Source organism: Pelodiscus sinensis, chromosome 28 (genome assembly GCF_052426305.1).
Source record: "Pelodiscus sinensis isolate ZL-2025 chromosome 28, ASM5242630v1, whole genome shotgun sequence".
Taxonomy (NCBI): domain Eukaryota; kingdom Metazoa; phylum Chordata; order Testudines; family Trionychidae; genus Pelodiscus; species Pelodiscus sinensis.
In genome coordinates, this window is record NC_143079.1 from 4,559,537 (window position 1) to 4,678,660 (window position 119,124).

Here is a 119,124-nt window from a genome sequence, read left to right on the forward strand (position 1 = left end):
ATGAAAGCACCAGCTGAATAGTCTCTCAGGGTATGTCTACACTACCCCGCTAGTTCGAACTAGCGGGGTAATGTATGCATACCGCACTTGCTAATGAAGCCCGGGATTTGAATTTCCCGGGCTTCATTAGCATAAGCGGGGAGCCGCCATTTTTAAATCCCCGCTGCTTCGAACCCCGTGTAGCGCGGCTACACGGGGCTCGAACTAGGTAGTTCGGACTAGGGTCCTATTCCGAACTACCGTTACTCCTCGTGAAACGAGGTGTACCGGTAGTTCGGAATAGGCACCCTAGTCCGAACTACCTAGTTCGAGCCCCGTGTAGCCGCGCTACACGGGGTTCGAAGCAGCGGGGATTTAAAAATGGCGGCTCCCCGCTTATGCTAATGAAGCCCGGGAAATTCAAATCCCGGGCTTCATTAGCAAGTGCGGTATGCATACATTACCCCGCTAGTTCGAACTAGCGGGGTAGTGTAGACATACCCTCAGAGAGACCAGGCTCTGTCCAGGACCTTTGGAATCCTAATACAGTAGACTTCCGATAATCCGGCACCTTTGGAACGTAGGTGGTGCAGGATTATCGGATATACCGGAGTATCAGGAGGTACTGCATACTCCCAACCCAAAACCCTTGTTGGGTTTTTTTTCCAACAAATGGCCCCGTCTATACAGGGCTTTTTATCGCAAAAACCTCTTCCGCAAAAAGCATCGGAAGAAGATATGCAAATGAAAGTGTGAGATATGCAAATGAGCATTTCCATTTGCATTTCCTCTTCCGCAAAACCCCCGCAGTGTAGACATAGCCCAAGTGTGGTTCACTATCCCTTGTAGTGGCATTTAGATCACTTACAGCAAGAGATAAGAACAAGAGAGCTCTACAGCCCAAGATGGGAGCCAGCTGGCTTTATAGTTCAAGCTGTAGTGGCTGCTACACTAAGCTCCAGTGGTCCCAGGTTCAAATCCGGCCTGGTGACAGTTACACATGGGCCTCGTTCTGCGTCTCTGTCCCAAGGCAAATTTCACTAAGCCTTCATTCCACTCCCTAATCCGACTGACACATTTCCACCAGTGGTCGCATGTGATTGGCTACATGCGTCCCTTGCTTGTTGCTGAAGTAACCCAGTGATGACCCCCCGAGAGAGCGCCCCAGCCCAAATGAAATAAAAAGACTCTGTAGGTAGCAGGTGTTCAGTCGCCAATGAATGTTAACTGAGCTGAAGACAGAAGCCATGCACAGTTTTTTAGTACCGGGCTGATCGCCAGAACCTACTTGTCATTGTGACAAAGCAGGTCAAATCCTTAAACAAGAGGTTCCCCCTGTAACGTTCGAAGAGGAGGTGAAGGCAGGAAGTGTCCAAATGGAAGAAGATTGGACCTAGAAAGTGCCTGTGTGGGGGCCAAGAAGGGACGCTGCATTTAGTAAGTCTGATGAGACAACAGTTGGCTTTGGTTGTAAAGCTGCCATGGATACTCATGGCCATCAGGAAGGCGCCGCCGTGGTTTGCTGGACTGAGCCGGTGGGTGGAACAGTCATCAATTTACGGGATGTTCTTTGAATCATAGAATCACAGGATGGGAAGAAAGCTCAGGAGTCATCTAGTCCAACCCCTGCTGAAAGCTGGACCAATCCCAACTCAATCATCCCAGCCAGGGCTTTGTCGAGCTGGGACTTAAAAACTATAGGGATGGAGATTCCACCCCCTCCCTAGGGAACCCATCCCAGTGCTTCCCCACCCTCCTAGGGAAATGGTTTTTCCTAATATCCAACCTAGACCTCCCCCACTGCAGCTTGAGACCATTGCTCCTCCATCTGTCCTCTGTCGCCACTGAGACCAGCCTCTCTCCAGCCCCTCTGAAAGCCCCAAAGAGGATGCAAATCTTGGGGCACATTAGCAATAATAACTGAATCCAGCCAAAAATGTAAATATTTGCCGTGGGGGAAAAATCTGGCATAAAAACAATTGTTCACATCTTTCCATGGAAATGTTTGGGGATTTTGAATTGGAAGAAACAACTGATTTTGTTTTTCAGTGTCTTGTTTTCCTCCATTCTTTGTTTTAAAAAGGAAAAAAGGCAAGTGGGAAAACAGCAAGAGAAGAGGGAAAAGAAATAATGAAGGGAACTAAAAAAAGTTTTTAGTTTTTGTTGTGGCGGCTCTTAGATTTATTATTTTAAAACAATATCTTTCACTGTTTCCACTGAAAATCAAAGCAATGTAATGTAACCAAATGAAAATGAAAATTCTCTCACAACAATTTTGCATTTGGCAAAAAAAAGCAACATTTCTGTCAATGTTTCAAAGAACCATTTTCTATTAGCTCTGTGAACAGTCTTTTTAAGCATGCTGAGATTTTGTGCCTAGATGGCAATTTCATCCAAAATATTTTACATAGGAATTACCGTCCTGGAACAGACCAATGAGCCATCTAACCTGGTACATTATCTCCAACCGTAGCTAATAGTGGATGCTTTAGAGGAAGATGAAACAACATTACTCTGAAACTTGGCCACTCCAGTTTCCATCTGAAAACAAAGAAGAGAATCCAGAAGTCCTCAGGAAGAATACAAGTGAATGCTCTTTGTTGAATGAATTTGTGGCATTTCAGGATGGGTTTTTTTGATTTCCACATGGATTTCCAGGAAGGTGAAGAATCCAACTGCAGCTTTTCAAGAGTTTAGACCCAGTCAATTTGAGAGCTGTATATGGTTCTCTGTCTAAACTATGGTAAGGCCTTTGAAACTGAACTTAATTGCCCAGAGTTTTACCCTGCAAATCAATAAAACCTTAGGTTTTGCTCGCAGACTTTGTTAAAAAATAGGTTTCCTAACTTAGCACTTACTAATCCTTTGGGTTTTGTAGACACAGCCACTGTGAGGGTAACTGGGCACAGTTCTGGGATTTCAGTGGCGTTCCACTTACTTCAGCTACCGATGAGTTTGGCCAGCGTGTGAACGGAAGGATGGTCTTGACAGATCGTGAGTGAGGCACTCTGAGATACGGTCAGATTTATTAAGGTCGACTTTTTAGCACCCGAATTTGCAACGTTGAAGGTGCAGGTCCCCATTGTGCGCAAGAATTTGACGTTGTTCAAAGTAGCATATCCCCAATAGGCGGCTACCATCAACTTTGAAAGTGATGCATTGTGGGTAGTTATCTCCTACTGCCTGTGCCCCTTTGCATTCTGGGTTGTAAGTGCCACCCACATTGGCTCCTCTGGAAACAGCGGAGTGCCAGTTTTGGTGCCATGAGACAAGCAAACTCCAGGGCAGCATGTGGCTGTGTCTCTGGTGCCAGCATTGGAAACGTCCTTTGCAAATTAATTTTTGCTATATTCATGGATGTGAAATGCAATTGGCAACAATTAATTCCCAGTAATTATAGCCAGCCATAGCAAGTGGTCGCTTTCCCTAGGACAGGACAGCCAGGAGCCTGGAAATGTTTGAGCAGGAATACACAGACAAGCTTTCTTGTGCTAAGAGAGACACTGAAAAAAATCCTATAATTATGATTATTATTAGTCCTCGGCTATGTCTACACTACGAGGTTTTTGCGCAAAAACCGGCAGAGTGTTCACACCTCGAGCACGTTTTTGTGCAAGAAAATTGACAGAACAAAGGGCTTTTGCAGGTAGAGTTATTCCTCTCCCCACGAGGAATAACTCCTTTTTGCACTATAGCTCTTGCGCAAAAAGGCAGGTATGGACGCTTCGGAGGGGATTTTGCACAAGAAACCCCTATCAGCAAAAGCACAGGTGCTCTGGTGGCCATTCTGTGAATGGCAATCAGAACTTTCTTGTGCAAGAGCGTCCATGCAGTGTGGACGCTCTCTTGCACAAAAGCGCATCACTTTTGCAATCTGCTTTAAGGTCTGGATGCGCTTTTGCACAAGAACTCTTCCACAAACGGCTTCTTGTGCAAAAACCCTGCAGCGCAGACTAAGCCCTAGAGACCCTGATCAAGGACAGGATCCCCTTGTGCTAGGCGCTGTACACGCATGTATAATGAAAAGATGGTCCCTGCTCCAAAGGGCGTACACGATGAGAAACCTCAGGGGGATACAACAGACAGACATGAGATGACATGACATGAGACATGAGACAGACATGACATGAGATGAGATACCACAGACAGACATGTGAGAGGCAGCAACCACAAAAGACCAGCTGCCTAACTGATGTCAAATATTTTGCATTATGGCTCAGGTTCTACAGTTTCTGCACCCACAGACGCCCCTCTGTGTTAGATCCTAGACCTGCCTTCCCTCGGCAGCACAATCCCTGCCTGGCTGCAGCTCACCCTAAAACCACGACCTTGCAGCCTCTGTTGCCCCAGGATTTGGCAAGGCGTTTATTCGTCCAACCTCCCTATGGGGTAGAGCAGGGCCACTGTCCTTTACAGGTGGGCCACTGAGGCACAGAAAGATTCTGAAACAAAAGACAGGACTATGTAGCACTTTAAAGACTAACAAGATGGTTTATTAGATGATGAGCTTTCGTGGGCCAGACCCACTTCCTCAGATCAAATAGTGGAAGAAAATTGTCACAACCATATATACCAAAGGATACAATTAAAAAAATGAACACATATGAAAAGGACAAATCAATTTTCAGAACAGAAGGGGAATGCGGGGGGGGGGGGGAAGGTAAATGTCTGTGAGCTAACGGTATTAGAGGTGATAATTGGGGAACCTATCTTTGTAATGGGTAAGATAGCTAGGGTCTTTGTTGAGACCCATGCGTAGAGTGTCGAATTTTAGCATGAATGACAGTTCAGAGGATTCCCTTCAAGTGCAGATTTAAAAGGCTTCTGAAGCAGGATGCAGGTAATTAAGTCGTTGAGACAGTGTCCTTTCTGGTTGAAATGGCAAGAAACTGTTTTTTCTTTGTGATCCTGTCTAATGTCTGTTTTGTGGGCATTGATCCTTTGGTGAAGTGTCTGAGACGTTTGTCCAAGATTATGTGACTTTTCTGCTGTCACATGGGAAGTCAGTGGAGGGGCAAGGAATTTAACGCTTGTCATCAGCTAGTGCTCCATCTGCTGCCCCAACCTTCCAGTGCTTGTGCATTGAGCAGGGACTACAGGGGAAAACGAACAGTCTTGAACTTTATTAGGAGTTTCTGAGTAAGGCTTGTCGGAGGTTAACTGAGGGAAAATAGGTCTGTCAGGTTCCCAGACCACCCATCTTTAACCCCCTGGATATATCAAGCAGTGGATAATGCCATGCAAGCAGGAGCAAATGACCATTTTGCGGGGCCAAGGGCAGCCCAATTTCGTGGGGCCCCCCTTTGCCATGGCGCATGCGTGGGGCTTCTTGAAGCGCGGGGCCTGGGACGGCCGCCCCACTCGCTCTGCCCTATATCCGCCCCTGCATGCAAGGGAGGGAGACAGGCATTTGTGGCACGATGCACGCACAGATCTCGTGAAAATGAAATGGGGAAAAAGCAATGAGGAATTCTGTGGCACCGTAAAGACAAACCGATTTATTTGGGTTTGATGCACTGGAGTGGACGTTACAGAGGCAGGGATAAATATACTAGCACAGGAAGAAGGGAGTTACTTTGTCCAGGGGAGGAGCTGGGCTAACGAGGCCAATTCCATCAGGATAGATGTGGCCCACTTCCACCAGTGGATGAAGCGGTGTGCATCCCAAGAGACGGAAAATTGCTTTTGTAGTGAGCCGGCCATTCCTGGTCCCTGTTCGAACCCAGGTGAAGAGTGTCAAGTTTGCAAATGAGTTGCAGGGCTGCAGTTTCGCTTTGAAGTCTGGTTTTGACATTCTTGGTTGTGGAAAGATGGCCGCTTTTCAATGTCTTAGTGAGCGTCCAGGGAGACTGAAGTGTTCTCCTCCTGCTGGGCCCTAATGGCACGTATTCCATTAGCAGAGTGGTCACCAACCAGTCGATCGGGATCTACCGGTCGATCTTGGGGCCTCTGACAGGGGATCCTGACTGGTTTGGCCAAGAGGCCGTCAAGTGCCGGCACTTCAGCTGCCCCTCCCCCTGCTGCTGCTCATCTCCTGCCCTTTGCCTTGGAGCTGCCCCTCCTCCTGGGGAGCCTCCTGCTTTCTGTGCAGGGAGGGGAGGGAGAGGAGGGTGCTGATATCAGGGTGCCCCCCACTCTGTATCCTATCTCCACAGAGAAGAGAGGGGGCACAACAGGACTTGGGATGGCGTTTGTTCGCTGCTTTAGGGAGTGATCCAGGGCCAGGACAGGGGTGAGCCACCTGAGGTAAGCTCACATCCCGAACTCCTGCCCCAGTCATGAACCCCTCCTGCACCCCAAGCCCCTGCCCTAGCCCCGAGCACCCCTGCATCCAAATGCCCTGCGTCCAGACTCAAGCCGTGGCTTTTCTTTCGATGGCGGTAAACCTCATTTCACGAGGAAGAACGCCTTCTTTCGAAAGTTCCTCTTTCGAAAGAAGGCGTTCTTCAATGTAAATAGGGCTTCTTCAAAAGAGAGCATCCAGACTCACTGGACGCTTTCTTTCGAAAAAGCAAGCCGCTTTTTCGAAAGTTCAACGTGCAGTCTAGACGCTCTCTTTCGAAAGAGGCTCTTTCGAAAGTATCTTTCGAAAGAGCCTCTTTCGAAAGAGGATTGCAGTCTAGACATAGCCATAGAGGTTAGGTCCATCTACACTTATTAGCGAGGCTGGGTAGGAATGGTGTCCCTAGGCTCTGTTTGTCATAGGCTAGAAATGGATGATAGAGGAGGGATCCTTGTTCTGTTCCCTCCCTCTGGGGCATCTGGCATTGGCCACTGTGGTCAGACAGGACACTGGGCTGGATGGACCTTTGGTCTGACCCAGTCTGGCTGCTTTTATGTTCTTCTTATGTTCTAGGATTGTATTCACGTTGTTGAAGCCCATGTTGGTCTGTCTCCAAGGCTATTTTTAACCACACAAGGGCAGCAATCTCTGCCCAAGCTGCAGATGAGACATACCGAGAGAACACTGTGGAGCCCTGTGGCACCTAAGTGTATGTCTAGACTACATGGCTCTGTTGCCAGAGCCATGCAGATTAGTTTACTCGACATACCCAAATGAAGCAGCGATTTAAATAATTGCTGCTTCATTTAAATTTAAATTGCTGCCGCTTTGCCGATCAGCTGTTTGGCAGCACTGCGCTGTAGTCTGGACGCTCCGCGGTCGACATCAAAGGCATTTGTTGACCTCCCCGGTAAACCTCATCCCACAAGGTTGACAGAGCCATGGAGTCTAGACATACCCTAAAAGACGAACACAAATAGAGAGAGTATCGTGACTTTTTGTAGGTAAAACCTATTTCATCAGATGATGAGCACTGATAGAAATGCAAGGTGGGAGGCTGCTCGCAGACCAATTTGAGAGCCCTTGCTTTTAACACCGGCCTCTCCGCATGCTTAATAAAGAGCATTTTCTGACAGCTCCACTTGCCTCCTGCATCAGTTATCGCTAATGTAACAGTGTTTGCCGCTGCTTCGCCTTTTTCACCAAGGACTCTGCCTACCTGCCATTTGGGGCGTGCTTTTGTTCAGTGGCAGAAAGTTACAGAGGGTGCAAAAATCCATCTTTGTTTGCAGTTCCCCTTCGTCGGAAGGATGCGCCAGCTGCACCGTAACCGACACGTGACGTTCCTTGCAGGCGGGACGACAAAACTGGAGGAAAATGCCAACCTGGCTGAAGCCGCTGCAGGCATCTTCGACTAAATTGTCAGCCAAAGAGTTAGGATGTGGCCATGACCATTATCTGGATAATTAATGCTCACTGTGAACAGCTTCAAAGAAAGCTCGTTTGTATATATATTAGTTAAGAGTTGAGAAGATGAACGGGATGATGCAAACGCCCATGGGGAAGGGAGCTTGGAGCCGAATCACTTCCTGTTGTATTGACATAAGGCAGGGGCGGGCACGGCCCGCGAGCCGAATCCGGCCCATCAAGACGTTTAATCTGGGCCGCTTGCCCCTGCAGCACGGAGCAGCACTCCTCAAAGCAGCTGGCTGCTCCCTGTGGCTCTCTGCACTGTGGGTAGGAGGAGGCGTCATGCTGGGCAGGCCTCCTGCAAAATCTCTCAGCCTCTATTGGCTGGAAACAGGCCAATGAGATCTGAGACGTTTTGTTGGAGGTAGGGGCAGTGCAGCACAATTTTTCGACTCCTATTGGCCAGTTTCCAGACAATAGGAGCTGAGAGATTTTGCTGGGCGCAGGGACAGTGCACACTTCCCCTACCACTCCCCGCAGGGCAGAGAGAGACAGGGACGAGCCAGCTGGGGGCTGCTGGCAGGCAGGGAGCCTTCTGGAGAGTGCTGCTGGCAGGGAGTAGCTTAGGTAAGCACCTGCCAGCCAGAGCCTGCATCTGACACTCACACCCTCCCACACCCTACTCCCTCCCAGACCTTGCACCCCCTCTAATGCCCCTCCCCCAGGCCAGAATCCTCTCTTGCGCCCGTACTCCCTCCCGAACCCTGCACCCTAATCCGCTCCCCCGGGTCACCACCCAAGCCCTCTGCACCCTCCTGTTTCCCCCACTCCAGGTCACAACTCCCTCCCAGATCTTGCACCCACTCCTACATCCCTCCCCCAGGCCAGAATCCTCTCCTGCCCCCCTCCCAGACTCTGCACACCAATCCCCGGCGTCAGGTCACAATTCCCTCCTTCACCCATACTCCCTCTCACAGCCCACACCCTCTCCAGCATCCCAGTCCCCTACCCCGAGCTCCCTTCTGCACCCAACTTCCATCCCAGACCCCGCACCCTCTCCATAGAAAAGTGCAGTCCTTGACCACTTACCAAAATCTTGGAGTGCCCCTCCCCCCCAAAAAAAATTATTGCTCACCCCTGGCATAAGGTTTCTCTTTCTTACTTAGGTAAAAACTGTGAGTCAGCTCCTCTCTATGCAAAGTGATTTATTTCTAACAGTTTGCTGATGGCAGCATTCGTCCGTCTGTCTTCAAACACTATTATGGCCAAAAGCCGGACATGCCAGGAAGTCTGCTCTCCTAAGATTCCCAGACCCTTCGCCTAGCCCTGAGAGGTTTGATGAAACAGCTGAGCTGCTGGGCATTTCTGCAGTCAAATCCAAACCGCAAGTTGTTTGAGGTTTGCCGGCCTCCCTCCTCCATCACAACATGGGGTCATCTGGTTTGAATTTTGAGCAAAGATTCGGGGTCATTTTTTTCTCTTAAGAACTGCTAGGGGGCCTGATGTTCGCAGCTGATGATGAGAACAAACAGCTTCCTTGCACAGCTCTAGAGACACTTTTTAAATGACGGTCAGTACCATTAGCCCCATTTTACAGATGTGCAAACTGAGGGGATGATCTGCCTTTGGTCATAGAGCAAGTGAGCCAAGAATAGAACCAATGTCTATTGGTTTAGCCACTAGATTATGCTGCCATTCATCTATACAAGCTTCCATTGAATGTTCACTCACTGAGCTTTTCCAAATAAAATGTCACCTAAGGATCTGCATTCCCTGTAAGCTGAACACTTGGGTGGCCACCCAGGAGATTCAAATGCTGCCCAGCTGATTAGCAGAGTGCCCACAGGACTTGTTTCTACTGGTGGTCCAAATCCATGCATGCCTCGGTGCATATAACAAAATGGATTCCTTACGTGGGTGGAAAAAATGAGAGGGAACATTTATCTACACGGGGGATAAAACCATGGTAGTGCAACTCTGTTTTTAGCATGGTTTCAATGTGATTTAGACTCACAGGGTGCATCTATACAACCGGGCTAAAGTCAAATGAAGCTACGAAACTTGAGTTACGTCAGTTGCGTATCTTAAGCCGAAATAGCTTCATTTGGCTTTTGGCACTGTCTACACGGCAGGAAGTTGAAGGAAAGACACTCTTCCTTCAACATCCCTTACTGCTCGTGAAATCAGGGTTACTAGGAGTCAGAGTAAGAAGTCCTCCTGCTCAACATTATTTCGAAATAAAGTCTTGTAGTACAGCCGCTCCCCGAGTTACAAACAAGTTACAGACCAACACTTGGTCCGTAACTCAAAGTGTTCGTAACTTGGATCCGATAGAGTTATATGGCGACCGTGCTGTTCGTAAGCACAGATCACCATTTGTAACTCGGATCTGCATTTACGACCGCTTTGGTCGTAAGTGCGGATGGTCATAAGTGGAGGTGGTTGTAACTCGGGGAACGACTGTATAGACATGGGCTATGTTATTTCGGAATAACATCAATTATTCTGAAATAATGCTGCCGTGTAGACGTACCCACACTGTTTAGATGGGGGTGAGCATTTAAAATCCACTGGCAAAATTCTCTGTTAATGTAACTCCATTGAAGTCATTGCATTAAAGCCAATGGATGTATAACAGCACAGAATTGTTCCCAGTATTTCAAAAATCACAAACAAGTGTTTGGAAACCCTTGTTAAAATGGATTATCCCATCCACTTTGGTCAGGCAAGCTGCGTGAACTTGAACCTGAGGCTGCTTCTACACTACAAAGAAAAGTCTGAAAAAGATACACAAAGTGCAAACTGCAATTTGCTTATTTTTTTTCATTCTTCTTTTGAAAGAGGCTTTTCCAAAATGTGGTGCATCTACACAGCACCAAATTCTGGAAAAACCTGCTCTTTCAAGCCGTCCCTTCTTCCTCATACAATGAGGTTTACCGGGATGGCAAAAGAATGCTTCTGCTTTTCTGAAAAATGTTTGGAAACGCGGACGCGTTCTTTGGGCGCGATGTTGCTCTCTGGTATCCCAGAAAGAGCTGCAATCTAGACGTAGCCTGAGTTTCAAATGAGTTGTTAACAGAGTTTTATCCCCAGCAAAAATAGAACCTTAGAAATCAATATTCAACAACATAACATCAATTGGAAGAAATGATTATGAAGTTTGCATGGCTGCTAACTGCTGCCTTTACTCCTCTGTGTTCCTTGCGACAAGCTTTCCTGGCTAGTAAGTGTCTGACATAAGGACCAGAGTCCTTTTCATGAGCTCAGCATAATGGGCTGCTATTAGCCTAGCTCGTCCCTCAAAGAACTGCCTTGCCAATTTGCACAAGCGGTGGTGGAATAAAAATCACTTAGAACTCACTGACCCCAGCCTAGTGAGCCACTGTGTGGAAATGGCCCAGCGATATCAGAGTTCAGTTTGAAAACAAAGCAGAGAGTTCTGTGACCAAAAGTATGAAGTCATTTCCTGGGGTCTATGAGGGGAAGCTCCATCAGTAGAGAGATTCGCTTACTGCCTCGGTAAAAACAAACAAACAAACAAAGAAAAAACATCCCACAGAACTATTTATTGTGGTCTCAATGGTTTGCTAGCTCCAGAACGCCACAGCTCCCCCCTTCTGGACACTGCAGCAGGAAACAAACCCACAAATAAGCCATGCAGTGCTGTGATAGGGTGGTCTGGCCACACCCTGCCCCAGAGAAACCATGGAGAGGTCCTCCAAGCAGGCAAGAGTGGCAGCGGTGGAACTTGCCAATCAGGGGCCATGAAAGTCTACAAAGGGAGCTGCAAAGCAGAGCCGCGGTGCAGGGCAGAGCTAAAGGGGTGCGTCTACACGGCACCCTTAGCTCCAAATAAGCGACGCAATTTGAGCTATGAAAATTGGGTAGCTTATTTCGAGTTCATTTCGAAATAGCTTATTTTGAAATTTGGTGCTGTCTACGCAGAGCCAAATTTTGAAATAGAGCACTATTCCGAAACGTCCCTTAATCCTCAAGGAACGGGGTTCACAGGGACATCGGAATAGCGCGCCCGTTATTTCCAAAGCCATTTCAAAATAACGGGAGCACTGTCAAGACGTGGAAAATGCTATTTTGGGATACCGGAAGTATCCCGAAACAGCGCTGCTGTCTAGACGCCCCCAAGGAGAGCAGACTGTGAGGCTGGCTGAGGAAGTTGTCTCCAGGAGGGGAAATCCGGGAAGCACCCCTCTCTCCTGAGTGGGGAAGCAAATAGAGACAGACCCGTTCGAGGTGAACACAGGAGAATGATGTGGCTGGAGGGGGAGAATGTTGAACCCAAGGGTATCTGCACATGTCAAAAGCTGCTGGATGGGCAACCAGTCAATACCATGTAATTCATACTGATGAGCTCGGCGCTCGTTTCTACTCCGTGCTCTGGGAGTCCTGCTGGAGGAATGACAGAGCATGGGCGCTGAAGGGCGATCGATAATGCCATGATCCCCTGGTCACCTTTGCTTCTAGCAAGTAGGAAACAAATCAATAAAGCAGATGGGGCTTTCAGTCAACATGGATGCTCAAGGGGTCTCAGGGCGAGGGCTGAGTTTCCTTATTAGAGCTGGGTGGAAGTTTTTTCCCCCCAAAGAAAAAAAAAGTGTTGAAAATGAAACCATTTTTGTTGTATGTAATTCTGTCTTCAAAATGTGTTTGAAGGAAATATTTCTAATTGTCAACCAAAAAAAGTAAGTTAATGAAAAACGAAAAGTGTGACACAAAAATCTCTATGTTGTCATTTTTGTAAGAAAATCTCCATTCCTCCCTTCGGCTCCTGGGAGGTGTGAAACACAGTGACGGATCCTTTGCCCACACGTTTCCATGTAACTTCCTAATTCCTAGTTCGTGTGTGGCGTTGCCAGGTTTGAATCTGTAGTACAGGATGTTTAGAGAAGCTGGCAGATGTGTTCCTTCTCCTTTCCGGGTTCTGTCTTGCTCGCACCGTGCGCTCTCTTTGACACCTCTGCAAAGTGAGTCCAACGAGAGTGTAAAACCGTCACTGTCCTGCTCTGGTTGCATGTTATACACATTGTGCACTTGGTTTGCAGTGGTATAAAGGGCTACACAAATGCTGAGGCCATGGTGAATCAGACTTCAAGTCTTTTTTTTTTCTTTTGCAGCTCAGTCAGGAGTTTTACCGACACCCCTCAAACTATTTCAGAGATCTTAGCAGGGTTCAGTGCAGGGGAGCGGAACCGTTTTTGGGTTAGGAGCCTCTGACCAGAAGAAAAATCAGAAGGGGGCTGCACACAAGTGAGAAACAAAAAAAAAAAACCAACGCTCACGGACGTGGCCCCCCAACTAAGAAGGAGAAAAACCCTCCTCACATTCCCCTGTAATGTCTTCTGTTGACCAACTTCTGTTGGTGAGAGAGGCACGTTTTCCAGCTCACACGGAGCTCCTGCTCAGCTCTGCAAAGATAGTTTCATTATCTCCATTTTGCAGATAGATCACTGAGGCACAGCGTACAGCACAGGCACTGAGGTTAAGTGACTTACCCAAGGTCATGCAGAGACTCTGTGGCAAAGTTGGAAATCGCACCCAGACCTCTTCTACCTATGTCCAGAGTGTTTAGCCCAAGACAAGACCATACTTTCCTTGGCTGCCCCTGTTTTTTAGTAAGAGGAAATCAGTTATCCCTCACTTCCTCTTCCTCAAATCACCACCTACAACTGCCTTCCCTCAGGGCATGTCCATGCTAGGAAATTATTTCGAAATAACAACATTTGAAAGAATAACTCCCAAAATAACAAAATCAAAGTAGCGTGTCCCCGGTGTGGGGGAACCTCAAAATTTGTCTGAGGCAGGCTCCGTTATTATGGACGCTCTACTGCGACTTAGTTCCCCAGGAAGCACTGGGGAGTCGTTACTTCGAATGACTCTGGGGAGTCGTTATTTCGAGCCGCAATGCTACCATGCTACCAGTATTTTGAAATAAAATAAGTGGGATTCCCCGAGGAAAGTAGGAGTACAGAGTTCGAAATAACCAGCCCATTATTCTGAAATAACGGGTTTGGTAGTGTGGACGCTCCACGTATTATTGCAAAATAAGAGGGGTTATTTCAAAATAACTTCGTAGCGTGGACCAGGGCTCACCTTAGCTCTGACTGAGCTAGTTAGCTAGCACTTATACTTGCTCAAATGCAGAAAAATCTTCATCTTAGATGCAAATGTCAGGGCAGGATTCACATTTCTGCCCAGCTGGAGCACGGCTAGTGTATCAGGGAAACATCTGGGTGGAACAAAAGATACTTAAGGTTACTAGAAGCAAGAGGTCTCCTGGGTTTCCCATCCATTTAGCCACCTGGACAAGAAAGGGAGATTTGATCCTCGTTCAATTATTTATTCTTCAGAAACAAACGGGGTTGGCAGCCAAGGAGGAGTGTTTGTCTTCAATCTCTGTCTCTTCGTGCGCGCTCCTGCAGGAATGTTTTGCTGCTTCCGTGGCTTCTGCAGTGCCAAAAGATAAACAGCCCATCAGCGCCAGGCTGAAAAGGAGCGGAGAAAAGGGGTCGGGAGTAGTTTAATTACTGGGAATGCTTGCTTTGTGTGCAGGGTGATTGCTTCCCGTTCCTTTTGCCTCCTGCAAGCTCAGTGTTTCGATTTATCAGGATGAGAGCGAAGCTGCAAATTGCATCCAGAGAGAAAGCGAGCACGCGGGTTGCTCCATTCGCCAGCAAGGACTCTGACAGAGCTTGCAAGGGGCACGAGCCTTTTCTGATGGACCCGGTGGTCTTTCTCCCGAAAGCAAGGGTGTTAACCTTGGTGTCCATGCCCAATTCCAGCGGGCTTAGCACTTCCCGACACTTTCCCCTCTCAATTAACTTGAAAATACTGACAGTTCTCAACACATACCTGTGAAGTAGACCTCATTAGCCTCATTTCACACAGGGGAAGGAGACAAAGGCACAGAGAAAGCCACAGGACTTGACCACGGTCACGGAAAAGGGTCAGCTTTGAGGCGGATAAGAATTCAGGAGTCCTTGAGCTGGAATCTTGGCTTCAGACATAGAGACGACACTGCCCAGTCTGGAAACGTAGTTAGATAGATATGTTCCCACTCGCTCACGCTCCTGGCTCTGGCCCTCTGCCAATGGCAGGACTTTCCCACTGAGACAGATCCATCACAGGTCTGAACTGAGTCTGTGTCAGGGGACTGGTAGCCCCTTACTAAAACTCCGTGGGAGTTTTTGGTTCACCAGCTCCCAGGATCAAAAGGGGAAGGGTCCAGGAGAAATCAGGGCCCTGAGACTGACAGACCCCAGAGACAATGGAAAGCAGCCAACACTCCAGCTCGGCCTGATTGACAGTTGGACAGGCCAGTGAGGAAAGTATGAGGCCAGGCCCCATCCTCTGTGTGAGCTGAGATTTTCTGGGTCTCTCTGAGCAAGGAGAGAGTGCTAAGAGAGAGCTAAGAGGAGCAAGCTGTGTGGAGAGGCAGTCCTGCAGCAACAGAGCCAGGCACACGCAGCCCCAGGAGTGCAAGCTGTGCTGAGGGGCAGTCCTGCAGCGACAGAGCCAGGCACACGCAGCCCAAGGAGTGCAAGCTGTGCTGAGGGGCAGTCCTGCAGCGACAGAGCCAGGCACACGCAGCCCAAGGAGTGCAAGCTGTGCTGAGGGGCAGTCCTGCAGCGACAGAGCCAGGCACACACAGCCCAAGGAGTGCAAGCTGTGCTGAGGGGCAGTCCTGCAGCGACAGAGCCAGGCACACGCAGCCCAAGGAGTGCAAGCTGTGCTGAGGGGCAGTCCTGCAGTGACAGAGCCAGGCACACACAGCCCAAGGAGTGCAAGCTGTGCCGAGGGGCAGTCCTGCAGCGACAGAGCCAGGCACACGCAGCCCAAGGAGTGCAAGCTGTGCTGAGGGGCAGTCCTGTAGCGACAGAGCCAGGCACATGCAGCCCAAGGAGTGCAAGCTGTGCTGAGAGGTGGTCCTGCAGCGACAGAGCCAGGCACACACATCCCAAGGAGTGCAAGCTGTGCTGAGGGGCAGTCCTGCAGCGACAGAGCCAGGCACATGCAGCCCAAGGAGCGCAAGCTGTGCTGAGGGGCAGTCCTGCAGCGACAGAGCCAGGCACACGCAGCCCAAGGAGTGCAAGCTGTGCTGAGGGGCAGTCCTGCAGCGACAGAGCCAGGCACACGCAGTCCAAGGAGCGCAGACCCTGTGTTGAGCAGCAGACTGGCAGTGCTCAGAGAGCCAAAGGGGACAGAGAAGCAACACAAGGAGCTGGAGACTGGCAAAACAGCACAGCCTGCAGCTGGGTGTGGTGAGCAGCTGGGACCAGCAAAGTGCGGGGAGAGGCTCTGGGTAGGGAGACACCACCAGCCAAGAGGCCCTGGCAGGCCAGACTGGGAGAGGCGTCCTGCCACCTAGAGCTTGTGGCCATGTGGTCACTGCCAGAGCAAGCGTGTCCAGCCTGCAGCCCCCCTGCAGCACAGCCAGGGCCTATACGGGACCTATAAGGAACAGACTGTGAATTGTCCTTACACTCTGCAGATGGTTGTTTGTGATGTCCCCGTGCTACAGAGCAGGGCTGTGTGTTCTCATTTAACTTTTCTCATTTTTTCATATTCTTTTCTCTTTAATCAGTTGATGTTTAATAAATTGTATTTGCTTTGAACTGTATGGAGTTATCACTGGGCCAAGAAAGCATGCAGTGTGCAGCGAGCATCCCGGAGTGGGGACACCCTAGCCCCTGCCCCACGTGACTACAAGGTCGGGGATTAAGCCCCAGGAAACCTGGGCCCAGCCTTGTTGGGGTTTCGAGGACTGTACTACTCAGGAGAGTGGAAGGGGAGCCCTCAGGGTGAGGGAGACTGTGGGGTAAAGGAAGTGGGAGCGGGGACTTAGATCCTTTCATTGGTCCATTTCACTGGGGTGGTATAGAACCCAGGAAAGTTCCCCACAATAGCAGGACCATTCCCGCGCTTACATCTGGTATCTTCCACTAACACTGAAATCACAAAGGGGTGGGGAGGGGAGGAAGAACTGGAAAACTGGGGAGCATTGGGCCGCAAAATTGACTTTGCTTGAACATACGAGCATAAAAATGGTCATACTGGGCCAGACCAATGGTCCATCCAGCCCAGTATCCTGTCTGCCGACAGTGACCAATACCAGATGCCCCAGAGGGAAGGAACACAACAAGTAATCCTCATGTGATCTCTCTCCTGTCACCCATTTAAAAAAAAAGAGGCTAGGGACACCATTCTTACCCAACCTGGCTAATAGCCATTGATGGACCTAACCTCCTTGAATCTATCTAGCTCTTCTTTGAACCCTGTTAAAGTCCTGGCCTTCACAGCATCCTCTGGCAAGGAGTTCCACAGGTTAACTGTGTCCTGAGTGAAGAAAATCTTCCTTTAGTTTGTTTTAAACCTGCTGCCTATTAATTTCATTTTCTGACCCCTAGTTCTTATATTGTGGGAATAAATAAATCACTTTTCCTTCTTCACTTTTTCCACACCAGTCATGATTTTACAGACCTCTATCACATCCCCCCTTTGTCAGAGCTTGGACCACTAGTAGCTCAGCTATGCAGCACATGTTGAAAGCTTAGCTCCAGAAGCAACTTCTCAAGATTCAACCCTCCAAAGGGAACCACGCCTACAGCTCGGCTTCCCTACTGCTCAGACCCATGAGGAGAGGTTCAAGGATCTACCAAAGGATCCGACGGCAGAATCAGGACCTGTGATAGCTGGGAGCTGACAGTTGGTAACGCTTCGAATTATCACCTTTTCCATTTCAGTCTCCGTATTGTGTGTTGCCTGGTAAGGATCATTAAGCAATAGTCTAGTTATCACCGCATATCACTCCGTGTGCTTTGCTCTAATAAGCTTTTGTAAATAAAACCCAAAGAGATGAAAAGGCCAGTGCCTGATTACAAGCTACCAATTTTGTCTCATTAAGTTCTTATAAGAGGAAAAAAACAGCAAATAGAATCTGTATCAATCTCATACACTTACAATAGAGAGGAAGGGGGGAGAGAGAGAAAAAAACATCCCAAATTCATTAAGGAGAAGCCTAAGAATAGAAAACTGTTTCCAGATGCTTCTGAAGGCTTATGAAGCTATTAAGGGATGTTTTACTGATGATCAGCTTTTACCTCCATCAAAGGATGCAATGGCAAAAAGGTGAGTCATAAAATATTGATGTGTAATAAGTAATAAACACAGAAATAAATAGCACAGGGGCATAAATAGCCAGATTCCTCTTCCCCGTCTTTTCTTTTCCTACTTCCTTACTACCGACTTCTACAATTAAAAACAAACTAATGAGATGATGGAGGTGACACACAAAGCAGTCCCACCTCACCATCCACGTTTCTTCCACGTTTTTCAAGACACGTTGCTTTGAATGAATGAAGAGACTCTCACAGTCCAGACAGGACAAGAAGCAACGGGCTGAAATTTGCAGCAAGGGAGGTTGAGGTTGGACGTTTGGAAAAACTTCTTAACTTCAGGGTGGTTAAACACTGGAATAAATTGCCCGGGAAGGCTGTGGAATCTCCATCAGCGGAGATATTGAAGAGCAGGTTAGGCAGACGTCTATCAGGGATGATCTAGATGGTGCTTGGTCCTGCCGTGAGGGCAGGGGATTGGATCTGATGACCTTTCAAGGTCCCTTCCAGTTCTAGCATTCTGTGATCTTGTCTGACCACTTGCATAACACTGGCCAGAAAAATTCACCCTCTGAAATGTATCCCCATGCCTTATTCTTCATCTGTTTGCATATTTCGACTGTAAACACCGTAGAACAGGGATGGGCAATAATTTTTTACCAGGAGCCACTTCAGAAACTTTTGAAGTGGCCCCAGGCGGCACTGGAAGGGGCGGGGCCTCAGGCAGAAGGGGAGGGGCCAGGATGCTTCTCTAGACACAGACCATGATTGGTCTGGCGGCAGAGGAGTGGAAACATGTAAAGTCTTTGCCCCCCTCCTCCACATAGGTTCCCTGTAGGCACTCTTGCCCCTGGCAGTGGGAGGAGACTTTGCGTGCTCTCCCTTCTGCCCCCAGGCCAATCAGGGCTTGGGGGTGGGGGAGCAGCAGGGCACTTGGCAGGCTGGATCCAGCCCCCCGAGTCTCTTTTGCCCACCCCTGCCCTAGAACATGGGTTCTCTTTTATGATTGTCTAAAGTTTGGGTCAAAAATTCAAAATGTGGAAAATTTTGAGCCACTGTAAAAAAAAAACCCCAACCTTAAAATTGTAACTGAAAACTTGAGAGTCAGAAGATATCAACTGATTTTAATCAGGCCCGAAGCCGTCAGGGTGACTGCTGAGATCGGCCTCATTCGTTGCTTTTTTTGTAGTTGAGGTTCATTTTTCTAGTCTTTACTGTGAACTCCCTAAATTCCCTTGCCCCATCCACCTCCCACCATTCAAGCCTTTTCGATTTGCCTCATTCCAGCTCCCAGCACGAGGGCCAGTGTCCTGGTGGGTCTCTCCCTCCTTGAAAACAAGTTCATTCACTCCTGAAGAGAAATCAGTGAAATCGATGAGTGCAGATGGCTGAGTCGGCTAGAGTCTTGCGGGCGTTACAGAAGAAGTGGGCGATTTTTAAAAAACGGAAGCATTTAGCGGGGAGGGAAGGATTCTAGGAACGTTTTCTCTTCTCTCCTCTTACTCTTAGGTGCTGTGAAACTTTTAAAAAGGGGGTGGACATTCCTTCCCGGGCCTGCTGATCCACCCCACCATCAGCCTCGAAGGGTATGAATGAATGGAGATGCATTAGGCTTGTGATTGTTCCGCTCATGCACCAAGAAAGGCACCACATTTGGGGACAGGAAAGAGATTTCGCAACGGCGTTCTGCCAAGGGCGTTGGCGTTACTGCACTTTCTTTTACAGCACTGGACAGAGCTCCGAGCTCCTCCACTAGGATCAGGTGAAGGAAGCACAGGATCAGTTTCCAGAACTGGCACGGCACAGCTGTGCCCGGGGGCACTGTCTGGCATCTCTGGCCTGGGTGAGGTTCTAAAATAGACACCCCATTGGCCCCTCCTTTAGAATCGTGGTGTTGGATCGTTCCATAGCACCGGATAGGTAAGCACCACAACCCCACTCGCACCCCTGTCGGGAGGAGAGAAAAGGGAGCGGCCGGAGGTCCAGCCTCCTCACCGTCACCCAACTGCAGTGGCTCCTGTCCAACAGGGCTGGGTCCGGGTCCCTGCTCTTGGGATTGCAACCCGCTGCATGGGATTGGCATGCCACTTGGGAGCCAACCAGCTGCCTGGTCTGAGAGTCACCGGAATCCTGCTGGAAAGCCACCCGCTCCGGCTTGCAACCTGGTGGGCCTAGTCGCAAAGCCAAGAGCAAGGACTTGGATCTGGTCCCACGCAGCCTCGCAGGATAGGAGCTGTCCCTGCAAGATTGCAGTGGGAGAGGTACAAGTGGCCGTGGCAGAGGTCTAGGTGGGATATTAGGAAAAACGATTTCCCTAGGAGGGTGGGGAGAGGGTGGAATCTCCATCCCTAGAGGTTTTTAAGTCCTGGCTTGACACAGCCCTGGCTGGGTTGATTGACGTGGGATCGGTTCTGCTTCGAGCAGGGGGCTGGACTCGATGACTCCTGAGGTCTCTTCCACCCCTCGGATTCTATGAGCTGACTTCTCGGGTGCTAGTAAACCCATGGGCAGGTGTTAAAGCCATCTCTGGCCCAGGTTTTCAGAAGAGCTCAGCGTACAGGCAATCAGCCCTTGAAAACCTGGCCTCCGCGGAGGTGCCTAAATAGGAATGGAGCCCTTCTGAAAATCTGGATCTTAGTTTTCTGGGCTGTCCATCCCTGGGAGGCAGAGAGCGCAGATTTCCTCTCTCATCTGCAGGGATTTTAATTCTAACGGTCAGCCTTGCTGGAAGGCAGGAGTAGGAAGAGAAAACAGGAGATGCAGCTGCAGCTGTCGGTCTGGCCCTCTCTCCCATTCCAACCCTTCTTCAGCAGAGGCCTGGAAGGTGATTTCATTCCTGAATTGAACAGTGCCCAGCACCTAGGGACGGGGCTGGTGTCTGAGGGAAGAGCCGGGAACCTCTCTCTTTCTCCAATGAAATTTCTGTTGAAACATCCCCAGATGCACCAAGAAAGAGGAGCGGCTTAGCCCTACACTCGACACGTCTGTCAAAAATCTCCTCCACCATAGGAAGCCGCATGTGCTGGACACGTTAACGGGACAAGGCGGGCGTGCAGGTGCCAGCTTGCGTCTGGCCTGTGAGGTTAAACAATGCACGATTTTAATCGACAGGCAACTTGATGTACATACCCCCCCCTAATTATAATGTGCACATGTGTCAAAATAGCAGCCCGATCTTTCCCACGGTCAATGCAACAGCGCCACCTATAGGCCCTGGGAGAAAACGTGCCTTCAGTTGAAGCTGATTTTTCCATGCTACTATGTACCTGCCCCCGCCCCCCCCCCACGCATACACGCACGCACACACACACACACACTGCACTGAGGAAGATCCCACGTGAATAAGGAGGCCTCCAAGGCACCGGCAGTGCAGAAGTAGCCCCCTTGCTCACATCAATGCCCAGAGCAGCCCGGCGGTTTCATTGTCACCGAACAACATAATGGTAGCAGGAGCTCATAGACCAAGGGCACAGACAAATTCAGGTTTGGGCTTGACAAGCTGTTGTGGGTTTGCCCTCCCTAATCTGCCTCTTTGCATTTGGAGCTAATTCATGCTAATATTATGCGTTGTGCCTGGAGGCATTCTAGTCTGAGAGATTAGCTCTGCAAGGAGTAAGCCAGATACACTTTCGGAAAGAAGTCTCGCTCCTGCGTACAGCGTGTGTGAGCGTGCGGGTGTGCACAGATGTGCGTACTTTGATGTGCCTGCAAGTGCACAAGAGACCAGGCGGGTGAGGTCATATCTTTGGTTGGACCAGCTGCTGTTGGGAAGAAAGATGAGCTTTCACGCTGACCCAGAGCTCTTCTGGGGCCTCTGGCTGTGTGCACGCGTTGGTACACGGCGGCACGCTGGCCTCTGGGTTCATGCTACTTGAGTACCTGGGTGCATGGTGCTTGTGGCTGCTGCTTGCATGGGTGTGCTTCCCCTGCCTGCTTTTGTGTATGGAAGTTCATCTGGGTGGGAACGGATTTGTGCCCATGGATGTTGTCTGTGTGGCATGATGTAGGAGTAAGCTGTCATGATAATGGATCCCTTAACATGATGTGTGTGCGTGTACATGTCTCCCACTGATGTTGAAACCCCTCCTTTCCCTCCCCCCGAATTTGCACAGGAAAGTGAAAGGGTTGTTATTATAGACACACGCAGGACGCACATGAAATAAAACCCTGGTCCCTTTCCCATGTGGAGGATGCAGCGTGAACCTTGGTAGAGCTCCTGCCTCCAGAAGATGGAAGATTCACTAACCGGACAAGAGATGCCAGAGGTGTGTTGCTACCAAGCCTTTGCAGTAACAGCAAGCATCGCAGGATTCTGGTGTTGAAGGCCTTTTAAACTTCAGGGGTTATTCTCCTCAGACCACAGGCCTCAGATCTCATTAGACTGCGAAGGAGCATCTGACCCGACTCAGAGGACCGGTATGAGGCGGTTCTTAGCTGCCTTCCCTAGGTGTAGCTGGGGATTCAGAGAGCACCCTGGGCCCGATCCAAAGCCCAAAAGTCAACCAACAGGCTTCAGACCTGGGAGGCGCGGACGTATCTTCCATATGTCCAGCCGTTGCTTTGGGAGCAGAGATGCTTATGAGGAATCAACACCTCGGGTTACATTTTACTTTCCAGCCAGTTTCTTCTCACGCTTGGGAATCTCTTCCTGCTCTCCCCTGGATAGGCCTGTGACCCCAGAGATGTCCCTACCTCATCTGCCTTCATCAGCTCCATTCATTTCCTCCTTTGGCGGTCCTCCATTCTGTTATTCTGCCTTCCTGCACCAGCTTGGATGCCACTGAGGTTTCTTCAATCCCCTTTGGATTCGTCTCAGATCCTGTGGGACTAACTGCACCCCGGCTCCTCTTAGCAATTTCCAGCCAGGCTCTCATTACTGCCTTTAATTAGAGAAGCTCCCAAGCTGTAGCGCTCATCAATTCTGAAGTACCTCTTTCCTAATCGTTTTCGTGCAGCGACTGTGCAGTGGGATGAAATAGAGGAACTGGGACTTAGAACGTGGCCCTTTCGGACATGCTCACACACCCCCTCTTTCCAAAGCATACAGCCGTGGATGTCGTATGGATCCCTTACAAAATGGGGTAAAACCCCGATTTGCACTGGGCAGCTTGCTCCTGTGTTAAATCGGAGTTCGCACGCCCGGACTGGAAACAGCCGTTTTGCCTGTGGTCATAATGGTGCATTTACACGGGAGTGCAAATAAGCAGTGTAAACAAATCCACCTTCCTTTGAATTTTAGTTTGACTTTGCCTAGCTTAAGGCCTTATCCTGCTAGGTGCTGCCAATCACGGGCAACTCTAGCAGGACCGGCAAATGCCCGGCATCTCTTGCTATTACGGGGTGCTGAAGGTACCCTTGCAGGGAGGCAAGATCGAAAGTGCAGCACGCCACGCCTTGCTCCAGGAGTGCAAAGCACCGTGCAAATGCTTGGCATCGTATGAATCCTAGAACACTAGAATGGGAAGGGACCTCAAGAGGCCATCGAGTCCAGCCCCCGGCAGGACCAAACTGCTGTGAGCCAGGACTCCCGCTCAGTGTGAAGTGCCATCAGCTCTCATCAGCTTTCATGGCACTGTAGGGCACCCCCCCTCCAGGAGGCACTCAGTACACTTTGATGGACCAAGCCCTTTGTTCAAGTTATACCAGGAACATCCCCATTAGAACTAGCGATGGGCTGAATTTCTGAACAGCTGCAACTCAATAACAGCAACCGGTAAGCACAAGGACTAAAACATAACTACAGCTTGATCCATGCCAGAGAGGGAAGAGGAACGAAGAACAGGCCAGCTGCTAGTGCTATCACCTCTATTTCTAAGGTGGGCACAAGAAAACAAAGCCAAATAAAAACTACAAATCTATAAAACTATCAAAATCTTAACCGGTGTGGAGAGAGTGAATAAGGAACAGTTATTTTCTTGTTTCCATAACACAAGACCCGGGGATCACCAAATGGAATGAATAGGTAGCAGGTTTAAAACAAACCAAGGGAAGTTTTTCTTCATGCAACCCACAGTCAACCTGCGGAACTCCTTGCCAGAGGATGTTGTGAAGTCCAAGACTTTCATAGGGTTCAAAAAAGAGCTAGATAAATTCATTGTTAGGTCCACCAATACTTATTAGCCAGAATGGGTAGGAATGGTGTCCGTAGTCTCTGTTTGTCAGAAGCTGGGAATGGATGACAGGGGAAGGAACACTTGATGATTCCCTGTTCTGTTCATTCCCTCTGGGGCACCTGGCATTGGGCACTACTGGAAGATAGGACACTGGGCTAGACAGTCCTTTGGTCTGACCCAGTCTGGCCGTTCTTATATGCAAAATGAAACCACTCCTTGATTTTTGTGTGCATCGTATTTCTTCATTTAATATGGAGAGGAAGCACACTGAGCCACCCAAGAGCGGAAGTGTCATTCTGGACGGATTTCAAACAGAAATGAAGAATTTGTGTGATTAGCAGGAATTACACAAAAATTCATAAACAACCCTGGCAAACCTGGCATGGAGCAAAAAATAATTCCAGTGCTTCAGTGTCTGATGCTATTTTGTCTTCTGATGTTTGTATTCTGCACTGTGCCAGCAATTTCTGTCATCTCTGGTGCATTTTGCCAAGTCTATTATTCGGGATGATTCCTGCTTTAAATATTTTTAGCTACAGCGGATCTTTAATCATGGGGAGATTGTTTTCAGGAGCGATCATTTTATGTGCCTCCAAAGGCAAAGCTGAAGCTCTGAGCCGAAAGCATTTGCCGTCAGTCTCTAGCCGAGAAACAAGGCAGGGGGATGGGGAACCCTCCAGGGCCATGGCAGAGAAGGAGGTCTCATTTTGATTATGGTGGGGAGTTGACACTTTTGGGGAGGAAGAACAGGGGCAGCCCCCCTGCACATGTGGTTGGGGTAGATGCTGCAGTTACCCTTCCACATACACACACAGCCCAAAGCCCCTTTAATTCCAAGCTCGAGGGAGGAGCAGGGCTGGGGGTGCCCCGGAGGGGGTCTCCTGATCTGCCCCGGGGTGCACTTCCTTGTCCTGGCTGGGCTGCGGAGGAACAAAATTTCCAGTTCCCCTGCACGGGACGTTCCCGCAGGTCCGACTCAACTCCAGGAGCAGTGCAGAGGGAAGGATGGAAATCCTGAAACCTTCCTCCAATAGCCTTGTGTCCCCTCCCCACAACCCCTCTTTGGGTTGGGGCCCCACACTTACATCCCCGTGAAATTTCAGATTTTAAAACTTCAATGACTATGAAATTTACTAAAATGGACTGAAGTTGCCCTAGTCCTAGAGGAACAGCAGCAGAAGAGAGAACTCAACCCCTATTGCCTAAGTTTTAGGCCAACAAAGTCCAGACTAGCTCTCCCCACAGAGGTCTTTGTGGTGCTGTTCCCTAAGCCATCCAGCTACTGGGTCTTCACTCCTTGAAATCTCCAGCACCACTGAGCTGCTTCTAGTCTGGCAGCTCTTTTTATAGGCCTTCCTTGATTGGCTGCTCCTTCTGCTGCTACTCTTGCCAGCTTGGAGGACCTCTCTATGGTTTCTCTGGGACGAGGTGTGGCAGGACCTCAGGGCTTCCAGCATGGGGGCACAGGGCCTGATCCACTCCATCACAATCATAGAATCACAGAACTACAGAACAATAGAACTGGAAGGGACCTTCAGAGTTCATTGAGTCCAGTCCCCTGCCCTCACAACAGGACTAAGCACTATCTAGATCATCCGTGATAGATGCCTATCTAACCTGCTCATAAATATCTCCAGTGGTGGAGATTCCACAACCTCCCTAGACAATTTATTCCAGTGTTTCACCACCCTGACAGTTACAACTTTTTTCTTAATATCCAACCTGAACCTCCCTTGCTGCAATTTAAGCCCGTTGCTTCTTGTACTATCATCAGAGGCCAAGGAGAACAATGTTTCTCCTGTGACACCCATTTAGCTACTAGAAAACCACTATCATGTCCTCTCTCAGTCTTCTCTTTTCTAAACTAAACAAGCCCAATTCTTTCAGTCTTCCCTCGTAGCTCATGTTTTCTAGACCTTGAATCATTCTTGTTGCTCTTCTCTGGACCTTCTTCAATTCCTCCACACCTTTCTTGAAATGTGGTGCCCTGAACTGGACACAATACTCCAGTTGAGGCCTAATCAGCGCAGAGTAGAGTGGAAGAATGAATTCTCGTGTCTTGCTCACAACACACCTGTTAATGCAGCCCAGAATCATGTTTGCTTTTTTTTTTTGCAACAATGTCACACTGTCAGAGGGGTAGTCGTGTTAGTCTGGATCTGCAAAAGCGACAAGGAGTCTTATAGCACCTTATAGACTAACAGATGTATTGGAGCATAAGCTTCCAGGGGCAAAGACCCACCTCGTTATGACATGCAACTGACGCAGTGGTTCTTTGCCCACGAAAGCTTATGCTCCACTACATCCGTTAGTCTATAAGGTGCTACAGGACTCAATGTCACACTGTGGACTCATATTTAGCTTGTGGTCCCCTAAGACCCCTAGATTTCTTTCTGCAAGACTCCTTCCTAGACAGTCGCTTGTTCCTTCCGATGGAGATGTCTTCCAGCATGTTGCCATCGGTCCCATCAGGTGATGCTCTTGGGAATCCCTCCCTATGGTGGGCAGCAGAAGCAACAAACTTGTGATTCCACAATTGTGCCAGGGGCTGATCAGGCAGAGCAGTATTTCCATGTCCGCCCATCTCTCAATAGAGTCTAAGCCTTTAAAGCTAAAAATAAGCCACTGTGTTTTTCGTGCAGTAGACAATCCCAGTGACTGACAAGGCAATATTAGCTACAGTAAATTAGCTTTGGTAACAGAGGGAAGCAAACACACGAGCAGCCTCTGAAGGCTCCGCTGCAGCTCGCTGATGACATGAAATCAAGTTGGAACTTAGTTTCCTTCTGCCCCGTATTCTTGCAGAAGCTTTGGGTCGGCTCAGGCAGCTGCAGGCACCTGTGGTGTTCAAACGGCTCCAATCCAAGGCATTGTTCAGTGTGGAAATGTATACTACAATCAATTTAGTAACGTCCGAAGAAAAGGAAATAAGCGCTGGAAGAGCAATTCAGTGTCTCTTTTCCCAACAATAGGTGGGTGTTGGTTCATTCTAAGCCATTACAATGCATGCCAATCAAAGGAAAGACCCGCAAAAGGCTATAATGAGGCATATTAACTTTAGTTCAGTCTAGTCTTCATTAACCAGCTCGTTGACAGCTCAGAAGTGTACCTGCCATAGGGGCTTAGGGAGATTAAGTGCCGATCTGTTAGAAGGCATCCGTTCCAATCAACGTGAAGCTGCAATGCAAGGAGATGTGGTGGTCTTTTACTGCAACTGGCTATACGGGGCTCAGGAGGAGGATCATAAAGGAAATGGTGCAGCAGAGGATCTTGGTACATTGGCCCAGACATGAGGGATGCAGAACTGGGTTATCAGGGATTACTCTAAGTCAGCTTTAAGGTGCAACAGCAGAGCTCGAGAACCAGAACATTGCATAATGGGTTGGCTAAGTGGGGGCATTGGTAGCCATGCAGCTCTGTTTGAAACAGCTTACGAACCCCGGAGCCAAGACTCATCTATTTCATACTGAATGGTAAGTGCCAAACATAAGCTAAGGGGGCTGTGTACATGTGTCAAAACGTTTGACTGCAATGAAAGCAGTGTCAAGAACATAAGTCAGCATTCATTAACCTTCTCACCTCCACAATTCAGCTAAAGCACGGACGGATTCATCAGACTGAGGTAATCCTCAAGAAATGGCAAGAGGCCTGTCTTACCCCTTTAAAAAAGACACTACTTTATAGTCTGGGGCACAAAATATAAACTTAGCATTAAAAAAAAACCCACAAATTAAAAACTAACCAAACCTAAACAGATCAAAGAGTTTTGTATTCAATTGAAATAGAATGAGGGTTTTTTTTTCCTGCTTAATTTCTGTTTTAATTTAAAGATTTCTCTGTGATGTGGGAAATGCAAACAAATCCCAATCAAGGACTGCACGGTATGACTATGTCTACACAGCAACATTATTTTGAAATAACACGACTACACAGCCGGCAGTTATTTCGACATAATGTCAAAATACTGTCAAGCTGAAGGACTTCTTACTCAGACTCCTGTGATACTCATTGTATGAAGAGTAAGGGGAGTCAGAGGAAAAGTCCTCAATTTCAAAATAAGTGGTAAGTAGACAGCACCAAAAGTGGAAATAAGCTATTTCAAAATTTGCTACGTAATTGACGTAGCTTAATTTGCGTAACCTAATTTGAGTTAAACCCTGCTGTGTAGACACACCCTATATGTGCAGCGCCTACTGCATGAGGTCCTGAATTTGGTTGGTCTTTAAGGCGTATAGTAATATACATAAACATAATAAATACAATAATCCAGCCAAATTGAGAGATATAGCTGTGGTCTCCCTAGTCATGGATGAGAACAAAGCATAATCCGTGCCCCAAAGATCTCACAATCTGCTCTTATCTGGAGGGCTGTGCTATTTGTAAATATCAGGGCAATCACCAGATATTTGTGAAAATGTTTATAAATCACAACAGTTTCAGAATTCAGGAAGAATTCTTTGTCTGGACATTCATAGTAAATATAGGATGGGGCACAGGGCCGTGTTTTGGAAATTGTTGGTATCTAATAGGAAATAAGCTAGACAAAGACTTGACAACAGAGAGGTTTTAGGAGTTCTACCAGCCAGCCAGAGGGTATGTCTAGACTGCAAGGCTATTTTGGGATACCAGAGGTATCCCAAAATAGCTACCCCGTATCCAAGGAACTTGTCCACTATTTCGAAATAAAATCGAAATAACATACGCAATTAGCGCAAATTGCGTATCTTATTTCGATTTTATAGTGCAGCTTAGATGTACCCTTAGAATCCAGTTTAATTTCTCATGTACAACTGGGGTAAACAAAAGCCTTTCATAGAAACCTGAAACTCCTTGCTTCCTTGAGAATGCTACCCACTTTGTTATTCATTCTTCATTTGTCCTTCCATTTTAAAACATTCAGTCAGGAAACAGAAACAATTCTATGTGACTCAAAGTGACAAATCACACCCCACAAAGAGCAAACATCGAAAAGCTGCTGTAAAATTTGCTCGAAGAAAGAATGTTGTGATTGAAAGTGCAAGCACATACGGAAAAGCACCAGTGTTCCTACTCTTGCAATTGCATCATGCATCTTCCAATAATTGCTGGTTTTTTCTTAAATCCACAATTGCTGGAGAGACGTAATTGTGATTGTGTAAGAATCTCAGCTATTTTGTTTGTTGTTTGTTTGCTTTAAAGTAAGTTCTTATTTCTTCTAGCCCTCCTTGTTGGGGAGAAAAGAGACCTGAGTCTACCCAAAAGGCTCAGGAACCAAAAATCAAATAAAAAAGAACCTATAGTTAAAAAAAATCAATTTTAATCACTTATGAATTTTAAGCTAATGTCATGATTTTGGGGGATCTGACTCATTAATTGAGTATGCATGAGGTTGATAATCTGGATCTAAAAGCAGAGGTCCCATTAAAAGTCAATAGCATTTATGTTCCTAAATCCCTGAGGTACATCTGAACGGCTTTGTGACAGCTGATATTGTAGTTAACCCTAGAGAATGTACCTGGGGATCTCGAAAGCTGAAAGCATAACCTTGAGCTAAATAGACAGGCTACCTCACTAGGCTGAAACACACCCTCGCTTCTAGAATTCAGATACGGAATGAGCGGAGTAAGGTCTCCTAACCAGTAAGCCACATCTTCACGTGGGTTTGTATCGCCCCACCACATGGCCCTGTTTAGGGGCTCTGAATTTTACTGAGCTACAAATGCTGACTAGTAATGATTATCAGTAATGAATGTACAGTATGACTCCAATGACTCCAGAATGATTACTGTAATGAATGTACAGTAAAACTCCAATAGTCCAGCATCCAATTGTACGGCACTTCCGATAGTCCAGCATCAAAATGGCAAGAGCCTAGTGAATGAGCTTCAGCAAAAAATGAGTCACAAGGCAGCAGCAGCAGCAGCTGAACCAAGCGAAAAGGGTAAAATGGGTTAAAAAACCAAAAACATTACAGTATCCTGTATATAGTATGTACAATAAAAAGGGCTGAAAACACCGGATATACAATATATACTGTATACAGTGTATGTGTATATAACCAGTTTATAGTACCTCCTGATAGTCCGGCATATCCGATAATCCGGCACCACCTAGATCCCAAAGATTCCGGATTATCGGAAGTCTACTGTATTGGCAAAAATCCGGATTGGTTTGTGGACAAACAGCAGAAAAAATCCAAAAGGGACGAAATGAGCAACAAATATTATTCTCTGTTCTTCCTGGGGCACAGCACAACTACGACATCGGCTTGCTCAAAGCGTAGTGTGGCCAATTATGTTTTTGGGAAGGAGCCCAGGGTGAAGGAACCCGCTGATGAGGGGGCCTGCCTGTACCACATAGCATATCCGCGTATCTTTGCACAAGCCAAAACCTGTGATGATTTACGGAAGGAGCAACAAGAGACGCCGCAAACCTTACGGCAAAGGCAGGTAACAGGCAATCATAAAAGCTGAGTGCCCTTGAAAACCTTGAAGGGATGTATCTGTGGTAAGATGGGATATTCTTTAGTGGAAGACTTAGTATAGCTTCTTTCATTCATCACCCACGCACTGTACCAGCTCGTACACCAGACAGAGCTCTGTGCTCCAGGGGGAATTTCAATATTTTATTTTTCCCATGCTCATATTAGCTTGATTCTGCTTACAAGATGAGCCAAAGGCACTCCATCAGCAGCAAGGGATGGAATGCACACAATATCGGATAGGCTCGGGATTCTATATTCCCATCGCTCATGTTACCAGCTAGAGCCTGCAGGAATTCTAGTTACTAAGCTAGACCCTGACGGGGTGTAAACTGGAGAAGCCCCCTTGAATTCAACACACCGATGCCAATGTACACCTGCCGCGTAGCTGGCTCAGTGTCTGCACTTTGTGGCATCTGAAGGAAGAATGAAAGATTCCAATCTACTTGTTGGAGTTTGTGCTACCGGCATCATACAATAACAAGAACATAAGAACGGCCAGATTGGGTCAGACCAAAGGTCCATCTAGTCCAGTGTCCTGTCTGCCAATGCCAGGTGCCCCAGAGGGAGGGAACAGAACAGGGAATCCTCAAGTGATCCCTCTCCTGTCACCCATTTCCAGCCTCTGACAAACAGTGGCTAGGGACACCATTCCTACCTATCCTTGCTAATAAGTATTGATGGACCTAACCTCCATGAATGTATCTAATTCTTTTTTGAACCCTGTTAAAGTCCTGGTTTTCACAACATCCTCTGGCAAGGAGTTCCACTGGTTGTTGGTGCATTGTGCAAAGAAATACTTCCTTTTGTTTGGAAGCCCAGTTCACTTCCGAGTGTAGATACGGGCAGTTACTTCATGCTAGTCAATGTCTAAAATGGCGACCGGCTGGTAACATGCAAATCAAGCGCGGGATATTTAAATTCCGGGCTTGATTTGCAATTCCAGTTGCCCTCATTAGCCTCCTTAGATTTAGCTAGGGGGCTAGTGTATACGTACCCTCTGTCTCTAAGGGTATGTCTACACTAGCTCCTTAGTTCGAGCTACGTAGGGTAATTAGGGCAAGCGGAGCTGCAAATGAAGCCTGGGATTTAAATATCCCAGGCTTCATTTGCATGTTCCTGGGTGCCGCCATTTTTAAATCCCCCTTAGTCTGAACTCTGTGCCCGCGGCTACACGCAGCATGGAATAGGTAGTTCAAATTAGAGATCCTAATTCAAACTGCCGTTACTCCTCGTGGAATGCCTGGAAGGCACACAAAGAGATTTTTCAAGGTATTTAGGTGCTGTCGTGAGCTGTGTGCTCCTCACAGCCATTGGGTACACTGGTAACCAGTTCCTGCCTCAGTTCCCCCCTTCAATGGGCTTCTTCAATACCTCACAAAGCCTTTTTGTCTATTCACACCCCCTCTCAAACTGTCCAGCCTGCAAACTAAAGATTTCAAAACCCCCTTCGCATTCCTAATGATTGGTCACTCCCAAGTTCCTGCTCTTACCACTGCAGCCCAATCATTCCCAGCAAATCTCATCCCCCCCCCCCCCCCCACACACACACATACACACACTTACATTTCCTGGGGGAGGAGAGCTGTTCTGCTTTCCTTTATAGTGGAATCAGCTGATCCGTGCTCAGGTGTGCCCCCTTTGCAATGGGGGGTGGTTGGTCCCAGGCCTCGAGCTCTTAGGCTATGTCTACACTGGCACGATCTTGCGCCAGGGCTGTGCAAATGAGGCTAAGCATGGAATATCGCCAAGCCTCATTTGCATATCTAATGAGACGCCATTTTGCGGGAGAGGCTCTTGTGCCAGAAGGAGCTATCTACACTGCCCCTTCTTGCGCAAGAAAAACCCTCTTGAGCAATGCCGTTACGCTGATTATTTTCAGGCATAACGGCATTGCACAAGAGGGTTTTTCTTGCGCAAGAAGGGGCGGTGTAGACAGCTCCTTCTTGCACAAGAATCTCTTCCGCAAAAATGGTGGCTCGTTAGATATGCAAATGAGGCTCGGCGATATTCCATGCTTAGCCTCATTTGCATAGTTCTGGTGCAAGATCGCGCTGGTATAGACATAGCTTTACAGTGGCAAACCATTCCCCTTGGTTCCAATAAGAGCTGAGAGCCAAAATTCCAAAAAAGCCGGCCCAAGGTGCCTAAACCACAATTCCTCTTCTGCTTCTACTTTCCTTCCCTTAGGATAACAACTGATTTTTGGCCTGAACCAGCGACAAATTACTACCCCTTCCTAGCACAGGCTCCGGGTTGCAGGATTGGTAGCACCAAGTTCTCTACACCTCACTACCCTGCCCTGCACCCAGAAGACAAAAACGTCTCTTACTTCTACATGTCTGGGAATCTAAGGGAGGAGGGACATTGGAAAAAACTTCCTACCTGTCAGGGTGGTTACACACTGGAATAAATTGCCCAGGGAGATTGTGGAATCTCCATCACTGGAGATATTTAAGAGCACTCTGGATAGACCTCTCTCAGGGATGGTCTAGATGGTGCTTGGTCCTGCTGTGAAGGCAAGGGACTGGATTCAATGACCTCTTGTGGGCCCTTCCAGTTCTAGCGCTCTATGATTCTATGTCCAGAGAGGTTCTTACTTCCTTCAGCAAATGGGTTGTTCTACAGCACTAGCCCTAGAGCGCGAGAGCAGATGAAAAGGTGCTTTGCGCTCAAGTGAGAACGTTCTCCTGAGAATCTGACCCTTCTGGCTCTGGCAGTGTCAGATCCCCAGCCTGGAGGCAGCCTCCGCACCCACAGGCTCATACCAGACACATGGTTGAAAATAAAAAGTCACAAAAGGGGCTGCGGTGGGAGAGAGATTCCCTGAGAATCATACAAACAAGTCAGAGCCGCGCACATTTATCTAACCTGCTCTTCAATATCTCCACAGATGGAGATTCCACAACCTCCCTGGGCAATTTATTCCAGTGTTTCACCACCCTGACAGGCAGGAAGTTTTTCCTAATGTCCAACTTAAACCTCCCTTGCTGCAGTTTAAGCCCCTTGCTTCTTGTTCTATCCTCAGAGGCCAAGATGAACAAGTTTTCTCCCTCCTCCTCATGACACCCTTTTAGATACCTGAAAATTGCTATCATGTCCCCCCTCAGTCTTCTCTTTTCTAAACTAAACAAACCCAGTTCTTTCAGCCTTCCCTCATAGCTCATGTTCTCTAGACCTTTCATCATTCTTGTTGCTCTTCTCTGGACCCTCTCCAATTTCTCCACATCTTTCTTGCAGTGCAGTGCCCAGAACTGGACCCAAGACTCCAACTGAGGCCTAACCAGCACAGAGTAGAGCGGAAGAACGACTCCTCGTGTCTTGCTCACAACACACCTGTGAATGCATGGTGTGTCCCTGCCGCATTACAGACCAGCAAAACGGGGTGCAATTGGGATTTATCACACTCGCCACACAAGCTTGATGCCAGTTCTCCTGATGTCCAGCCCAGCGCTCTGCCCCCAACTCATCCTTTTTAATCACTAGGTGAATGGCCACTTTTCCTTCTTATTCAACCACAGACTTACTGGGTTTAATTAGCACCAGGGGCTAATTGCCCCAGTACCATTGGTATTTACCTGTCCGGTGCAATGACATCTGGTGAGTACCTTGTCTGGTACAGTGATAGGTACACAATGGGGCCAACAGCCACCGCAGGCTTAGGAGTAAGGAGTGGGGGCCCAACTCTGTACCTCTGGAAGGGGCGGAGCCTTGGGCGGAAGGGGCGGGGCTGAGGGCAGTCAGCTGTTAGCGCCATGTGGAGCATGACACTGGGCACAGCTCTCAGAGCAAAAGAGTGGCCGGGCCCTTGTACAATTGCCCCCTTGCTCCTTCCCCACCAGTCGACGACCCTGTAGTACTTGGAGGTTTCTCTAGATGCCCATGAACACTTTGTTGCACTCGATGAGAGTAAAGTTTTAAGGTGTGTTGGGTGAAGGGGCTAGCACTAGGGGGCCGGGGCCTTTCCCAGTTCGGATTCCCTGTCCTTGGGATAAAGGCTGCTCCTGCCTGATGGCGACGTGGCAGCTTATCTGAAATCCGTGTTGTTAGAAAAGAACAGGTGCCCTAGAGACAGATGGAGTCAACCGGCTTCTATCTTGCAGACACTCGTTCCGCCTTGGTCTCAGTGAGCAACAGATTAGCCACAGATACACCTTCTTATCTTAGCATGTAAATACACTTCCCTATTGCGTCAGCCTTTCAGCCCTAATTTAGTCAGGAGAATGCCCCTAGAATGCATCATCAGAACCATATGGTGAATCGAATTAGCCCCGCCCCTGTGTACAGCTGTTTAGCTGAAGCAAGCAGTTTTGCATTACACACGTCTTGAATCAGCAACTTACAAGGGGGCGAAGGAGGACCCATGCCCTGTCTGTGTTTCAGAGCAGGCGGGAAGGAGGGAAGGGAGGAAGAGAACATACAGGGACAGACAAAGAGTCTTCATGAGATGTTCCACCCTTGGTGCAGCTACGCACTTATCTACCCCGAGCAAGCAGGGAAGGAGGAAAACATCTATAAAGCTATCGGGGAGGGTGGCCTTCGCTTTTTTTTTTTCAAAAAAAATGGCAGTCTAGACACGGATCTGTCGAAAATAAACCCTTTTTCGACAGATCCTATATTCCTCAAAAAATGAGGTTTACAGGATATGTCGAAAAAAGGTTTATTTTCGACAGAGTCGCATCTAGACTGCCGGGTGGGTTTTTTTTCGAAAAAGCTCTGTTTTGAAAAAAGTGGCATCCATGTTTATGCTAATGAAGCGTGGGATATTAAAATCCCTGCTTCGTTAGCAATTTTGACGTGACTAATCTACATCTCTCTGTCGACAGAGAAGTATAGTCTAGACGTAGCCAGAGTGTTTGTACAATGCACAAAACAACAGGGTTCCTCTCTCAGTTGAGGTCTCTGGGTATTAATATAACACAAATAAGGCCCAATGGATAATTGTGGCTCGCTCTGGCTTGAGTCACATTAGGGAGAGTAGCTTAAATGATGTCTGTGGCCAAGCAAAGGCTTCTAGTCTCCAGGGCTTTTCAAAAGGGGCTCCTTTCAGGCATACGCCACTCACTTAGAGGGAAGGGAAAGAAGCAGAAAGCCGAGCCATTTCCCAGAGCCTGTGGACAAGCTGCTGAGGCTGGCCAGCTTGCTCATGCCAAACAAACCTTTCTTTGTGTGCCTTGAAAGCATTAGCCAGACTGTGCGGCTAAGGGGGCCAGAAATAGCACTCGCTTTCCCAATGTAATTGCCTGTATTCCATCGGGGGTGGGGAGGTGGAGTGTGAGTTTTCTCATTTGCAGAAGTCACAATCTGAAGAGCTTTAAAAGGTACTTTTCTTTTTTTTTCTTCTTTTTTTTTTTTCTGAAGTTGCAAGAAGTGCTGAGAGCGCTTTTCTTTCCCCTCCGCCAGTAAACCCGACTTTTTTTATTGTTATCTTAGGTGCATGGTCACGGTGTTAAAGAAGAGAAGGTAACAAAAGCTCAGCAGAGTAAACCCCCTGCACGTATGAGAATAAGAAAAATAGAAAGGTGTTAGCATTGGATAAAGCCCTCGATCGCACCGGAAAAGTGGGGGAAGCGGCAGAAACAGAGACAGATTTTCAAACAGCGCAGAGTGAGAAGAAAATAAAATTGCAGGCGCTTTCCTTGGTACCGGTGCTAATTGCTGCTCCAGTTATTCCACCTGGCCTCAGAGTATTTGCATCATGGAAGGCTTGTGGATAAGACCCTAGAATAACTGCAGGAAGAGCTAGGGTCAGTTTTACCACACACTCCCTGCCTGATCTTAGGGAAGTCACGGAATGTCTCTGGGCCTCAGTTCTCCATAGAACATCTGGCAATATCGATTTTGTCTCTTGAAGCTGCATTGTACAGACGGGGATACCGATTCTGTCTCTTGAAGCTGCAAGACTTGGAGACAAAGGCTATTTCTTACTCTGCATATGTACAGCTCCTACACAATGGATTCCTGATCTTCATCGGGGCTAGCAGCTGCTACAGCAGTAAAAATAATAATCACTCATTACATTCTTTATATGTTTAAAAGCTTCAGAGGGGAAGCCGAATTAGCCTGTAACCGGAAAAACTTAAAAAACAACCAATAGTCCAGCAGCCCCTTAAAGACGAACAAAACATGGAGATGGTATCATGAGCTTTCGTGGGTACAACCCACTTCAGATGACAGGAGTATTAAAAGCCCAGTTCCTAAATAAATAGGGGATGAGGGAAAGAAGGGGGAGGATAGTGAATTAGAGTGTCCATGGATCTAGACTTTTAATGTTCCAGTCATCTGAAGAAGGGGGTTGTACCCACGAAAGCTCATGATCTCATAGAATCACAGAATACTAGGACTGGAAGGGACCTCGAGAGGTCATCGAGTCCAGCCCCTGCTCTCATGGCAGGACCAAATACTGTCTAGACCATCCCTGGTAGACATTTATCTAACCTGCTCTTAAATATCTCCAGAGATGGAGATTCCACAACCTCCCTGGGCAATTTATTCCAGTGTTTCACCACCCTGACAGTTAGGAACTTTTTCCTAATGTCCAACCTAAACCTCCCTTGCTGTGATTGAAGCCCATTGCTTCTTGTCCTGTCACCAGAGGCCAAGGAGAACAATTTGTCTCTCTCCTCCTTGTGACACCCTTTTAGATACCTGAAAACCGCTATCATGTCCCCTCTCCGTTTTCCCTTTTCTAAACTAAACAAACCCAGTTCTTTCAGCCTTCCTTCATAGGTCATGTTCTCCAGAAGTTTAATCATTCTTGTTGCTCTTCTCTGGACCCTCTCCAATTTCTCCACATCTTTCTTCACATCATCTACATGTTTGGTTCGTCTTTAAGAGGCTGCTGGACTATTCGTTGTTTTTTAAGTTTATTCTTTACATGGTTCCCCTCGGCAGGGGGCTTCCGGTCCCTGGACAGCAAAACCGCACGGTGGCGTAGCCAGGGTGAGCAGGGCAGCTGTCTACACAACTAAGCAATAAATAAGCCAGGATTTCCAGCCCGCCCTGACGTTTGGAGGGACCCAAGACTGAGCTTGGCTCCAGTTCTCCAGCTCTTACTTGCACCAGCTGGCAAAGTGTCCTAAAGGAAGTTAAACCAGCAGTTCTCAATGTGCGCCGCCTGCAGCCCAATTAGCACCCGGCCGTGACCCCGCTCAGCTGTGTGCGAAAGTCCAGCCAGCACACCAGGGTCCCAGCTGCCTGCCACAGGGGGGTTCAGGCTGCCCTGCTGCCCAGAGCGGTGGGGTCAGAGGTCTGGAGCTTTCTGGACGGGGATGCAGGATCTGAGACAGCCACCTGGTCTCACGAGCTCTGGGATGCTGGGGTAGCCATGCAGCAGAGGACCAGGGCGGGCGTGGCAGGGGGCTGGGTCAGGACAGACGGTCAGCCCCACGGTCTCCAGAGGCTGGAGCAGCCACATGGTGGGGGTCCCAGGCCAGCAGCTGGTTGTCTTCTGTGGGAGGGGTCCAAAGTTGGGTCTGGGTTGCTACTGCTCTGACCCCTGTGACCCAGTTGACACGTGGTGACTGCATAAGCGACTCAGCATGTGTGACACATTGACAACCTGTGTGTTACACACTCAGGCTGTGTCTACACTGGCACCTTTTTCCGGAAATGCTTAAAACGGAACAGTTTTCCGTTATAAGTGTTTCCGAAAAAAGAGCGTCTACATTGGCAGGATGCTTTTCCGGAAAAGCCCTTTTTCCGGAAAAGCGTCCATGGCCAATGTAGACGCACTTTTCCGGAAAAAAGCCCCGATCGTCATTTTCGCGATCGGGGCTTTTTTGCGGAAAAGACTACTGTGCTGTCTACACTGGCCCTTTTCCAGAACAGTTTTCCGGAAAAAGGACTTTTGCCAGAGCGGGAGCAGCATAGTTTTTCCAGAAAAGCAGCTGATTTCTTACAGTAAATTGTCAGTGCTTTTCCGGAAATTCAAGGGGCCAGTGTAGACAGCTCGCAGCTTATTCCGGAAAAGCGGCTGCTTTTCCGGAATAAGTGGCCCAGTGTAGACCCAGCCCCATACTTGGGAGGGTCGACTAGCATTAAGTTTAAGGCTTTGTCTACACTGGCAATTAACTGATAAAGCTTTTATCATTCACTATTGCTTAACACACACACACACACACACACACACACACACACGTGTGAATGCCAAAAGCTGTGCACTTGTGTAAACAGTGCTTTGTCAGCAGGAGGGGGTGGAAGATTTTGGTTGACAAAAGTGTCAACACGCCCATGGCGCTAGAAGCCGTGTCGTGTAGACAGACCCCACGTCAGATTTCATGCCCCTCTGAGACAGGCCCTGCCAGGAGTTGCCGAAAAGGCTTTGTTGGACTCGGCCCTTGGATGAGTCAAGAGCTCCCTGGTACCATCCATCTTGCTGTGGGGTGTGAGTCGAGGATGACTGGACCCTATCCTAGTAAATCCACCCCCCATTCATCTCCTGGTGTCCCTTCAATGGAGAAACACAGACAGACAAGAGGGCTAGAAAGACAAATGGACTGACAGACAAGACGGACAGCTGAGTCCTGCAGGCTCCCCGTGTCGTACCTAAAGCACTCAGAACCTAACTGGATTAATTTCTCTCTTTCTGCGGCTGTGGCACATTATGTTCTCTTTTTGTATTTATGTGAGTCTCTCTGGGGTCCGTCTGCCACTTCAGATAACGTGGTAACCGGCAGATAACAAAAGCAGCACCTGTACAGACAGACACGGAGTTGAGGGGGATCTCTACACAGTACGGACCAGAAATCAAAGATCCAAAAGAGAGCGAGAGATTGAGAGATTTAACCGGTTCAGTTTAGTGAACAGAGGATAAAATGGTGAAAAGTCGTGACACAGGATGGTGAAAGGAAACTGGACAGATAAGAACACTTGGCAGCGTTAGAACATTAGCAGATTTACCCTGCATTGCTCAGGTTCTTAGAGAAGGACTCAGAGCAGGGGGTGGGGATGGGGGGTTCAGGAGTCAGGATGGGGGGGAGGAGGGGCTCTGAGCAGGGGGCTGGGTGTACGTGTGAGTGTGTGCAGAGGGCCGGGTGGGGAGGGTGGCCAAGATTCGGTTGCTTTCTCTTCTCCTTCCTTTCCCTGTCAGGGAGCGAGAGCAAAGTGCACAGCTATCTGCCCCCTGGGCTTCCCAGTGAAACGCAGCAAATTGGGCACTTTCCCCTCACTCCCTGATGAAGAAGAATAGCCGGCAACATCCCCATATGAATCAGGGGGAGGTTAAATTTCAGCCCCCCCAGTCTTCCCTAAAGAGTGCCCGGGGACAGGAGGCTTAGGGATGGGGCAGTCCTGGACGGATGGCAGGGCGCCCCCTCTGGTCCCTTTCACCTGCCTGCTGATTCTGTCTCTTTTCTGTCTGGTTTTATGAGAAGCATCCCATTCCAGGCACATCCCCTTGTCCTGGCACAACCCAACCCTGGGCTTGTTTTACTTTGTGATAAGAGGACGCTGTATGCCAGATGTGGTGGTCCTAGCTCTTGCCATTTAGGAGGAGCACTGGAACAGACAGACAGACAGACAGACAAACTCTCTCAGATATCAAGTTGACTATTAACACATGTGCTCCTAAGGGATCCGACCACTGAAATCCATAGAAAAATTATAGCGGGCGGTGGTTCACACCCACAGCCTTCGATAACGATACTAACACTCGGCACTTTTATAACACTGCTCATCTAGAGATCTCAAAGCACATTACAAAGGCAGATTCGTCTTCGATCTGATTGGGGAAAAACACCAGAAGGAGATTCCCACTAAAAATGTTGACTTTTTTTAAATTAAAAAAAAGAAAAGTTTTGGAGGTTTTTTTGCCACAGAATGCTGAAAATTTGTGGCTGAAAAATGCTAACACCTGCCATTTTTCCAGCTGTATGCTAAAACGTGGGTTTTGGTTTTCTGGTGACAAATAGAAAATGTAGAGGAAAGCTGGTATTCCCCACAAACATCTGCATTTAGTGGGAAACCCAGTTTTCCAAGGGGTGGGGGAAAAAAGTTGGAAATGAAATTTTCAACCAGCTCCAGTACTCATTATTAGCCCCATTTTGCAGACAGGGAAACAGAGGCACAGTCACTTGAATGCCCACCCTTTCAAAGGGCATGGAGGAAGATCCTTGCCATTTCCCCAACAGCTGGGCTCTGGAAATAAGCCTAATTAGCATCTGAAATTAGGCTTCCTCCACTCCAAAGCTCCCTGTCCTGCTTGGAACAGCCCTGGAGGAAGACTTCTGGAAACTCTGACAGTGATTTATGGGTGTCACTCTGCCAACAATAGAGCAACAACATTCCAGTTGGCGTGTCATTACTGGCACGTCATTGGGAATTCAAGGTGCAGGGAGCGGTGATTATGCCATTAGCATGAAAACCCTGCAGCCAAATGAACGCGGAAGGTGCTCATTTATTATTGACTTATTTCAGCTGAGACCTACCAAATGCTCCAGAGACCGCTACGCATTTCAAATGTACAATATACAAATAAAAGGCAATGAACGACCTACCATAAGGAGCTCCCTATATAACGAGATATCTGATTAGCTATCCCTCTTCCGGTGGCGTTTGGTCACCTTATTGTCTGTCTTTAAAGAACAAATCACAATACTTCACATACCACCACCCACCGGCTGGCCCCACCTGCCCAGAAAAGCAAATGTGGGAGATTCTTAAATCTGTGCTCTGGCAGGCTAAGGAGAGGAGGCAAGTTCCAGAGTGAAAGACCCTTTAAATATATTAGTAGTCGTATGTACTCTAGGCATGGACCAGAGCCCAGTGGTGCTAGGCGCTGTACAAACTCACCAAAGAGATGGACTCCAAGGGGCTTAAAATGCTCTGACTTTAGCAACCTGCCATTTGAATCAGCAGCGTCTCTGCTGATCGCAAGGCACTGATATCACACAGAGAGAGAGGTGCCCGAGACAGAAACCACTCAGGGCTGTATAGACATTACACCTCGGTCCCTGCGGAGGAGGCTTTGGGATCACAGAAAGAGCAGATCTGGAGAGGCAGGAGACCTCTGTCCCTGGCAGGTTAGCTTTCAGTCGGAGGAGAAATCAGGGCCTTAAGTCTGAGTATATTCTTAACACAGCGTGTGGTTATTTTTACGCTGTCTGCACCAGCCTCATTTACACAAATATCCACTTTCTTTTGTTGTCCTTATCTATATACACCCCTGCCTCTGTCAAGTCCATTCCACTCATCTGAGAGTATGTCTAGACTACACGTCCCTGCGGACAGAGGCATGTAAAATAGGCTACCCGACATAGTCAATGAAGCAGGGATTTAAATATCCCTCCCTTCATTAAAATAAAAATGGCCACTGCATTTCACGAGGCGTGAGGGATCGTTCGACAACGGCTTTCCCTGTCGGCCGATCTGCGTCTTGACTGCTGTGTTTACAAGTCACCCAATGACGTCATTAACTGGGAGGTAGGAAGAAACCGTCACTAGAGCTTATTCCGTAATTGCGCCCGAGGGATTTCTGAGCTGCATCTTCTGAAACAGCTCTGCACTGCCCACAGCTGGAGAGGCAATACAGGATTATATGGACCCCTGGTTCAATCCTGCCGCTTCCTCAGGTCTGACAAGTTAAGCACAGTTGGTTGGGTCAATATTTGGACGAGCGATCGCACTGTAGGAAGTTTTGCCGATGAATGAAATCCTGTTCCAGAAGACCATACAGCGCTTGATGCCCGGGGAATACAAGAGTGCGCGTTGAGGGTCCCATCTGAAGATCACCACGAGCCAGAAGAGGTGGACGTCTTCCTTCTGCCTGGGAAGCAATCAGGAAGGGCTGTGAGTCAGCATGTATTTACTCAGTCTAGGGTGAATATATTTCCCCTTCACTATTCTTCTGTGCCCCTCTGGCTTGGTCCTGTCCCACGACGTGACCCCGACTACGACCACAATGCGTGTCTGCACTGCAGCTGGAGGCATGCCTCCTGGCACGGGTAGGGAAACTCGTGCTAGCTATGCCCTAAAAAGACCAGTCAGGGCATTGTGGCATGGACAGCAGCCTAGGTCAGCTGCCTGAGTCTAAACCCCTCTGAGCTCAGGTGCATTTCCAGAGCTGCGGATGAGGAGCCCAGGACTGGACCAGCAGAGAGGAGTGAAAGTCAGGACCGCGGTGGGTGTGAAGGGTCTCAGTGCTGACACAGCGGGGGACCTGTGGATGAAATGCACGTGTAACAGCAAGCAGCTTTCAAGCTGTGAACTGCAGGCCCCCAGAGCTCCATCGATTAGGTCTGAGGAGTTTGCAAAAGGTCTAAGGAGTTTGCGGTTACCAGAGCACAATGGTTTCAACCTTGGATCCGCACACCATGGCAGAGATTTCCAAAGGGAGCTGCACCTTCAGACAACAGAGTGTGGCAGACCTACACCAGCAGCCTCACACACGCAGGTGGAAGGCAGGGATAGGGCACTGGATACGTGGTTTTCTCTTTCCGGAATAAAATTACTAGAGCCTGCCGCAATAGAAGGAAGGCTGAAAAACACCTGGAGCTAATGAACTAGATTGCTCCCTCAAGCAGGTCACTCAACCCCTGCAGCCAATGACAGCCGGTGGAGTTGCTTTAAAAGGCCTTCCCTAGGTAAGGAGAGGGGGAAGACAAAGAGTGATGGACCAGAAGGAGAAAGGGAGGTGAGAGCTGGTTAGCAGGTACCAGAGGGAGACATTTTGGAGGGGTTGTTTGAGGAAGTGACCCAGGGAAAAAGCTGCCAAAAGTCGGAAGGAAAAACAACCTTGACTACTACTGCTACTTTAGGGTCCCTGGGCCAGAACTTGGACTAGTGGGCGGGCCTGGGTCTCCCTCGACCCTTCCCCCCGCCAACACAGAGCCTGTCCCACGAAAGGAGACCAAGACAATCAAGGGGTTTTCACCCCACAACCATGGACTAGCTGTGCTGAGTCTGGCTCTCTAAGCTGTGGCCCCTGCCTCCTGTAAAGAGAAAAGGATTGTGTATAGGACCACAGCGAGTCTCTGAGGCTAATATTATCCACCAGCACTTTGCCACGATAGGTGAGGAGTCTGCAAGCGAAGAACGGTTGAAACTCGCTGGGTTAGCGCTATCCAGCGGGGAGGGATACGGCGTGCGATGAAGAGACCCATTGTGCCCATAGATGATGGATTTAAAGACAGCCTACGGGATCACATTGGCTCCTCCCGAATCACTACCCCGTGGGATATTTCCAACATTCAATGAGCAGACTCCCAGGTATCGTCTCCTAGATGGTACACGGAGCAGCCACAGGGGGACGGAAGGAAGGAAGGAATCTTTCTGCCCCCACCCCCGCACTGTACTATTGAAAGGAGACCAGGAGCTCATTCAGAAGAGCTGGGACAGAGTGAAATTAATGATGGGGAAGGCTGCAGTGATCCTCACCCCACATGATGGGCTGTAAATGAGAGAGGTGTCCCTGCCTCAGTTGAGTGAGGTTAGCAGCTCTCCTCCCCCCCCCTTCCTTGAATGAACCCATCTGCAACACTTCCAACGTGAATCCAAATAACAGCCGAGGTGGGGGAATCCATGGCAAACGAGTTCTGAGTCGCTAATCCCACCACCTGATGTCGGGGGGAGCTGGGATTTGGAGCTAATTAATTCAGCCACCTGCAATTCTCACGCCGATGTGCTGCCGGGTTCTTTCTTCCTGACGCACAGAAGATTGTTGTCTGCAGCCTGTGAAACAATGTGGACTCTGCTCTGCCTCCCCCGGCACAACTTCTCAATCGCCTCCCCCTCCTCCGTTGCTCTCGCTTCGCTTCCCCGGCGCACCCTCCCTCCTTTGCCGCCATCTCCATTTCCTCGAGGCCAATCCCAAAATGCATCTGGCGCCTGGGCGTCTGTTTGGCTTCACGGAAAGGGAGCCACCACATTCCCTTGGACGCCTTCTGCCTCGCGACTTCTCCGCGCCTGTTCCAGTTTCTTTGGCAGGTGCCCTCTGAGCAGGAGAGGTTTGGCACCGGCTGTACCTCCTGGGCCAAGGCACTGAGTGATTGACTATTGCAAGTTCTAGGAGACTCAGGAGCTGCGTCCTGATTTCTTTCCCCTGGTGAGACAGCGGCAGGGGTGAGAGAACCAAACAGATCGTTCACTTGGAGCATGTGGAGATGACCTGGAAAAACTTAGTTCAGGGCAGAATGAAAGCTTGGGTTGGAACTTTGTCGGCGGCAAGCTTTTGAGGGCAGGGACCTTGTGGTCGGACTTGTCTGTAAAGCACCCGGCTCTCTTTTGCTCCTCTCTAAACAATAAATCATAGTAACTGTAGCTGGATTTGCCTCCTCCACTCACTATGGCTACGTCTAGACTGGCATGATTTTCCGCAAATGCTTTTAACGGAAAAGTTTTCTGTTAAAAGTATTTGTGGAAAAGAGCGTCTAGATTGGCACGGACGCTTTTCCGCAAAAGCACTTTTTGCAGAAAAGCGTCTGTGGCCAATCTAGATGCATTTTTCCGCAAAAAAGCCCCTATTGCCATTTTCACGATCGGGGCTTTTTTGCGCAAAACAAATCTGAACTGTCTACACTGGCCCTTTTGCGCAAAAGCTTTGTACAAAAGGACTTTTGCCCGAACGGGAGCAGCATAGTATTTCCACAAGAAGCACTGATTTCTTACAGTAGGATGTCAGTGTTCTTGCGGAAATTCAAGCAGCCAGTGTAGACAGCTGGCAAGTTTTTCCCCAAAAGAAGCTGCTTTTGCGGAAAGACTTGCCAGTCTAGACACAGCCTATGGGGCTGAGTATTGTTACTGCTGGGGGGTGTCAAAGGTCTGGGACATCACTACCATGGTGATGTGTGTACAGCATGAGCAGGCACCGTCCTGATGGCTTTAAACGTGTTTTCTTCCTTTCCTGCTTGCTAGGTCTAGATAAATGTGTAGCTGCACCAAGGGTGTAAGTTCTAATGAAGACTCTTTGGGTGTGTCTAGTCTACAGGGTTTTTTCAAAAAAAAAAATCCCCTGCATCGAGACTGCAGCCACATTCTTTCGAAAGTAAATCGAAAGAACGCGACAGTTTCTTCAATCACGGGAAACCTCATTTTACGAGGAATAACACCTTTTTTCGAAAGTACTCTTTCTTTGCTATTGAATGCAAACTATGCTTTTTTGAAAGAGGGCGTCTAGACTCTCTTGAAAAAGCGGCTTGCTATTTCGAAAAATCTGCTTGTAGTCTAGATGCTCTTTTTTGAAAGAGGCTTTTTCGAAAGTATCTTTCGAAAAAGCATCTTTTGAAAGAGGCTTGTACTGTAGACGTACCCTTTGTCTATACTTGTATGTTCTCTTCCTCTCCTCCCTCCTTCCTGTCTGCCCTGAAACACAGCTAGGGACATAGGACTCCCGGCCCCCTTTGTAAGTTGCTGATTCAAGATGTTTGTAACGCAAAACTGCTTGCTTCAGTAAACAGCTGTACACAGGGGCGGGGCTAATTCTATGCTCCACATGGTTATGATGATGCATCACAGGGGTGCTCACACTACTAAATTAGGCCTGAAGGGGTGATAAACAAGTGTATTTACATGCTAATCTAAAAGGGGTACCTGTGGTTAATTTGAGGGTGTACCTATGGGGTTGGGGGGGTCCAAGGTGGAATAAATATCTGCCATAAAGAACCCTTCTACCCCATCCGCCTCTGGGGCATCTGTTCTTTTCTAACAGTTATTTTGGCAGTGCCAACTAAATTTGGGGGCCCTTTGCACTGTGCACAATAGTAAGAGAAAGCCCTGGCCCACACGAGTTCACAATTGGAACCCTAGCTCTACCATGAGCTTCACAGAGCCTGCTGCAGAAACCTAATGACTCCCTAGGGCTGGCGATGCAGGGATTGGCCCAGGCAGAGTTCAACATGGGAGGAAGACTCCTTTGGGATCAGATGTGAGGAGCAGATAACGGAAGGAGCAGCTGCGATAAAGGACTGCCTGCCTGCATGCAGAGGTGTGAGAAGCAGACGGGTAGCAGTATTCACAGCCCATCACCTAACGAGCTGGTTCTTGGGTTTCTGTCTCTGCTGCTCTCTTTGAATTTCAGAAGGACCCCAGCATCTCCACTGCGTTTCCCCTGGTTTGAGGATGGAAGCAAAACACGACTCTGTGCAAAACGATACATTGACTCCGGGTTTTCTTGAAAACGGGCCAAGGTACGACGGAAAGTTTTGGGGCTGTTCATACAGCTCTTGATAACCCCAGGCGGAAATCCAGCAGCATCCCCCCGTTAATGATGCGTGATTCTCTGACAGCCTCTGACTGGACCACACAGAGGTTGGTGAGTCTGCTTCAGCTCTGGCTAATAAAAAGGAATCAACTCAGGTTTGGGATCTAGCTCCTGCTCACGGCTAGTCTACAGTATGCTGCCCCCCTTCCCTTGGCCATCTAAGATACTCAACTTCAACTACACACATAGCAATGTACTTAGGCCTATTTATCACAGTGCCTTGCATGCAGTAATGTCGGCAGCAGATGCTCTTCCATCGACTCCGGCTACTCTTCTCATCCTGGTGCAGCACTGGAGTCAATGGGAGAGCACTCGGAGGTTGATTTATCACATCTAAGCAGACATGATGTACCAACCACCGGTGGATGGGTCACTGCAGAAACAGTGAGGTGGAAACGAGCCCTCCTGCATGTCCCATTACAAAAGCAATTAAATTGAGAGACCACACTCCACAAAACCCGTAAACCCAAGCACATTTTGTTCAGTTTAGGACACTCTTGCAAATATTTCACTGTTTCTGTCAACACTAGACTTTTAGGTCGTTTTGACTCTAGGAAATGCTTCTTTTTTCCTTACTCAGTCAAGGAGTGAGATGTTACATTTGCCTGCCTCACAAAGGGTATGTCTACACTTGCACCCTCTTTGGAGAGAGGGATGCAAATGAAGACATTTGAAATTGAAAATGAAGCTGGGATTTAAATATCCTGTGCTTCATTTGCATAATCGCATTATGGTGCTATTTCGAAATAAAAACGCTGTGTAGATGTGCGTTATTTCGAAAGAAAACCCTTCTTCCGAAATGACCCTTATTCCTTATAAAATGAGGTTTAACAGTTATTTTGGAAGAAGGGTTTTCTTTTGAAATAACTGTATCTACACAGCGTTTTTATTTTGAAATAGCGCCATAATGCGATTATGCAAATGAAGCACGGGATATTTAAATCCCAGCTTCATTTACAATTTCGAATGTCTGCATTTGCATCCCTCTATCAAAAGAGGGTGCCAGTGTAGACATACCCAAAGTGATGTAACCAGAAATAGTGTACCTGACAGAGGCGACTGCTAGTCATTTTTCCAATAGGTAAAGATGGGAATTTTGCCAAAGTATTTTACCCGTGGTCTTGCTGGAACAGTAAGGATCTTGTGTTACTGCCGGTTTCCTGACAGAATTCCTTCTGTAGAAACTATTGTAAGGTCAACAGTTTTTTGGCTGGAGGTCAAGAGACACCAGTAACAAGGGCTACACACAGTCTAGAAGACTCCAATGGCTCAAGGACTGTTGCTGTTTGAAAGCGATAAAGTTATAACTATTTAGCGTGCCTGGAAATTAAATGAGAATGATCACATAATCTCATTAGCCTCTGACTACCCGTCCAGCATGGGAATACGACTCTTAATTGGTATTTTCTTATCAATGCACCCAAGCCAGCAGGGTTAGGGATAAGGCTCTTAATACCACCTGGATTTTTGGAAGATGCTTCTGATTTTATTGTGATCGGGAAATCCTGCCAGTGCAGAGATAAAGGGCACAGGGAGGGGGTTAATTATGAGAGGGACAAGAACTTGAGTTTGCAAAGTATTGGTGTGTATAAACAGTCACATCTGCACAGCTCTCTAGCTCACCCACAATAAATATACTATCTAGGCAAAGAAAGCCAAAAAATCAACAGCAAATGTATATAGGAAATTAAAATGCATCATTGTTTCTTGCTTGGGTAGGTTCCTGGGATGGGGGTGGGGGGTGAATTATACCACATTGCTTGAAATAATACCCCAGAAAACATGCCACAATATGGAATATCACATCCCACCCCCCTGCCACAAATTGCAGGAATGGCAGTAACTATACTATTTTTACTGGTTGCTTAAAGTTTAGTGAATGTTGGAGCAATTTGCTGAACGGGGATGTTTGACTGAATTGGGACTTGAATACACATGTGAGTGCCCACCCCGATTATCACCCGTCTCCCCGGCTTCTAAGGAAAGACACGTGAATTCTTACACTAATTTGCATCTCCTGTCACCAGTGAAGAGCGGCAGATAGAATACCCCATCAACCCAATCCCCAAACACCAGCTGCTCGCTTTCTCAGGGTGACCCGAGGCAAACAACAGCGTGTAGGCTGATGCGGTTTTCCACTGATGAAGCATAAACTCAGGACTTCTCGGAGGGCCTTCGCCGGCTGGCACGTTCTACTGCCTATGACTGACTCACGGCAGCTTTCTCCTGTCCTTCTTTGGTAGAGATTTGCCCCTTCCAGGGGAGGAAATGAGCAAAAAACATCTGTAACGATCGAATCGGCGATTCCAGCCGCCTGTGGAAGTGTTTCCTCTTCATTCCCTCCCTCTCAGTGCCAAGCTGCTGTCTTTGCTCTGTTCTAGAAGGACAGAACTCACCTGCCCTCTGAGCCTTCCTTGGGCAGGATTCCTTTCCCTTCCTGTTTTACTTCACTCATCCCCCCTCGCTGAACTTATCCCTTGGGAACTGGCTGGACAGGAGAGTGGCCCCAAGGACATGCCCCGGGCACAGGTTTCAACCAGTGAGTTGGGAGCAGCTTCACTTGTTTTGAGACCTCACGTCTTGCATGTCCACACTGGATTGGAAGGGGGTGTAAAGTAGTCCCCCCTACAACACAAGCACAGGATAGACCTCCCTGGTCTGGCACCCTCGGGACTGGACTGGTTCCAGAGGAGAGATTTTGCCGGAGCTGGGGAGGTCATTTCCGGTCCCCCCCCCCCCCCCCCGCCATCAGCTCCCCCAGCGCTGGCCCACCTGCTGCCGGCCCCACTAACTCCACTAGGCAGCTGCACACTGGGGCTCCTGACGCCATGGGGCAACCACCGCTCCTGGGCCACTGAGCAGTTGCGCGCCGGGTCTCCCAGCCCCACGGCTGTGCCCTGGGAGGCCCCACCAGCAGCTTGCTGCAGGAAGCCCATTGCCCTGCCCTCCAGCAGGACTCTCTGGTCCCGCAACATCTGTGCGGTACGAAGGATATTGCCAGACCCAAGAATCTCGATGTCGAGAATTTCAACCTGTAATAACACAAGAGAGGAAGCGGCTTCTGGAGGAAGGCAAGTCCCTCTCCCGGGTGAGAGGAAGGACCGAGAGTGGGCCAAGATGGCCGCCGTATCCCGACTGCACCAAACAGCATGCTGGGGGCATGCTATGCACCTCGCCCAGGGCTGGAAGGAAACTGGAAAGCACCTTGTGACTCTCTGGGTCACAGTTGGCTTCTGGGATTGATCCTAGGGAAGTGGGGGGCAAACTGGGGTTCCACGAGACAGGTTGTTTGCCGTCGCCCATGCACCGAGGCGCCGCATTCTGCTGGTGTCTGTCCACGTCGGGTTTTTTCCTACCGATATTACTAACGTGACACAAGGGCGCATGAACGGAGTTGAGGGCTAATTGCACACGACATTATAAGAGCCCTGAGCTCCCTCGGCAGCCAATCCCAGCGCTGCTGCAGTTCCATCGGCACCTCCGGCGAATTCCAGGTACGCCAGCGCCGGGAGCAAAACGTGAGGAAACCGTCTTGGTCACGACAATCTTGCAGCCCGCTGAGATGAAGGAAGGCCACTTATGCAGCCCACTCACTAGCCCAATTGTCCCTCACTGTCCTAGAGCAAAGTCAACTAGGTATTGGCACGTATACAAGGCTCATGACAAAAATCACAGGTTAGCCTTTTATGGTTGTGTGGAAGATTAGTCCCAAAATGTGGCAGAGGCAACTTCTGAAATGGTTTTCTCTTCTAACATGTTGTCTCAGTATGGCAAAGCATGTGAAGCTTGACACTAGAATGACCAGGGCCAAGCAGCCCTCCTTGGCATTTGTAAAACATGTGGAAAAAGGTGTCTAACATGCAAAGCAATTGTATGCAAGACATACTACCTATTGAAGCCACAGTAGAATCCCCTTCTCTTGAGTCACTTAACATTAGAGGTAGAGTTTAGTGAATGACAAGTTCTTTTCAAGAATGACCTAGGCTTTTAGGAATTTACGGCCTGGATTTTTGAAAGTATCAAACCATTGCAAGGACTAAATGATTCACGAGTCTGCCTCCTTTAAAGTTTGTTTTGAAAATGGGGCTTGGCAGGCTGCATCAGAGGCTTTGCGACACGGAAAAACAACACAACTATCTTTTAAAAATTTGGGCCTAAGTCTCTTTGACTTTAATTAGACTTAGGCTGCTAAGTTCCTGATCTCGTTTGAAAATGGAACTTAGGTTAGGCATGTCACTTAGATGCTTTTAAAAATTTTACCTGGATAAAAAGTATGAAAGTATTTAAAAAAAATTTTTTTCCATTTTTGAAAATGGTAACTGTACAAAATGGAAGGTTTCCACATTGATTTTAGAAAAAAAAAAAACACAAAAAAAAGAGACATCCCTCCATGAGCAATCAAGAGGAGCACTCAAAATTAGCAATGAAGCAAACAAAACTCAACTAAAACAGCCAAATAGATAATCTTGCACAAACAAAAAACATGCGACAATGACAAAAAGAGGAAAACAACAACAAAAATGTTTTGAGCCAGAAGCTTTCTAGAGGGGTGTTTTTGTGAATGCCTGATTCTGTAAAACAGCCAAATATAAATGAAAAAAAATGTTTTCAAATGAAGATTTTTCACCATCTGTCTTTAGAACTGGGTTGGGAAAAAAACACCGGAGAACAAGCTGAAGTTTTTAGTCCTGTCCTGGGAATGGACTAGAACTCTGAGACCCAGAAATAAAAGACGCAAAGACCCGTTTGGTCATCTATTGTATGCAGGCCCACCAATGGGGGAGGGGCAGAAAGGCGGTCTCCCTGAAGCCTGGGCAATTTAAAGTGGACCAATGCCCCAGCCCTTTAAATCTCCACCAGAGGGTCACTCCACATGCTCCGCCTGGCTCTGAGGGCTGGCATTGCAGATCTTGATTCGAACTTCCCCTTGAGTGTAGGCCTGGCCTTAGGCACGTTTAAACCCCCTGGCCCTGATCTAATGTGTTCTGTCCTGCTACAGCCCATGACGATGGCCTATTGCTATTGGCACCCTGCTCAGCGCATGAAAGGGGAACACACACAAATAGGAAACTGCTCTAGGAACCAAAAGTTCAGCAGAGAGGAGCCACAGCTCTTGCTGATCAATATCAGCATTTGGGACCAGCGTTTTGCAGATATTTAGGTGCCTAAAGATTCAGGTAGGACTTTGCAAAAGCTCACACACAAGGCCAGTGGCGTGCTGGGAAAAGAGACCAGCTCTTCCCTATGCCTTAGCTCCTGGACCATGCTGGGTGGGAATAAATTCCAGACCCTTTCCTTTTAAGGCTGATTCCGAGAACAGAGGCATGAATGTGGAAGCAGGAGAAGGGACAGTGGCTGGATCTATTTGTTTGTTCTGACAGGGATGGTGACAGGTTTTTGGCCAAGACTGGCAACCATTTCTTTATGCTCATTGCAGAGTCTTGAAGGGTTGATATGCTGAACTCTGCTCCGAGCTTTTTCAGAAACTGTGACTTGAGCCCTAAAAGCGAAGGCTTGTCAAGACTTGACCAATTCTTTTTGCTGGATTCACCCTCAGTGCCTCAGGAAGAAGTTAAAACCACAGATAACTATAAATGCTTCCTGTTCAGGAAGGCTGGAGCTAGAATCTGATCTAATCCTTGTCTATACTAAAAGGAAGAGCAGCGCTGCTGTGATCAATCTTCTGGAGTTTGATTTAGCGAGTCTTACCTAGACTCGCTAAATTGAGCTCAGAAGGTGTCCCCATAGACATCCAGTACTGCTGCTCTTGTGAGGAGTAAGAGAAACTGATGGGAGCATTTGCTCTCATCGGCCTTCTGTTGTGGGCATGCCACCAAGCTCAGCTCACGGGTAGCCGACTTCAGCTATGTATTCCACATAAGTGGAGTTGCATACCTTCAGCTGAGCTGTCGGGTCTTACATAGACAAGGCCTCAGGAACTTATACCGTCTCCTACCCCCTAGTATCTGGGCTCATGAACTTGTCGCTGCCACTTATTTCTTTGTGCTTGGCACATCCTGCGCTCTAATTAAATGTATCGTTTTCTCTTCCAAGTAACATTTCAGTGATAAATGAAATTCTTGGCCTTACTGAACAGGCTATTTTATGTGCCGTTATTGGAGTCAGTTTGCAAAATGAGCTTGCTGTGCTGCTGAGATATTTTCATGGTTATTACCAGGGCTCGCCGAACCGCGGCAAGCCCCGCTCGCCAGCCGTGCTGTCCGACGATCTGAGCATATGCAGATCGCCCGAACCCGGCTCTTCCGGGTTGCAATCTACTCGCCATGGGTGAGTAGATTGCATTATTTGTCGAGCCCTGGTTATTACTGTACAGCTGTCGAACAAGAAAAAGAGTCGTCCCGTCACACAGGGCCAAAACCAGGGCTGTCTAGATTGCAGACACCATGAGAGACTACAGGTCCCATAATGCAATGCACCACTTTCATGACAGCAGCGGACAGTGCGGTTGTGATGCAGCACTGCCTTCTGGGACTTGCCACATTAAACAGAGCAGACATAAGCCACACCACAGAACTGGATACTCTGCACAAGGCCCATAAGACGCAGCATGGCCAAACTTCCCAATAAACTAGCTTTTCTTCTATGGGCTGCAGCCACTCCTGGGGGAATTCTGCTGTTTTACTCTAGCTCCAAATGAAACCATTTTCTGCAGCCTTGCCATCCATGAGAGCTGGAACTGGGCCCCCTGCTTGGTAGCATGCCAAGAGACTGCAAGGTCTGAGACCAGAGCCCAAACCCTATGTTGTTAATGGAAAGCAGAATAAAAACATCCCAGGCAAATTAAGTTCCACAAAAGAAAAATTAAATGATTCTATTGTTATCTAAGTGGCTTCAAATGGACCCATCAAAACAGAATTTTGAGAATTGCCTTAATTGATAGCTGTAGATTGACAGTAAGATAAATAGAGAGATTAGAAAACACCCGTCATGCTCAACTGAGGCTGGAAGAAATTTTCAGCTTCAGCTAATTGTTCCATTTTGCGATTTTAATTAAGTGCAGCCTCCTGAACTAAACCGCTCCAGATAGCTTCAGCGTCTTTGCAGAGTAGACGCACCCAACTTTTCCTGGATACGTTTTTAACTCCTTAGAACCAGAATGGAAAGGCTGTGGGGCTACTGAATGTGAAATTCAACCTTACTCAGCAACTTACTGTAAGGGCTGTGGGTGTAAGTGGGACTTTTAAGTAGTTCATAGACCTTGATCTGGCTTGCTACACAGGATTAAATTTTGCCGGCTGGACACTTAGATTTTTCCATAGTGAAGTCTCAAAGTATCCTGGTTTACAAGCTGGAGCTGCCTTTGGCTTTTATTATTTGATTCCAGTTTGGACCATGTAATATACACCCAGATACAACAACGATGGTCTCAAACTACAAATGGCCTCTTTATATTTAGGTTGTAAGTTCTTTGGAGCCAAGGACTTTCATACCTACCACCGTGGGGTCCTAGCACTGCATGTTCTCCCCACTGCGAGTCCCCGCTTTGTCCTTTTTTTTTAAACCAGAAACTACATCCCGTCTGGAATTTTATATACTACATAGACAACTAGAAGCTGCTAGTTCCCCATGTAATGAATTTCTCACTCAGACACTTGCTTAAACTTCTAAGCTACATTTCGTCCCTGTCCGTGATACTACAAATAGACATTCTCTTCTCCTGCAATACCTGGAGCATGACCCGTGATCTTAAGCATTACTGCAATCTAAATAATAAACGAATAAGTAAAAACAAAAGCGCTTTACAAACAGTGACAGATAAAGCCTTCCAATATGGAAGCACACCAAGGAAACACAGAGATACCTCTTTTACAGCTATGGAAATGGAAGCACAGAAAAGCAAAATGATTTACGTGAGGGCCCATTGCAAATCAGTGGTGAAGGTGTGTAATAATACACGGAACCTCAAAGCTTCTGAGACAGAAGACGTTTATTAAGGGTGGTTTGAAATAAGGATAGTCAGAGGTTGTTTTTTTTTAATTTTGGAAACTATGATGCAACCTCGGGTTTTAAAACTTCTAAATTAAGGAGGGATATTGTTAATTTTTCCTAAACGGTCTCATTTTTGCCCATCTACATTATTACTCAAAATGTATCAAATGATAATAGTCTGTTGAAGTTTGAGATTTCAAAATAAACTAAAGGAAAATCACAAATCCCACCCCCCTGTTTTTAAACACGTCGTCTCTATGAACCACAATCTACATGTTCTCCCCCCCTCGAGTCCCCACTTTGTCTGTCTGGTTTTTTTAAACCAGAGACTACATCTAGTCGGGAATGCCGTACAATACAGCTGGGTCAGGAGAAAAAAAAAAGTTTGAAGACCACTGTCCTAGCCCATTGCATTCATGCCCCTGCATAGAGGGCTTTGCTCCTGCTGGCTGCAGACATATTCAAAGGAGCATCTCAGAGATTTCGGGTTCCTCATCCCACCCACGGTTGCCTGAGGTCTGTGTCTAAACTTGCCAGCTGTCTACACTGGCCGCTTGAATTTCCGGAAAAGCGCTGACGATCTCATGTAAAATCATCAGTGCTTTTCCGGAAATACTATGCTGCTCCCATTCAGGCAAAAGACTTTTGCACAAAAGAGCCAGTGTAGACAGCATAGTACTGTTTTCCGCAAAAAAGCCCCGACGGCGAAAATGGCAATTGGGGCTTTTTTACGGAAAACCGCGTCTAGATTGGCAACGGACGCTTTTCCGCAAAAAGTGTTTTTGCGGAAAAGCATCCTGCCAATCTAGACGTGCTTTTCCGAAAATGCTTTTAACGAAAAACTTTTCCATTAAAAGCATTTTCGGAAAATCATGCCAGTGTAGACGTAGCCGAGGTGTCCAGACATCCTTACCCTAGGGTTTACTGATGGTAAAAAACAGCAGTAATAGCTAACCTCAGCAATGACCCTCCTCTATGCTCCAGGCAGTATTCCAGCAGCGCACGGCATTTATTTGTTAGCATGAGCTTGAAACCTCAGTGTAAATCAGGCCCCTCCTTTCCCGCCCTCGTCAGTGCAGACAACGACGATGATTCCTTCCCGGTTGATTGTGAAAGCAGCAGGAATCTCAGGGTTGGGAATTTACCCTCTTATTTCCCCACCTGAATCTTTGGGAATAGGTTTCCTGCCGCGGCTGGTATTCCTGGCATGCGCCAGCTAGATGGGGGAGCTCTCCGCATCGTGCACAAAACTAGAGCCGGGTTGCCCCCTTTTCGTGCAAAGAAGGTGGGTCACGCGGACGGTTTGCTACCAGGGTCGTGCCTGCTCTGACCCTCGGTATCCTCAGCTCATCGAAAGGGGGTGGGTTTTTCTTCACGCTCCTGCTTAGCCCCTGGCCATGTTCCGATCTGTACCGACAGTCACTGTGATGCAAGGGGCAAAGATGGTCGCCCTGCTGCACTTTAATATGGGGGGCGTGGCCAGTGCACAGTCAGGCCTCTGCTGAGATCGGGGGGGCGCACTGGAGAAGGTACGCAGGTGCCTGGGACCGGGCGCTTGCCCTGCCCTGCAAAACCCCAGCACTGAGGAAGGGCTGAGAGAGAAGCCCCAGCGGAGGCAGTTCTGGGTAATGAGGGCCCAGCTGGGGGCTATATAAAGAAGGGCTCCGTGGAGGCGGGGAAGGAAGCTCACTCTGGCTCTGGTTGGAGAGCCGGAGGGACTTGGCTGCCTGGGAAGCAGGAGGCTTCCTGGAGGTAGAGCAGAGCTGGGGAGGGAGGGAAGGCAGGGCTGGGGAAGCTCCGGCCAAGCAAGCCCCCAGGCTGCAGGGCCTGAAGCTACTGGGGCTGCAAGTGACAGCCATGGTAGGCAGGGGCAGCAGGTCCCTGTCCCCTTGTCAGTGAGGAGCGGCTGTTACAGACAGCAGTTTGCCCCAGAGGCAGGGGCTAGATGAAGGCTGGCAGTGGGTCATGGGGAACGGGGTGTTCCCTGAGAGAAGAACAGGGTGCCCCTTGGGAGGGGAGGACCCTGGAGTGTGCAGTTGGGTAAACACCCCCCTTCCTCAGAAGGGGGCTCAGACACTGGCGTGGGCACTGCCAGAAGCCAGTGTCCTGAAGAGGATAATGTGGTCAGAGCGTGACACGGGTCTGAACTAGTGGGAAGAGCGAGAACTCGGGGAGACACCAACTCTCCGGCAGCGGTTCTCAACTCCTTTCAGTCCACGGACCACCAGGCCAAATCCAAACATTTTCGTGGGCCACCTCCTTTTTGAGACATGACAAAAATGAGCGGACAACGAACATTCTGGTTTGAGACTTATTTCTTACTAACAGATTTTTGGTGCCTGCCTGCGCCGTGTGACTTTGGACAATGGTCCTGTGGACCACCAAAAAAAAGTCACCATGGACCACCAGTTGAGAACCAGAAGGAAGCGTCAGGTGAGCTGGCGAGCTAATTCCCAGGACTGCTGGCTGGAGCACCAGGATGGTGAGTCTACCCCATGATAGCGCCTAAGTGATTTTAGTTGCCCAGCCTGAAAGATCTTAGAAGCTGCCTGATTTCAGCACTCTCTCAGACGGGCCCTTTTCAGGTGTCTCCAACCAGGATGGAAAACTCACCTGGACCAGTTGAAAAATCACGGCCGGAGAGTCTTTCCCCTACAGATTGCATGTCTGTATTAAAAATAAAAGTGCTTGAAAGCCATAGCACTGATCTCCTTGGGCTGAAAGGAAAACAACCTGGGGGGAAAGTGTGTGTGGGGGGGGGAGGGGTATATATTGAAATATATACAAATTAAAAAAGTTAAAACTGTGCAATGTGGGGAGATTCTTGGTTACTATTGGTATTTCAGAATTTTGCACTTTTATTTCTGAAATTTTGAAAGTTCAATCAAGTTTTGAAATCATCGACCAATAATCAACAAAATGTTGACCAGCTGTAGAATGAAGCTTAAAAAAAACCCGAGCGGTCCTGTAGCACCGTAGGCTATGTCTACATGACCAGGTTATTTCGAAATAAGCTTATTTCCTTTCACGAGCAGGAATTGCTATTTCGAAATCATGGACTTGGTAGTGTGGCCGTAGCCTGGGCTGCTACTTCCTGTGTCTCCCCGTGGCTGCGAATGGCTAACCAAAGCCACAAAGCTCCGTGGCTGCGGAGCCGGTAAATGAACGAATTGGAGTGGCCCGTTTGCAGCTCTCTCAGAGTGGGTCCACTGTTGTAGACACACATTATAAGAGACAGTCCCAGCCCCAAGAGGCTTAAAATTCTGCATAAATGGGAAGCTGAGGCACACGGAGACTCAGCGGTTTGGCTAACCTCACACAGGAAGTCTGTTGCAGAGCCAGAAACTAAATGCAGATCTTCAGAGTCTCAGTCCGCTGCCATATCCAAATCCCATTCATATTCCCCATGTAAACATGTATAACACAAAGGCTATGTCTACACTGTCAGCTTCTTGCTCAAGAACAGCCGTTCTTGCACAAAAACCTGCCGGCTGTCTACACTACACTAGCCTTCTTGTGCAAGTAAATTTACAGTTTAGCGTTGTAAAACAGGGCTTCTTCCAGAAGAGTTATTCCTCTCCCCATGAGGAATAAGCCCTCTTGCGCAAGAGGCCAGTGTAGACAGGCAACATGAATTTCTTGCACAAGAAGCCCCTATGGTTAAAACGGCCATCAGAGCTTTCTTGTGCAAGAGAGCATCCACACTACCATGGATACTCTTGTGCAAAAGCACATGGCAGTGTGGACAAGCTCTTGTGGAAGATTTTTTGCACAAGATCTCGTCTGTAAAAAAGAGTTCTTAAGCAAGAAGCCACCAGTGTAGACGTAGCCAAAGCGTTTCTCTGGGAGCTAAAGATTAGCTATGGAGAGCAATATAACCACAGAATCACAGGTTAGAAGGGACCCCAAGAGGTCTCTAGTCCAGTCCACTGCACTCTTGTCAGGACAAAGTATTTCTAGACTATCCTTGACAGGTGTCTGTCCAACCTGCTCTTAAATATCTCCAGAGATGGAGATTCCACAACCTCCCTAGACAATTTATTCCAGTGTTAAGCCACCCTGTTAGGAAGTTTTTCTTAACGTCCCACCTAAACCTCCCTTGCTGCAATTTAAGCCCATTGCTTCTTGTCCCATCAGAGGTCAAGGAGAACAATTTTTCTCCCTCCTTGTAACTTGTACTTGAAAACCGCTCTCATGTCCCCTCTCCGTCTTCTCTTTTCCAAACCAAACAAACCCGATTCTTTCAGTCTTCCCACACAGGTCATGCCTTCTGGTACAATGCTCCATTAATGGGCTTAATAGGTTCTACCACAAATACAAACACATACCACCTGTCGCGCACAGTTAAGAATAACTCTACTGAATTCATGAGTTACACGAATGTCAAAACTGAGCAAGGCCAAAGCTACGTCCAGCACGTGGAATCCCAGGCCGCATGGTGTCCATGGCAAAACTCTCCTGGACTTCAATCAGATCAGCATTTCATGTGGGGAGCTGTGTTCCTTGTGTTACGTTATCTGTGCAGCCTCAACAATGGGACTGAATGTAGCAGAGACCAGACTATCCTAGCATCTTCATTCTGGGCCTGGTACGGCTTTCCTAGATCAAGAGGTAAATCCAGAGTAACAATAGAAAACAACGGAATTAGACCACTTGAAAATTGGTCTCAGTAGGAGAATCAGACCCCTGTGGATTAGAAAGTGCCATGTAAACTGCATTACAAAATGTGGGATAATATAAGAGCTAGCAAGTAGATGGGTTTTCAAAATTCCCATAAATATATAAGAGCATTGAGATTTAAAAAGGCAAAATATGCACCGCTCATCGCATTGAAACTATAACAAATGATGATTCAAATGAAAATGGATTTTCGTAGGTGACTCCAGTTCCCATAATGCAATACAATGAAACATCCAACTTCTCATCTGGCATGGATCAGCATAGCCCATTGATATCAATAAAACTTTGCCAATCAATGCAAAGTGACAATTTATCTCTACCCTGCCAAAAATTCATGCCTCCAAAAAGAGAGCGAGCACAAGAAGTTTAGAAAGTTTGCCTGTGTGTGTGTGTGTGTGTGTGTGTGTGTGTGTGTGTGTGTGTGTGCATGCATGCACACGCACTCAAGACAACTTTCTGAAACTCATATAAAGAAAAACATTCAAATGAGGCAAGGATGAGTAATTGACGATCATAACTGTGATTATAAGGTATAATTACAATTAGCTGCATAAGACTGTTAATCATGAAAATAATTACATGCCAGCTTTCTTCCTTAAAAAAAAAAAAGAACATAATTAAGTGGCCCACAAGGATGACAAAAAACACATTTCCGACTGACAGAGGTGTTGTTAATAGGGGGTTATGGCAAGGGGTAAAGCCAGTTGGATGCTTAGCATTGCTGCTCAAACCTCTTGAAATGAGGATACAGCATGGAGTGTTATTAGCGTTAATAACTGGCTGTTCAAGTTAATTGAGCCAATTTTAACACCATTAAAAATTAAGAGAGAAAAAATCCCCGGCATGTGGCACCTTGGTTTCCCATTTTTGCAAGGCTGGATCTGTCTTTCTTCCTATTGCAGTTGGGTTCAGAGCAGATCAGTTCCCAAGCCATGTTTTCTCCCGCCATCCTCATGACGCAAGGCAAGAACAGAACATCCCCTGTTTTTGAATAGGCAGCCAAAGAGGCACAGGTCCAGGAAACAGAACAGCTGCATTCTACACCAGTCCAGGCTACGCTACTGAGCTACTGTGTGAACTTGGGCATTTTACTTCCCTTCTCTGCCTCATTTCCTCATCTATGCCAAAAGAAAATAGTAGAGAATTGAGCATTAAGTGGCTATGTTACCAAACGGAAACAATATTTTACATCAATTTTGCACAAGTTTTAAAACAATAACACAAGGCGTGAGGCCACAGAGAATAGGGTTAATTATAAATAGAAGAATTAATAATTGTACACTTCTAAAAATAATACTGCGTACAGATGTGGTCCCCTCATCTCAAAAAAGATATACTGGCATTGGAAAAGGTTCAGAGAAGGGCAACTAAAATGACTAGGGGTTTGGAACCGGTCCCATATGAGGAGAGGTTAAAGAGACTTGGACTTTTCAGCTTGGAAAAGAGGAGACTAAGAGGGGATATGATAGAGATCTACAAAATCATGAGTGGAGAGGAGAAAGTGAATAAGGAAATGTTATTTACTTGTTCCCATAATGTAAGAACTAGGGGACACCAAATGAAACTAATGGGCAGCAGGTTTAAAACAAATAAAAGGAAGTTCTTCTTCACACAGTGCAGTCAATCTGTGGAACTCCTTGCCTGAGGAGGTTGAGAAGGCTAGGACTATAACGAGGTTTAAAAGAGAACTAGATAAATTCATGGAGGTTAAGTCCATAAATGGCTATTTGCCAGGATGGGTAAGGAATGGTGTCCCTAGCCTCTGTTTGTCAGAGGGTGGAGATGGATGGCAGGAGAGAGATCGCTTGATCATTATCTGTTTGGTTCACTCCCTCTGGGGCACCGGGCATTGGCCACTGTTGGCAGACAGGGTACAGGGCTGGATGGACCTTTGGTCTGACCCAATATGGCCATTCTTATGTTCTTATGTTCGAATACAGAGAGGATCCAATTCTGCTCTCCGGTCTGTCCATGCAGTCCCCATGACCTTAATGGCAGTGATGTTACTGACAACACTATTAGGTTCATTTTGTATCCATCTTGCGTTGCTAAGGCTCGGGACCACTTAAGTTCTTGCATAATTTTAAATACATGCAGGGCTCCATGGAGAATGAAATCGCTGAGTCTGCTCGTGCTAAAATGTTTTACTGGACCAAGGCCACAATAGTTAAATTCAGCATCTTCCCACTACAGGGATGATCATATATGGCCACGTCGGCAGCTTTCATTGTAATCTTTTCTGCTCTGGGTTTGGGATTGTCTAGTTGCCTCACCTGCTCTTGGGTGAATCTGAGCCTCATGATGAGGGCCGTGTGCCATTGGGCATCTGTCGGAAAGACTGGACCACTCACTGCCTAGCATCCCCTCCATGCATCATAAAAATCTCTCCTGGGACCAAATCCTGCAATTTATCTCACATGAAACTAGTTGGATTATTTTAATGGGCCCGAAAATGAATAGCACCTTACCCCTCCGTGGTTGCAGTCTCAGTCCACAAAAGATTTTTGTCTACACTGCCAATTGAGTGGCAAAGCTTTTGTCCTTCACAGGTGCTTAAACTCTCCCCTGCCCACCACCAAATGGTGACCTCTTGGTCTTGGCAAGTGCCCGTGTAAACTGTGCTTTGTGGGAAGAAATGCTCTCCTGCCAACAAAGCAAGTGCCGCTCGTAGGGAGTGGACTTTTTTGTCCCCTAAGGGGTGGATAAACTGTGTTTACACGGCATGCTGTCGACAGGCAAGAGTCGCCAAAAGTGAAAACTGGTCTCACTTTTTTTTTTCTGCCTCCAACTGTTGATATTTCATGGTCTCATGGCTAGCTCCCTGGAGACAGAGCAAAGCATTGTGGGTAAGCATCCCACAGTGCAGTGCAGTGAGAAGGCAAAGCTGATCCCAGCACTTTTGGGGATTCCCTCAGAGCTCTGGGAGTTCTCCATGCTGAGGAACATCCAAGCTCTCCAGCCCTCCCTCTGCAGCAGTAGCTTGCCTGCCGCTGGGCTCCTAGCAGGGCAGAACAGGATCATTCCAATGAGTTGCTGTTTTTTTGTTCCCCAGACAGAGCAGCTCTCTCAGCTCATACTTTAAAGGGGAGGGAGTGCAGGCCTGCAGGGCAGCAGAGATCACAGAACACTGAGCAGAGCCATCAGGGCAGGCCTTGTGGGATACTGGCAGAAGCCAGTTCTCCCACCAAAACAAAGAGTAGAGCCCACACTGGCTTTTTGTTGTCAACAAAAGGAAAGGAAAGGACAAAAGTCTCTGGCAGGGCTGGAAGATGTCACAAAAACTGGGTGCTTTTCCTGACAAGAGTAGTGTGGCACTGGTTTGTCATGAAAAGGCAGTTTTTGGTGACAAAACACACCAGCGTAGACAAGCCCTTAGTGAGAGGGCTGTGTCGACATAGCCGTGTCCCTAAAGGCTGTACAGGGTAGACCCCCGAGGGTTGTTCCTTAATGTTGCCATGCTGCAAACTCAACTTGGAGATGCTTCTAGCACCTGTCCTCACATCACTAGTCACGTGTGTAAAATGACCATGTCACTTTTCCCAGGGTGAACCCTTTCGGTAACACTGTGAGGGAGGAGTGGAGAGGGGAGGAAACCATGCTCATATTAAAATTTCCTTTTCCTGAAGGCAGATTCATTGTGGGTTAATTTTGCTAGGGACGGAGCACAGACTTCTGAGTCAGGGCTGGTGCAAATAGGAGAATCTTTTCTTTCATGAGCAAGTTCGGGTTGTTGGTTTTTGGGTTTTTTTTTTTTTTTGAATGGTCAGGAAACCTGAATGCTTTATGTGATGGGTTGGAGCACAGAGATCCCCTTGGGGTTGTCACCCAGTGTGCAGATCACACCCCTGACACCTGCCTTCCTGCCCTCTAGGTCCCCCCCCCACCATCCAGAAGCTCTGGTCTCCCCCATCAGGGCACAAAGTTGGGATTCCCCCCACCCCCCCCATTCCACCCAAGCAACCCAGACAGCTCCCTAATTGGACATGTGGCTAAAAATCATACCCGATCACGGGGGTTGCTGGACCAGAGAGTGCCAGTCTAGAGAGCGTCAACCTGTCCTATGATCTGAGCTGTAAACTCAACGACCTCCAGTGTGGTTTGAACTCCCTTAACTCACAACAGGCTTTTATCCCCTCTGTGGGCTCTACACCTGCTTGGCAGGCAGAAAGTCACCGTTGATGCTCAGCCCTTACCAGCCTCCCCAAAGAGCGGCTCCAGGTAGCCACCAGCTGTAACGCTGAGACATCTCCCTGTTCAGCAATTTGCATGGCAGCCGGCTCGCTGGATTTCAGTAAATAGCTGGAGTGACTCCATACCTCTGCAAATCATTAAAGACGGCCAAGTCTCCCCGGGAGCTGCTTTGATAGATTCCCCTGAGTGGCAAAGTAGGTTTTTTTTTCTTTTCCCCCCTCGGCTCTATTTGTAATGTCAACGCTATGATTTTTTAATTATCGGTTTGAAACGGAGATTTAAAGCCGAATCCCAGGAAGGAACCTGGCCAGCATATGGAATAAAGGTTCCCTGGGGGGGAACGCTTGGCAGGTCTGACCTGGATTCTTACACGCGACACTACAGAGGTGCCAAAAGGAAAGGGTCTGAAATATCACAACTCCCTTGCTCCTCTGCGCAGCCTTGTGGCTCTGCCATCCCAGCGAAGCGCACGCGGCTTCTGGTGACCACACAGATGGGGTGGAAGGTCAAGAGTTCACGGCCTCACGCTCTCTTGTGAGGGGCTCTCTAATGTACCAAGTTAGGGTCATGAACTAAAGGGCATCATCTAAAAATGTGGGAACAAAGAAAAGGGCGGTTGATGTGGTGCCTAGAGCGTGACAATCACGGCCCCCTTCAACTTACCCAGGAATGGCCCTAGACGAGCTGTTGGCAACTGGCGCCCTAGGCGAAACGCGCGATCGGCGCCCCCGCCTCCAAAGCCCTCAACAGCCATTTATCTTGGCGCCGTAGGCGACCACCTAGTTCGCCTGTATCGACGGGCCACCACTGAACTTACCTCGGTGGTTGCCTCAGAGACCCTCTGAATCCACTACAACAACGTCTAGATGAGAGATGGGCCAGGGTGAAACCAGGATTTCCCCAGGCAACACCTCAGGAACCCCAGCTCAGAGCCCCTTTTCGCGCTCTAGTGTAACCTCTGCTGGGTAGGGGGGAGGCACTGTCCCATGCAGGGGCACTGGGACCACGTACAGAGCAAGAGAGAAGGTGTTTGCTCTACAGCCTTAGCGGTCAGGCGGCTGGCTTTGAGCTCAAGCTGTGGACACTCAAGCATGAAGCTCCAGAGGTCCCAGGTTCGGTTCCACCTCTTGGTGTTACGCTAGCTTCATGCCGTTCCCCCCGTTCCTCCCCATCTGTGGGACCAGCACTGTCCCATGTCACCTATCTATGGGACTCAGATCTCCTCCTGCCCCCCCAACTTTCTACTTTCTCCCCCTTCTTAGACAAGGAATTTAATCAACGTTCTCCTCCAATGAAAGGTGGGAAGCATGGAACTTCCCACGGAGCATCCATCTCCAGCACCCGACAGCACCAGGGACGACCGCACTACCAAGTGGCCAGTGCACCACTTTTCATCTTCCAGGCCAGGTGCTTTCACTATAGCCTTCAGAAGAAAAGACGAGTTCTTGGAATTGGGAGTCCTTGGTACCTAGATGGGAAATACCCAGCAGACACCTGACTCACGTCTGGGGATGGCTTACATAACCCCCCCTGCACCAAAAGGGTAACCTAGAGGCCCAGAAACCTCATGACCCACCCAGGCAAGGTCACTGAAATGTATGCGCACTGAAACGCATGGCATCCCCTCAGGTCTGTCCTCGATTATACTGATGAGACAGTGACCCCCCTTGTCCATAGGGCTGCTCATGGGGATGAAAAGTTGCCTGCTCTCACCACAAAGTGAGATTTTGAATACTCACTAGGTTGCCAAAACTTTTTTTTTTTTTTAATGAGTAACTCTAGCCATCTCATTTGCCTACATTAGTCTCAGCTTTTGGCTTGAGCGCACCAGGCATGAAGAATATGGGGATTTGAAAAATTAACCAGCATAATGAGAGCTGATTATTAATGCTCCCAGCTAAAAGGGAAAAATAAAACAAAACGAGCCCAAACTCAGGGCAATCTTTCACTCCTCAAAACAGAGCTAGTGATGGCAATAATTCAGTGGAACAGATGCACCGAAGGAACAGAAATAAATACAACCCATTAGCTTTTGGGGGACTGGAAATTAACTGAGAAAATTCCAGAGCCATGCCAGCAGATGATGTACCGGTGTGATATCTGTGATGAGGAGGGAAAGGAAGGTTCCAAAACTTCTGTGCATTGGACGATGGACAAATCACTTAGGAGCTGATTTCTCAAAAACATTCAGAATCTTTAAAAAAAAATAAATCAGACCCAGATTTTCAGAAGAGCCCTGCTCTAATATATACACCAAGATAAACGACCACGTATACAAAGTAACTCAGCTTGGCGTGTCCTGAAATCTTGGGAGTACCTAGTTCTTCACTGGCTGCCCAAATAGGAACTCAGCTCTCTGTGCCTCTAGCTTCCGCAGTGTAGGTTTGGCCTTCATCTCTCTTTTGCCTCTGTTTATCTATATCATCATGAAGTAATATAGCTTTTGTTAATTCTGACTGAATTGTTAGCGCAAAGAGCTATTCCTTGCTATGTAACAAGTACAGATAGACTCTGATTTCATTCAGGCCTACGGTTGTTATTGTAGCGCAAATATTATCAATCAAAATCTCCCAAATCAAAGTTCTAACCAACGTTGTAAGAAAAGCACATTGTGAATTTTCAGCAGGGAAAGGTACGTTGACAGCCAGAGCCCCATCCCTATGAGTGGCAGTACCCAGGATCATCAAAAACGATAGTAATCGACGTTTTCTTTCACACCTGCTCTTTCCTGCTCTATTAAGCCTTTGCAAACACTGTTGTCTCTGGAGGAAAACTGTGAGCAGGGAGGAGGGAACAATCCCAATTGTGCAGCCAAATGCTACTAACTGGCATTCAGCCTCCTTGTTCTCACGTGTGGTCGGAAAGGTAGCATGGAGTTTTAATTTTCTCATTGTCAGCGGACGTGCCAATCATTCAATTAAAGGGTGGGAGCGCGGCACAAAGCAACCAGCGAAATCCAGCAAGCGGGGCAGGTGCCGGGGACTTGGATCAAGTTTAATTTGCTCCCGAAAATGCTCTTTTAGAAGACCTAGAAGAACCCCAGGTGGGTAATAAGACTGAAGGAAATGGATTTTTTTTCTCCTATGGCCCCTTCAAACCTCAAGAGGTCTGGCTCTACCTTGTACGCCACTAAGCTCAGGCTGGCATGGCTACACCAGTCTAATGCTCCTCTGCTTTCAGTGCAATGTGGAATTAGACCCAGAGTTCCTCAGAGCACCAAGGCACATGGTACCAAGGTGAGCTGGTGTCAAGTTACTGGATTTTAAGGGGAGCAGCCAGATCACTGCTGCACTCATGGGGCGTGTTTGCCCCAAAGTCTATACAAAGGGGGCCATGTGAGGTGTCAAACGAAAGCTTATGTTCTACTGATTCTATATATGCTGTTCATGTACCGGTGTGATATCTGTATGCGGAGTTATGAATGTGGACTCTGTGCTGATACTGCAAGTGTTCTCTGCCTGAGACAAAGCAGTGGGCCTGAACTGCCTGCTATAAGGAAGGAATGTCCAGTCAGTGACGATGCGAATTAGCGGGGCTCCAGGGACAATGGCTCTCAAGGAGCCCAGTACACACCCGAGGAATGTTTCTGGGACCCGCAAACCAGCCAGGCCAGAATGGCTGCCAGCATGTGTAACAAAGATCGGTCACTCAACCATGTGACCTGCTCTGGCCAGGAGGATGCCAGGACAGATTTATAAGGCCGTGCGGCCGACTCCATCTTGCCTTCAATTCTGCTACTGATCCCAGACGCAGCCTTGCGAGGAGCAGCGCGCCGGGAAGAACCGTGGACCCATCCTGACATCGGATGTACACCAGAGACTTTTCAGATAGCAGTTTGTAACATCGCTGCTGAGATCCTGCATTGGGAACTTGGTGATTCGATGCATGGCATGTGTTCTCCGTAGCAACCTTACTCTCGTGCGTTCCTTTCTTTTATTAAGAAACCTTTCGATTTTAGATTCTAAAGGATTGGCCCAGCGTGATTTGTGGGTAAGATCCAAAGTGTAAATTGACTGGGAACTGGGGCTGGTCTTTTGGGACCGGAAAAACCCGTTCGGGATAGGTGAGACTGGGTTCTAGAGCCCCTCACCTGTGTGCAAGCCCAGCGGCGATTGGGGCACAGGGAGAGCTGGGGCGTCTGAGGGGTTTTGCTTGTGCAGCTTCCTGCTGGCCGGATTGGCAGTTGACACACTCGGTGTGACTGGTTTGTGGCCTGTTTGGGAACAGTCTCCAGTCAGGGGCTGTAAGGAGCCCTGAGTTTGAGCAATTCGGCCTGAGCAGACGCCCTCAGCGGTGCTCAGACCCAGTCCGGTCTGTCACAGCTTGTCCCTCTACTCAACTTTGGAAGCCCCGGGGGCCACAATGATACTCAAAGCACATGCCGAGGGCCACAACTTAAGCTATGTCTACACTCGTGGCTTCTTGCTCAAGTAATATGCAAATGAGGCGAAGCATGGAATATTGCCGAGCCTCATTTGCATACCTAATGAGCCACCATTTTTTTCAGAAGAGGCTCTTGCGCAAGAAGGAACGTCTACACTGCCCCTTCTTGCGCCAGAAAAGCCCTCTTGCTCAACGCCGTTCTTCCTGAAAAGTAATAGGTGTAACGGCGTTGCACAAGAGGGTTTTTCTGGCGCAAGAAGGGGCAGTGTAGACGCTCCTTCTTGCGCAAGAGCCTCTTCTGAAAAAAATGGTGGCTCATTAGATATGCAAATGAGGCTCGGCGATATTCCACGCTTAGCCTCATTTGCATATTACTTGAGCAAGAAGCCGCGAGTGTAGACATAGCCTAAGTGTGGTTGCACATACATGCAAATATATATGCAAATATATGCAAATCGCTTGTTTCACACAGACGGGCATGAATACAAAGAGTAAGCTGCGATGCTGGACCCAAACATGGCCAGTGTGAGCCAGTCAGCATTTCTCAGGCTCTGCTCACAAGGCTACGCAGCCAGCACTTCCCACAATGCCCTGGCGCTCCCTCCCTCACGGCTAAAACCGCCGACCCCCTGCACCCATCTGTTCCAGCCAGCCCATCCGCCTGCGTCTTTCAGTGCTCGCCCTGCGTGGGAGACGCCTCGTCGTTGTGGAGGCCGAGTTCGAAGGATCCCACCCGCAGGCTGCGTGTTGAGCCCCGTGTAAACCCAAACTGCTCCGCGGGCTGCAAACAAACAGGCTGCATGTTGAGTAGCCCTGCTCTAGAGAGTCGTTATCTTGGCCTGCGATCTTCACGTTATTTCCCACACTAGCAGCTTGGGAGCTGCTCAACTGGCAGATGCAATTCCGAGTTCCTTGTAGGTCTTGCAGCGGAACGTGGTCGTGTCGACTTCGGTTGTATTTTACCCCCCAGGCCCAACCACCATGTTGTACTAAGTGAGATTCTTTGCTAGACTCAAACCCCTCTGTGCTGGGTCCCATGAAACAAAAGGGGGTGGAAAGCTGCTGGATACGCCCATTATGGAGCAGACACTAGTGGTTGTCAAGAAGAGCACGCTGACTTGTCTGTCTCTGCCGCACCGCAGTCCTAGGGGAGAGGTGGTGTGTTGCAGTGCACAGCCACCCCTACCTACCTGGAGAGGAACGTATGCTGGCTGGTTAGAGTGGGCCCAGGTAGCTTTACTCTATGCCAAGATTGGTTGAAGCCAAAGCACGCGTGCAAGGAAGGCATGGCTAGAATCTGGCTTCTGGACAACTCAGAAAACCAGCCATCCTGTCTGGCATCATTAAAGAATTCCTAAAGCAGCTGGCAAGAGGATGGGCACTGGCTAGTCCTGAGTTTCCTTGGCCATGTGCGGATATTTTGCTTGCCAGTTCCGTTCTGCTGTAGCAGGAAATCCATCCCTACTGGCAAAATTCCTGTGGACTCCAATGAGGCCCAGAGTCTGGCCCTGTTGTCTTAGCTTTTGTCCAAGGCTGTTGTGTTCTTTTCTCTACTTTACATTTTCCCCCCAGAGTTGTCTCTGAACTATTTTCATACGGCTTTGTCTTGGGGTTTTCTGATTCTACATTCCTAACTGCTTCACAGACCACTAAGGGTGAATCTACACGGCACCCGTAGCTCAAAATAAGCTACACAATTTGAGCTGCACAAATTGCGTCGCTTATTTCGAGTGTATTTCAAAGTGGCTTATTTCGAAGTAGAGCGCTATTCCAAAACGTCCTTTAATCCTCCTGGAGCGAGGTTTACCGGGACGTCGGAATAGCATGCCCGTGATTTCGAAAGCTATTTAGAAAGAATGGGCGTGCTGTCAAGATGCAGAAAACACTATTTCAGGATACTGGACGCATCCCAAAATAGCACCACTGTCTAGATGCACCACGAGTATCTGCATTACAGTTTTGATTTTTTTTTAAAGCGCATCCCACAAAAGCAACGAGAGGACTTTACAAGCAGCCAAACAGCCATGCCACTCCCCTGCTCCCCACAACCCGCCTCACCCCGCAGGAGAAATGGTTGTTGTCATGGTACCCAAGATGGCCAAAATGCCACTGTCATCTCAGAGTAATCAGCAATCTTGTGGAGCACAGCAGGCAGTGATATGTAACCAATAACTTTTCAGACTCCCTGACCAGCAATAGGCAGCTGATGATTTTTTCAAAGTAACTTTAATAACCCTGGGCACAGACCCTGGATACAAAGGCAGCAGCAGAACTGAATTCAGACAGCTCACACGCATGGCCTGAACCAAGAGAGCTTGTTTTACAGGAGAACCTCCTTAGACATTCAATCATGCATTTAAAGGTAGCCACCTTTCCACCAAAGCATTCTATCACTCAATTACCGAGGGACACGGCGGGACTGGAGTTCATTTACGACTTCAACCAGTTAGTACATTACAAAGGCAATTTCTATTAACCAGTAAACCCCTTTATTGAAGCCCAGGGGAACAGTTTCAAATTTGTAGATGAATTCCTGGTCTGGAGTCTCTCTGGGTATGTCTACACTAGCTCGTTAGTTCGAGCTAGGTAGGCAAATGAAGGCAAGTGGGGTTGCAAATGAAGCCCGGGATTTAAATATCCCAGGCTTCATTTGCATCTTCCCGGGCACCGCCATTTTTAAATCCCCCTTGGTCCGAACTCCGTGCCCGCGGCTACACGCGACATGGAGTAGGTAGTTCGAATTAGGATGTCTAATTCGAACTACCAGTACACCTCGTTCCACAAGGATGGCGGTGCCCGGGAAGATGCAAATGAAGCCTGGGATATTTAAATCCCGGGCTTCATTTGCAACCCCGGTTGCCCTCATTTTACCTAGCTCGAACTAACGAGCTAGTGTAGACATACCCTCTCTGATTGGGTGGGGAAATAAATATGTTGAGGGCTTAAACATGAAGGTCTTTTGTGACTCTAGCTGGAGGTCTCAGCTGAGACTTGGGCCCATTCTGCGGGGTGCTCCGCCACAGGCAGCCCCTGCCCTAAAAAGCCCAGCTGGCGAACGGTGGGACAGAAAGCCTAGGTTAAGGTCACACTTGCCCTCTAAACAGACGACAGGTTTAAAAAGAGAGAGAGAGACTCTGCCCCTTTTTATCCTTCTTCTACAGATCTGATGCAGCACAGAGAAATTAAGTGATTTGCCCAAGGCCAGTCTTTGGCCACACCAAGGATCTCCAGAGTCTCCGCCTTTTACAGGGAAAGGACGACGCAGTGTTTACACTTATACCAGCTTGATTCAGGGGCAACTATTGGCACAGCGGGGTTACCCCTGATTTCCACCAGCATAAGCAAGAGGAAGCCCAGGCCTGCCCACTGTGCATGTTAATTCCAGAGAAGATCAGATCAACTATTTGGTGGAAAGCGGCCCCTCCAGCCGGGCAGGGCAGTCGCCTCCTCCAGAGCAGCGTGGTTAGCAGCTATGAGTCTCTCTCCTTCCAGTGTCCCTGCCTGCAGAGTACACAGCCGCCCACGGCAGTAATTACTCACCGCTCCTTTTGTGCGTCTCGGCCGCGCTTGTAAATCAATCCGTCCGTCGTGACAGCTTGAGCACGGATATGGCTCATCCCCTGCAACAGGCAAGTAGGGGGTGGGGAGGGGAGAGAGAAAGCCGTTGATGGAATAATTGTTTTTCATCCCACGTCGGCTTTGAGCCATTGCCTCAGTTTCTGTGCCCAGGTAACGCCCATCTGGGGCATACGGAGCAGGGTTGTTTTTGCACAACAGCTCAGCATTTACAGAGCCCCGATTCCACCCTTTCTTCCCCCGCAATGAAAGGCTCGGTGTTGTGCCGGGGGAAAAGGTAAATGGCATGTTAAGTGCGTTTAATTTGTTAACACAGTAGACAGCAGCACGGACTCCCCTCGGAGCTGCAACTTAAGAAGAAGCTCTGTAGATGGAGAAAGGCTGATGGCTTGGAGGTACACTATCTAGTGCCAGTGAAAAAGAGCCCCGTGAAATAGTTCCTTGCTCCCGTCACACCAGGAGTCAGGAATCACCAAGGGCAGTGGAGTCCATGCCAGGAGGACACGGTGGGGACAAGAGCAATGAGAAGGATGCTACAAGCGATGGACCTGTCACGGACTCACGGTTTGTCTACACCAGTGTTTCTCAAACCTTTTTTATGAAGTACCCCTTTTTCAAAAAAAATTAAGTCTCCCTTGTACCTACAGTTTTCAGAAACACATTTTTTTCTACCATTGCAACACATTTGTTTAAACAACTTAATCGTAGCCGGGCGGGCAATGAATTTTTTGGTATGAAAAAGACAAAAATAATAACACTCTGTAAAACTGAACACAAAAATTCAGTTTTCTCCAAATGTCAGTTGTGTTGACGTACCCCCCAGACTTCTCTGGAGTGCCCCTAAAGTCACTCGTATGTACCACCGGCTGAGAAACACTGATCTACACGACACAAGGGACCATTGACTCGGCCTTGTTTCAAGTGTGGATGCAGGTTAATACCGTTTAGCTCAGGCATGTCCAAAGTCCGGCCCGTGGGCCAATTGTGGCCCGTGTTCCGGTTTAATACGGCCCCACAGGTAATTTGGCAATATCTATCTTTTATGGCCCCCAACGAATCCATATGTATTGAGATGAATACATTGTAAAATCTCAGTTAGTCAGTTGGTCTAAATCAGTTATAAATATATTTGACACAACATGTATACTTGGTGTTATGTTCCTGTTCATATTTTTTGAACTTAAAAGTTGACAGACAACCTTTATTACCAATAATATGTAATGTACTTTACAATGTTCCTGACATATATTTCAGCTTCCTGGATTTTTTTTTCATCTGGCCTTCAGATATGAAAGGCAGAGTGATTTAACACCTGTTTAGATTTGTCATCCATGTGACGAAATGAAAAGTATGCCGTTTGCAATAAACTTTGCATAAAATAGTTAATTTGCATTTAATTTTAATGGTTCAAAGAATGCCAGGCAAAATGGTCGGCCCTCACGCATGTTCACTTCATCAAATCTGGCCCTCTTTGAAAAAAGTTTGGACACCCCTGGCTTAGCTGATTGATCATCCACCCGTTCCCGAGGTGGAATGTGTTAACTTGCATTTGCTTAGGGAAAGGTAGAAGTGAGTTACAATGCATTAGCTAACTTCAGATCAGTGTAGACCAACGTTGAGGCTGGGTCTACATTACCGACATCACAGCCGGACCACTTCAGCTTTGTTGCTGTAAGGGCAACCTAGGCTAGCGTGTGGGCCACACGGGTGGCCCTCCATCGTCTCAGAGGGGCCGCAAGATTGTTGTAAACAAGGCAGTCTCCCGGGCTACAGCAGCTTTGCTCACTGTGACTGGCTGCAAAGGGAGCCCACAGCTCTCAGAGTCAATGTTGTGTCCAATCCGCACGTACCTCACTTCACGTGGCCTGGCTCCGTGTGGGAATCACATTTGTAATGCTGGTCAGGAAAAAAAAAAATGGATGGGTGGATGGAAACCAGCAAAATCTGGCAACCCTGCGTGGGAGCTACGGTAAACAAAAATGTCTCATGGGCCACACACAGAACCCTGAGCTGGCCACAAGTTGCTAACCACTGCTCTAAGGTGTCCTTTGTAGCTGCTTTCTCCACCAGCATAAAGCTCTCCTGCTAGCATAATTCTGTCTATACCTGCACTCCTGTCAGCAAAACCCCTGTCAGCCGAGGAGCGGGAGGGAGATGTTTTTCCCTCACCCTTGGCTGACAAAAGTTTTATTTACGTTAGGCCTGGTTGTGAAGGAAATTGATCTTCTGGCATTCGATTTAGCGAGTCTAGTTAAGACCCACTAAATCAAATGCCGAGTGCAGTTCTCTGGCAGTCGTGAGGAGTAAGGGAAGCTGACATGAGTGTCCCTCTGTGAAGACGGCGCCAAGCTCAGCTTAAGGTAAACTGACGCCAGCTACGTATTTTACAGAGCTGGAGTTGCGTATTTTAACCCGACCTTCCAGGTCTAAAGTACATCTGGCCTACGTGTTGGCGTAGACAGAGCCTGTGTGTCACACAACAGGCAGCTTTTGGCTTTGCAGATGAAGGGCAAGCATTCTGATGAGACACAGTCTCCATCTTGTCTACCCCGGGGATAAATTAGGGATGAGGACACCAGTCATGTAAACCCTTCCACAATGACGTAACGGAGAGAGTCTTATCCAGAGACAGACAAGTCAGAGCTGTCCCATTCATTGGATGGTTTGGGGGGGCTTCCCCAGGTCCCACACTTTTGGGGGCCACCCCAACCGTCCTATTGATGGGAGGGTCCCAGGGCAGGACAGCGGCATGAGTTCCCCCTCCTTGCACTCCCCACATGGGCGGCAGGAGCTCGAAGAGCCTGTAGACTCGCCGCACCACCCCTCCCGGCCTGCTGCCCTCGGCTTCTCCATGGTGATGGAAAGCAAAGAGCCCAGGCCCTCTGCTACCGAACTCCTCTCGTCCTCGCCACCCGCCTGGTGAGTGACCCCTTCTGCTGCCACACCCGGGCCCTACAATCCTCTGGGTCATGTTGCTCAGGGGGAAGGGGTGGAGCAGAGGTGAGGCCTGCTTTTGGAGGTTGTCTGAGGCCCTGTGTCCCCCACGGGACGGCCTTTCAGTCAGCGGGAAAAAAATTCTCCTTGGTTTTAGAGCCGGCATTGGATCAGACACAACATGAGGTCCATTGTTTGCAGAGTGAGCGGAGGGGAGGGGTTTTCCCTCCCCTACGGCCCCCTCCTTGTCTGACCTCAATTATTAGGTAAGCAAACAGAGCTCTCTTTCCACTGGCACCTGGGCAGCTCGGCCTGCTCAGATGTCAAATGTGAGCAATAAACTGGTTTACTGTTTTCAGACTTGTAGCTGGGTCAAGGGAAGAAGCCAGCAATTGCTGGGTGATTTTATGATCTCATTTAATTTTTGTATTTCATCTGCCTGAGGTTCCTCGGTTTATTGAAGTCCCTGACCAACATACCAGGCCAGGACCTATAAAACAGGAGTGAGCGTGTAAGTCTCAGTATAACTGTGAAGAGAGAGGGGGGGGGAAAAAATCAGGACACGCCAGAGGAAAGGAAATACTTGCTTATTAGCTTGAATATCCCATCTGTACAGGGATAGATCCGGGCTGATGTGAAGTGGAGCTAGGTTGATTGACACCACAAGGATCTGGCCTACGGCATCTGGTTTTTAGTGGAGAAGAAACTTAGGCAAAAATCTGCATTACTCCCACAGAGGAGGAAGGCCTTAAACATGCACACTGACCCAGTGACATCTGCCAAACCCCAATGCCTTGAATGGAATCAGCCCCAAAATAATGAAGGCCAGTGTTGATGCTCATCTTGTTTACAAGACACCCAGAACAATTCAGAGAGCTGAAATCCATGGTCAAGCAGAGTCTGTGGCAACGCTCAGAAGCGAACTCAGATCTTGAGTCTCAGTTTGGAGATATCCGCCCCTCCTTCTGAATCTTTTAGCCTGGCAAATAGACATCATCAAATCCTGGACGGGACCTCGAGAGGTCATTGAGTCCAGTCCCCTGCCCTCACGGCAGGACCAAGCACCATCTAGATCATCCCTGATAGACGTCTGTCCAACCTGCTCTTAAATATCTCCACAGATGGAGATTCCACAACCTCCCTAGGCAATTTATCCCAGTGTTTGACCACCCTGACAGTTAGGAACATTTCCTAATGTCCAGCCTAAACCTCCCTTGCTGCAGTTTAAGCCCCTTGCTTCTTGTCCTATCCTCAGAGGCTAAGAACAATTTTTCTCCCTCCTCCTTGTGACACTCTTTTAGGTACTTGAAAACCGCTATCGTATCCCCTCTCAGTCTTCCCTTTCCTAAACTAAAGAAGCCAAATTCTTTCAGTCTTCCTTCATAGCTCATGTTCTCTAGACCTTTGATCATTCTTGTTTCTCTTCTCTGGACCTTCTCCAATTTCTCCACATCTTTCTTGAAATGCGGTGCCCAGAACTGGACACAATACTCCAACTGAGGCCTAATCAGCGCAGAGTAGAGCAGAAGAATGACTTCTCGTGTCTTGCTCACCACATGCCTGCTAACGCCTCCCAGAATCATGTTTGCTTTTTGCAACAGTGTCACGCGATTGACTCATATTTAGCTTGTGGTCCATCCCTCCACACAGACTGGACTTTTCTATTCCTACTGTCCTGAACTAGAACTCCTTCCCTCCCGAAAACTGCTATGCGAGGCTGCCTAAGGAATTATGCATAGCAAATAGCTGGGGGTGTTATATCCTTCCATGTAATCTGTAATTTCCCTGTTATTGATTTCCTAAAGATAAACTTGTGGTTTGCGTGTGGTGAAAGCTAATTTAAACAAGAAAGATGAGTCTCTCCAGAACACCTTGATTGGCAATTGTGATAAATTCCTATAATTACTATGGACTCCAAGAAGAATTTTCATGTGTTAAAGATGTTGCTGAAATGACAGCCCAGAAACGGAAGGAGACGGAGGAAGGAGAAGGCATTAGGCAGTTTCTACCTTTGCCAAATTACCTGAGTGTTTAGCCTCATGCAGATGCACAAAGGATCACCAGAGTCAAGCTGCTTTGGCAAGCCAAATATTGCCAACGCCCGTCACGGGAAAGTTTGAGAGTCGGGCCACTTAATAAGCTTGGCTTAAATATTGGGGAGTTTTGTTTTAGTTTTTTTTTGTTAAGGTGGTTTTGGTTCTTTTTATTGGCCTTCCGGTTTGAGCATTTAGGACAAGCTTGAAAAGGGGGATCCAAGTATTTCTCTGCAACCATGAGCCAGAAACTTTTTTTAAAAAAGTGGAAGTGGAGATTCTGATGCACTCAAAGGCGGACACTTTAAGAGACACCAAGTCAGTAGAGCTCCGGGCGGATCCAAATGTCTACCCAGGGGTGCAACTAGATAGTGGTATCCGCTGCTCTGCAGGTCTCTACTCCCAGGAGACGCTGCCGCCAACAGAGAGGAGTGTGATGCCACCACTCCTAGGAGCCCGGGCCCCATGCTGGCAGCTCTCCTAGCCACGTGGCTGTACCGCCTCCAGCCCTGCCCCCAGCGCCACGTCCTGTTGGAGGAGGTGCAGCCTTGCTGGGGGCGGGGCTGTACAGCCACATGACCGGGAGGAGCTGCCGGCATGGGGCGCTAGCTCCTGGGAGTGGCAGCATTACGCTCGTCTCCTTTGGCCGCAGCGTGTGGGAGCAGAGCCCTGCGGATTGGCAGATGCCAAGGTCTCTCCCCGGATGCCAGCATCCGCAAGTAGCCATTTGTATCTGCACAGGTAGACCCGAAACCCTGCCTCCCCACCCTCCCACCTATGCCAGCCTTCAACCTGCGCCCACCTGGGACCTTACAGAAGCAGCCAGCCTGCCCTGAAAGCCCTGCTACTGTACCTTGGCTGCTATGGGTCCTTGTGCTAGCTAGATCCAAGGGAGTTCCTACACAAGCCAGTTCCACCCCTGCACCCAGTGCAGACCTGCCAGCAGCTCAGAGGAGTACCCCCTTGGCAGAGTGCACCTGCTGGTCCACTGGGAGCAGCAAATTCAGGCTGGAAACACCACACGAGCAAGCCCATTCGTTTGCAGCAAAGTTGCATGAAACTTTAAAAAGTGAGCAGGGTGGCGGGGAGCAAGCCGATTTTTTGACACTTCAGTGAAAGTTCAGTTTGACTACAAGCTGGAAGTGGGGGCAAACACAGTGCAGTGCACGTAGGGTGGGGACACAAAGGGCGCTCTAATGAGACTGAGGAGAGCTGGACGTGTGTGAGTCACCTGAGGGATTGTGTATCACAAACATTTGCCATTCACAGAAAACCCCACTGTATAGACACCGGCGCGCCCTGCCATGCTGCGCGGTGCAAAACATGGACGCCTTAGGACGGAAGTCAGTGTGGTACAGACAACAAAAACCCAGACGGCAGACTCTGCTGGTTTGGATGCAGGCAGGAAGTGGGGGGAAAGGGAGTTGCATGGCAGGAGAGAGCAGCAGGAAAGACCCCAAGGAAAAGCCATCCATATGGGCAGACATCAGCGCTGCCAAGATGGCGGATACTTGCATGACAAGCGGACCCCACTTAAGAGGATGACCAACTTTCTAATCACACAGAGAAAACACCCCTTCTCCGGCCCCCTCCTTCCAAGACTCCACCCCTTCTGAAGCCCCGCCCCCTTGCTTCATCCCCTCCCCCCATCTTCCCACTGCTCTTCCTCACCCTTACCCACTAGCACCAGGCTGGGGGGTGTGGGCTCTGGGAGACAAGGAGTTTGGGGTACAGGAGGATGCTCCGGGCTAGCGTGTGGTGTCCTGGTGGTGCTTATGCTGGTTCCCAGGAAGGGGATGCCTGAGACCTGCAATCCCTCATTGCATAAATACCAGGGAAGCCCCAGGCAGGTGCCATCCTCAGGGCTCCTATTGGCCTTGTTTCCTGGCCAATGGGAGCTGCGGAGCCTCCTGGGCTTCAGGGACATGCCAGCCCCCTCCAGGAGCTATGTAGACCCCTGGCCCCTACTGACTGGACTTTTAACGGTCTGGGCAGCGGTGCCAACCAGAGCCACCAGAATCCCTTTTGGACCAGGAGTTCCACTCCATCACCAGTTGCCTAGCAACCGTCTCCTTAAGTGGTAGAAGATTCCAATACATGCATAACAAAATACTGGCCTTCCAAGAAACACCCCTCCCTACATGCGGAGGAGGGCCCAGCTCTCCCCCTCATAAGAAATGTCGCTTGCTCTCTCGTCTCTTGGAAGTGGTTTCAGAATCCCCTGGCTTCTTCACAACATGGAGAAGCTACACGAGGAGACCCCGGACCACATGCCACCAGTGTTTCTGCATTGTTTCTTTTTCATGCCTTAAATCTAGTCTCTTGGGCTACGTCTACACGAGTTTTCTCGGCAAAAGATATGCAAATGAGAGACTCATTTGCATGAGTTATGATCTCATTTGGATATTTTCTGCCAATCCGGTTTTGTGCAAAAAGCAGCAGTGCGGACATTTTCTTTGTGAGCAAAACCCCTCTTTTCCAGAAGTTCGGTATATCTCCTTTTGGGGCATAAGGCTCTTGCAGAAAACGGGGGTTTTGCGCAAAAAGAAAAATGACCATACTGCTTGTGTTTGCGCAAAAACCCCAGTGCAAAAATAGACTGCCAGGAAATATGCAAATGAGATATTTTTTGCCAAGAAAACTCGTATTGTAGACATAGCCTCGGTGGGCCTAGAGACCTCAGCCAGAAGCCCTGTTACTCACAGTCGGGAGGGGACAGGCACGGAGCAACCGAGAGGAAGAGACCAGCCGATAAAAGGAGCACTAGGTAGGAGACATTCTCTTGCTATTTAGATAATCATTTGGCTGGTAGGCTTTGCTTCCCTCCCTCGGAGACTTAATGGCCAAATACAGCCTTTATGGAACGCAGGGTCAATAATTAACAGCTGCAAAGATGTCAGTTCACATCGGACCCCGCCTCTTAACTACAGGAAGAAGGGAGAAAAATGTCAGGGACACAGCAGGTGTTCCAATTGTCTCCCCTCGCTGCTTCCGTCTGGATTTAAAGACATGTCCACGTGCCCCCCGCAGACCCAGACCCATAAGCGTGATTCACATACGCATAAGTCACTCAGGGTACGTCTACACTAGCTCGTTAATTCGAGCTAGGTAGGGTAATGAGGGCAAGCGGAGTTGCAAACGAAGCCCGGGATTTAAATATCCCGGGCTTCATTTGCATGTTTCCGGGTGCCGCCATTTTTAAATCCCCCTTAGTCTGAACTCTGTGCCCGCGGCTACACGCAGCACGGAGTAGGTAGTTCGAATTAAAGATCCTAATTTGAACTACCGTTACTCCTCGTGGAATCATTCATAAGTGAAGGGTTTTTTTGGTTTTTGTAAGTTTGGGTTTGGGGTGTGGGGGGAGGGGGTTTGCACACTTTTGTTCTAATTCTAAGCTGTGGATGAGCAGAGATGCTTAGGACATGAAATTTACTAAGAGGCCTGTCAGTACTAGCCTCGTTTTACAGATCTGGAAATGGATACAGGTAGGTATAGCTAAGCCAGGAGCAGAACTAGGACCCAGGGACCTTACTCCCTTTTGGCCAGGTCTACACTACATAGAAAATCAATGCTGCGGCAATCGATCTGCCGGGGTTCGATGTAGCGAGTCTAGTGAAGACCTGCTAAGTCAAACTAAGAGGGCTCCCCCATTGGCACCAACAGTCCTGCTCCTCATGAAGCAAAAGGGAAGCCAATGGGAGAGTTTGCTCCCGTCAACCTCCCGCTGTGTGAATGTCACGAAACCTGATTTAAGATTCAGTAACTGCGTAGCTGGGGTTGATGTAACTAGAGTTGCATATCTGAAGTCGACCTTCCCCTTTAGCATAGGCCTGGCCCTAGACTATACTCCATTCTTGCAGGAGTTTTCCTTCTTTTAAAGGATCCAAGGATGCTAACTTCAATTTGGAGGGCTCAAGAAAACGTGCAGTCCAGACACAGTAGGATGCGTTAGTCAAGGCTAAAATTGGGAGAAGAGCTACCGATATCCCAAGAGCAACTCCCTTCGGCATGAATAGTTTTGGGAAGAGGAAGAGAGAGTGGGGGAGGGGAGCCCAGACAAAGTCTTTCCTCAAAAGCCTTCACACTTTTCATTTGGACACCAAGGAGGCGGCCACGTTACCATGGAAACAAAGGGGCTCGTGTCTGCATTTTTTAATAATCCCAAAGGGGGTATTTAATTGGAATCAACCAGAGCTTTTCAAATGGAAGAGAATTTTTTTTTTAAAAAAAAGCTGCTGCCAGAAGAGGAACATTAACTATAAAAATAAAGCCACGAAACAAGAAAAAAGGAAATCAAAAGAATAAATTTACTGTAACCAGCAAAGGATTCATTAGGGTTACAAAAGCTCAACTCAATTTACCTCCAATTGACATTAACGAATTGGATGTAGGTCCTGCTTGAAAGCCAAACAGAACAGCTTTCTCCTCTGGGTCCCCACAGGCCCCAGCAGCTGTCCGCCAATTGCTCCTCTAGGCTATGTCTACACTCGCGGTTTCTTGCGCAAGTAATATGCAAATGAGGCTAAGCATGGAATATCACCGAGCCTCATTTGCATATGTAATGAACCACCATTTTTTTCCAGAAGAGGCTCTTGCGCAAGAAGGAGCATCTACACTGCCCCTTCTTGCGCAAGAAAAACCCTCTTGTGCAATGCCGTTACACCTCTTACTTTTCAGGAGGAACGGCGTTGCGCAAGAGGGTTGTTCTTGTGCAAGAAGGGGCAGTGTAGATGCTCCTTCTTGCGCAAGAGCCTCTTCTGAAAAAATGGTGGCTCATTAGGTATGCAAATGAGGCTCAGTGATATTCCACGCTTAGCCTCATTTGCATGTTACTTGCGCAAGAAGCCGCGAGTGTAGACATAGCCCTAGTGTGGAACAAGGTTGTCTTTCGGCCTGACCTAGCTCCACCAAACCACGCCAGCACTGAGGAGCTTTTCCATTGGCCTGCCTCGCCTCTTGACCGTCACAGCTCGATATTCCCAACATGCCAGAGCCTTTTGTCTTGGGCACCTTAATGGGAGATGGTACTGATTGCAATATTTTTGAGTCCCGCAGCTGACCCTGAGCTTTTATCTTTGGATTTTAAGTAGCATCGAGGTGCCAGTGACCATTAGACACCATTGTATATCCACACCCCTCCCAAGAGCTTACAGACGAAACATGAGAGACAAAGGTTGGGAGGGAAACCAGACACAGAAAGGACTTGCTCCGATCACCTTTAGAATCATAGAACACTAGACCCGGAAGGGGCCTCAAGTGGTCATGAAGTCCAGTCCCCTGCCCTCACGGAAGGACCCAGGACCATCTAGATCATCCCTGATAGACGTCTGTCTAACCTGCTCTTAGATATCTCCAGAGGGGGAGATTCCTCAACTTCCCCAGGCAATTTATTCCAGTGCTTCACCACCCTGACAGTTAGGAAGTTTTCCTAATGTCCAACCTCAACCTCCCTTGCTGCAGCTTAAGCCCATTTCTTCTTGTCCTATCCTCAGAGGCCAAGAACAACCATTTTTCTCCCTCGTCCTTGTTACGCCCTTTTAGGTACTTGAAAGCTGTTATCTTGTCCCCTGTTTTCCAAACTAAACAAACTCAGTTCTTCCCTCATAGGTCATTTTTCTAGACCTTGACTCATTTGTGTGGCTCTTTTCTGGGCCGTCTCCAATTTCTCCACATGGTTCCTGAAATGTGGTGCCCAGAACTGGACACAAGACTCCAGCTGAGGCTTAATCAGCGCAGAGTAGAGCAGAAGAATGACTTCTCGTGTCTTGCTCACAACACTCCTGTTTGATAATGTGTCCCAGAATGATGTTTGATTGTTTGTTTCAACAGTGTCACACTCTTGATTCATATTTAGCTTGCGGTCCACTACATCCCTTTCTACAGGACTCCTTCCTAGACAATCACTTCCCATTCTGTATGTGTGAAACTGGTTGTTCCTCCCTGCAGGTATGTCCATACTTGCAGCCTAATTCGAAATAAGGCTGCAAATGTAGGCATTCAAAATTGCAAATGAAGCCCCGGATCTAAATATCCTGCGCTTGATTGGCATGGTCCCAGTTGGGTGCTATTTTTGAAATTAAACAAGCCTGAAATAACTGCCCACATCTACACACGGCAATGAAACGGGCATTCAAAATAAAGCCCTAGTTCCAAATACCTGTTATTCCTCCTGCAATGAGGTTTAACAGGTATTTCAAACTAGGGCTTTATTTCGAACGCCCATTTCACTACCACGTGCGGATGAGGGCAGTTATTCCGGGCTTGTCAGTTTCAAAAATGGCACCCAGCCGGGAACATGCAAATCAAGCGCAGGATATTTAGATCCCAGGCTTGATTTGCAATTTCGAATGCCTCCATTTGCAGCCCTATTTCAAATTAGGCTGCAAGTGTAGACATACCCTAAGTGCAGTGCTTTGCATGTGTCCTTACTGAACCTCACTCTATTTGTATCTCACCATTTCTCCAGTTTGTCCAGATCATTTTGTTTTTGGATGAGGGACGTCTGCACCACAGCTTAGGATGTGTGCTAAAAAAAGTAGTGCTTTGCCAATCTCCACCTAGATGGAAAACATTTGTGAAGCTACTGGAATGTTTGCCCTCCAAGGAACGCCTACGCTTCTCATCTTGGGAATCACCATACATGACTCCTACCCCCAGCCCAAGATCAGAAATCTGAACTCACTCCTAAATTCTTACCAAATATGTCAGTGATATCATGAGCTTCTTCAGCTGAATGGAGTATTAAAAGGCCAGATCCAAAAATAAATAGGAGATGGGGGGGGAAAGAAAGGGGAAAAAAATAGTGAATTAGAGTGTTCAAGTTACAAGAAGCTGATAGAGAAGGTGCCAATTGTTCTTAAGTACACATTGTTTAATTGGTTAAGTCATTAGGATGTGGAAGATAATGTGCTAGCCAAGTAATGTCTTTATTCATACCTTTTTGATGGCTCCCAAACTTGTCAATGAAGTTAAGTTCCAACTACCATCTACATATTTTATTAGTCTTTAAGGGGCTACTAGAATATTTGTTGTTTTTCCAAGTTTTTCTAGCTACCGACTCACTCAGATTCCGCTCAAACTCCTCAACTCTTGTTAAACTAGCTTCCCCCCCCCCCCCCCCCACACACTCCCAGAAAAGAGAAATAGCGAGGGGGGAAGGCACAGTGGTAACAGATTTCCCCCGCTGGAATGTCCATTAAGTTTAAGCCTTCACTCTGGACACTGAAAGGCTGGTCATTAATGCGCCGCGACTCAGCAGCATACGACAACCGCCAGAAGTGCTGCTATGAAAAATGGTGATGGAGACCAGAAGCGATTGGAATGCAGACGGGACCCTCATTTCTTGGTATAAAAGTGATTAATGAAAAATCTCCGGCATCTTCTCTTGTCCCTGCATGAGTGGATGTGAGCAAGGCAGATAAGAACAACTCGCTCCTCATGTGAGGAAGATAATAGCAGGAATAATACGTCTCCAGAAGATTCCCAAGGCCTCGGGCTCCTGTAATAAATTGCCCTTGTCGCTTTCAGGAAATTCATGAAGAAAGATCATGAAAGCCGGCAAAAGTAACAAGCAAAAAAAAAAAAAAAACGAACAAGAGATTCAACCTGAGCAGTGCTCCTGCTCCACTTGCCCCTCGCCTTCGTTTGTTCTGCAAAGTGTTTTCTGAAATGAACAAGAGTGATGTAGACAGGTCCCTGGGCTCATAAAACGACTGTCAGAATGGGACAGCAATAAACCCTGGAGTGGAGTGGCATGCGGCAAAAAAAAATCACACATTTTAAACACTGCCACGCTCCAGAGAGCTGAGATCAGGCACTGGTTGGGCATCGTAGCAAGAGACCCTGGTAGGCAGGTAATGAGTTGGCATCTCGATACAAGACCGATCTTGTGGTTCCGACACGGGACTCGGGAGAACTGGGATCGATTCCTGACTCTGCCCCCAAACTCCCGATGCAACTGTTTAGGCAAGTCAATCTTTTTGCGCCTTGGCTCCCCTTCCCATCAGTACCAACGGAGAAACTCCTTTCGCCATCATGGCGATTTAGATTTGAGTTCCTGAAGGCAGGACCTGTCTCTTACGACGTGTGGATGCAGCATTGAGCATAATGGGGCCTGAACTTGGCCAGGGTCTGAACGCAAGTAATAAGGACAAACACTAGCTAACTCCTAAGAGCGTTCACAATCAGGGAAGAAGAGATAAGGAATTTAGTCACAGCAAAAGTAACTGGACCGCCGACCCTGAGAAGTCCACGATCCTGTTCTCATTTGCAATAGAGGCCCTTTGGACTTGCTCTATGGCGTGTAGATACTGTCACTGAAAGACCATTATAAAAGGATTTTAGTATGTATGTGAACTGGGCTCGGAAGTCTCCTTTCTCCACGGCACAAGGGTAGCACGAGCAAAGAGGGGGTGCTTCGGACTCCAACATCTGCCCATGGGGTCTGGTTGTGATGTCATGTTTGCTTGTTCCACATTGTAACCCTGCTACATGCAAGGGAGTCACTCCAGTTTCCCTGGGTGTATGAGAGAAAAGAGTCAGGCCTGAAGTGTGAGAGGTTTTTTCCCTGCTACTCTACTGTGCTTCTGTAGCCACCACCAGCAGATTTGGACCTGGGACCTCTGAAGCGGAGTATAAGAGCCTCTACCCTCTGAGCTAAAAGCCAACTGGCTCCCAGCCCATGCTGTAGAGGTCTCTTGATCTTTATGGTTGCTGTGGTCTAGGTGCCACTGTACGGTAACCACACTAGGGCTATGTCTACACTGGCGGGTTGTTGTGCCAGAAGTATGCAAATGAGGCTAAGGGTGGAATATTGCTGAGCCTCATTTGCATACCTAACGAGCCACCATTTTTGCAGAAGAGGCTCTTGCGCCAGAAGGAGCTGTCTACACTGCCCCTTCTTGCGCAAGAAAAACCCTCTTGCGCAATGCCGTTATTCCTGAAAATAATCGGCATAACAGCATTGCGCAAGAGAGTTTTTCTTGCGGAAGGGGCTGGGTAGACAGCTCCTTCTAGTGCCAGAGCCTCTTCTGCAAAAATGGCGGCTCATTAGGTATGCAAACGAGGCTCGGCAATATTCCATGCTTAGCCTCATTTGCATACTTCTGGCACAACAACCCGCCAGTGTAGACATAGCTTAGGTGTGTGGGCTACACTTCCTCCAGATTTTCACCCTTATCCTGGATCTGTCTGGCCCTGTCTCTGGACATCTCAATTCCTGTGCTCACTGTTCTGCCTTGTGTCGTCGGCTACGGCAGAAAGGGAAACAACCCACAGAGCCTTCAGCGCAGCGATTACAAAGGGGGAGCTCTTGGGCATCTTTCAGTCCTCCTCCCCCTTCTTCCCCCAAAAATCCCTCCCCACGATACTCCTTTAATGGGCCGCCAGTGACCTTTGATTCCCCAAATCCCCTGTAGCGGCCATTGGTGCTCCAGTGAATAGAAACCTCATTACCTGGTGGGTGCAGGCCAAGCAATTTCAGTCCTGCAAATGTTATTACTGAGAACATCTATTTAAGGCGATGTTGTTAACAGGAAGTTGTGGTTGAGCAAGAGGTTCAGCCTTAGTGGGGGTGCTGGGTTTATCACAGCCTAAATGGGACCCTTTGGGCAGCAAAGTGCCTAAAGGAACAGCTCTTTCCTTCCAAGGGAAAAAAATAAGGGGCCCCAAATCTGAGATTTTCACAGGTGATTAAAGAAGTGTTATATATTAGTTCCCATAATAGAAGAACTAGAGGACACCAAGTGAAATTAATGGGTAGCAGGTTTAAAACGAATAAAAGAAAGTTCTTCACACAGCACATAGTCAACCTGTGGAACTCCTTGCCAGAGGAGGCTGTGAAGGCTAGGACTATAGCAGAGTTTAAAGAGAAACTAGATAATTTCATGGAGGTTAGGTCCATAAAAGGCTATTAGCCAGGGGATAAAATGGTGTCCCTGGCCTCTGTTTGTCAGAGGCTGGAGAGGGATGGCACGAGACAAATCGCTTGGTCATTGTCTTTGGTCCACCCCCTCTGGGGCACCTGGTGCTGGCCACAGTCAGCAGACAGGATACTGGGCTGGATGGACCTTTGGTCTGACCCAGTACGGCCATTCTTATGTTCTTATTATGGAAGCTAGGCACCCAACTCACTGAATTTAGATTTGGGTGACTGAAAAGAAACAGCGGGGACCTTTGCCTTGCTGAATGACACCTGGGTCTTGACCCTAGGCTCTTAAAGAAGAGGCAAGAGAGCCTTCCTCTCTTCCCACATCAGAAGAGTCTAAGAGGACAGGGGGGAAATATGATTAAGGTTTATAATGTCATGGCTGGTGTGGAGAAAGTGAATAAGGAAAAGTTATTTACTTGTTCCCATAACACAAGGACTAGGGGTCACTCAATGAAATTAATAGGTAGCAGGTGCAAACCAAAGGAAGTTTTTCTTCACACAATGCACAGTCAACCTGTGGAACTCCTTGCCATAGGATGCTGGGAAGACTAGGACTTCAACAAGGTTCAAAAGAGCTAGATCAAGTCATGGAGGTTAGGTCCATCAATAGCTAGAAGCCAGGCTCAGTAGGAATGGTGTTCCTGGCCTCTATTTATCAAAAGCTGGGACTGGATAATAAATCCATTCACTGGATGATTCCCTGTTCTGTTCACTCCCTCTGAGGCATCTGGCATTGGCCACTGGTGGTAAATAGGACACCGGGCTAGGTTGACCTTTGGTCTGACCCCGTATGGCCGTTCTTATGTTCCTGAAGTCCTCAGGATCTTTGCTCAGATGATACTTCCTGGCACAGGGCATCCGGAACTTGTTTTCTCTCAGCTACTGCCTTTTCTTTCAAGGGCCAAAGCACCCCATTACAGGGCTCCTAAATCACATGGCAGGCTTTGAAACCCCAAGTCAAAGCACTATAGCCTAGCTATTATAGTAGGAGATAGATTACAAATCACACCTTTCTGTTCCAATAATAACAAGATTCCAGTCCCTTACTGGGAGCTTTAGATGCTATTGGGACAAAATTCAGAGGGGTGGCTGTGTTAGGCTGGTTTTGCTAAACCAACAAGGAGTCCTGTGGCACCTTAAAGTCTGACGTTAATTTGGACATCAGCTTTCGTGGGCTGGAGCCCCACAGCCATCTTTCAGGTGCCACAAGACTCCTCGTTTTTGCTAAACCTGACTAGTACGGTGATCCTTCTGAATTTTGTCCCAGTAGCATCTCAGACTCCCAGTAAGGGACTGGCACCTCATGAGCTAGGAGCTGTACGTGTATAAAAAGAGACTGACAGGATTTATGAACTCCACCGGCACGGGAGAGATTAAGTGGCTTTGGTTTGGAGTAGCTCCGCCCTACCACACCTGCAAGCTAGGGCGGGTTGAGAGGCCTCAGTCAGCGGTGGGCAGCCCTGAAGAGGGAGGAGTTGGTTGAGTTTCCCAGCTTGAAGCCTGGTAGCTAGCAATGCCTCACAAAGACTTCCTATGCTAAGGAAGGGGGAAAGAGACTGACTTTATTCCTTGTGCTTGGAGACCTAGGCAACTAGAAAGGGATCTAGGGGTCATAATCGAACACAAGCTAAATATGATTGTGGACATACATGATTCTGGGAGGCATTAACAGGAGTGTTGTGAGCAAGACAAGAAGTCATTCTTCCGCTCTGCTTTGCACCTCAGTTGGGAGTCCTGTGTCCAGTTCTGGGCACCTCATTTCAGGAAAGAAGTGGAGAAACTGGAGACAGTCTAGAGAAGAGCAAACAAACATGATTAAAGGTCTAGAAAGCATGACCTCTGAGGGAAGGCTGAAAGAACTGAGTGGCTTGAATTGCGGTTGGACATTAAGAAAAACTTCCTACCTGTCAGGGTGGTTAAACACTGGAATAAGTTGCCTGGGGAGGTTGTGGAATCTCCAGAACTGGAGAGATTTAAAAGCAGGTTGGATACATCTCGTCAGGAATGATCTAGGTGCTGGGTCCTGCCGGGAGGGCAGGGGACTGGACTTGATGACCTCTCGAGGTCCCTTCCAGTTCTAGTGTTCTAGGCTTGTGTAACTCACTGGAGTAGAGGGGGCCCCTTTGAAAAGGCCAAATATTATAACTAGACTACCCCCCCGGCAGGTTTGTTTGCCTTTCCCCTCGTGTGTAGTACTGCTTGAGGACCTCAGATCTGTTTATCACTTGGAAAATGGGGCAAAGAAGTCGGGAAGCCTGCTGCTATTCAAGCCAATTGCTTCTTGTCCTATTCTCAGAGATCCAGGACAACAATTTTTCCTCCCTCTTTCTTGTGACACCCTTTGAGAACCTGCCATTGCTGGAAAGCCTGAGTTTGGGAAAGTGCACTTTCTGTGAAGCATCCAAAGGGGGCGCTCTCATGGGGACACGTCCCATCAAACCCTCTTCTAGAAAGCCGACAATCTTAACTAAGATTTATCTGCTGCACCTACACCTCGGTGGCCAGACCCTGGCTCCACTGGGGTCAGGAGGAGGACTGCTGTTGACCTTCGAATGAGGACATGGATCCTCACTCAAGTGACTGAGCCGAGGGAGCTCGTGTTTTCCATGCAACCTCCACTTTGCCTCCATGCAAATGGCACCAATTTAGCACAGTATTGAAGACAAGCCTGTAGTCTTAGAAGATCAGTCTTTACCGACTGCGAGGTGCCCAGATGCAATGCCAATAGAGGTCATGATACACCTTGCATCTAGTTCATGCCACTGGGCCCTGCCTTTTGACTGTGCACTGTTCTCTTCCAGTTGACGTCTTGCATTCAATGGGCTAATCTAACGTCCACCAAGGCCAATAGGAGTTTCTCCCTCTCCCCTCCAGTGAGTTTTGAATTTGGCCTCCTTTACTGACAAGCCACTAATTTTCGTCAAGTCAGAAAGAAACTGCCATGGTTTTGCAAAATTGTTTGCAGCAATGATTGCTTTTCCATCCTTTACAGTGCCCCTCACCCCATCCCTTTGCTTTCTTGCGCACCAGCAACTCAAATCCACCCTGGACTTCCACTGACACTAACAAGGCAGCCTACGACAAGCAGAAAGCAGCCCTGAGTAAGTCAGAGATTCCCAGATCAGTCATTGTAAATACTTCAAGTTCTCACTACAAAGCGACTGGCTTCTAGACAGGGCTTAAGAAGACTGACTGTCGGTAACATGTTCAGACTATTCAGGTTTCAACACTGTAGGACAATGACTTGTAGGAGACCTTTGGTGTTTGTTTCACCCCATTCTTAAAAAAAAAAAAAAAAAAAAAAAAAACCACCAGACACTGGATCTCATCACAAGAACTCAGATTGGCTCGCTCAGCAACCAATCGATACGTTCAGGTAAAAAGGATTCCTCTTCCCTTCTGATTGATAACACCAGAGACTGAGGCTGTGTCTACACAGGGGAGGTTTGGCAACACAAGTGCCATTGACATGCAAATGTCGTCAAAAGCAAAAAAATTGTCAAACCGTTTTTTCTGCCTCCCATTGTCAACATTTCATGGCCACACTGCTAGCTCCCCTGGTGACAGAGCAAAGCATTGTGGGTAAGCATCCCACAGTACAGAGCAGTGGGAAGGCAGAGCTGATCCCCACATTGCTTGGGGATTCCCTCATAGCTCTGGGAGCTCTCCCTGCTGAGGAAGGTCCAAGCAGCACAGAAGCCTCTCCAGCCCTCCCCCGGCAGCAGCAGCCTGCCTGCCGCTGTGTTCCTAGCAGGGCAGAACAGGAGCAGTCCAATGATTTGCTTTCTCTTTGTTCCCCAAACGGAGCAGCTTGCTCAGCTGTCAAACAATTGCCAGAGCTTTGGGCGGGGGGGGTGCGCAGGCCTGCAGGGCAGCAGAGTTCACAGAACACTGAGCAGAGCCATCAGGGCAGGCATTGTGGGATACTGGCAGAAGCCAGTTCTCTCGATAAAACAGAATCCTCACTGGTTTTGTCAACAATAAAGGGAAAGAAGAGTCTCTTGCAGGGGTTGCAAAAGTTGCATTGCGGTGTAAATGCTCTCACTGTTTTGTCAACAAAAGGCCGTTTTTGGTGACAAAACGTGCTAGTGCAGACAAAGAACGAGTTACCTGCCTCTGCTTCCTTCCCAGAGTTCATCTATTGTGTTTCTTATAAGGAAGCAGATATTCATTTGGAGGAGATTTCATCATCTGGGACTGCAGACATGCTTCGGTCTCCTCCCTGGTGCCTGCCGTGTGGTGGGGGAGTTTGGTAGAGCACTTGATTGTTAGGGGGTTGCAGGAGGATGATCACTTCTTGTTATTTCGTGGTAATAGACTATATCCCAGAATGAAATTTTCAGCCCCTGCCCCAAACACGGGAAGGGAAAAAGATCATGATCAGTGTTTTTTGTAAGCTCTGCACTTGTGCGGTCACTCAGGAATGATTCAGATGCCACCCAGCTGATTAACAGAGCATCTGCTGGTACACTTTGTTTCTACTGGTAGTGCATCTGCCTCTGTGTACGTAAACATTTATTCCACCCATGGATGCAAAAAAAATCTGCACATGGATGGAAAAAATTTGAGGGAAGATTGATAATCATAAAATACAATACTGCTTCAAATTTGAGACAGCAGCATGAGATAGTGGTTAAGTCACCAGGATTTGGGAGGCCTGCGTTTTGGTTCCAGTTCTGCCACTGGTCTGCTGCACAGCCCTGGGTGTGTCACTTTTCTCCCCACTTGTCTGTTTAGATGAAGACTGCCTTTGACCAGCGATTGTCTTACACGATGTATGCTCAACACCTCACACAATCAAGCCTTCATCTCAGCTGGATCAGACTGGATAACAACAATAGTGCAACTTCCAGTAGATTATTTTTCGTATGCCAACCTTTCCTGTTATCCAAGGCTCTCCAGCAGCAAATATTTCCAGACTGATTTGATGCGATGCTGATCATAGATGTTACGTGCAGTGCCATGCATGCTGGCTAAAGATTCACTACCCAGCAACAAGGCAAATAAGTGTCTCAGAGGATAGGGAATTCAGGCTCCTAAAAGCTCTGGCTACTATTCCTTAACCAGAAATGCTTCACCTACTGATTTGCCTGCACACATATGCCCGACATCACATACATGTGACGCTCCACACACACCTCTCACCTAGGCATGACAGCCACATGCAGTGCGTGGATCATGTACGGACACTTTGCACGCATGTCCGAGCAGTGTGCCACAAGTGCAGGGCCAGAGTTCACACACCTAGGCATGGCACTTGCATGCTGTCTACGTGATGAATGCACCAGCACACCTGCAGGACTTGCACATGCCTCGCACACGTGCATGCATGATGCACCCATGAGGAACACATGTGACACGCACCCATGTTGACAGAGGAGATTTAGAGGGTAGGCATGCCTGGTGCCAAAGTCCTCCTGGAAAGGCAGAGGTTTCCTGGAAGCCTTTCCACCCAAATCATACACCAGGACTACAGTACCTTTCACACTGGCAGGAGGAAGCCATCTGCACATCAAAGCCCCGGTGGGAGCATGCGTGCACAGAGTCTCTCTTCCAAAGCCGTCATGCTCCCCTACATTCCCTGGAAACCGCCCTTGGTTATTTCTCTGAGAAGGGCTTTTATTTAGCAGCGACTCACACCACTGGGGCACTCAGCACAAGCAGCAACGCCACCTGGCACCCTGCTTCCTCCCCTCTCCCACGCCAGCAGCTCCAGGGGAAGGGATTCTCCTCGTGCAAATCACTAGCCCCTTCCCTCTGCTGCCAGGCAAGCCTGGGGCAGGCCACCCGGCAGCACCCGCTTTGCACGGCCTAGCTCATCTGAAGTGACAACATCCACATCCCTCTCCTCTCGGTCACCGCTTCCCATCAGGACGTGGCATTGCAGGGGACCGAGCGTCCCGCACCACTGGTGGCCACAGCCATCTCGCCCAGCTGGCCTCTGCCACAGATTTCCTCCCTGGGTCTTTGGCGTCTCAGCCCCCCGGCCAAGTTACAACACAGCTCGGCCCCCTTCCAATATTCCCCGCTCGACAACAGGCCCTCCTGGACTCCAGCTCCCACATAGAAGCTCCTTGGCCCCGACTTTCCTTCCCCTCAGGCCAGGGGCGGGGAACCTACAGCCAGTACCCCCCCCTCCGCTCAGCCCCAGGCCTGCACCCCCATGCTGCTCCTGCACCCTCCCTCTCTCCCACCCAGACACTGCACCCCAAGCCTGCTTCCCAGCTGCCTCCTCCCACACACTGAACCCCTCATTTTTGGCCCCATCCCAGAGCCAAGCAGGGCCCACAGAAATCTACTAGCCCAGCCCCCCAGGCACCAGTGTGCAAGAGGAACACGGGAAGTGGCTGCTTCTCAGTCAGGGAGCACATCAGTATGGGGGTTCCATTTTGGGGGGGACAAAGGGGTTGCTTCTCACTTCTGTGCAGCCCCCCAACAGATTTTTCTGTGGGTCAGTGGCCCCCAACCCAAAGAAAATTTCCCACCCCTGCCTCAGGCTCTCGCTCAGGACTCACCCACAGGAACCCCTACCTAGTCCAGCAGAGAGGGGGACAGCTCTCAGGCATTTCCAAAAGAGAAACTTCCAGACTCCTCCTCCTGCTGCTGCAGGCCCAGCTCCATTTAAGCCGAGTGCCTGCTGCTTCCCCCACAGCTGGGGTCAGTCTTTCTAATTGCACCCCATTCGCCCAGCTGGGACCACTGATTGGCCCTTCTGTTGCTAAACAAGCCCCTCCCTCCCCAGCCCTCCACCCCTGATTGCCCCAGGGCCTGGAGTTCTGGATCACAAACTCTGCTGCTACCTCAGCCTTCGAATTGCCCCCAGAGCCCCGGGCAGCCCTGGGGTGAGGATGGAGAGGCAGAGTGTTCACCTTGAGGCAGAGTGTTCACCTGGCTGGCTCGGGCCGGCTGGCTAGCAGTCTGCTGCTAAAAGAGAAACACCCCGATAAATTCAGCCCTGCAGAGCTCAGGGAGAGTTGCCAAGTGTCCGGTTTTCAACTGGTCAGTCTGGTATTTGAGCTTCCTGTCCGGGAAACAAATTGAGAAAATGTCCAGTATTTTCTAATTACATAAGTTTTATTATTATCACGAGTGTCCGTAGGTAGCTGCGTCCTGCCTGGCTGGTCGACACGCTTACGCTGCTTGATCATGTCTACCAGCCGGACAGTATGCAGCTACGCAGTGGGGCGCAGGGCCGGGGTGGGATAGAGTCCCCGGGACTGGACTCCCCCGTGCGTAGGACAGGCAGCACCCCGGGATCTGTGTGTGCCCAGGCCAGCCCTGCTCCCTATCAGCCGGTTCACCCTGTTCTCCCCCCCCAGCCAACCCCACTCCCCCTCGCCCCCCCGGCCAGCCCTGCTCTCCCCAACCTCCTCCTGGCCAGCCCTGCTCCCCACCATCTGGTTCCCCCCCCCCAGGTTCCCCCCACCAGCCCTGCTCCCCACCGGCCAGTTCCCCACTGATCTTCCCCCCCCCCCCCAAGCCCCACTCCCCACTGGCCAATTCCTCCCCAGCTAGCCACGGTCCCCCCAACCTCCTCCTGGCTAGCCCTGCTCCCCACCAGCTGGTTCCCCCCAGGCTCCCCCAACCAGCCCTGCTCCCCCCAAACTCCTCCCAGCCAGCCCTGCTCCCCCTGCAGCCAGTCCCCCCCCCCCCATCTCAGATCGTGTGTCCGGTATTTTTGTCAAAACCGTCTGGCACAGAGACTCGCACAATGGGGCTCCTAGTCTCTCTGATAATAAATTCACAAACCTTTTCCTTCCCCCACCTCTTTGCAGCTCAGGCGGGCACCGCGCTTTGCAAACGTTCCTGCAGCGAGGCAGGCCGGGAGGGGAAGAAGGGCGGACTGGGTTGGGTGTTAGCCGGGGTTAGGAGAATAGGGGCCATTCAGCCCTGCTTGGCTACCGATTTCCAGGGTGACCGTGGGTAGCATCTCTGTACAACCAGGGAAACTGCTCCTCCCCAGTGGACGGGGGTTGTGAGGGTAACAGTGTTCAAGGCTGTTGTGCTGAGTTGTTACGATGATGGAAACTCTGTTGCGTGGGGTCAGGAAACGGTGGAGCAACGGGCTAGGATCTGCTCCAGTCCCCAGCCTGTCTAGTCGGTTAACCGGTTAACTAATTCAACAGGATTTTACATCCCTGTTTGGCAGATGGGAAATGAATGTGATTTGCCACCTCATCATTCATATTTGTATTAGAAGACACCCCCATCCAATAGTGGGTCCCCATTGTGCGGGGGAAGTGATGATTCACCTCCCCAAAGAGCTTACGTCTATAGAGACAAGAGAGATAAAAGCGGTATTGTCATCCTGTTTCACACAGGGGAAACTGAGGCATCGGGCGGCGAAGTGACTTGATGCAGGCCACATAGTGAGTCAGTGGCAGAGCTCGGACACGCAACCCAGACTTCCCAGCTGCCTTCCTTATTGGGCTGCCTGACCATGTCTCTCTCCTGCGTCTCCGTGGGCATTTGCCCAGCTGCCCTGGGAACTCTGAAACCAGGGAGAAGGTGATAAATGCAACAGCCCGCTGGGTCCCCGTGATTGTGTCCCAGAGACTGCAAACCATGCTCCCTTGGCACCCCAGAATAGCCTCTGTCACCTTCCTTCACTACAAGCTTCCAATGGCTCAACAGAAGCTGCCAGCTGCTGCGGGGTCCCTCACAGGGTCAGATTCGCCACTAAGATGCAGCTGATGTTTACAAGAGTCTTTGCAAGGGAAGCCGTAGGCACACGAGCCTGCAGACAGGGTATTAAGCGGTCGCTCGATGCACTTGCTCTGCTCCATGGCAAACAAACACCGCATCCGTCAGTCATTTCTCTTCCATGTACCCTCACGCAGACGCAGGCCCAGGGAAAACCAAGCTTGTGGGTGTCCTACATCTCGAAAATAAAGACAAGACAATGTTCCTGATGGGCGACAGCCCCTCTCTGCAAGTAACAAACTGCTCCTTTGAGCACGGGCCTGGCTCCTCTGTACCTTTCGCCGGAAGAAACATTGCCCCACTGACCACTTCGGGCAGGGGTCACCGACCTGTCGATCGGGATTGACTGGTCGATCTTGGGGCCTCTGACAGGGGATCCTGACTGGCTTGGCCAAGAGGCTCTCACACGTGATGTGAAAAGAAGAACGATCGTTCCAACCCCCCCGCTTTTCCATCCAATGAAAGAAGCTGGATGAGAAGAACAGGAACAGACCTCACGGACCAAAGGTCTGTCTGCCTACAGCGGCCAACGCCAGGTATAAAAGAAAAGGGAGTAAAAGATTTTAAAACCGGAGAAGGCGCACCTTGGCAAGAGAAGACTAACAGGGGTAGGACAGAGGTCTATCAAACCATGAACGATATGGAGAAAGCGGAGGAGGAAATGTTATTTACCCCTTCGCGTAACACAAGAACCAGGCGTCAGTTTGAATTCGTAAAATGAACAGGCAGCGGGTTTAAACAAACGTAAAGAATTACCTCTTCACCCGAGGCACATGTAACCCGCACGCCTTCTGGGTGTGGTGCATTGCCCCGTCGAGAGGCACCGAGGCCACTTCGGGCAGGGGTCACCGACCCGTCAATCGGGATCAACCGGTCGATCTTGGGGCCTCTGACAGGGGATCCTGATGGGTCTGGCCAACAGGCTGTCAAGTGCCGGCACTTCAGCTGCTCTGCTCCTCGCTGCTGCTCACCTCCTGCCCCCCCACCCCTACCTCCACCCCCAGAAGCCTCCTGCTTGAGGTACAGAGCAGGGAAGGGAGAAGAGGGGCTCTGATATCAGGGTGCCCCCTCCCATCCTGTGTTCTATCTCCACAGAACAGTCGCATCGGGGGGGGGGGGCACAACAGGGCTTGGGATGGAGGGGTTTGCTGGCTGCGAAGAAGGGGCGCGAAGGAGGCAGGGCAGGGTTTTGGGGTCTGAGAGAGATCGTGGATTGCACTCCCATTCAGAAAGTGATCATGTGGTTACAAAGGTTGGAGACCCCTGCCTTAGGGCGTGTCTACACCGGGGAGCTTTTTTTCGAAATAACAAGGCGAGCGCCCACACTGCCACGCCTGCTATTGCCAAAGAATGGGCTTGTTATTTTGAGATGATACCGCCTGCTTGTGAAGAGGAATGAGCTTCTTTCGAAATAATTTCGGGAGTTGTTATTTCAAAATACAAATAACCAAATAGAGAGAGAGCGAGAGAGCGCCAATAAGTTTCCTTGACAGCCTCAGCTGAAAGCAGAACCGGCCCACAACACTTTGGAAACTGAGGCAGGGAGCTCAAATGATGCCCCCATACTCCCTCGCTTGGGCCAAAACTTTGAAAGGTCTCAATTCTGCCTCCTTCCTGTTCTCTTCCTCTCATGGCCCTGCTCTGCTACCTACCCTAATAAAGGAGAACTAACAGCAGCAGACACAATTTTCTACACTCTGGCTGTGTCTACACTGGTGGGTTCATGCGCAAGAACATCTTGCGTAAGGGTTCTGGTGCAAGAAGTCTCGTGCAAGAACACGTCCACACTGCCACGTGCGAGCTGTGCTTTTGCACAAGCGCTCCCATGGCCGTGTGGATGCTCTCTTGCTCAAGAAAGCTCTGCTGGACATTTTAGCCATAGGGCTTTCTTGCGCAAGAAATCCCTGTAGCGGGTCCACACTGCCTCTTGCACAAGAGCTGTTGCACAAGAGAGCTTACACTTGTAAGAAAAAGCATATCTCTTGTGCAAGAAGCCCTCTCTTACCACACTGTACTGTAAATTTTCTTGCACAAGGATACTCTGAGGATTCTTGCACAAGAACGGCCGTACTTGCACAAGAACCCACCAGTGTAGACACAGCCTCTAGGTCCTAGTGACCCCTCCCCCCCCACAGTCTAGCACCTCAGGCGACCGCCTCAGTTCGCCTCCAGGTAAGGCAAGCCCTGGCTGAGAGCCAGCTCATGTACTAAACTCTAGGGCTATGTCTACGGCAGCTTCTTGCACAAGAATAGCTATTCTTGTGAAAAAACTTGCCGGGTGTATACACTGCACGCGCGTTCTTGTGCAAGTAAATTTACAGTCTAGCATCAGAAAACAGGGCTTCTTCCGGAAGAGTTATTCCTCTCCCCACGAGGAATAAGCCTTCTTGTGCAAAAGCTCTTGTGCAAGAGGGCAGTGTAGACAGGCAACATGAATTTCTTGCACAAGAAAGCCCTATGGCTAAAATGGCCATCAGGGCTTTCTTGCGCAAGAGAGCGTCCACACTGCCATAGACGCTCTTGTGCAAAAGCACATCTCTTGCGCAAAAGCACATGCCAGTGTAGACGTACTCTTTGGAAGAGTTTTTGTGCAAAAACTCTTCCACAAAACAGTTCTTGTGCAAGAAGCCGCCAGTGTAGACGTAGCCTAGGGGTACATCTACACTGCATGCTTATTTTGAAATAAACTATTCCGGAACAGTTCTTCCGAAATAACTTATTTTGAAATAGCACATCTACACCACAGGGAAACCTCAAAATTAGTCCGAAGCAGGCTTACCTAATGTAGATGTGCTATCTTGATTTAGAACCGCAGGAGGCACTGGGGAAGAATAATTTAGAATGACCCTGGTGAGGGGCTATTTCGAAATAGCAGTACTGGAACATCTACACATGCCTTATTTCGAAATAGCTATTTCAGAATAGTCGTTATTCCTCGTAGAATGAGGTTTACAGATTTCTGAATGAGCCATCCGTTATTTGGAAATAATTTCAAAATAACGGAACGGCTGTGTAGATGCTTGCATTGTTATTTCAGAATAACACTAGTTATCTCAAAATAACAGTGCAGCATAGACACACCCTAGAGGTTCCAGGTTTGGTCCTGCTTGCTGGCATTACGCACAGTTAACCTGTGGAACTCCTTTCCGAGGGATGTTGTGAAGACCAAAAATATAACTGGGCTCAACAAAGAATTAGTTCAGTTCATGGAGGACAGTCCATCAATGGCATTTAACCAAGAAGGCCAGGAACACAATCCCAGGCTCTGAGTGTCCCTAAACTTCTGATGGACACTAAATTAGATGGACTACAGTTCTGGTCCAGTAGGGTTGTTCTTACACAGTGCGTTGAACCTCACCAACCAGCTAAGTAGCAGTTCTACAGAAAAGGACCTGGGGGTTACAGTGGATGAGAAGCTGGATATGAGTCAAGTGTGCCCCTGTAGCCAAGAAGGCTAACGGCATATTAGGGTGCATTAGGAGGAGTATTTCCAGCAGATCCAGAGATGTGATTATTCCCCTTTATTCGACTCTGGTGAGGCCACATCTGGAGGATTGTGTCCAGTTCTGGACCCCCCACTACAAAAAGGATGTGGAAGGGGTCCAGCGAAGGGCGACCAAAATGATGAGGGGGCTGGAGCATATGACCTACGAGGAGAGGCTGAGGGAGTTGGGTCTGTTTAGTCTGCAGAAGCAAAGAGTGAGGGGGGACTTGAGAGCAGCCTTCAACTTCCTGAAGGGAGGTTCCAAAGAGGATGGAGAGAGGATGTTCTCAGCAGTGACGGATGCAGAACAAGGAGCAACGGTCTCAAATTGCAGTGGGAGAGGTCCAGGTTGGATATTAGGGAAAACTATTTCCCTAGGAGGGTGGTGAAGCACTGGGATGGGTTCCCTAGGGAAGTAGTGGAGTCTCCATCCCTAGAGGTGCTTAAGTCTCGGCTTGACAAAGCCCTGGCCGGGTTGATTTAGTCGGGATTGGTCCTGTCTAGGGCTGGGGGCTGGACTTGATGACCTTCTGAGGTCTCTTCCAGCTCTATGGTTCTATGATTCACCCTGCTGCATTGCAGCCACGTGTGCCTCGTCCGCTACACTGTCTCTCTCTGCCAGCTTCCTTCTGTGATCAGTCTATTGGATGGCAGCTGATCACGGAAACATGTAAATCCTCTCTTGTTTATGAGCGAATATAATCAACTTCTGGCTCCCGCACTTTCCAGGTGGCCGTTGGATGTGCCATGCTCAGTGTATAAATCCCTGGTGATTGATCTCTGATCTTTAAAAGAGGGCTGAGAGGGCCGCAGCACATCTGCATGCATCTGGAATCCAAAGCTGGGAAGCAGCGGTTCTGAAGCGCCTGCCATTTATTCCCTCCTGCTCCGCTCTCTGTTTCGCTGCAGTCCAAACAATGCGCCTGAAGGTGATTTATGTATAACAAGAGCAGCCCCCAGTGGCTGCATCCGTGAACTCCGCCACCAAGGAGCCTGTTTCCTTTGTGTCTCTTGCAGGCTCTGCAGCTCTGTCTCCCTCGCCTGCATTTAGTCCTGCCCTGGCACTGAGCCCAGCATAGGGAGGGCGTGCTGGGGGTCGCATGCATCTCGCCTGTTGTGGGGTTGCTGGGGGCTAATTTGGCCTGTAGAACAGAATAAAACAGCCCTCGTGCCCTGACTTCAAAAGCCGCTCCGGGCACGGGGGGTACCTGTGAATAGCTAAGACTGGTCACCCGTGTTCCCTCTATTTTTTTTCCATCCATGTGTGGAATAAATTTGGTTATGTGCACCGAGGCATGTGCAGATGTGCACCACCAAGAGAAACACACGGTGCTGGCTGTGGGCAATCCGCTAATCAACTGGGTGGCATTTGAATTTTGCCTGGATGGTCACCCAAGCTCTCAGCTGCCAGGGAACACTGCTGACCATCTCGTCTCACTCCTGCTGCTGGCATACCCTCTGCACCAGGAGCCCTTGCATCCCGGGGGGTGTATTGTCAACTATGCCCGACCCTTTCCTGGTGGTATTCTCCATGGGGCTGCTTTGCCACCCTTTTTGGCTGCTGTTCCTCTTGCACAGGGACAACAGGCAGGGCTAAATTCTTCCCTTTCTCTCTCTCTTTTACATTGTCCACAATAACCCAAGCTATCCTGCCAGCTCACATTGGATTCTTGCCACGCGCTTACTTAGCATTGAGTAGGCCAGGGGTTCCTCTCCCACTTCTCTTCTCTGGGAAGGCAAAGGAACATAGATACCATATACAGGTGGAATTTCTCTAGTCCAGCACCCTCGGCACCTGATTGGTGCCGAGCCAGAGAATTTGTCAAACTACAGGAGGTCAATATTGTCTCAGCATCACCAACACTCCTACTGCTTCGTGGGCTCTTAGAAGACATTTGGGGGTAAATTAGAGCTAAATAACAGCACAGAACAGGACTGGTGGCAGTCAACAAACTTTTGGGGACCGCGGGAAACTTGGCCACACCCTTGATCAGTGGATATATGGCTAACTCAAATCATGCCGGACCACGGAGGTTGCTGGACCAGAGAGAGCCGGACTAGAGAGGTTCAGCCTATACATGTTCAGCGCTGGGGTTGCTTGTGTCAATGTTGGCAGAATTACATCAGCCGAGAACTAACATGCCATCGTGGCTGAGTGTTGTCTTAACAAGGCTGCATGCAGGAAGGTGAAACTGGCTTCTGTGACAGCTGGACTCTGTGGAGTCCATCTTATGTCAAGACGGTGGCATTAAGGAGTGTTCGTAACTCCTATCCCATAAGGCTTGCAAAGGGGCTGGCAAGGCCAGATCCTCTGCTGGGGTCAATCAAACGCCCAGTCCTGCATACAGGACCCAAATTGCACCCACATTTCCTCTGAGCCTGCAGACCAATTCCTCTGCTCGGAGCTGCCCCTTCTCTTTGAAAGAGGCGAGCTTCATACGAATTCCCTGAGCCTCTCGGCAAGTCAAAACCCCACCCAACAAAGAGGGAGCCGGTTGCTTTCTGCTCCACGTCCAATGCGCGGGGAGAAGCGTTAGTGGGGGAGGGATGGCTTGTGCCCATCGCTCTGCTCGTCATATCCGAGCGACTTCCCTTAACTTAATCGGGAGATGGCTTGTTGACATTTTTGCTCCATGTGGCTGCCCAGGCATTTCAAAGTGCCTGAGATTTCATTATGTGAAAGGCAGTCGTTGGCTCTGCTACTGAGTCTGGCTACTTTTCAAAGCATCTCCATTATTATTATTGCAGTAAAAACATCCAGAACGAAAATCCTCCAGTTAAATGACCAGAAAGTGCCCTAAGGCAGCACTAAGCCAAAACATTTATCTACCTAATTTTATTTCCCAACGACTTTTTTTTATTCAGATTTACACTGGAGTGATAGATATTTGTAGCTTTTTTTTTCAATGTAAATTGTGAACTGATGAACAGTCCTTGACCAGTGGCCCAGGAAAGCAAAGGCTTCCATTTATCCACATTAAAGGTGTAGCCAAAATGTAGCATTTTAGATTTGATATAAAAATATAAATGTGATGTGTAATGACTTGCTTATCTGTAGGCTTCTATTTCACCCTGGGTACATCTAAACTACGTTTTTTTCCAAAAGGATATACAAATTCAGTGGCAATTTGCATATCTTCTTCCGATCTCACTTTTGAAAGAGGATCTTTCGAAAATGAAAGTAGTCTAGATGCCGTTTTTTCAGGAAAAAAACCCTTTTTTGAAAAAACCGCGTAAACCTCATTTTTTTTAAGGAGGGGCGGGGTTTTTTTCGAAAAAGGGGTTTTTTTTCTGAAAAAAACGCATCCAGACTACTTTCACTTTCGAAAGATCCTCTTTCGAAAGCAAGATCGGAAGAAGATATGCAAATTTCCATGGCATTTGCATAGGCCTAGTTTCTCCTGATTAGCCAATGTCCTGCGTTGCAAACTGAGTTGTGTCTTCTAGTAACTATGACTGCCTTTTCTGAAATGCTCTGCAAAATTGTGTGGTGTGTGTAGAGGAGGGGTGTGTGTGAAAGCCACAACCAATGCCCAGATGGTCCAGAAGCTGTGGGGACCTTGAAGATAACCAGGAAATATCCCTGCTGCCTGAGGCTGAATTAAATTGGCAGAATAGATGAGCCCTGGTGACAGGCAGACATTCCCCCCTCCTCCCAAGACTGAGACACAACCAAGAGATCTGATGGGAAGCCTGACAATTGCGGTCAACGAATAACTGTGGAAAACCCTGGAATCACCATCGACGGATGAATGTTTGCAGAAGGACACTGCAAACCCCAGAGCCTCCCATGGGAATGGGCATGTATGAAGTGGCGGGCTTTTGCCATAAGACTCTGAGTTGGGACCTGCAAGCAAAGGCTCAGAGGAACCTCAAATCGTGATCGAAAGACCCATGTTCAGTCTGACTCTGCCAATAAGATTGATTTGAGCCACGACAGACTGGTCACAATAAATCATCTGCAGGGTGTGTGTGTGTGTGTGTGTGTGTGTGTGTGTGTGTAGATGCATATGCTGCGTCTCATACTGTACTTTTAATACACACAGCATATTGCCTTTTCCCTTGAAAAAGATCCCATGGGCTTCTTATAAACATACCAAAAATACTACATGGGGCAGCCTTTCCCCCACACCGCCGGGCCAATGTTTCTCTGTCGTGACATTTCCAAGTACCAGTGGGAAATTCAGTCTCTGTCACAGAATCGTAGAACTGGAAGGGACCTCGAGAGGTCATTGACTCAGGCCCCTGCCCTCCTGGCAGGACCAAGCACCATCTAGACCTGGTGTTTATCTAACCCGCTCTTTAAAATCTCCAATGGTAGAGACTCCACAACCTCCCTAGGCCAGGGGTCTCCAACCTTTTTAAGCAGGAGATCACTTCTCTGAGACCCCACCCCTGCTTACTCCATCCCTCTGCCTCCTCCCTCACTTTCACCAGGCTGGGGCAGAGGGTTGGGGCGCAGGCTCTGGTCTTGGATTAAGGGATTTGGAGTGGGAGAGGGGCTCTGAGCTGGGCTTGGGGCAGACAGTTGAGGTGTCAGAGGGGGTTCTAAGTTCAGGCTCTGGGAGGATGTTTGGATGCAGGAGTGCTTGGGGCTAGGACAGGGGCCTGGAGTACAGGAAGAGGTTCATGGTTGGGGTAGGGTTTCAGGATGTGGGATCCTACTGGGCACTGCTTACTTCAGGTAGCTCCTACAGTGGGCCTAAGGCAGGCTTGCTCTGGCCCTGCACCACTCCCAAAAGCAGCCAGCAAATTCCATCCTAAATCCTATTATGCCCCCTCTCTGCTCTGTGGAGATAGGATCCAGGGTGGGAGAGGGGGCACCAGCAGTCCTCTTCTCCCTCCCCTGCCCTGCACAGCAAGCAGGAGGCTCCTAGGTGTGGGCAGAGGCAGCTCCAAAGCAAAGGGCAGGACTGCACAACAGCAGGGGGAAGGGCAGCTGAAGTGCCCATACTTGATAGACTCGTGGCCAAACCAGTCGAGGTCACCTGTCAGAGGCGCCAAGATCTGCCAGTCGATCCTGATCTACCGGTTGGTGACCCCTGCCCTGGGCAATTGATTCCAGTGCTTCACCATCCTGACAGGTAGGAAGTTTTTGCTAATGTCTAACTTAAACAGGGCCGGCCCACAACGTTTTTGCACCAGAGGCGGGGAGCTCAAATGACGCCCCATGCCCCCTCGCTTGGGCCAAAACTTTGACAGGTCTCAATTCTCTGGGTCCTACTGGTGTCCCCTCCACCAAAGTCTGGCACCTGAGGCGGCCACCTCAGTTTGCTTCCTGGTAAGGCTGGCCCTGAACCTAAACCTCGAACACTAGCTCCACACTCCCATTGGCTGGGAACTGGCTGCCGGCTACTTCTGGGGCACCACAGGGTCAGCAGTGCCAGGAGAGGCAGGAAGCTGCCTTAGCCTCCGTGCTGCACCACTGACTGCGAGCCGCTCAAGGTCAGCCCCTCCTGCCCCAGCCATGCCCCCCCTCATAGTCGGAGCCCCCTCTGCACCCCAAAGCGCCCCTCCTCCGCCCCACCCCGGAGCCCAAACTCCAGTCAAATAATGTTGGGTCACAGCATCAACAATTGTCTTCAACTGGCTCAGGAGAAAAAAAATGGAAAGCTGCTGGTGTATAGTCTAGTCTCCTGCCGGCTCTCACACTTGGGTTTATTTTCAGGTGTTGGGTTTAGGGTGTGGGTGCTGGGTGGTGTTGGGGTCCTGTGAGAGGAGCTCAAACTGGATGAGCTGGCCCTCCCTTCTGGTCTTAAACTCTACGGCTACGTCTACACTGGCATGATTTTCCGGAAATGCTTTTAACGGAAAAGTTTTCTGCTAAAAGCATTTTCGGAAAAATCGCGTCTAGATTGGCAGGCTGCTTTTCCACAAAAGCACTTTTTGCGGAAAAGCGTCCGTGGCCAATCTAGACGCAGTTTTCCACAAAAAAGCCCTGATTGCCATTTTCGCAATCGGGGCTTTTTTGTGGAAAACAGTACTGTGCTGTTTACACTGGCCCTCTTGCGCAAATGATTTGCGCAAGAGGGCTTTTGCCCAAATGGGAGCAGCATGGTATTTCTGCAAGAACACTGACGATCTTACATGAGATCGTCAGTGTTCTTGTGGAAATTCAAGTGTAGACAGCTGGCAAGTTTTTCCGGAAAAGCGACTGATTTTGCGGAAAAACTTGCCAGTCTAGACACAGCCTATGACTCTCTTCCCAGTTATTAGTATTCGTACTTCTGGCTAGCTCTCAGGGTATGTCTACACAGCAGCGTTATTTCAGAATAACACAGAGCGGGTCTACACTACAAGCCTTAACATCGAAATAATGGCGAGCTGGAGGGTTTCTTACTCTGACTCCTGTAGCCTTCATTTCACGAGGAGTAAGGGAAGTCAGGCTACATCTATGCTACGGAGTTTTTCTGGGATACCAGAGACGTATCCCGGAAAAACTCCCCCACGTCCAGGGAACGTGTCTGCTCTTCCGAAATGTTTTTCACGAGGAAGAAGGGCTCTTCCGAAAGAGGAGGTTTTTCCAAAATTTGGCCCAGAGTAGATGAGCCAAATTCTGGAAAAGCCTCTTCTGGAAAAAGAATCAGAAAACAGTATGCGAATTGCAGAGTGCAATTTACGTACCTTTTTCCAAAAAAGAAGTGTAGTGTAGACTCAGAGGAAGAGTGTCCTTCCTTCGACTTCCTGCTGTGCAGACAGTGCCAAAAGCCAAATTAAGCTATTTCAACTTCAGCTACGCAACTGATGTAGCTGAAGTTATGTAGCTTAATTCCACTTTAGCCCTGCTGTTCAGAGGTGCCGTCATATAGAGCTTTCCATCAGTAGAATAAACCACCTTTCCTTTTTTATTTCCTGTACTAGCTGTGTATCGAGGCAGTGGGGATGAAGAACTTGTGTGGGTTTGGATGTGAGTTTTTGGATGTGCACATTCTCGTGGCTGTGTGTGTGGGGGGGGGGGTTATATGTGTGATTGTGTGAGCGTGTGCATGCATATTCATATGTGCGTTTGCATGCAGGGTTTGTACCAGTCTCCCTCTGCTTTCTCTCTCTCCCTTTCCAACTTCCCCCCCCCCCCGCCCCACACACACACACACACACACACACACACACACACACATATGATATAAACAAACCTGCCTCTGGACATGTCATGGCTTAAAATAGATGTTCCTACATCAGCCTTTCTCCAGCAGCCGTGGCAGCAGCAAGAGCTGCAGCGGCAGGAAGACATGGCCGACCGGATCGGGCTAGAAAACTCCCCCTGAGCAGAGAAATCGCAGCCTGCACAAAGGTAGAGTAACGGGCTGGGAGGGGGGGCTGTCTCCTGCCTGCTTCCCGTCTGTCTGCCTGTCTTTCTGTCTCCTTGTGAGCATGTGGGGGTGGGCAGCCTGTCCTCAGAGAGCCCGTGGCTGTGCAGAGAAGCCGTGAGTGTAGGCAGGATGTGTCTGTCTATCTGTCTCCCTCCAAGTGCAGCATGTGGGGGGCAGGGGCGGTGGAGGCAGCCAGGTACCTGGGAGCAAGAATCACCACATACACCGACCACAATGGTGTTTGGGGGGGTCTGCTTCGAGGTCCCCTATCTCAGGTAGCAATTGGTGATATTCACCCACTACCGCCCCTTGCTCATCGACGGGGGGCTGGGGCAGGAGACGAGGCCTAGAGCCTTACGCAGGCCTGTCCCACCAATGCTCAGGGCTGCCCGCCCTGCAGTCGAAGGTGGGTTTGCAGCTCAGGCAGGAAATACCCTGACTCGCTTTCATCCAACCCGTGCAGCCAAAACCGGCCGTGAAAAGGCAGCAGCACAGGTCCGGTCGTGTCACCTTCGCCCGCCCCCCTCCCTCCCCAAACTCGTGGCCCCCAAAGCATGCTACATTAAAACAACATTCTAGTGGGGGGGGGGGTCAGCCAGACTCTTGCTGTTTGAACTCCCCTGGGCACCCCCCGGGGTGCATATGTGACCAGACGTGTCCCCCACACTTCCACATGTGCCGAAGAAGGTAATTTTGGCCCCTGCTACAGAGCCCTTGGCTCCTGCATATGGCCGTCTCCTAGCCAGAAGTGAACCCTGTCCCCTATTAGGTCTCCCCCTCCATTTAGACCCCAGCCCTCATCATCACCCCCCCTCCATCAGTTCAGCCTCCCACCCCACAGACTCTCACTATCCTCAGTTCAACCCCCTGCTCTGCGCTCGCCTCATCTGCTCAGACCCCCACGCTCTTCCCTTCAGGCCTGGCGAGGGTGAAGTGGGGTCCCCTTTTCTATTTCCCAAGTTGGCAGGGGAGCAGCCACCTGGGGCTGACAGCAGGAGCCCCGGCTGTACCCGGGCAGCCATCTGGGGCTGACAGCGGGAGCCCTGGCTGTACCTGGGCAGCCACCTGGGGCTGACAGCGGGAGCCCCGGCTGTACCTGGGCAGCCACCTGGGGCTGACAGCGGGAGCCCTGGCTGTACCAGGCGGTAGAGTGCTGTCCTCAAGCTTGCCAGGTATTTATTGGCATTGATCTCCTGGCATTGGAAAAGGTTCAGAAAAGGGTAACACAAAGGATTAAGGGTTTGGAACAGCTGCCATATGATGAGAGATTAAAAAGACAGGGACTTTTCAGCTCAGAAAAGAGGAGACTACATGGGGATATGATAGAGGTTAATAAAATATTGACAGGTATGGAGAAAGTGAATAGGGAAAAATTATTTGCTTGCTCCCATAACATAAGTAGTAGAGGGTCACCAAATGGAATCAATAGGTAGCAGGTTTAAAACAAACCAAAGGAAGTTTTTCTTCACTCAGGACACAGGCAACCTGTGGAACTCCTTGCCAGAGGATGTTGTAAAGACCAGGATTTTAACAAGGTTAAAAAAAAGAACTAGATACATTCATGGAGGTAACATCCATCAATATTTATTAGTCAGGATGGGTGGGGATGGTATCTCTAGTCTCTGTTTGTCTGGAAACGGATGACAGGGGGTGGATCACATAATGATTCCCGGTTCTGTTCACTCCCTCTGGGGCACCTGGCCTTGGCCACTGTCGGCAGACAGGACACTGGGCTGGATGGACCTTTGGTCTGATCCAGTCTGGCTGTTCCTATGTTATTCCCCAACCCAGCAGAACAAACATTCAGCAAAGTGCAGGAGACACAGGGCAGCTGGAACCATGGTATATGCTGCTGCTATTACTCTCTGGGCAGCCACACAGGGCTGACGGGAACCCCTGGCTCCAGACTAGTCTGTTCCATGCCCTGCACAACCATCTCCAAAGCAGCCTCCAGAAAACCCTGCTGCGAGGTCAGTAGGCAGGGACGCGACCAGCAGGTCCCTCTCGATCCCTCCCGAATTCCGCTGGGCCCTCACGCTGTTTCCATCTTCTGTGCGCACTCCGGTAGGCATCTAGAGGCTGGACGTCCCCGGCTGCTGGCCGCTGCCGAGGGCCGGGCGCCAGAGCGACCGAACGGACGGGCCGAGCCGGCCAGCGACTCTGAATTCCCTCCCTTTCCTCCCCCTCCCCCGGGAGCCTCTGCAGCCAGGTGGCGAGTGCGGCGCCGCTGAGGGGAACGAAGCCGAGATGTGACACGTTGGACGGGTGCCCGGAACCGTGGAGGCAGCTCCAGGCCACTCGTCCGTGGCGGCAGCGGCAGCGGCGCTCGGCTGGCTGCACGGAGGAGGAAGGCGGAAAAGGAGAAAAAGGTTCCCAGGGCTGAACCTGTTCAAGGCTGGGTCCGTCCCCCACCTGGGTGGGGTTGTCCTGGGAGGCTCAGTGGTGCTGGAACTAAATCGTGGGTGGGGTGCCGAGATGTCCCCCCTCTTATACCCCGTTCATCTCGTCGCCCACTGGGTTGCCGACTCTCCCAAACTAGACAGACCCAACGCGATTGCTGCAAAAGGCTTCTGCCCTGCCTGGTCCAGGCGAGTTGGGAACTTTTGCTGCAGCTGGAGGCCGGGGGTGGGACCCCCAGGGGCCAAGGCCAGGAGCAGAGCCTGGGGCCGGGGGTGGGACCCCCAGGGGCAGCAGAACCTCCCAGGCAGGTGGGCTGGACCCAAGGGACTACAGGCTGCAGACTCCATAGAGACAGCAGGTGGTAGGACCCCCGGGGGTGGCAGGGAGCCTGGAGGGGCTGCTGGAGCCCGTTACACAGGGCTGGTGGTGGGTCGGCAGTAGGACCAGCCCCGAATGCAAGGAAGCCAGGTGCAAAACAGACCCGTTTAGTGACTAGCCGACGGGCCTGGGGTCCGGCCTCTATCGCTTAGAAATAAAACTCTCGTGCCCCACAATTAAGGCCTCCCCCCTGGGAGCAGCCTCCCGCTTTTCGAAGGCGCCCGGAGGCTGCTGTCCCAAGTGCAGTGAAAACAGCCCCCCTCCCCCATGCGGCTGTTTGCTGCGACGCGAGAGGCTGAGGCCCCATGTGGCACCCTACGAAACCCTCCACCTGCTTCTCCTTCCAGCCTGGCACCCTGCCCGGTCCTCCCGGCCTGCCAGCTCCTCCCGTCACAGGCTGGCGCCGCCGGCTCTCCAGCGGGCATCGTGACTGGCAGGCCGTGCCCGCTGGCCGGTTCCGGCAGCAGCTGGGCAGCTCCCTAAATAGAAAACCCGGGGGAGTCTGCTCCTGCCAGCGCGGCGCGGACCCCGCAGAGCAGAGCTGGAATGGTGCCCCTTTGCTGTAAAGGGGGGTCACCCGTGGTTTTCAGTGCCCCCGCTTCCTCCGGGGCTGGGCTCACAGAGCCCTGACTCTGCCCCAAACGCCCCCCACTTTGCAGGAGGGCTGCTTCAGATGCACGGCCTCCATCCTGACCCCGGGGACCCGCCTGCGGCTAGGTCACTCTGGGCCGCTGTGGGACTCTTAGGAGGCTTCCGATTAGGGGCGTGAAAGGTGAACCGCAAAGCCAGTTAACCGGTAACCTGTGGGGCGGGAGCGGCCCCCACCTGTCGTGGGCAGGGGGCTGCTCCTGCCCCACAGGGGCCCACCGCAGACAGGGGTTGCTTCAGCGGGGGCTGAGAGATGGAAGTTGGCCACAGCCTCAGCCCCCGAGCAGGGACTGGGAGCTGGGGGCGGGAGCCCCGCTGGCGGGGGATGGCTGGTGCGACATCCCGGATCCCGAGTTAGTTGCTTAACTGGTGAAACATTAGGTTAACCCACCGTTTAACGGGTTAACCAATTAACCAGAACTGGGCACCCCTAGTTCTGATACACGACCCACTCACCGCCATTCTAGGGGCCCCACGAATATGTGTGTGTGTGTGTATGTGTTCCAGGGGCCCAACGTGTGTGTGTGTGTGTGTGTGTGTGTGTGAGCTCATCACCTCACCTCCATCCCAGGGGCCCAATGTGTGTGTGACTGTGTGTGTTTGTGTGTTACGGGGGCTGTGTGTGTGTGTGTGTGAGAGAGAGAGAGAGAGAGAGAGAGAGAGAGAGAGAGAGAGAGCTCATCACCTCATCCCCATTCCAGGGGCCCAATGTGTGTGTGTGTGTGTGTGTGTGAGAGAGAGAGAGAGAGAGAGAGAGAGAGAGAGAGAGAGCTCATCACCTCATCCCCATTCCAGGGGCCCAATGTGTGTGTGTGTGAGAGAGAGAGAGAGAGAGAGAGAGAGAGAGAGCTCATCACCTCATCCCCATTCCAGGAGCCCAATGTGTGTGTGTGTGTGTGTGTGAGAGAGAGAGAGAGAGAGAGAGAGAGAGAGCTCATCACCTCATCCCCATTCCAGGGGCCCAATGTGTGTGTGTGTGTGTGTGTGTGTGTGTGAGAGAGAGAGAGAGAGAGAGAGAGAGCGCTCATCACCTCACCCCCATCCCAGGGGCCCAGCATGTCTGTCTGTCTGAGCTCATCATGGCTGGGCAATACGCCCCTGCTAACACCACCTGGTTTTCTCCGCTCCTTACAGGACAGGGCTGTGGGTGGCAGCAGCAGCAGCCTTGTCGTCCCGGGCCACACAGGGATGCGTCGTGCGTCTCGGCAGCTCCAATGGCGTTCATGTCCAGGTTCTCCAGAAGCAGCTCCAGGTCACCCAGCCGGAGGGCTCAGGAAGACGCCGGCAGCCCCTCCATCCTCAGCGTCTTCGAGCTGGAGAGGCTGCTGTACACGGGGAAGACGGCCTGTAACCATGTCGACGAGGTCTGGCCAGGACTCTATCTGGGAGACCAGTAAGGACGGGCCCAGGGGGTGGGGGGTTCTGGTTGTGTGTGGGGCGACAGGTGGGGGAGGGGGAAAAGGGGGGGTGGGGAGGAAGAGGGGCAGAGACTCAGTAGCATTGTGTGTGTGTGTGTGTGTGTGTGTGTGTGTGTGTGTGTGTGTGTGTCCCCTTGACCAGACCGACCACACACACACCTAACACAGCAAGCACCCCAGTTGGGAGCAAGGGTGATGAAGCGTTTGATTCTCAAACAGAGAAGCTGTGAGGGGTTTCTTAATGTCTCTCCCACAGCTCTCTGCAGCACATGATAGTAAAACGCGGCGAGATTTAATTATTAGCCGAGCTAAACTATTAACTCGTCAGGATGCTGTTACCATGTTACTCGCCAATTGTAGTGGATAAAAGAATGATTGGTCAGAATATCCCATATATAAGAACATAAGAACGGCCGTATTGGGTCAGACCAAACATCCATCTAGCCCAGTATCCTGTCTGCCGACAGGGGCCAGTGCCAAGTGCCCCAGAGAGGGTGGACCGAAGACAATGATCAAGCGATTTGTCTCCTGCCATCCCTCTCCAGCCTCTGACAAACAGAGGCCAAGGACACCATTTTATCCCCTGGCTAACAGCCTTTTATAGACCTAACCTCCAGGAAATTATCTAGCTTCTCTTTAAACTCTATTATAGTCCTAGCCTTCACAGCCTCCTCTGGCAAGGAGTTCCACAGGTTGACTATGTGCTGTGTGAAGAAGAACATTCTTTTATTCGTTTTAAACCTGCTACCCATTAATTTCATTTGGTGTCCTCTAGTTCTTCCATTTAGGGAACTAATAAATAACTTTTCTTTATTCACCCTCTACACACCAAATCACACAAATTCAAATCCCAAGCTTCATTTGCAACTCCGGTTGCCTACATTAACCACCCTAGTTCGAACTAGGGTGGTAGTGTAGACATACCCAGAGAGAGATGTGTGTTACTGGGTAAGGAGCGACAGACGTTCTTATATTTTCATTTTTGGGTGTCCCCACAAAATGGCTCCCCCTCTTTCCCTCCCCTCCCCCCCTTCATCAGATCTGCTCCCTCCTATAAATCCACGCCAGCCTGGCCCATCCGTTGCCTCCACATCAAGTCCCCCCATGGGCTCCGTTGTAACCCTCCGCACCCCTCTCTGCAGAGATATAGCAGCCAATCGGCGGGAGCTGGCCCACCTGCGCATCACCCACGTCCTCAACGCCTCGCACAGCAAGTGGCGAGGAGGCGCCGAGTTTTATGAGGGCACCGGCATCCGCTACCTAGGCATCGAGGCCCACGACTCGCCCAGCTTCGACATGAGCCCCTACTTCCACCCCGCCGCCGACTTCATCCACCAGGCGCTGAGCGAGAGAGGAGGTATGGGGAAGGGGAAGGGTTGGAGGAGGGGCTGGGACCAGGAGCTTGGCCGGGAAAGAGGAGAGACCCCTCGTCTCTAATGACCTTCTTCCCTTATCAATGCGCCACCCGGGGTTCTGTGCTGAGCAAGACCTGGGGATCCTCTCTCCCGCCTCCACAGCCCTTCCCCAGGTGAGGAGCGCATGGCTCATAGAAACTTCCCGAATCCAGCCACTTCCTCCTGGGTCTGCGAAGCGGGCACCAGCGACACCACGCTGGAACAGTGCGATGCTCCTTTGAGCTCCGGATCTGGCCTCCTCTGCCTCACCAGACCAGACCCCTCCCCCCATCCATCGGGAGGAGACCTGAGCCCCAGTTCTGGGCCATGGGCTGGCCTGTTCATGCCCTCCTGGTGGCACGTCCCAGATCTGAGGGGGATCCCTTCGTCTCATGACACAGGGAATTCCTATGGTGCAGGGGGTGGATGCAGCTGCTGGCAATTTAGGGTTGCCAGGAGTCCGGTATTGAACTGGGGAGCCTGGTATTTGTGCCTTCCGTCCGGTAAAAAAATGCAGAAAATACCAGACATGTAAAATGTTTTTCCCGGCTTGGGCGTTCAACAGAAGGGTGGTTGGGACACACGGTGCAACTCAGGCTGGAGTGGGCTGGGAATTAAAGGGGCTGCAACTGTATTTCGGCCGTGGTCAGTCCTTTCCCCTCCCCCCCCCAACAAAATTTTTTCCCGTTTTTTTGGGGGGGGAGGGAAGGGGAGGGAGTTCGGTATTTTTTATTAAACCATCTGGCAACCCAATGCCAGGGTGGGGGTGGATCTGGAGTCCCCAGCCCTGGATTCCCGGGGTGCAAAGCAGGCACAAGCATCTTCGGCCTCTCACAGTCAGGAGACACGGCCCGGAAGCCGGCTCATGGGGACCATGGAGTAGGCTGGTTGGAAACGTAGCTCTCAGAACTGCGCTTCAAAGGAAGATCGGGGGGCTTTTGACTAAACGTTTTTCACGAGAAGTGGAGACAGCCCAGGCCTGCCAGCAGCAGGGGCACCGAGGGCGGGCAGCCGACTTCAGCGGTGTGACTAAGCAGGCGCAGTGCAAGCCCGTCAGAAAATCAGATGGAGAAAATTGGCCCCACATGTCCCACCCCCAGGGTTGCCTCTGACACAAGATTTCCGTGGATTTTTCACACACACACACACACACACACACACACACACACAAAGTTTTTGATTTTCAGCCAAACCCTGAAATATTTAGCCCCACCCGCGAACACCTGGATTTGGACATACGGCTGCAGAGCCTCCTGGGAGTTGTAGTTCCGTGGCCTCGTAGCCCCGTTCTCTTTGGCACCAGGCTCCCTAGCCAGACACCACCTCCCAAGATGCATTGTGGCAGAGGGACTCCCATGATGCATCCCTTCCCCTCCCTAGAAAAGGGCTGTGGTACAGCATGGCAGAGGTCACCTGACCGATCCACCCAACCAGAGTGGAAAATGAGGGCACGAACGTTCCGAATTACCGCCAACCGGCAGCATTTCGGAACTGAAATCCTTCGGCTTTTGATTTTTCAATGACGTGTCACGTTTTTTCCCAAGGGAACCCTGCTCCTCTGCCGTTGTCTGATCATCTGCCCCAGCTATAACCTAATTCAGTGCCCGACCCCTTCCCTCGGAGGTTTGGGAAAGGGGGCGGAGAAGGGGTGTGTGGACCGTGGGCTGCAGTAGGGCCCCTCGTGCGGCCCACTCACTAGCCCTGGATGCCCCTCTCCGGCCTAACGCCTACACTGGCGTAACCATCTCCCCCACACTGTTAAAGGGCTATTTCCTAGACATCCCTGACCCAGAGCAGTGGGGCCTAGGGGTTGCAGCTGTTCCGTGACACCGCTCCCCTTCTCCCCACAGGGAAGATCCTCGTCCACTGCGCCGTCGGGGTGAGCCGCTCGGCCACCTTGGTCCTCGCCTACCTCATGATCCGCCAACGCATGACCCTGGTGGAAGCCATCAAGACCGTCAAGGACCACCGAGGCATCATCCCCAACCGGGGCTTCCTGCACCAGCTGGTCTCCCTGGACAACTCCCTCCGGCTGAAGCGGCGAGTGTGAGCGGGCAGGGGAGGGGGCGCTGTTCGGTGCCTGGTGCTCAGCCTAACGCTGCTGCTGACCGAGGAGCAGACACGCGGCAAGCACAGGGTGACTCCCACGACCCCGAGCCACCTGCCCAGTGGAGTCCACGAGGAGTGGGAGCTATACAAAGGGGTCCCCGCCCTGCAGCCCTGCGGTCTAGAGAGGCCTAATATTCTTCCTCCTTCCAGCCTGCGAGATGTAGCGTGTACCCCACAGGGACTATAATCCTGTCTCAGGCTTCTTCTGCCCCACCCCAACCCTGCTGGCTCCGGGAAGCCCTCGCGGGTTGGTTCTGCCAACGGGCACACCCAGGCACCACGCCAGCCCTTCCTGCCATTCCTGCGAGATTCTAGCTGCGTGCATTTCTTTGTGGCCATGTGAACCAGGCATGGGCCCCAGGGAACAGGGCCTTCTGGTGGCATTGACTTTGGGTGCACTCGGTGTAAAACTTTTCCCTGTAAGAATAAAGCTACCCCAGAGGAAAAACATCTGTGGTTTGGAGCGTGTTTGCCCAGACCCCCAGGGGTGGGGAACAGGCCGAATGCGGCCCCCGGCTTGCCTGGGTCTGGCCCCTGAGCCTCAGAGCTCCCCCCACCAGCAATGGGGAGCCCGTGGGACTGGGACATACAAAATCTACTCACTTGGGCCCCAGACTCTGGTGTGCGAGGTCTTTCTCCTTCTCAGTCGGGGCCACCTCTATGACAATTTGTTTCTCTTTTTTGCTTCTCGCTTGTGGGCGGCCCCCGACTAATTTTTCTGTGGGTCAGCAGCCTCCGGCCCAAAAAAGTTTCCCTGGTCCTGTTTTAGACTGTGTGGATTCAGGGACCGCATCCCACTGTGGAACAGAAGCGCTGCTGCCCTATCGCTGGTAGCTCCGGGCGCAATTTACTGGCACTACAGGGCAGACAAAGGTCCAGCCGACCAGCAGGGTTGCCAGATACTTAGGAAAAAAATGGTGAACACGGCGGGGAAAAAATTGGTTAAGCAAAAAAAAAGGGGGGGGGGGGCAAAGTTGTTGAGCAAAAAAAAAAGGCAAAAAAGGAAGAGTCACTGCGCCTTTAAATCCCCGTGCTCACCGCTCCCCCTGCCCCCATCAGATACAGCAGAGGGGATGGGGATTGACAATCTGGGGGGAGCAGCCCTCCACAACCCTGCTCAGATGGGGGTGGGCAAGTCTGTGGCACCATATTGGTAGCATGGCCTCATTCTAGAAGAGTATTTATAAACAGGCTGGGGGGGAAGGCTGAGTACAATGAGCTGGCGGCGCAAGCTTTGTCCTGGTTTTGGTGGGGGGCCAGGGGGCCGTTTCTGCAGAAGTCTGCTGACACCGGGGCTGGATTCAGACATGCAGAGGCCCTCAGCTATGCCCCGTTTAAGCGGCCCCCCAGCATTACCACAAAAAGGTGCACTATTCTACCAGAACGCACAATGGAAATAGAAATCATAAAGTTTTATGTTTCCATATTTACCCGTACATAGGCAGAGATGCAATTAAAACCTAGTCATTTTTTTTTTAATTTAGAGGCCCCTTATAATCGGAGGCCCTAAACTGAGATTTATTTAGCTCGTGTATAAATCCGGCCCCGCCTCTGTGGGCCCCTAGGCCAGGTGTGGAGGGGGACAGCTCCATGTCCCTGGAAAGGGCGGGGCCTGCAGAAGAAAGGGCGGGGCTAGGGCAGGTAGCCCTTAGCCCCACCCCTTCCCAGCCTCACAGCCTCCCAGTGCAAACTCCCACCACCTCAGGCTGCCCTACAAGCCATCCAGAGCACTCCGTGTGGCACTCCGGCCACGATTTAAAGGGCCCAGGGTTCCAGCTGCCAGTGGCAGGCCTGCCTCAGGGCAGTCACTAGCTAGCAGCAGACTCAGCAGAGGGAAAAGATTGACGGGCCACGGAGCCTAAACCCCCCGACCACGGGGCAGATCAAGACCCACCCCACATCTGCCATAGGCCAGGATTGCTTCCAGCTGCATTCATTGCAGCCCTACTCAAAAGCATCCCTGCACAAACTTGGGGTGCCGTACTACCAGTGTCCACAAGGGAGCAGCACCAGACCGAAGAGTAACCCTCCCTCGCCTGCTCTTCACTTGGACGGGGGGGTTTCAGAGGTAGCCAGGTTCAAAAGCCAGGAGCCCGGTGGCACCTGACAAATGAACCGTTTTATTAATGGCCCCAGCTTGCGTGAGCCGCACCCCACCACGTACATCTGAAGGGAGCTGCGACTCACGAAAGCGAATGTTTTGGACCCGGTTTTCCAGCCGTCCGGGAGCGTGTTCGAGATTTGGCTCTGGAGATAACTAGCCTCTATGTTTGGGCCCCGCTGTCTCCCTGTATTACAGACTTGAAGCGCCTGACCCCTACACCCACATGCTGCCCTCGAAGGGTATGTCTACACTATAGAGCAGTGTTTCCCAACCAGGGTTCCGTGGAACCCCGGGGTTCCGCCGACCATCGTCACAGGTTCCGCGAGACATCGTGGAATAAATAAATAAATAAAAATTTTGAAATACCGCAAACAATTCCAAATATTCCTCGAAATATCGCAGGAATTTTTGTTCGGCAATTGGCAATACTGGAGTAATCTTCATACGCTACCAACTGCCTCTTTGTTTTGTTTTGGTCAGTTCGTATCTAAGGTTAAATTTAGTTGTATTGTACCTGCTCTTCTGCTTCCCAGAATTCTCCGCGTTTTTAGTCTTTTCTAGTGCACGTTACGGTCGTTCGCTATTTTGTAGATTTGTAGTCTTTGCGCAGTGTTGTAATTCATGTTTTTACCGAAACAGTGGTTGTTTACGTGTATCTAAAATCTCACCTACGTAACAGTATTTTCATACGACCGTTGAAAATAAAAAAAATGTGGAAGTATATGAAAAGAAGGCGCGTCAGTGAAGGAGAGGACAATGGAAATGAATTAAAATGATCAGAGCCACGTACGAGTAAAACAGGAAAAGAAGTGACTGATATTAAAAAAATTCGCCTTTACAATGACAGTTACTTGGCCATGGATTTTACATGGACTAGGGACGAAAATTGCCCCGTTCCATTGTGCATTGTTTGCGGGAAAAAACTAACACACACAGCTATGGCCGCAGCCAAGTTATACTCGTCAAAGAAAAAATCCCTGATGTCATAACGACCCACTGCTTCCTCCATGGGGAAGTTTTGTTTTAAGAACTATTGGGGAGGATTTAAAACAAGTCCTTGATGTAGCTGTGAACATGGTCAATTTTATAAAGCAGCACCCTTTTAAGTCACACATGTTTGCAAAGCTGTGTGAAAATATGCAAAAAGACCATGTGACTCTCCTTCTACACACCCATGTTAGATGGCTTTCAAGAGGGAAAGTTTTAACAAGGGTATCTGAGCTGCAAGAGGAACTACTGCTTTTCTTCAGAGATAATAAAGCCAGTTCTTCTGACTTTCTTGAAATTACAAAATGGCTGCTGAAACTAGCCTACTTAGCAGATATTTATCAGCACTTAAACACCTTGAACACCACTATGCAGGGCCCAGAAGAAAACATTCTAAATTCCACAGACAAACTTCTTGCATTCAAGAATAAGCTCAAGGTTTGGAAAAGACACTTTCAAGTGGAAATATTGAAATATTTCCACTCCTACTTCAGTTTCAGAGTCAGACAGATTATAAAGCAGTCATCCCATTAATTACCAGTCATTTGGAATCACTGACACAAAAGCTTGACCAATATTTTCCTTCTTTGTCATCAGAAATGCATGACTGGGTTTTGTTGAATTTTGTTGAGTTCTCACAAAATTTACTCTGCAAACAGAAGAACAACTGACTGAACTACAGTGCGATCGAACTTTGAAGATAAAATTCAATGAAGTGCCACTTGATGTGTTTTGGATTTCAATAAGAAGGGAGTATCCTGTGATCTCAGCAAAAGCAGTGAACATCTTACTCCAGTTTTCAACTTCTTACCTCTGTGAACAAGCTTTCTCATGTCTTACAAACATTAAAAGCAAAGAAAGAAATAGTCTGCTCTCTGTCGAGGAAGAACTGCAAGTGTGTTTGTCAAAAATTCGGCCAAGAATTCAACATTTGTGCAAAAAGAAACAAGCCCAAGAGTCACACTGAAAGTAAACTTTATATTGACTTTGGATGGGAACTTTATTTTGATGTTTAAGTAAACTTTATTTTGATTTGATATTTTGATATTAAAAAAAAAAGATTAGATAATACAAAAAAGACAGGAAAAATGCTCCAATTTTTTTTTTACAATGTAAGCTGACATATATATAAAGCAGCTCTTTACAAATACATTTTCTTGGCAATAATTTAGCAGTAATTCAATTACGCTCCCCTCTGTCAACTTTTTCTGGCCAAGCTGTCAACCTTTTCTGGAGACTAGACCATGCGGGGGGGGGGGGGGGGGGGGGGAGAGGGTCACCGGAGGCCTGATTTGCCCTGAAAAATCCTAGCTCCATGCAAAAGGATGAGCATCCAAGTGTGGGGCTGTCCACACATTATGTAAGGCTCTGGATGTGTCTGCTTCAGTGTAACTGAAAGTTGCAAGGACAACATGTGGGTCTCGATAGTCACCCCAAAAAGTGCCACGTTCTTTATGGGGTGTCCCTATAGAACCAGAAAACAAAAGAGGGCAGCTTTTGCCATGGAAGGCAGAAGGCAGGCAACAAACCCATGAGATAAAAGGCTTGAGGGCCCACAATCTGAAACGGAGCTGAGACGAATCATCCAAGCTAGGGATGTTAAATTGCATTTAATCAACAAATCGACTACTCAGTGGAATTTCCATTGACTAGTCGAGTAGTCGGTAAGTGGGGGAAACTGTGGAGCCACAGCAGGGTTAGCTCCTGGCCCCAAGAACTAACCCCGCTGCAGCTCTGCCTTTTAAATGGATTAAGAGTTAAGAGCCGGCAGGGGGGATTAGGTGCGAGCCAGGAACCAGCTGTCCCGGCTCATGCCCGGTTCCCTGCTCCGCCTCTGCCTCCCCTGCTCCCCGCAGAGACTGTTAGAAGCAGCAAGTCAGGGGAGCGACTAATCGAGTCACTACTTGACTATCCCATGAGCTTATGCTTATCGGATAGTTGACT

At 49.4% G+C, this 119,124-nt stretch overlaps 1 protein-coding gene and 1 long non-coding RNA gene across 2 annotated transcripts; one reads left to right on the forward strand and one right to left on the reverse strand.

The window, feature by feature from the left end:
* Positions 1–40,777: 40,777 nt before the first annotated feature.
* LOC142820954 (uncharacterized) lies at positions 40,778–92,879 on the reverse strand. The gene is made up of 3 exons (XR_012897984.2): positions 92,777–92,879; positions 71,315–71,394; positions 40,778–42,139 (listed from the first exon to the last, which is right to left on the reverse strand). It is a non-coding gene; the product is annotated as an uncharacterized LOC142820954 (long non-coding RNA).
* A 14,402-nt stretch (positions 92,880–107,281) lies between these two features.
* On the forward strand, positions 107,282–115,016 carry DUSP26 (dual specificity phosphatase 26). The gene is made up of 4 exons (XM_075910744.2): positions 107,282–108,111; positions 110,303–110,561; positions 111,729–111,943; positions 113,831–115,016. The coding sequence occupies exons 2-4, from the start codon at positions 110,383–110,385 to the stop codon at positions 114,028–114,030; spliced, it is 594 nt and encodes a 197-aa protein (XP_075766859.2). The 5' UTR covers positions 107,282–108,111; positions 110,303–110,382; the 3' UTR covers positions 114,031–115,016.
* The last annotated feature ends 4,108 nt before the right edge of the window (positions 115,017–119,124 follow it).

What these genes read in the sequence shown, in the direction of transcription:
- DUSP26 (XM_075910744.2), top strand. Translation starts at nt 110,383, where the DNA reads ATGGCGTTCATGTCCAGGTTCTCCAGAAGCAGCTCCAGGTCACCCAGC. An exon ending in GGACTCTATCTGGGAGACCA is followed by an intron (nt 110,562 to 111,728) that starts GTAAGGACGGGC and finishes CCCTCTCTGCAG; the next exon opens with AGATATAGCAGCCAATCGGC. An exon ending in GGCGCTGAGCGAGAGAGGAG is followed by an intron (nt 111,944 to 113,830) that starts GTATGGGGAAGG and finishes TTCTCCCCACAG; the next exon opens with GGAAGATCCTCGTCCACTGC.